General features: G+C 40.4%; 3 protein-coding genes across 4 annotated transcripts; 1 reads left to right on the forward strand and 2 right to left on the reverse strand.

The window, feature by feature from the left end:
• The first annotated feature begins 4,763 nt into the window (after nucleotides 1-4,763).
• Nucleotides 4,764-34,082, forward strand: IL6ST (interleukin 6 signal transducer). Of its 2 annotated transcripts, none has more exons than XM_037373041.1 (15): nucleotides 4,764-4,844; nucleotides 5,984-6,295; nucleotides 8,030-8,162; nucleotides 9,441-9,601; nucleotides 9,916-10,067; nucleotides 15,129-15,288; nucleotides 18,762-18,844; nucleotides 20,023-20,242; nucleotides 21,240-21,416; nucleotides 21,967-22,068; nucleotides 22,589-22,735; nucleotides 23,682-23,822; nucleotides 25,064-25,160; nucleotides 27,081-27,162; nucleotides 27,993-34,082. In XM_037373041.1, exons 1-15 carry the CDS (start codon nucleotides 4,778-4,780, stop codon nucleotides 28,716-28,718), a joined length of 2,760 nt encoding a protein of 919 aa, XP_037228938.1. In that variant the 5' UTR covers nucleotides 4,764-4,777; the 3' UTR covers nucleotides 28,719-34,082. The 2 variants fall into 2 exon arrangements, with proteins under 2 accessions (XP_037228938.1, XP_037228939.1); XM_037373042.1 differs by lacking the exon at nucleotides 27,993-34,082 and adding an exon at nucleotides 27,844-27,930.
• A 12,533-nt stretch (nucleotides 34,083-46,615) lies between these two features.
• On the reverse strand, nucleotides 46,616-85,191 carry IL31RA (interleukin 31 receptor A). Its single transcript, XM_037373717.1, is given in 17 exon segments — nucleotides 46,616-49,726; nucleotides 50,545-50,623; nucleotides 52,012-52,105; nucleotides 53,434-53,574; nucleotides 56,013-56,159; nucleotides 57,649-57,750; nucleotides 60,058-60,240; nucleotides 61,696-61,737; nucleotides 61,740-61,911; nucleotides 62,456-62,538; nucleotides 63,140-63,310; nucleotides 66,278-66,424; nucleotides 67,852-68,030; nucleotides 70,086-70,206; nucleotides 71,569-71,865; nucleotides 73,841-73,922; nucleotides 85,027-85,191. Coding segments are annotated over 16 exon segments (2,607 nt in total). The 5' UTR covers nucleotides 73,893-73,922; nucleotides 85,027-85,191; the 3' UTR covers nucleotides 46,616-49,129.
• A 20,738-nt stretch (nucleotides 85,192-105,929) lies between these two features.
• Nucleotides 105,930-121,612, reverse strand: DDX4 (DEAD-box helicase 4). The gene is made up of 11 exons (XM_037372644.1): nucleotides 121,609-121,612; nucleotides 120,335-120,477; nucleotides 119,146-119,298; nucleotides 117,804-117,958; nucleotides 115,628-115,757; nucleotides 114,420-114,586; nucleotides 111,189-111,334; nucleotides 110,383-110,482; nucleotides 108,311-108,581; nucleotides 108,070-108,156; nucleotides 105,930-106,010 (listed from the first exon to the last, which is right to left on the reverse strand). Exons 1-11 carry the CDS (start codon nucleotides 121,610-121,612, stop codon nucleotides 105,930-105,932), a joined length of 1,437 nt encoding a protein of 478 aa, XP_037228541.1.
• Nucleotides 121,613-137,778: the final 16,166 nt, after the last annotated feature.

Here is a 137,778-nt window from a genome sequence, read left to right on the forward strand (position 1 = left end):
TTTACATGGGCTTTAAGTACTACCTGGCTTGTTATAAAACCTCAGGTGGTAGCTGCTGTGTGCACTATCACTTGCTCCATCTGCCTAATATATGTGGATTCTTAGTGAGAGATTACCACCTGAAGCTGTAAGCTTAGGTCTTAATTTTTTTTGAAGGATCTCTGGAAATCCATTTACCAGTAACCTTTGGGCTTTCATGATTGATGGGATGATGAGTCCTAACAGACTTAACACCTTCCTGTGGTGGTTGTGGTGTTATCTGTACTTCCTGACTTGGAAGCTGGCTTTGCTGGCAAGAATGTTATTTTGGCTATAGTCTTTTAAACTGGAATTGTCATTTGTAGGTCACTTGGACAGTGTCACCTCTCTGAAGTGGGGAAGTGATAAGTCATCTTATGGCATATATCTGTATTCATTTGGGAGTAATTTTCATGATTTTTGAAATAAGATCAGTTTGTAAGATTTTTCTGTTGCTCAGAATAAGGAGTGATACCTGTTTTGCATGAATGCCTGACATTTCTTCAAAAACTGTTATTCACAGGTTAGTTGGAAAACTCCTTGGTGGTGTTTGTGCATATAAAGCTTGACTTCAGGGTGGTTGTTGGCTTTTCACAGGACACTGCCTGAAGCATCAGGTTAAGGTTCAGACATAAAGGTTTAGTGTTTTCCTTTCAAAATGATAGCAGGATGTGAAAAATAATGGAAGTCCCATATGATTTAGGGATTAAATGGGGTGATCTTGTGGCATATGAGTTTCATGTCTGTCGTTACTGAAGTAATCACAGCATTTTAAAAGGGTTTTTTTCCTCTTTAAAATAACTTCTGTGAGTTAAGGGCTGTCACCAGCCACAGCTCTAAACTGACCATGTTGGTTTTACTGTTTAGTATTTTGATGGACTTTGGTACTTTGCCACTTTTGCAAACTTAACTGTGAAAATAACCTGACAAAGTTCTAACACGAGTTTCTTTCTCTATCTACCATTCCTTTTCACTTAGTGGTCTACAACAACTACATAATATAGATAAAGTATTGATTTGGTTTTTTTTAAAAAAAGAAGCTGAACTGACTAGCTGCTTCAATGTTAGTTCAGCATAAGGTTAAACCTTCACCTTAGATTCCCAGTACACTACACCAGTTTGTAAAACAGAAGACTTTGGGCTGTGCTGCATAGTTGCTGAAACTATTGAGTTCTCCGTTGTCCAGACTTGCAGAGAAACTGTTCACCATTAACTACTTTGTGTTTAACAGCATTTCTTTTGAATGATGGCACTATGTTTTAAAGTTTTGATACAGCTTATCTGCAGAGTTTCTGCACCATCTACACTTGAGCATTTTTTTATGCTTGATTAGAAAACACTAGTTTCCACAGGAGTATCTTCATTACTAATCTAAGTACAGCTCCTTGTTTTGCTAGTTATAAACCCCACCATATTTTTTTTATTTTTTCCAGATTTCATCTAGGCAAGACAGATGGAATTGCATAGTGTAACTCTAGTTCTTTCCCCTAGAACTAAATTTCAATTTAGAATCAATCTTTTAAAAGCCAGAGACACTGATGTTTTTAAAATAGCATGCATTAGAAGGGATTGCAATAGCCCTTTTGTGGATTTGGAGGTGTGTAGTTTCAATCTTCTTTGAATTCAATCAAACTGTATTGATTGGAGGGGTGTTGTAAATATATCACAGGAGCCTAAAAGCAGATAGGTGCTGAACTCTAGTGTGGTTTTGACACTGTAGTTAACAACTGCTTGTTTGCTGTACTTTGGGTGGGTGGGCTTTCCACTTAAGTTTCCATGCAGGTGGTAGAGCATAAGTCTCAGTTCTCCTGCCTTTCAGGAGCTGAGTGTGGTGGAATAAGTACTATAAACTGTGGAGGATTTCTTTGCTCCCTCGAAACAGATACTAAACTTCTCAAAGTGCACAGTAGTAGGCATTGGGACTGCAGCTTCCCATCTGTAAATGAATCTTGCTCAGGACAACTAAAATGTTGTCTTCTAGGTCTGGAAGGCAGTTGAAGGTAGAAATGGCATTTATTTTAAAAGATGAAGTTATTTGACTTTGATTTCTTACAAGAATACGCTATACTTTAGAGCAAAACGTGATAATTCTATACTATTGTTTACTTTTGAGTTGGTTATTTCTTTTGTACTGTTAGCTTTTGTGTTTCTTCAGGTGCTTCACAGTATTTTTTTTATTAACCCATGCCATACTTAATGATTTAATATGATTTTAACACCAGCAGTTCTTGAATAGTTTTGTGGAAACATTGTTAAGCCTGAGGTAAACTATTACCAAGCAGAAAACCAGTGACTTTGTAGTGAAGTATTGCATAGTTGACACTGCCATTATTCAAATATAGCACTAATCCTGACACCAAATGGGAGAGAAAAGCTATATTGAACATTCTTTAAAAAAAAAACAACAAACAAACCAACAACAAACACTTCTTGCGTTTTTGCATCTGCTTCACTCTCTCCTTTTCCATGTGGAAGCCAGTTCTGCTGTTGTTTTGCAGCTTTTGGCAGTTAACAGGGAGGTGGAGCTGCTGCTTCTTTCCTACCTAGCCTGTAGTTGCCGGCAGAGTTCTTACGAGTTTCAGATCTGCGACTCAAAATTGTTAAATACCTTTCAATTAGTCTTGCTCAAAATAACAAATCATAAGGTCAACCCTTAAGAACACAACAAGCTTTAGATAGCAAGCAGTATTTCTGATAAATATTAAATCAAGAAACTAAAATAGATTCCTGTGTGCTGGTTTTAGTCACTTTCTGAAGACCTAAATCAAAAGAGAATACTTTTGACTTTGGTTGTGTTCACCATGTGAATTTATTAAAATTTGTGAAACCAATTGGGATTTTAAAATGCAGAAAGACTTGGGTGGGTAGAAACCTTATTTTTCAGATACTGGAAAACTTTACATCCATAAAAAGCAAAAATTAATTGGTTCAGTTCTCTTACTGTACACTTGTAATAAGTGCAGTACATACTTAGCTATTTAAAACTGTATAATAGCTTTCATATCCAGCCCAATGAGAGTACTTTTAGTAGCTTTTTTAGTCTCAACTCTGTACAGTTGCAATCTGATTATAAATGTATTGTTATATAGTTAAAAAAAACAGCTTTAGTGACAAATATAAGTGCTTGTTAACACAAGTGCCAAGTCTTCTAATCGGCAATATTTTTAGTATTTTTTAGTAAATTTTAGTAAAATTTATATGTAGGAAATCTTGGTGGGCTCTGAGAAATAAACTCAAAGTATAGATGCAAGTAAAGATACTGCTGAGTGATTCTGATACCTGTTATTTTGGTCCTAACTGAAACACAGCTATGTTGGTGAGCCCTACAAAGACTGCTGTAAAGGCTTGAGATTAGCTTTTGTTTAATTGTTGGCTTCTAATTATTGTGAGTATAGATTTTTCTTTACATTATACTGTTTACTTTGATTTGTTAAATGTGCTGATGCCTAAGGAATGAGGTTCTGTATCTTGGTATTGGTAACACTAGTACTTAAATGCCTTGTCTAGTTTTATTGATCTATATGAAATGCCTTGAGTCTTTCTGTTACTATAAACTACATGCAATTAAAGCAAAGGAGTATTTCTTGTTATAAATTGAAGTTCCTTGTCGTTCTGATAATAGAAATATAGATTTTAAATGTTCCTTTCTAGGGAATACTGTGGAATTCCTTTAGACTTAGCAAGTTGCCTTTTACAGTTGCTTTTTATATAAAGTTGCCTTTTTCAGGTCAGTAAAAACATTTCAGAAGCAAGGCTGCTATAGGCAGTCTCATCTCAAATCTTAGTAAACCTAGAAATGCCATGGTTAGTTTCTAGCTGTAAGAACAGTATGGTCTGCTTCTAGAGATCAGGTTGTGGACTTTATCCCCTATTTGACTAGGCAAATTACCTATTCCTGTAAAGATGCATATATGTAACTAAGAATAGTATAGCTCCTATGCTTAGTAGAGAACGTTCACTTGCTTTTTGTAACCGCAAGTGGAGAATCCAGGAGAGACTTTGTGGCTTCAAAACTGGAGTGGAAGGTAGTCTGTGAATGCTTCAGTTTCTTGAAACTGTTTTGTAGAATTATCAAAACAGAACAAGTGAACTTTGCTGCAATACAGAATAAAAGAACATCACATGATGATAAACATCCCAAATTTTGAGGAATTACAAACTCCCTTGTAAGGTCTTAAGAATTAATTAATGTTTTTTCTATAGTAGTCAACATCTCTTGATGTGGAAGTCTTGTGCTTTGTATTTCTTAAACATGTTTTGAGTCACTCTTGTGAATGAGACACCTGGTTTTGTGCAGAGTTGTTCTGAACCTTGTATTCAGCATATTTATGTTCTGCTTGAAAGCTAGATAAGTGTGGTAACCATAATCAAATTCATAAGGTTCTGTTCTATAACCTGAACCTCCGTGTTATGCTCTTTATTCTAATTGAGCTTCCTACAGAAGTACTAGTAGTTTGTTTCCATATACAACACAAAAACCTTAAGCTGATGCCTGTCTTAAATTTGTAACTACGAAGGCTTTAAAGTGCATCAGTTGTCTTAAGCAGACATTGGATTTTGTTACAACACTGAGTAAAATGGAAGCAGCGTGCCCATTCTTGCTCTAGCGTGGGAAGATATGAACTCCTTCAGGAAACTAAACGTGGGTACCTGAGAAATTGTCACTGATCAAATACAAACTGAATTTGAGAGTGATCTAAAATGAAAAGTAATAGCTTAAATTTTTTTTAAATTTTCTGTTACAGGAATTCTGTGCAGCATGTTTTCTGAGTGGAAGTGGGTAGCCCATGGCTTATATCTGCTTTTGAATTTTTGTTCTCTTGAAGGTAAGACTTCTGTGTCTCAAACGCAAGAAATTTCTAGAGCTTCTTTTGCTGGATGGTTGAAGCGCACACTTGCTTTTTGTCTAGATACTTGTGGGGTAGGGGCTGAAAGCAAGGTATATTGGTATAGAGAGACATAGCCTATGTTCTTGATACTATGGTAAAATAATGCATATTAAACTCGTACTCACTTCTGCTTCTATCCCTTGCTCATCTCTGTACAGAGAATAGTGAAGAGTGACTTTGGTCAGTGAGAGATGGCTTTGATTCCACTGACATCACTGGAGCTGGTGACTGTAGCAAACTCGAGTTTAATTTCACATATGCCAAATGGTATCTAAATAAAATCATATCTTGGTCAGACTAAACACTGTTAAAGCAATAAATTAGCAGTGAATTAGTGCAGTAGGTTCTGTGATCAAGTTAAAGCTGTGGTCCGCTGCTATTGTGTAGCAAATCATTCTCCTCAAGATGTTTAGTATGGCTGTTGATTCAAAGCAGTATTTCAGTCATCTATTTAATCTTTAAAATTGAGACTTTTTATGCACCTATATCGCAACAGTCACAATTTTATTATTGTATTGAAGTTCCTTTGTAAAGACAGTATTATCAAATGTGCAGAGTTCACTATAATTCCCAAATATGCTTGTAGTACACATACTGAAGCTTTTGAAATGGACAGTTCAAGTATTTAACTGTTTACGTGCCATTTTTCTAGAAGTAGTGCACACAATCCCTATTTTTTGTTCTCCACTTTCTCAAGAGAAAATACCTTTTAAACTGCAAGGGTAACCTCAAGTATATTACCTTCCTTCTTCAAAACATACTAAATGTTCAATCCTTGATTGTCTTCACTCTCTCTAAAGCCCCCTGTCTATTAACAGAACTTTTCTTGTTTGATAAATTGCTTTTGTAAAGTCTAGAGAACACTACACTGGTTTTGTCCCTTAAATCTGCTTGGTGTCCACTGATTTTCATTTTTTATAACTGCATTTCAGTTATAATACATTTATGCATTTCAGTTTTATAACTGTCAAGTAACCACTTCATTTCTTGCTCGGACACATATACTCTAGTGTTGTATCAGTAATATTGATTATGCAGTGCTCTGTAGTTTTTAATAAAGATGCAATTCTTTTTAGTTTCAGGTGGACTTGTACAGTCATGTGGTCACATCATCCCAGAGTCTCCCGTATTGGCACTTGGCTCCAACTTCACAGCATTGTGCATTCTGAATGAAAGTTGTCTTGACTTTGGCAATATCTATGCTAATCAAATTATATGGAAAATTAAAAATAGAGTGGTACCTAAAGAACAGTATCGTGAAATAAACAGAACAGTTTCCAGTGTCACATTTAATGACACTTCTTCACTAGCTACTCCTCTGACATGCAACATTTTAGCAGATGGACAGATTGAGCAAAACATTTATGGAATTACAGTTACAGTAGGCTGTAAGTACCATTTCTCTTGCCTTTTATTGTGGTCTTAAGAAAACTGCTTTTGAGAAACAGGGAAGAGAATGCAAGCAATAGGAAGTGCCTATATCTTGAGACATTTATTTCCATTCCCTCAGTTCCTGGATAATTGTATAAAACAATTCTAAAATTACATGCCATCAAAACTTGTAAATATGCACAGAATAGGGTTTTCTAAAAAATATAAAATACTGTGGAGTATTTTAGTGTTGAAATAAGAATAAAACAGAACAAAAGAAAAATGTTGAAGCAGAAAGATTTAAATTACAGAATTTAACTGAAATAGATCCTAGGAAAATTAACTTTTCCTTATTTGCTTCAGTTTCAGTGTTTAAGGAAGTACAGTGAGGTCGTGTGTCCTGCTTTCATAGTCACACTATGACATGCATATTTTCTTTATTAATGGACTGAGAAATACTTGGTCCATCTGTATCACTGAAACTGACCTTAACTGCCTTAAGGATGGAATTATTTGGATTAGTCTACCTCTATACATAAGAAAATACTCTTATTATAAATTTTCTTTGTTCAGGCGTGATAGCACTTGCATAGTTATAAGCAAGGGCTCTTTGAGACAAGACTGAGGTATTGGGAAGGTAATATTAATATACTACTTAAATAGTTGGTGGACCTTTAAGTGTCCTTAGTATCCGGGTATGAATGGCTGATGAATTATGTTGCCTCCTAGTGCTGGCAAAAGGTATTGCCTTGAGTTCACAATTTAATGTGGTGCTAGTATGAGTTACACAATGCTTTCACAGAAAAAGTGTTTTGCATTTCAACCTCTGAGGAGTGTCTTAACAGAAGATGTGACAGGAAAAATAAATGGAAACGTGAGGACAGATGCAATATGCTGAGGTGATAAACTGAATGAAAGTACAGGTAGCATTCTACAGTTATAATTCATATGTGCATCTTGAGATACATTTGTATTTAAAGACAATGTATTTTCATACTGTCAGTTAAAGAAATTCTGTAAACTGAGAATAACAGGTTTGAGAAGAACAGAACCATTCAGGAGAAAGACTAAAAGGTTCATAAGGTAGTTCTGTTGAATATAGCATTCTGCTTGAAAGGAAATAAGATTCTGCAAACACATTATATTCTTGTAAACAGTGGTATTCTAAAAGCTAGAAACTAACTTGTATGCTATGATTTGAATTTAAGAAGGGGAGAAAAACCCAGTTCAGCTGATAGTTCACTCTGAACACTCCTACACACAACTAAACTGCATTGATGAAAATGCCTTATGTTTCTTATAACTGTTCACAGCTAAAGCATTCTTCTTCCATAGCTCAAGTCAGGGAGAACAGACCTATCACAGTTGCTTTAGAGCTGAGGTTATTGGCAAAGTTAGCGTATGCCAATCCAGCTGTAGTGCTCATTAGCAATTTTCTGTGGGCGTTAAAATAGACTTAGATGAGAGATGGTATCAGGTTTTCTGCGTCAGAATGAGAAATAATCTGTGCTGTTCCTTACTATCAAGTGCTTATTCCTTATGTAGTCTACTGTTTCTCAGAGCAGCTTGTTAAGTTTCTTGACTTCCATTCCTGGATGCCATCTAGCACTTTTTGCTCCCTGCTTTAGAAATAAAACGGACTATAAATACTTCTGATGTTCACTGAAATTGCTGTAATGGGACACTTAGTATGATTCTTACTGGACTGAAATGTGTACATAGATTACTTGTTGCTAACTTTTTCTGTGCAGTACCTCCAGAGAAGCCCAAGAATTTAAGCTGCATTGTGATTCAGGTGTCAAAACTCACATATCCTATGACTTGTACCTGGAACCCTGGAAGGCATACATTCCTGGACACTCACTATAGGTTGAAATACAGGTGGTAAGTAGCTCTCTGTAGAATACCTAAATAACTTTGAAGACTATTTGTTGGATAAACCAAACTTGCTTGAAATTTCTTGGTATTTTGTAAATATTCTTAACTTAAATCCAGTTTTCTGAAGCATCTCTGTCTGCTTTGGGGGGAAGGGGAAAAGTTAAGTTCACATTTGAAGCAATTCTAACTCCGACTTGAAAGTGTGTTGCTGCACTTGTTTTGGAGTAACAGCTATCTTGTATTTTTCTGTTCTTCAAAGAAATTATTAGTGTGTCTTGAGTACAATATACCTAGCCATTACGTTGCTCAACGCAGACTATATATTTTATGGTTTTCTGTGGTGATTGTTCTGTCTCATTCTAAATAAGTAGAAGATGCCCCTGCTCAGTCCAGGACAGTTGGACTAGATGATCTTTAAAGGGCTTTTCCAACCCAAACTGTTCTACAATTCCAAGTAGAGAAACCAACATACACTGACTGCATTTTGTAGAGGTATTATCTACTGTGTACTTCTGGAGAATTCAGAATAGTGTATGTCCACAATTAATCCTAACATGAAATATTCAGCAAAAGTATTTCTCCTGTGAAAGTGAATTAACTAAAGTACTTTATAAACCCTTCAGATGGTCTCTCATAGTTTAACATGGAGTGGACAGAATTGTTGTTCTGCTTTGGAAACAAGAATGACTGCCTACAGCTTTCCACCTACTTGGTTCTGCTGAAGTGTTTTGGTAACAAGTGTAGTAGAAAGTGTGGATTGTTAGAAAACTTTAATGCTTTGCAAATCTCCTGATGCCCCTAGAGCTATCTGTTAGTGTAGCAAAAAATTGTTTCTGTTCACCATGTGTTGCAACTGTAACACTGTACTCCTGAAGGGTGTGCAGGTAATATTGACCACATCTTGTAATGCATGAATATGTTTCTAGTTACGAGCCATATCACTTTTGATTAAACGTATCAATACTTGATCTTAATTGTATAAGTTAAGTCAGGTTTTTGTACAGCTTTTTATCACAGTATGGTGGCTTGTGCTTTTGAAGATAGGGGAATCAAAGTAAAGAGATCTTATTCTAGTTTCTATACTAATGCAATCACGCATTTATAGCTGGCCAAGCCATTCTAATCTCTTCACATTTTCTTCCAGCCCCTCTGCTTATCAAGGTAGCAGTGGAAGGGAAACATACAAGCTTAGACTGATTGATCACTCTGATCTGCTTAAAAAGATTGCCTAGAGGAAACCAAACTTACCGCTTTGTACCATGTTTTTCCTTCTCTTTCATTTAGGCCACAAGAGAACTTTCCTGACTGTATACCAAAAGATGTAAACAATTCTTGTACAATTGCTGATGTTCAGTTCTTTGTTAACCTGGAGGTTTGGGTAGAAGCAGCAAATGCTCTTGGGAAGGCTGAATCTGATCCTCTTGTTCTTGATCCCATTGAGATTGGTAATTATATACCTCTTACTAAAACTAGTGGTATGTAACTGCTGCTTCTGTGCATATTTCTGAATTGGTATGTTAATGTTTCTTGGCTATAAAAATAGTACCAAAATATTGTTGACAAGAACTTGAACTGTGCTGGACAAAGGTGTGGAAGGTGGGAGACTTGATCCCAATTCAGATAGCAAGTTCTTGTACAACAGTCTGCTTTAGAAACTACTGAAGTAGCAATTAATGGTAGTGTTACAGCATAGTGTATCAGCTGCTAGAGGCATGATAAAATACAGCTGTAGAGTTCACTGTAACTCCTTTCCTTCCAGTAAAACCTCTGTCTCCACACAACTTATCAGTCAACTCGGGGATACTGCCTACAGTTCTGAAGCTTTCCTGGGAGAATCGTATTTCAGCAGCTGTGATGAAGCTGAAATTTAATATTCGCTATAGAATCACTGGTGACACAAACTGGATGCAGGTAATACCACTTATGTTCCTTGTCACTCTTCTGTAACCCAGCCGTTTGTCAAACTACAGAAGTTCCCTTGCTGCAGAGGATTCACTTTAGCAGAGCATTCACTTTAGAATCATACAATTGTAGAATGGTTTGGGTTGAAAGGGACTCTAAAGATGATCTTGTTCCAACCCCCCTACCATGGGCAGGGACACCTTCCACTAGACCAGGTTGCTCAAAGTCCCATCCAACATGCCCTTCAACACTTCCAGGGATGGGGCATCCACAGCTTCTCTGGGCAGCCTGTTCCAGTGTCTCGCCACCCTCACAGTAAAGAATTTCTTCCCAATACCTCATCTAAATCTATCCCATTTCAGTTTAAAGCCTTTACCCCCTGTTCTGTCACTATATGTCCTTGTAAAAAGTCCTTTTCTGGTTTTATTGTAGTCCCCCTTTAGGTACTTGTCCTAGTTGCTGGCTGGGGTTAAACCACAACAGTCCTGGAGGGCCGCTATAAGGTCTCCCTGGAGCCTTCTCTTCTCCAGGCTGAACAACCCCAGCCCTCTCAGCCTGTCTTTATAGGAGAGGTGCTTCAGCCCTTTGATCATTTTTGTGGCCTTCCTCTGGACTTGCTCCAACAGGTCCATGTTCTTATGTTGGAGGCCCCAGAGCTGAACATGGTACTCCAGGCAGGGTCTCAAGAGGGCAGAGCAGAGAGGGAGAATCACCTCCCTTGATCTGTTGGCCACATTTCTTTTGATGCAGACCAGGATTTGGCTGGCTTTCTGGGCTGCCAGTGCACATTGCCAGGCCATGTTGAACTTGTCCACCAGCACCACAAGCCCTTCTCCTCAGGGCTGCTCTTAATCCATTCTCCACCGAGCCTGTATTTGGGCTTGGGATTACCCTGACCCAGGTGCATGACCTTGCACTTACACAGGCCCACCTCTCCAGCCTGCCAAGGTCCCTGTGGATGGCATCCCTTCCTTCCAGCATGTCAACGGCACCACACAGCTTGGTGTCATCAGTGAATTGCTGAGGGTGCACTCAGTCCTGCTGGCCATGTTGCCAACAAATGTGTTGATGAGCACCGGTATCAATACTGATCTGAGGAGTGCCAGTCCTCACTGGTCTCCACTTGGACGTTGAGACATTGACTGCAACTCAATTTTGAGTGTGACCATCTGACCAATTCCTTTTCCATCGAGTGGTCCATCCGTCAAATCCATGTCTCCAGTTTACAGACAAGAATGTTGTACAGGACAGTGTCAGATGCTTTGCATAAGTCCAGGCAGATGACATCAGTTGCTCTTCCCTCACCCACCAATGCTGTAACCCCATCACAGAAGGCCACCAAATCTGTCAGGCATGATTTGTCCTTAGTGAAGCCATGCTGACTGTCAACAATCACCTCCTTATTTTCCATGTGCCTTAGCGTAGTTTTCCGGAGAATCTGCTCCATGATCTTGCCAGGCACAGGCGTGAGACTGATGACTGTAGTTCCCCAGGTTCTCCTTATTTCCCCTTTTAAAAATGGGGTTTATGTTTCCCCTTTTCCAGTCCATGGGAAACTCACCAGACTGCCACGACTTCTCAAACATGATGGACAGTGGCTTAGCCACTTCATCTGCCCATTCCCTCAGGACCTACGGATGCACCTCATCAGGTCCCATGGACTTGTGCGCCTCCAGGTTCCTTAGGTGGTCTCGAACCAGATCTTCTCCTACAATGGGTGGTTCTTCATTCTCCTAGTCTCTGCCTTTGCCTCCTGTGACTTGGGCAGTATGGCGGAAGCATTTGCTGGCAAAGACTGAGGGGGGGGGCGGGGGCGAAGTGATTGAGTACCTCAGCCTTCTCCATGTCCTGGGTTACCAGGTCTCATGTTTCCTTCTAGAGAGGCCCCACATATTCCCTTGCCTGCCTTTTTTTACTGAGATACTTAAAGAAACTTTCCTTGTTATCCTTGACATCCCTGGCCAGATTTAATTTTATCAGGGCTTTAGCTTTCCTAACCTGGTCCCTGGCTGCTCAGACAATTTCTCCGTATTCCTCCCAAGCTACCTGTCCTTGTTTCCACTCCCTGTAGGCTTCCTTTGACTTGTCCAGGAGTTTGTTGTTCATTCATGCAGGCCTCCTGGCATTTTTGCCAAACTTTCTCTTTGTTGGCATGTGTTGCTCCTGAGCTTGGAGGAGGTGATCTTGGAATATTATCCAGCTTTGTTATGCCCCTCTTCCCTTCAGGGCTGTATCCCATGTTTCTTTGCCGAGCAGATCTCTGGAGAGGCCAAAGTCTGCCACCTGAAGCCCAGGGTAGTGAGCTTGCTGTGTGCTCTCCTTGTTGCCTTAAGGATCTCAAACCTCATAATTTCATCATCACTGCAGTCAAGGCTGCCCTCGAGCTTCATGTTCCCCACCAGCTCCTCCCTGTGGTGAGAAAAAGGTCCAGCATAGCACCTCCTATGGCTCTTCTGTCACTTCGAGAAGGAAGCTACCATCGGTGCACTTCAGGAACCTCCTTGATTGCCTGTGCCCTGCTGTGTTGTCCCTCCAATGGATATCAGAGTGGCTGAAGTCCCCCATGAGGACCAGGGCTTGTGAGCATGAGGCTACTCATATCTGTCTATAGAAGGACTCATCTGCTCTGTCTTCCTGGTCAGGTGGCCTGTAGCAGACCCTTGCACTATAATGTCACTTGTCCCCGCCCTCCCAATTTATCTGGCCTATCCATGAATGCTGTGATCAGCCGGGCTTTTGGCACAACTGACAGTACAGTTACATTGTGTTTTCTTTGTTGCCTTCTCTGCTGTCCTCCTCATCATGTTGCAGTATATTTTCTTTTTGATGTTTATTCTGTACGTGAAACATTTAGAACTTTCATAATGGTGAACTTTACTCTTCCGATACACACACAAAAATATTGATCTAAATGTCATTTAAAGCTTGGGCAAACTCTGTACAGTGCTGGGCAACTTTTTTGAATGTGCTGTACTGCCTGGGTCACAACCACCCCAATGCAACACTACAGGATTGGGAAAAGTGCCTGGAAAGTCACCTGGCAGAGAAGGAGCAGGGGGTGTTGGTTGACAGCCAGTTGAATGTGAGCCAACAGCATGGCCAAGAAGGCCAGTCGCATCTTGGCTTGTATCAGAAAGTGTGACCAGCAGGAGTAGGGCAGTGATTGTCCCCCTGTACTCACGCTGGTGAGGCCGCACCTCAAGTATTGTGTTCACCTTTGGACCACTCACTTCAAGAGGGACGTTGAGGTGCTGAAGTGTGTCCAAAGGGCAACAAAGCTGGTGAAGGGCCTAGAGAACAAGTCCTGTGAGGAGCAGTTGAGGTTACTGGAGCTGTTTAGTCTGGAGAAAAGGTGGCTCGGAGACCTCATCACTCTACAACAACCTGAAAGGACATAGCCAGGTGGGTATTGGCCTCTTTTTCCCAGGTTGGTCTCTTTTCCCAACAAGCCATGGGACAAGAGGACAATGGCCTCAAGTTGTGCCACGGGAGGTTTAGATTGGATAATAAGAACAATTTCTTCACTGAAAGGGTGGTCAAGCATTGGAACAGTCTGCTCAGGGAAGTGGTTGAGTTGCCATCCCTGGAGGTATTTAAAAGATGTGTAGACGTGGCACTTAGGGACATGATTTAGTGATGGACTTGGTAGCGTTAGGTTTGCAGTTGCACTTGATGATCTTAAAAGATTTTTTCAACCTAAATGATTGTGTGATTCAATAAAATATGGTTATCCTGCATGCATGCCTTAAACCTGGTGCAGTCAGCGAACTGGAAGAGTAAGGAATATGCCTTACCTTTAGTGCAATATAATGTGTGCATGTCATCAGGAGTTGTGGGGGGTTTATTCTGCATCAGTCTATGAACATATTTTCAACAGCTTCAGTTTTGCCTTCAAGCCTTCTCTCAGAGCAGCAGTATTCCAGAATCATTTTTTTGAGATCTTCCCATTTTTTGTTTCAGTACAGAGGCCCAGAAGTATTCTGAATTTCATAACTTGTTGCTTCTGATTTACCAAAATATGGTATTTGAAGCAGGTAGCATAACACAGCTGCTTGTGACTAATGTGGTGTGTTGGTTTGGAGGAACTGTGAGCTTTAGATACAGAAATTAATTGAGGTCACCTGTACTGATATTTTGAAGAGCACTGTCCTGCACAGCTTACTGCAACCTCAGGATCTGTTGATACGTAACCTAAGTCCCTTTAATTTGTCTTGCCTTCTTAAAATGTGCACAAGACCTTTGAAATAGTAACTCTTAAGACATCAGAGCTTGCTTAGCTGTGGTAAAATTTGACTACTATGACAATTCTTTGCACTCAAGATTAACCTCTTGAGTGTCCCACATGTGTGTTTTAATCTGCAGTCATTCCTCTTGCAGGGTTGCTCACTATGAAAAAACCCTAATTACAAGTGAAATAACATGTGACACAGCCTCTGTGTGTGTGTTCCTGTGTCTGTTACTTACATCACACATTTGTTTCTATACATGTGCAGTAAGAATATTTTCTGGCATTCAGTTGTTAATCTGAGATAAGGAAAGAGCTTATGAAAATAAACTGATTTACTAGCCAAAGTATAAACTACTGTAAAACTGTTTCAATGTTAGCTAAATAACACTGTTCTGTATCTGTGGAAGCAATGTTCCTGGATTCTCTGGCTTGGTAGCAGGCTTCTGGCACCAGGTATTTTGCAATCAATAACCAAACAGATAACTAGCAAAGTTCTGAGGTGTGAGATGGGATATTACAGCAGTGAGTAGAGGAATTAAATGAGGAGAAGAAGAGGTAGACATAAACTAATTAAGAAGGAAAACAGAATATGAGAGGTTGTGCTGAGACAGCTGCTTGCCTGTTTTAGTATGTGTATCATAGTATACCTGGTAAATACAACTCTGATCCCTTACCAAACCATGGTTGAAAACTAAAGCTTTTGGAAATCAGAGGGGAGAACAACTGTGTTTTTGTTGGGTCTGTATACAGTGGGGAGCCTTCTTGTATTGGGGCTGTGGTAGCACAGAATTCAGCTTTACAGTTTTTGATCTGTGCCTCTGAAGTCTTTTTTCCATTTACAGGTTCCTCCTGAAGATACAGCTTCACCAAGAACTTCATTCAGCATTCAAGGGCTCAGACCCTACACAGAGTATGTCTTTTCAATTCGCTGCATGAAGGAAGATGGAGTGGGCTACTGGAGTGACTGGAGTGAAGAGAAAACTGGGGTCACCACTGAGGACCGTAAGTAATACATGAAAGTGAGGTACTGATTTTCAGATGTGTAAGTACTCATCAGAAGTCTGGCAGTAGCCAGCTGAAACTGTGTATCCTTACTTGAGCTGTTTGATTATGCATGCAGCAAGGGTCTCCTAAGTCACTTCCAGTACTGACTGACTTGACTCATGCATTCCAAGGAGCATGAGAATAGCTTCCCATAAAGCTGATCCTGGAGGTGCCCCTGAAAACAGCTAAAACAGGAGGTAGAGAAGAAAAGCTTCACAGAAAGTTCTGTTCTTGAAGTCTCTTAGAAGAGATGCAAGCTTTGTGCTTGTGTTCTTGTTCTGAAGTTATCCTTTGTAACTGAAACTATTCTGCCTGTGTGAAAATGTTGGTGGGTTTTGGTTTGTGGGGTGTTTTTGTAGGCAGACTGCCTTAGTTTATGAAAAACTTGGTTTAGGAGGCCATTAGAGAAAGTCATAGGCGAACAAGCATCAATAAGTATGAAATAAAAGATTTTAGTCATACAGTGTACATAGATGTCTTCACAAACTTGGTAAAGCAGTGATATGAAATCATGTGCATATAGGAAGTATAGCCTTCTATGCACTAAAGCATCTAAATAAAACACTCTGGTTTACTCTTAACTTGTCCCAAAGTATTCTGCATCTGTAACATTTCCTTGCTTGTCAGTCACTTACGGCAGCCCCTTCACTGTCTTGTACCCGCTTTGTTTGCAATATTCTGCGCATAGTAATCCTCGAGTCTTGTTGCTCATCAGTGATATGGTTGTCACTGCTGGGAGGCATAAGAAAGCAAATACTATATATAAACTTCTGACTTCAAGCAGGATTGAGTCTGTGTGGAAAACTGTTTTATTTTGGCTATATTTAATAACAAAAATCACCGTTCCCTTAGTTTCCCTTCTTGATAACCATTGGAGTTGTCATCTTGTAGATCTGGACTTGTAATATCCTGTCCCTTTGCTGTAGGGGGTGAACACTGAATTACTGCTATCGTGATTTCGTGAGGAAGACTTCTTACAGGCATCAGCTCTTCGGGGGCAGTATTTGGATCATGTTTAGTCTTGCACAAAATGCAAGCGGGATATATACAACTTCAAAGTATAAACAGATTACTGCTTGAGATACACAAAAGATAGGAGATCACTTATTTAAGCTTTAAGTTTCCAGCCCGGGCCAGGGGGGCAAAATACTTAAAACCTCAGTCAAATGTCAACTTTGTGGAACAAATCCTCAGTATTGCAAAGTTTCTGTAGTGCATGAAGTATGTTTATACTACAACGAGCTCAGTAACTTGGCTGGTCTGTCAACTCCTTGGGATGCTCCAGTCAGCTGTTAAGACATTGTCTGTTTCCATTGAACTGTATATTGTGCAGGTGTGCTGTGTTGCCCTGGACTCGTTTGTATTCCTTCAGGACAGTGGCACTGAGACTGTTACACACTGTCTTCTAAGATCTGTATCCATTGCATTCCACAGCGTGTTTAACTTCATTGATTCCTTCTGATTGCTCACAAACACATGCATTGCTCGAAACGCATTGTGGCATTAAAGTAACTACATTGTGTTATGAAATTGTTACTCTTCACAGCTCAGGAAAATTATTACAGTATTTCCCCACTAGAGAGGCCTTGCTGTCCTGCAGGTTTGTTCCTAGTGGCAGAAGGCAGTCTCTGTACTTGAGTTGTGCCAAAACTGTTAGTTGAGTATGTTACAGCATTTCCTGTTACTGATTTTTTTATTTTGTTCAGCTGTTTTGTTTTGCAGCATTTCATGACTTAGCAATTGTTGCAGAAACTGTAAACTTGTACAAAAGAAAGCTGCACAACAATAACTGAGCATATTTTTTTGGAACACTGACATTAAAATCACACCCATAGATTTGTTACAGTACAAAAAATCCTATTCTCAGATTGTGGATTGTTACATTTTTCCATTAACAGAACAAAAATACATGTAGTGTGTATACACTGCACAATCTAGACCTATGCATTTGGCCTTTTAATTTGCTCTCCGAACAAAAGCCCCATGCTTTGATGTATAACTTGCCTTGGTCTGTTTTCCTCTTGTCATTCATCTGAATAGCACACTTAAAATGAACTGGAGCTAAACCACCTTTAATAGATGGTCAAGAGGTAACTAGTATCTTCTTGAATCTGAACTGGGTCAAGCCAAGGGTCTTTATATCTATCAGAGCAGGTTTGCTGCACAGCTGTGTATATTACAGTAATATGCACTGATTTCTGGGGCCTCTTGTATTATTAAAACACCCTCAAAGGGTTTTGACTTCAAAAGCCTCGTTGATTTCCTCCTGAATCATCAGTAGCAGCAGCATTGGGAATCACTTGCTGATTTCTGACTTCAAAGAGAATTAAACGTGGGGATTTTATGTCTTGTTTTTTTTCAGAAACCTGGCTATTGTCAGTTACAAACTCTTTTTCTTATTCTAGAGTTCTGAGGAGTCAAACTGCTTTAGCTTGGTTGTGTCCATTTCTGCTTTGATAGCCTGCAAGACTGGCTTTGTTTCTGGCCTGTACTGATCCTACTCCATGTGGAGCAAAGGAATAGACCTTCTGGTTGTGTGCTTGATACCCAGTAGGGTATCTTCTTCCACCTACTGCAAATATTTTGATACCTGTTTAGCTTCTTAGTCAGCCTGATTATTTTTTTTTTTCTTAGTCTTCTTCTTTTTTAAAAGTACTTTAGTCTTTCCTGCTTGCACTCGTTCTGGTCTCCTTACTGTAATAGCCTATCTATTTCTGAGTGCCTTCCAAGATGCCCTCTTCTTAAGCAGTTTATTTATTGCAGTGTTTCTATGCATGTCTTTAAATAGTTACACCAATACAGGTTTCATTGTTAGAACAGTGCTTTGCTTGGAGCTTAACTGCAGTGGGTCAGAAATCCTTCTTTGAATTTTTTACAGTACTGATGCCAGAAGGTGTTGTAGTACTGTACAAAAGTATTGCAGTTCCGTTACCCTTTTTATCATAGAGAATATAAAAACTTGAGGAATTCTGGCATTCCTTGTGAACTCTTCTGCACTTTTCTGGTTTAGGTGACTTGATATTGAGGGGTAGGGAGAGTGCTGGAGCTACAAGCCATAGCAAGGTTTGCAGTATACCTACAGACAGGGCTGTACCTCTGGACAAGGCTGCATGGTGTAGGTTTGGTTGTGCCTCACTCAGCATTGTCCTCTTGGGCCCAATGTTGCAGATGCTCTGCATGTTGAATCTCAGTTATTTTCAGACTGTACACTTAGAGTGGAATTGGTGTTTTGCTTATCCTATCAGAAGTGTTTTCATGCAGGTGTTCCACTTACATACCAAGCATTATTTTTTGGAGGAACTAAGGAAATGAGTTTTGTGTATGCTTTTATAAAAAAAAAAACAGTGAGCATTTAATGATAGTCAAAGACTTTAATTCAAACAAATGCACTAAAAAATACTTGCACTACTAAGCATTGTTTGTTTCATCAGAACCATCCAAAGGACCACCCATATGGAGGGTCATTGATGCATCTTGCTCACCAGCTTCCTGGACTGTGCACCTGATGTGGAAGGTAAAGCAACATGCTCAACTGCAGGAGTTGAGCATTCTTTTAAGAACATGGGTTTTTAAGGGGCAGAGTTTACCTCAACAAACATGAGAACATAGCTGGGATAGTACAGGTTTTATTGACAGAAGTGACTTTAGTATTTCTATTATAATTATTTATGAAAAATTAAAAGTACGGATGTAGAGGCCATCAGTTAACTGACACACATCTGTGATCCAGAATATACAGAATTCACTTCTGGATTCCTGACTTGCTGTCTTCAAGCAGTCTGTGAAATTGGAAACTTTCACGTGAATAAAGTAAACCTTCATGTTACGGCTTCTGCAGTATCCTAAAACTTTTGTAACACTGTCTGGATAAGGGTACTCCAGCTGCAAAATCCATTAAGCCTAGAGCTGTACTAGAGACCAGGCATTAAATACTGCCTGTTTGTATGCAGTGGGCTTCTGTGTCTAGTTGGTTGATTAGTCTAGCTGAGAAAGTGAATGCAATTATGATCAGTCCCCATCTGCTTTCTTTTGGTCCATGAACTTCATTATATTTGAGCTAGCTGTGTTTTTATTACTTTTTCCCTGTTTCTAGGTGGCTTTTGTGAAGCTGCATGTGTATTGATATAGCATCATTTTCTGATGTAACTTGTGTGCCATGTGGCCTTTCTGACATTATTTAACTTAGAATTGGAAAACTGGTGTTACTTTACAGTTTCAACAATTTTCTTTTGTGTTATCTGAAAACTAATACTGTTACACAGAAACATTTTATTTTCTGTGTTATCTAATGACACAGAAACAAGTATTTTTCCATGTATATTAAAAGAAAACTACTTGGGCTGTTTTGCATTCGGGTTCAACACAGCTGAAGACATGAGATTCTGTTTATGTCATTGTTGTAAAGTCACATAAAATTCAGGTTTTATCAACACTTGTTCAGCAATCTTTACAGAATAGCTTTTATTAGACTGTGAGCCAAGAAAAAGAGGATCTAAACCAGAAGTAGTTCTGGAAGTTAGTACATTACAGAAATGAATATGGGTTATTTGCACGTCCCTTTAATGCGCAGCTATCTGATCTATGTAACTTGTCTCACTCTCAGACTTGTAAATCACACATCAAAGACAAGAAAGGTTCAGTCACATTTGTTCAGTATCAATATAATCAAAGATGTGTTTCTGTTTCTAATAGCCGTTGAAGCCATTTGAAGCCAATGGAGTAATCTTGCAGTATGAAGTGACTGTCAAAGCTAAATCATCTCCTTCCAGTCCACCAGAGAAATACAATGTTAATGCCACCAACCTTACATTAAAGCTGCCGAATGGAACTTATGAAGTGACTGTGATTGCCCATAACAGAGCTGGGGCATCCCCTCCATCAGTTTTACTTATCCCAGCAAGTAATTCAAAAGGTTAGTGTCCTAATAACATCTTTCAAATACATCTGTATGGCTTTTGTTATAAAAAAATACTCAGTGTTGTTAAATTATACTTCAGTTATGAGTCCACATCAAAGGTTTATGTACTCACACCTTCATTTGAAGCTAGGTGTGCTATTTTGAAGTTCTTTTTGATGCCTAGAGTTACTGTGTGCTGTATTCCCTTGTTTCTCAGCATAGTAGGCATTTTTGTTTTCTTTTTAAGAAAGCAAGGGGTGGGGGAAGCAAGCATCCTTCACTTTATGTATACGCCATCTCACCATTGTTCTGCTTTCTGATGCAGGCAGGAATTTTTTTTCCCCTGCCCCTTTCTTTTGTCTCAGTCTCATTCTTGCCGGTTTTCAGTGTCTGTTCATGTTCATTTTTCTTATGTTCTTTGTGCAGCAGTAGCAACTACAGGCTGGTTTCTCCATACTTACAGCCTCCTTGTAGACAATCCAAACGCCACCAGGATAGGAAGCAAAAAAAAGGCATATGGACAGATGTTCGTTTTAGTGTAAACACCAAGGGAGAGCCACAAATTCTAAAACTATTGGATGAACTCATTAAGGGTATGTTTCAGACAGAGTAGCATTGCAGCCAGAAGTACTAGGTAAGGTAGGTGAGTATGAGGATTAGGATGGGAATTTAAAGTGTCTCAAGGTTTGATTGCTCTCTAAAATAGACCCTTTCTTTTGGAAGAAACATAGCATCTCTTTAATGCAATACAGCAGCTTACTCTGAGTGCAGAGAAGCTGAGTCTAATTCTAGTTTTTTAAATAGCCTAATAATGCTTATTTTGGACCTGATAAAAAGATTTAGACATAAGCTTCCGATCTTCAGAAAATGGCTTTTACATTTACCTAAATTCTGCCAAATTGTCACCATTACAATAACCCCAAAGTATCCATATTTGACAAATAACTATTATTATGAATACCTAGGGGAAGAACTGCAATATTTATTACTATTCTGTTTTCTGTCATTGCAGCTCCAGTGAAGAATGTTAGAACACTACCTAAAGATGGCAAGTTGTGGGTAGAGTGGACTGCTCCTAACAGTTACGTTCTTAAATATGTGATTGAATGGTGTCTGGTGTCCAACAGCTCAGACTGCATCATAGAATGGCAGACCGAACCAGGAAGCGTTCAAGAAACATACTTAAAAGGTATTTGGCTCGTAAATCTACAAATATTTGTAGAACACACTAATAACCCAAGTATTATTCTCAAAGTAAGGAACATCTCATGCGGACTAGAATTTTACTGTAGGACAGGAATCTGGGATAACGCTGAGGGCATCTCTTGGTTTATCATGAGTGTGGAAGTCTGTATGTTTTTATCAAATACAAAACTATCTAATCTGTGGTTTGACATTTACATTATGTAACAGCAAGGGGTTTATCTATGTTTTGGTTTTAGTCTTCTCATTATTGGAAACCATTAAAGTAGTAAAAAGACTAAGTGCTTTCAAAATCAAATTCTTTGATCCATCTTTCAGTTCAAACAATGAGACTGGATCAGCTTTACAGGTTTATTGTTCATTTAGTTAATATTTTGGAGCAGTATATCAATGAGCTCCAGAAAGATAGTCAGCTGCATTAAATAAAAGTGCCTCTAATAAATCAAAATCCAGAATCCCGTATCTGAAGTAAATGAGAAGGGTGGTGAGGAATTTCGCTGTCTGTGAAACAATAAATTTTAAATTCTTTTTATTAGGTGGTATAAAGCCGTTCAAGTGTTACTTGATAACTGTGTACCCTTTATATGCTGATGGTCAGGGAAGTGGACAGTCTGTGAAGGCTTATCTTCAGCAGGCTCGTAAGTATAAAACAGTCATCTTGGAGCACATAAACTAATCTATTGACTAAAAATTAAGACCTTTGCTTTAATGTGGACTATGTAATGAGAACTGGACCTACGCTTTAGGGTCATCTGACATAATTGATCTTGTCTCATCTATTAACATCTATTCTGCTTATTTACATCAGTTAGGATTTAAGCAGATGTCTGTGGCTAACTCCCTTTTTCCAATCTTTATCAGATAATTTGGTGTGATTTTGTTATTTTATTGGTTTAATAATATTACTATGCTGACATTTTAAATTTCAAGTATAAAGCAAAGACTAATTAACTTGAAGATTTCATGTGATCTGCTGATTAGTTTTTTCCTTTTTTTAAAACATCTGGAGTTGCTATGTTGTCTGACAACAATGCTTTGCAGATGAGCTAGCAGCTATTCCCTTGAAATTTTTATGCAGTAGGAATTCAGTGCTCGTTTATTAACTGCTTCTGTGGGTGTAAGGGTGCCCAACAAACTAATCTTCATCTGTCATTACAGGTCCTTCAAAAGGACCAACCGTTCAGACAAAAAAAGTAGGAAAAGCTGAAGCTGTGTTGACATGGAACCATCTCACAGTGGATGAACAAAATGGATTTATCAGAAGTTACACTATTTTTTACAAAACTATCGATGGAAATGAAACAGGTAATGGAAGGCAGAGAATTGGTTTGTGGCATTGAAGTATTCCACCTGTCTCGTTCCTAATATGTGTTACTGGAAAAAAAGGTACAGAATTGAGTGTGGCTGACAGTTTGTTCTGATGACATAAAGCTGGTGTCTGAGGTGTAGCTCTCCTCCACACCGAACAGATAAATCCCTAAGAAAGAATTCAGCCCATTTAGTCTGTGTGTAACAGGGTACTGAGTTTAGTTTCTGAAAGCTGATTTGAAGGTCTTGTGCTCCCATCTTTCTATCTAAATACAGGGTGAGATGGTGGTATAGGAAGATGAAGCTAGACCATTCAAGATGTAAAGGAGTTATCTACATTTAACTATGATAAAAACTTGGAAAGAAAAGGGGGTGGTGTAGGTGGATTTTAATCCTCCTGGCTCTCTAAATCAGTACATTACTGATGCAAAACACCTTGTTTGAAGTGCATTTTAGTTCTGTGTGGTATGACCTGCTGGCATAAGACAGGGAGCTAACACTCTCAGAAGTTGGGGGTTTTTTTTAGATTTCTTTAAATTGGAGGAGCCCCCTACTACTTGTTATTTCTTGATAACAATTTTTTTCTAACTAATAACTAGGTATTTCTAGTTCACCATGTATTGTGCTTATTAGAGACCTTTGAGCCTCAGCTTTATTACTAGTTTAGTTTGTAGCTACATTCTACAAAGCAGGGGGAACTGCACAGGATGTGTACACATAAAATATCATCAAGAAGGAGAGTAAATTCAAACACTTGAACAGAAACAAATGAATCCCAGCATTTGTTGTACAAGTTTGTAGTCTCTGCTGTATTTTCCATACAGCCATGCATTTTACTGAAACTGTCTTGCACATCTGAAGATACGATGACCTAATGCTGTTGTGTTTTTGGAGACCTAATAAATTGTACAGAAGACTAATATAATTTTTTTCCTCTCTTTAGCTGTGACAGTGGATCCTTCCAAGACAGAGTATACCCTTTCTTCTCTTACCAGTGACACACTGTATACTGTGCGGATGATGGCATATACAGATGAAGGAGGCAGGAGTGGTCCTGATTTTACATTTACTACACAAAAATTTGGTAAGGAAGAGTGGCATAATTAGTAGAAGTAGTGTTGCAACTGCATAGCAAGGCTCTGCAAGATGTGATGGAGGGGAAGATGATTTTAATGTAAAAGAAAAATTTTTCAGTTGCAATCATGTTCACAAGGCGTGTAATATCCAGGTAGTTTGTTTGGTACTCAGAGGTAGCTTAGTCAGGGTTTCTTCTGATTGTACAGAGGATGAACTGTCTTCTGCAGGTCTCCTGGATTGCTCTTCTGTGTTGGCAGACATGCTGTGTTTGGATGTGTGTTTTGTATGCTTTAGGTTATAGTATTCTTTTGCCTAGCCCTGTGTGAGTCATTAGCATTTAGTCAGTGCCCTTGTCTTCTCTTCTGGTGTCTGATGGCTCCTACCCTGCTCTTAAAGAGCCCAGAGACTGTTCTAATCTGAAGGGTGATTGGGATCTGCTGTCCTGAGAAGTGTCCTGAGAAGCTGCACATGTGTTCTGGAATCTTCACCTGCTAATCTATGTGGCAGTCAGCACATGCCATTTCTTACACCACTTCCTGAGGTTCCACATTCTCATTCATATCATTAGTTTGCTACAGTTCTCTACAGAGACTCATTTTGAAGAGTTACAAACAGGAAGCCCTCTCTCAAGCTGGCATATAAATGTAAGGGCAACATTAACTGAACTTAGCTGTGGAAAGCACTTTACATTTAGCAGGGGTATTGTTGTTTTTTTTCCTGTATGGTGTTACTCTTCCCTAAACATTCTGTAAGGTTTACTTAAGAATATGTATAACATTGGAAGGAATACATAACAGTAATGCAACCTGAAGTGTTTGCACAGGATATTTTTATGTACAGAATAAGCTGATGGATGATGTGTGACTTCGCTTGCATTACTTACTTGACTGTTGACGTTACAGCAGCCAGTAAGGCTCTGAAACACCTGGACCACAGATGAATTCACATAGATGTTATTGTCATATCTGTCCAAACTGTAAAATTACTTGCTTTGTCAGTGTTGCAGCTTCTAGGGCAGCCTATGTTTTTTGTTGATGCAAGGCATTAGATTGCTGAGACAGAGCGTTTCATGTTTTCACCAACAAGTTCTTTTCAAATGATGAAAAGGTTCTTTTGAAGGTGAAGCTTAAGACTTCCATGCTGCATGTGTATTCAGTTTCAGATTCTCCCTGTCCCTTTGGAAATGTGTGATGCTGCTGAGTTCCTTAAATGCTGAAGTGGGCTATAACGGCTTCTCTCTTTCTTCAGGGAAAGGAGAAATTGAAGCCATAGTTGTACCTGTGTGTCTAGCATTCCTGTTGATTGTGCTCCTTGGAGTTTTGTTTTGCTTCAACAAACGTGACTTGTAAGTATTAATGAAGTCTTTCTCTTAGGCTTCTGATATTTCTGAGCATAATAGATGGCAATAATTCAATACGAAAAACTAAAGAGTTTGCAGTTAGATCAGAAAAAGAAGGTAAAACATACACACATTGATTGGTGATAACACTTTTGTTTCCTTGAGAAATCAGGACCTCTTCTGATACTAATTTCTTACTGTAAACAATTAGCACACAAACTAAACATTCCATGACTTAATCCTGCAAGAACATTCTTGCTGTTCTTGCTAGAGCGGTCAGGGTTAGGCTTGTTAGGTTTTGATCAGGATATACTGTCTGTGTTTTCTTAGTCATATTATAAGAGCAGAATGATGTCCCTAGTGTGAAGCACAGCAGATTTTTTGCTGGCTGTGTTTGAGCTACTTAATTACAGTGTTAGCAAACTTCAAGCTTTACAGCCAAAAAAATTAGGCAGACCTCTTATTTATCTACCTTGCATAACCTCAGTCAAACTCTGTGCCTTTTTACTATCTGCGGGAAAACATTCTGCCTCCTGTTCCTTCTACCCCATAGGGCTTTAGCTGAGAGCTTAGTGCTGAAGTGTTTTCCTTGGCCAAGGTGTAGCACTTCTCCAAAGTCCTCAGTCAGCTATCTTGCAGGGTTCTTCAGAGTTCTCCTACAGGGGATCTGTTGTTGGAGCCTGTTCATAAAGAGCAGGATAGATGCATCAGTTTCAAAGTTTGTTTGATTGGAGGTGATTTATCTACAGAAACTTCTATGGTTGAATAACAATCATTACATTCTTAAACTTAAGAGTTCATAGTTAAAAAAAACCAAGCAAGTTTTTCTTCAAATATTTTCACTTTATTTCTAGCTCTGAGGTTGGCTTAGATTCCATGTTCTGGCTGAATATGACCCAGCAGTGTACCCAAGTTGCTAAGGAGGCCAACACCATCCTGGCTTGTGTCAGGAACTGTGTGGCCAGCAGGGCTGGGGAAGGGATTGTCCCCCTGCACTGGGCACTGATGAGGCTACATGTCGAATCTTGTGTTCAGTTTTGGGCCCCTCACTGCAAGAGACACATTTTGATGCTGGACTGTGCACAGAGAAGGAAGATGAAGCTGCTGAAAGGTCTGGAGGACAAGTCTTATGGGGAATGGCTGAGGGAACTGGGGTTGTTAAGCCTGGAGAAAAGTAGACTCGGAGGAGACCTCATCACTCTCTACAGCTACCTGACAGGACATTGTAGGCAGGTGGAGGTAGTCTCTTCTCCCAGATAAGAAGGGATAGGACAAGAGGGAATGGCCTCAAGTTGCACCAGGGGAGTTTTAGATTGGAGATTAGGAAAAATTTCTTCACCAAAAGGGTGGTCAAGTATTGGTACAGGCTGCCCAGGGAAGTAGTTGAGTCACCATCCTTAGAAGTATTTAAAAGGTGTGTAGATGTGGCACTTGAGGACATGATTTAGTGATGGACTTGGCAGTCTTGGGTTAACAATTGGACCTGATGACCTTAAAAGTCTTTTCCAACCAAAATTATTAGATACTGGCAACTGTGATACTCATAGTTATCTTAAAGAAGCAGCAGTGTATTTTTTTTTTATACTGACATGCATCTGACTTTACCTAAAAAATTGTTCTGTAGATTATAGAGTGCTATAAATTTGAAAATCCCTCACTAAACATTACTGTTTGTTCGTTTGCCTCAGTGTTGGATGGCCACATCTAATGTGTGGAGGAGTTAAGTGCAGTGCTGTGTTCTGCTAACTAGTACAACTTCCTACAAAGATGTAAAGCATAGCGGGAAGCATTCCTATTTGGAAATAAATATTCTTGCAAAATTACTGTCTAAGGGAGTGGTGTACTGGATTATGCCCTACTTCCTATCAACATAGGAATTCTGGGACTGCAGCTTGTAATTTTATTCCTTTTTTTAATCCTTTACAGAATTAAAAAGCATATCTGGCCTATTGTCCCTGATCCATCCAAGAGTAATATTGCTCAGTGGTCTCCTCAAGTTCCAGCTAAGGTAATACTCGTCTTTCTTCCTAGTCCACAAGGTTTCAAATAAACTAACCAGTGGGAGTCTTGTGTTTTCTAGCACACATTTCAAGGAAAAATAACCCTGGATGTTAAGTTTCATGACTGTGATACGATATGGTTAGAAAATGTTATTGCATTATTACATTCAGTGTTAAAAATACATGGCCCATAGGAAGTTCACAGCATAGAGCAGGCTTTAACATTGTGAATTATATTCAGTTTACTGGTTAGGAGGGTCAAGTCCTAATTATTTTACTCATTCATAGGAAATCACGATTAAGTAAACAGAATTCATGATTCCCTTTCTTAAAACCCTGAAATTACTTGTTTGCGTAGTTGTCGTGAATGAGAGAAAGCTCTAAGAGTTCCTCATGGATGAGGTGGCAGCAAAATACATGCCCCATGTGGGGTGAATGACATAGCAAATTCTGTTTGATAAATTGTGGCTGAGTTGTATGAATAAAAGCTCTGACTGAATACATTATTGGAAGTAATGTATGTGTAGCTCTCAACATAGATTGTTCCTGTGCTGCACAACAAATGGTTCTATGTTTACAGGTCGTAAAAATAATTAGAGCAAAACTTGCGCACCTACTATGCCTTTAGAATAGCTGCATAATTAAGACTTTGTATTGGAAACATAGCTACATCCTTCATTTTCTAACAGATGCTTTGGAGATACTGCCAGACTTAGTAAGAAGAAAATGTATATGAAGAAACTCAATACAATTACAGAATAAAAGTTCAGATATTTGATGGGGGTTTTGATTTTTAACATAAACTTCCTCTTGGGCAACATCTATCTCTTTCTTCCAGCATAACTTTAGTTCCAAAGATCAGATGTACCCAGAAGGCAGCTTTACAGATGTAAGCGTCGTAGAAATAGAAGCTGATGACAAGAAGTCTTTTTCAGAACAAGATCTGAAACCCTTTGACTTGCTTAAAAAGGAAAAAAGTACTTCAGAAGGGCACAGCAGTGGTATTGGAGGATCCTCATGCATGTCTTCTCCTAGGCAAAGCGTCTCTGACAGTGATGAAGGTGAAACTACACAAAACACTTCAAGCACTGTACAGTATTCAACTGTAGTACTTAATGGCTACAGAGACCAAACACCTGTACAAGTCTTTTCAAGGTCTGAGTCAACTCAGCCACTGCTAGATTCAGAAGAGAGGTCAGAGGATCACACGGGAGGAGGTGACAGTACAACACAGAGGCAGCAGTATTTTAAACAGAATGGTGGTCAGGATGAAACCAACACAGACAGGCCATGCTTTGAAAGAACAAAGCAAATTACTTCTGCTAATGAGGGGGATCTTGTTGGATTTGCACAACTGCAGATCTTGGGTCAGAGTTCACAGCCGTTGGGCCTTGGGCTGGATAAAAGTACCCAGGAAGCTGCTCTATCAGATATTTTACAGACAAGTACTGAAGGACAAACTGTGAGACCTGAAACAGTGGAAGGGAATCCACCATCAGCTGATGAAATGCCAAAAAGTTACCTCCCACAGACTGTGAGACAAGGAGGCTATATGCCTCAGTGAGAGAAGACTGGTTGTGTTTAGGCCTTCATTAGTGCCTGTTCACACTTTCTCCTGTGTCTCTGATAAACTAAGCTAGGTATTTTTATCTGAATGCAGATTGAAATACTGAAATTAAGTGAAGAGTAATTTGACAGAGTACAACAAGGACTCTGTTTTTGTGGAAAATTTGCAGTCCAGACCTACTGGAGACTGATTTACGCACTACATAAAATCTTTTGTCTGGATAGCTGGGGTTTTTGTGTCTTGTAACAGATTTACATGATTGAAAATGGCAAGTTTCAATTATCACATCAGCTGATAGACCTCCTAGAAGAAAAGTTCTGATTTGTGACAGTGTACAAGCCTAAAAAGCCAGCTTTAGCTGCTTGGAGCATCTTTGTGCTAAAGTAAGACTGAAGCTTAGTATTCTAACATGGAAGAATACTTGTCATGGACTTTTCAGTAGCTTGATTCACTTTCTGAATTTTGACTTGGCCCAGTGTCTCAGTTTCCAGCTTACCAGCCATGCAAATCATGTTCGTCCCTGTTGAAAAATTATAAAAATTAAATAGAACATACTATGGTCTGCAAATAAGAAAATACAATGATTGCTTGACTCTGAATGCTACTATAATAATTGATATTCTGCCTACATTTAGATATGTGTGCACATGAATTAGATAATAATTTGGCCTAAAAATGTGCCTTGCAGCTTGACACAGCAGTTCAGTCTCATTTTCAGAAGTTCAAAAATCCAGATGGAAACACAGATTGAGAGTCGTTTAAAGGCTTTGTACCCAAATTACTGTCTGATTATACTGTACCTCTCTGGTCATAAAAACTGCCTTTGTTTAATAAGTGCACCTTTGCTGTAGATGGCTTGAGAGGCAAGTTAGAAGCTGTAAGTTTTTAACATTTTTCTAACTGGTCAGGAGAAAGGGAATATGACCTTCTTCCTGATTGACTACAGTGATTAGTGTGCTGTAACCTCACTGCTAATGCTGCAGGACCTTGAAACTGAAAGCAGTAGAAAACAAAGCATTTAAGTCATTGAAGCTCTCAGAAGGAAAAAAACAAAACCTATACCCTGAATTTGAATGTTATTGGTAGTGTGTATCTATTAGCAATCATGAGCCACATATAACACATGGATTTCAGGAAAAAAGTAAGGAATTTTATCTCTCACTTCTTCCCTCTTCACACAGTTTGCATTTTATTAAAGAAGATACATATCTCTCAGACTTCTTCCCAAGAAAAAATTTAAAGAAAAATGAAATTACATTAAAATAAACCCCTTCTCCAATCATAAATAGAAATTTGATGGCACTCTTGTAGATTTTAATTTTTTTAACAACATTAGTCTAGTCAGCTTTTTAATTTGACACTAAGAAAACCTTAATTCAAGACACTAAATGCTGTGGTGTGAGAATAAAACAAGGGTTTTATTTCTCCTTCGGCAAAAGAGCTATGTATTTAATACCATGTGTAAGCTTGTGTGCTGGAATCTCTAGTGCTACTGTTCTGCAAAGCACTTGCTAAAGGCCCTGGAAAGGCAGGTGTCAGTATCATTTCAACTTCCCTTGTCCTTGTCTGCCAGCTTGCATGGAAGGACAAGTTTATGTATAAATATTCACACAAATTTGTCTTCTGCTTTTATTACAAAGAAATTCAATGCTGGAGTGAGTTCATAAGATTACCTCTTGGGAGTCTGGACTACTTAAAGCAGAGGAAGAATGCAGAATCTTTAATAACATTTCAGTATTCCATGGTTCCTTTCCCTCAACAATGTTTTTTTGGATCTGGGCTCTTTTTTAAACTAAAAAGCTATGTTGTAGCTTACTATAACTAAACCTTTCTTCAAACCAGTCCACTTCCTTTTTTCCCTATTCCACCTCAGCACTTTCAAACACCCTTGCAGAAGACAAGGGCATGATGAAAACTATGCTGTCATGAGACAGCAGAGACCATCTTCCATTTTCTCAGAGGTTGAATGAGCATTTCTTGGAATTCCTCTTAGAAAATAATAGCAGTTACTTTATTGGGGGATGGTTCACCTTCTCTATGCAAACTTCATGCGGACTGTAGAAACCACAAGTAAAAGGGAAAGTTGCTGTTGAGCAGTGTGTGTGCTTATTAGAACTAACCTGCAGCCACATGCATCTAATCCACCTCCTGCTCATCTTTGAAGTATTGTGAGCCACAACCTGGCTACTTAGTCTGAACATTGCTTCAGAGGCCTGGATGTTTTCAAAAACATGCTGATGATTTTTTTTTAAAAAATGTTTTTGTGATCTAGTAACAATAACTTTTGATAGCATACATCATATGTGAGGGACAGCTTGAGTTATTCCTGAAGTTGCTATTTGCCTTTCAGTTGTGTGAAGGGAAGGCATGTTCTTCTCAGTTGGTGTTAATCATGGACCATTTCCAACTTTAGTGTCAAGAGATTCTCATTTTTAAAGGTCTCTGCAAATCGGGAGTTCTTGCCTGTCACTTAATGGCATCTTTCTTTGTTGTTTATGAGCTAGTGTTAATGAACTCTCACAGAATCATACAGGAGAGTATCCTAGGGAGACTTCTGTCTATCGGGCAGAATTATATTCTTTCAGGCTTGTGCATTTATCTAGGGCTAAAATACTAAAGACTAAGCAGGAGATACTGAGGGGTGAACAGCTTGTAGAAGTCACAATACAAGTAAGTAACAGGTTTACAGCTTGTTAATAAACCTATGTGCCAAATACTGTATCATGCAGTGTTCAGAGTTTAACAGTTTTATACTTTGGATCATAACAATCCAATTGTATCAAATAGTTGCCTACAGGTTTTTAGAGTGTCTGTAAAGTAATTATAGCAATCCACTGAAATTCTCTGAACTTGGCCCTAAGATAGTAATTAAAAAAGCTTTCTCTCCCCATCCCCCCAGCCAATTATTATGGTGCACTTTACAAAATTAATAAAGGCATTATTAAAATAAAATCACACTTAAGTATTGACACTTTCATGTCCATCTTGATTTTCTGGAATGGAATTTTTCAGGTAGGGGTAGGAAAATATTTTTAAAGACCTTGTTACTTTCTTGGCAGAAAAGGGAGGCTAGTAGAAATACGCAGTATTTTTCCTGTATTACCATGTTTGAAACATGTCTGAAGTGCAGGCTGGCTAACTGCTCTGTTCACAAGAAAGTGAATATATTTATCCTTGTAGTTCTGTTGTGGTTCTTTTGGAACAGGGGTTGTTTCTGGGGTGTGGTGGCATACTTTCAAGGTGGATAGTCTGGGAATATCCTCTTATTAAACTGTAGCGAAAGTCCTGGGATTATGTTCCATGTGCCCTACTATAATAAACTAAACTGCCTGTTAAGCCTTAAACCTGGCAGCACAAAGCACAGCAGAATTTAAACTGTTGTGGAGTGTTTGTGACAGGCATGTGCCTATCTGTGCTACAGCAGCCTAGCAAAATTCAAGTTATCAGGACTGGAAAAAACTTTGGCCCTGAGAGGAGGAAGTAGTTTTCATATGAGGGCTGAATCCTGTTCTTGAGCACATGAGAAGGCCTGTGGCCTGGGTTGGGGTTTGCAGCTTTAGCTTTGACTGTAAATCATGAGCACCACCAGATGGTTAAAACTTACATTAGTATGCCCAGTGTGTGGTAATCACCATGCTGATTGAACTTCAGTAACTGAACTTGTTTAATTAGTGCCAGGTCTGAATACCCAAGACCCACATCGATATATGCTGATATGGTATTGACTTCTTAGTGGGATCTGAAACCCCAAAGACTATCAAATTGTTGATAGTCAGCTCCACTCCAGGATATACACATTCTAAATTGTAATTTATCTGCATTAAATGGGACTAAATATACTGGTTTATTTTCCCTGAGGCAGTTGTTACAACTAAGTTTAACTGTTATTTGGATATATTAACTATGTCAAAAAGTTCTCCTGACTGATAGACTGTAAAACTTCATTAATACCCTGTAACCTCTTGTCTGTTTGCTAGGATGGATACATATAGCTATTTTAAATTCCAAGCATTACTCTTAATGTTATTTGGAAGCAGTTTATAACAAAAACGTTGAGTCTTGTCACAAAACAGCCATTTGGGAATTACAGCCAACTGCAGAGTCTTCAGCTTAGCTCTTGATCAAGAAAACTGTGGCAAAGTGGAGGTTTAAGTGCAAAAGTCTGGAGAACAGTAAAATTAAGTATCTGGCATTGGACTCAGAATTTCCTATTTCTTTTTCTTAAAAGTGAAAGGATCAGTTAAGAAAGATGAAGCTGAAATGCATATGTGTGTTTGCTTTCACTGTTGTTTCCTTTGTAGCACTTGTGCAATCTGAGCCATTCCTAAAAATGAAAGCAGTGCTGACTTAATGCACAAGGATGCATTTTTAAGGCCACAAGATCTGATACAAACACATTTAAAATTACCAACAAAGGGCCAGATCTCAACAATTGTCCACTTCCCCCCTCTCTTAATTTTAGTGCCGAGAGAGGGTGGGCAGTAAGTGCCTCCCAGAATGCAGCCTTAGCCAGTACTTGCCTTTATTTGCAAGGACAACCTTGAAGGGGATATATGCAATAAAGTCACTGATACTCTGCAGAAGCACACTTCTGTAACAATAGATGAAAAACACATTTGGCACAACTGTCGACAGACAGCTGGAAAGCTCCACGTCCTCCTACTCGGACCGAAGCATCTTCTGCACCACTCATCAGCTGTTCTCCAACAACTGCAGGCACAGTAGACGAGTGTTGTCTGCAGTGCTGAAACTGGTAACTTCTATTGCTTTTCTTCATATCAAAGCACATTCTTTAATGGATCCAGTCAACTTGCCATGTTTTTTTAACACGCCAGTCTTGTTTACAGTATCACATATAGCCTGACACTTTGATACGGTTGGGGTTGAGGAATCTGCGATCTTTAAGTTACTGGTCACCGAATGTTGCTGTGCTGATACATGCATCTGGGTAAGCGGAGGCGTGGGACATGGGGATAGACATACTAACAAGGAAAGTGCCTTGATGCTGGATTGGATGGCTAGTGAATGTAAACATTGAGTCAAATTTTGCTATGTACTTAAAGTAGGTATGGCTGATTAACCTACTGGTGATTTGAATGCCAGCTTTAAAGGGCTTGTATACTCTAGCCAGAGGTTAAACTTGTAAATGCTGCATAAGCTGTCTCTGTATGGAAATGTGTTTTAATACCAGTACTCTATCTTGATTCTTTTGCAACCTGCATGTTTATTGTCATATAAACTCTGCTTTCTACAATTTACTTCATGGTCAGTTTTGAATGTCTTCGTCTGTTACCCAACTGAGCCTGAATGTTGCATTTGTCTAGTACATAATATATGAAAAGAAAACAAAATTCCATACTTGCCTTGTGTGCTGGAGTCAGTGTTTTGTAAGGCTGACTTAAGTAGTAACTACAGAAGGAGAAGAGCCTGGGGCACTAATAGGCAAGAAATGGAGAGACATACCCAAGGAGATATATGACCATGGTATACCAAGACAAAAGGCTGCCCAGCTGGGTATATGGGCGAGTTCAGCAGCAGGTGAATGCTCCTCAGTCCTCTCTGTAAATTGCTCCTGTAAATAGGTGTCTGCTATGAGTGATTGACCTGTCTCATGGTCACTGTCGTAGCTACCCAGCTCTGTTCCTGCAGCTGGCCATGGGTGTGCGTGTTCTGTGCTCAACGGTCACACCAGGGAAGTGGTGGCCATGTCTGCCTGCAGCTCCATCCTCTGAAGATATAGGACTGGTGCTCCAGGCAGGCTTGTTTAGGTCATTTGAAAATGGGAAGAATGTCCAAAAATCCAGTTGTAAGGAACAGTGTGGGAACAAGAAGGAGAGTATAATGCTGTACCTCTGACATTGCTCTCAGTCTCACTTGGGTTTGGTTCTTTTGTTTCTGATGGATGGAGGACCCTCACAGGCCTCTTATGAACATACATCTCCGTACCGAAAAGCACAGTTGGATCTTAAAAAGACATTCACATCTGCAAAAGTCTTCAAAGGTGGACCTGAGGGAAGGCAACTTCCCCTTCCAGGCTGAAGTTCTGATTTGTGTAGAGGCTCAGACCCGGGTAGGGGGGTGGGGGTGTTATGTGTCACCATCAGCACCAAAAATGGTTTCTGTCACTGCTGCAGCCAAGCCATCCCAGACACATCATGCCAGTTAACACTTTGGGGTTACATTAGGTGCAGATATAACACTAGGCTCCTTTTCCTAAAATGCACACTGTTACTGCACAGTAGTTCACTTCCCACTGTTTCGCGTAAGGCCCCTGAAGTTTCTACAGCAACATGGAGTTTTTCGCATGTCCTCATGAGCTTGTCTGAGCATCAGCACAGCTGTGCTTCACAACTGCAGGGCAAAGCTTAGGCAGACGAGGCGGCGGCAGCCTGGCCTTTATGGAGTGCCTCACTGCGGGCAGAGCGAGCTTGCTTGCTGTAACTGTCACACGAAGGAAACAAAGCTGGGCAGTGAGCGATGGGAATGCCCTGCTCTCCACAAGAAACCTATTTGTGCAGTGCACACATCTCATGCCAGAAGCCGCCAGGTTCATGGCAACAGCCCTCCATCCCCATGGCTGGGGGCCAGCAGAGCCCGCAGAGGAGCTGGAGATGTGCCTAACCCCATGCCAGCCGTGGGGCTGCCAGGCTTTGTCCTGCCAGGAGCCAAGGACAGGCACTGGGCAGCAACAGCACAACAGCCTCGGATATGCACAGGAGCCCCCCCAGCACGGCACAGCTCAGGGCGATGTGTTTGGAAGGGCTGCTGGAGGAGTATGGCTTCATTTTGACCACCAGTAATCACAGGAACGTTGAACTGCTCCACAAAAGCATCTTGTCTTTTTCCAGACAGTGGTGTTCATAGTTGTAGCAATCTAGCACCTTCCTGTCTTCCTAGCATTCTCCAACTGCCATGAAACAACTACCAGAGCCAAAATATCACTCCCTCCAAATAGCAAGGAAATCCCTGGCTCAGCTAGGGAGGCTTTGAGCACAAATGGCCCAACCAGGAGGTATGGGACAAAATTCAGATTCAGAGCCAGTAATCTGACTCCAGGGTTGCTTGCAAGGTGGAAACACGCTGTGCGCTGGTGTGCTGGGCATTACGCTGGCTTTCCTTTCACAGTAACATGTAAGTCACTTGAGTGCTGGGCTGGGTCAGGGGCCAGCAACAGGCATCAGTGAGGGGACAGTTCTGCAGGAGCCATTGACCCCTATCCACCAGCACTCCACCAGTCCTCTGCATCTGCTGGCACAGCCTGTTATCCTGGGCACGTAATGCTGTGCAGCGGGTTCTGGGCACCAACATACCAAATACAGCTCCTCAGAAAATGCTCTCTGGGCCTGTGGCTGCCTGGGACACTCATGACCTCCAGGATGCAGCCAAGCAGCAGACACATGGCAGCAAAGCTGACTGGCACCAGTGAGGGTGCACCCTGGTACTGGGGCTGTGGGCAGGAGCCTGGGGACTCAGAGCAAAGAGCTACAGACCCACTGCTCTCAGCAGTGCAGCATGGCCCAGCTCCTGGCCTTCCAGGTGCACTTCTGAGAGGTCCTGGGCAGCCCAGCCTGGCCCCTGAACTCCAGGGCCCGTTCAGCCCACTGGGTCCATGCCAGGAGATGGCAGCAGCATGTTGCCTTTAACAGCTCCAGACCCAGCTCCTACCCGTGGCCAAACTACATATTTTTCTAATATTTCTTTTCTGATGGTTTAGCAAGTCCCCTTGGCTTCTCTCCTGCCTCTGACCCTTTTTTCGTGCTTCCATCACCCACGGTCCTGAGTGGGACATTAAATCCAGACCCATAGGCAGGCTCAGCACCTACATGCTGCCAGGCAGGTCAAGGTCCCAGAGACCTCTGGCACATGTTATACTTGGTCAGGGCTGCACAATAGCCGGTCCACATGAAACAAGCCCAGACTACTGGCTCCTTGTCCGTGCCAGCTGACTAATACGCTGGGATTTGCTAATAGGAAACCAGTTCTCATGCATTGCTACAGCCTGAATCACTGCACAGCACCATCCAGACAAGTAATTACCACTGACCCTCATTTGTACTAATACACATTCCCACGCACTTTGGGAACCAACACAGGGCTCTTGAAGTGTATTTCTAGACCAGACCTGGGGCAGCAAAACTACTCCAGCTTGAACAGATGCAGCTTTTTCCCATTTTGAGGAGATCAGCAGCGGAGAAAGAACATACGTGGCTAAATGTGCATCAAAGAGCCACGGGGACCACCCCACTGTGCACACTACCTCTCTCCACCACCACTGCGGGACTCAGATATGGACAAGGTGAGGGTGCTATTTTGGTGCTGAGACAAATTTTCCTAGACAGGGGTACTGTTAACAATCGTTAAAACATATTCCCACTGCCATTTATCATGGATTATATGAAGCTTACCTTGTGTTGAGTCAGAGACACCTCCCTCCTTCCTTTCCCATCTTCCTCTCCCAGACGTTTGCCTAGATAGCCCCAGGGCAAAAAGCAGATGCCTGCAGAGACTGCTCCAGGCACAGCTCTTTGAGCAAGTCCCTGCTATGCTTCGTTTGCTGCAGGCATTTTGACTCACCTGTTTGCTGGATATCTTTCTTCTTTAAGTGAAACTAGTAACACTCCTGTGTCAGGCAGGCTTTTCATTTTATTTATTAATATAAATTAAAGCCATTTGGATAGACAATGCATAGATACACATCTGTAAATGAATGGAAATTGAATCATAACTCAAGTACGAAAAATAAACTCTTATCAACCTTTAAAATTAGCCTGAGTGCAACGCAGAAGAGAGGTCAGACTCTGTGAGAGTGCAACATATTTAAATACAAATGTCAACACTGAAACACCAGAAATAAACAAACACTGCCAGAGCTCAAACTCCTTTAAAGGCAGTGAAACTGAGACTCATCCACAAAAGCTCGAGTAAGTAGAGACATCTCATGCAACATGTGTTTCTGTCCAGAGAGAAATCTCGAGTTAGCCAACCCTATCATATAAGAAAAAAAACAGTCCTTAGAGCAGTAAACCTCTGTGGTGAGAGCAGAACAACCACAAGCTGAAGACCATTTATTCAAGAATTTATCTGAGCACATGGCAACAAAAACCACTCACCTCAAAGCAAGCAGGGGCACATGGATTTTCCCCACACGTGTACGCTCCTATCCCATACTAGATGCAGCATTACTGCTGAGCACCAAGCGAGCTACCTCACTCCTGTCTTAAACTCAGATCAGGAACCTGGGCCATATCCACAGACTAGCAGACCTAGTAGTAAATTCAAGGCTTAAATAACTTCACAGCAACTTGCTCAGTAGTTTTGTACTGAGACAGTCACACAAATCGATGGCACTAAGAAAATTGTAAGTCCCTAGGGACATGGGGCTGGGGAAGTAGGAATGCACATAGGGAGGGTGAAGAGGGGTGGGGGAAAGGATGGGATCACCTCTATTTGAGACCAAGCATCTCCTCTCCCTCACACACCAGTATAATCAGGAAACATAGTACACAGCTTATATGCAGGATCATCCTTTACTTTGTAAAGACAGCACTTCAGAGAGAACCAACCCTGTGTGCTGGAAGAAAGGTGAAAATCTGGACTCTTGTGTCCATTTTCACCCAAAACAACTGAACACTCCCCTGCTTCCTTCCTCTTGCAGCTCAGACAGCACAGAACCTTGTGAGGCTTACAGAGTGCAGATACCTTTCATCAGGAAATGTAAAAGCAAAAGCAGAAGAGAGGTGCAGTCCCTAAAGACAAGAAAAACGCGGCCTATTTGTAAGCCAAGCTATAAAACTGTAAAAACATATTACTGGAAATGAAAGCAAATGCAGAGAGCTCACAGGCGAGCAAAGCAGACAGCAAAGGCAGCAAACCACGAGGGCAGCTGTATGGATATATGTGTTGCCAAGCAGTCTGCTAGTTATGCAAAAGCTTTACATTAAAAGCAAAAACACTATCCCTGCTGTTTACTTCCTCCTGTGTTCAGAGGATTTTTAAACACATTTTGTAAATAAAAACATCTGTAGCTCATAAACTACTGATGCTAGCATAAATTTCTACTCCTAAAAGAGGGGGGGGGGAACCAACAGGAAAAGGAAACAAAACCTAGAACTCCATCCAGCTCAACACCCATCCCTCCCCAGTTAACTGCTTGAGTTAAAGACAGTAACAGAAATACAAAGCAGAGACCATGCCCAGACTTAGCAAACACTATGAGAAGATTCGTTTCAGAAGCATGCTGTGCTTATCTGGTAGAGTTAAGGATAAGAAGAAATTTCTTGCATTCTCTTACGTTAGGACATAATTTACCATAGTATCATTTTAGAGTGCCTTTCACACTCTTTTTTTTCAGAATAAAGTGTTGGATTAAGTTCAGTAATGTTCTAAGTGGGCATTCCAGAGCATTTACCCTGATTATAATCTTATGCTCATTGTTTCCAACACCCCTTAATATTGTTGCATAACCTTTCCATGATTATAAAACATGTTATCTCTTCATCAAACTCCATTAAGCATACAGTTGCTCATATAATGGCAAAAATTCTGCAGAAATTAACCCTTGGCTAGGTCAGCACTGCACTCTGAGGGTAACGGTGACAGACCCAGGAAATCTAAACAGGGCTGGTTCTCTGAGAAATGAGTACTCACTTCAAAACTTCAGTTCTTTCAAGTCAGACACTGAAATCTAGAGAACATGCAAGCTGGCTCAGCAGGCTTTCAGCAACGATAAAGCGCCTGTAGCTCATCAGTGTGGGGCTGAGCAACACCTGAAAACCAAGATGATCTAAGAGGTTGAGAAAAATGCTGGTGGCAGACATTCAAACTGGAAGGTGTTGATCTCATTACTCAATAGGACTAGTCAATGTTAAAACACCACTCCTGACATATAAGATACTATATTATAGCACAGCTTCTTTGACTGCTCAAATTGGGGAGTACAAACCCACTCAGCTTGGATGGACTATTCTGTTACTGAGCACGCCTTGGGCTTCACCAGCTCCCCAGCATCTTCATCCCACAGCAAATGAGCGGCGGGGCAGCCTTCCACCCTCCTCCGCGCTCGCAAACCTCACCCGAACAACCTGAATAACTCAGGACCCTGGGAACAGACATTACTAAGCTACAGAAGGGGCAGCTCGGGGCAGCCTGCGCCCTGAAGCACTGATCTCGGACAAACTTAGACACATGACTGATTTGAAACTGTTCCCCTTTCCATTTGGGGAGAGCATTTTCTGCAAATGCATTGCCTTTTATGAGCCGAAGAAAGCAGAGCATAGGAATGGGCAGCATGAAATAGTCACTTTGCTTCCTTTTCAAGTATCCTGTTTTAAACAGTTAGGACAGCAAATCTAAGCCATATGTACACGCACCTGTTTCTGTCCATGTTTTGATACTCTATCAAAAAAGAATCATATCATTTCACACAAGAATGTTGTCAAACACCTGTTCCAGCTGTTGGATAGTCACTTTTCCATGTCCGTGTTCTGAGTTCAAAAGACCTAGATAAAACTATAGCTTGGATTAAATTGCAAGGTGGCAGTAAATAATTAATTACTCTTGGAAAACAGGGCAAACAAAATAATAATACAAAAGCCCAGGCAAAGAGCAGGAAAATTAATCCAAGTTCACTAGATCAATTACATTTTTGTCAAATACTGAAAAAAAGAATTTCTGCTAAGTAGGAAAACTGAAAGACATAAAGGACTAAAAAGACAGTATTGTGGTCAGAGCCTCCCTCCTAAGTTATCAGACTGGGAAGTACAACATGTACACAAAAAGTTAGTATTTCATAATAAATAAACCTAATAAACATTATGACGTAGAACAGTTCTTACTACAAAAAGAATGCTTGATGTTTTTCTGCCAGCTCCATTTACAAACATCATCCTTTGTATACAGGACAAATCACCTGCTTTAGGTACACTCTAGTTCTGAGTCAAGGGTAGCACCATTTTCTGATAAATAGCACTACTACAAACACACCATAAGACCACTGTATATTTTACTTATGTCTTGCCAGGAGACAGAAGAGATTGCTGTTAACAACTACCTGAACTTGCAATAAGTCCATATCCTCATGGGCTTAAGGCTCTTGCACTGAGAATGAGTCTTGCTTCCTGCTATCAGTATAGCAAACATTAACATGGGGCAAGAAAACAAGTCTTCCACTGTCTTTGCAGTAGATTTTAAACCTGAGCAAAGCAACTCAGAACAGTAGCTCAAATACACATTTAATCTGTTCACAGGCAAGCTTTATATAGTTTAGAATCATTTATGGTACATAAGCTCTATGTGTTAATTTCCAAGTAAACTTTGGCAGAGTATCTTACCTGATTATTTCAGAACAGCTGCTAGTAAAACATAAAGCTATTGAATAAATATTCACAAATTATCTCTTATAATCCAAAGAGGCATGACATTTTTTACTAAAAATACTGTTTTGTGACAGCACGGAGATTTAGAATTGCATTGCTTGTTACATAAACAACTTCTCAAGCATTGTGCTGCTGAATCTTCAATACTTTGTGTTTTGACACCAGGGTTAGCAAAGTAAAAACATTACAACCTAACACCTGAAACCTCTGCTATTAACAAAGCTCTCTTACTCAAATTCACCAAGGGAGATTTCATAATTAAAATCTAAGATTTTTTTAACGTAGAGCTTCAGACTTGATTCATTACCTTCAATGTTTCTAATCTCTGACAACCTAAGGCCAAAGGATTTGGTCCCATTCAACTGCAAAAATTACCGGCTGGCTGAAACCTCACTTTCATGAGTGCACCACATTGAATGCACTACAGTTCATCTGAGGCTGCAGAATGCATGATCTCTGGCATTTGTTCTACCCAGCCTTTCAGTGCCATTTTGAAATGTATGAAACACAGACCAGCATTAATACCCTAAAATCTTCGTGTCTGCGGAGATCTACTTGTCTTAGTTGCCCTGCCTATCACAGCTGCAAACACCAGGCATTTAAAGTTATTATCTTACTATTGATCATCATAATTATCTGTACCATGGGAGCACTGGAAGATACACCTGCACTGTCACCGTAGTTCAGGACTTGAACCTGCCTGTGTCTCAAGCTTCTTAATCATCCAGACTGCTTAAGTGCTTGTTTGCACTGAACTGCAAATGGAAGGAGCCAGCCACCTCCTCACATGGGAAACTCAAGACACAAAGGCAACACATACAGTGAAACAAGGAGCATCAATCCAAAAGCACAGCAACAAATACAGTAAAGTCATAAATTAAGATTTCTGGTGTGGCCCGGATCCTGTGGGCTCTTACGCTAGACTCCATGGATAACATAAAATAGATCCTAGCACCAAAACAGCCTCCAAACTCATCTATGGTGATGAATGAGATTGAATAACAACATAAATTATATAAACAACTTCCTTCTCTGCAGGTACTGCCACACAAACACTAGAATCATGATACCTTACTGTGTCTGCATTCAGGTGCAAATACACAACATAGATGTACACAAAAACTTCAACAGTTTCTCTGAGGAATCATTGTAGTCACATAGATTATATGTATCTGCGTAACTGCATCTTTTCTGCTGAAGCTACACAAACTTGCAGCAGCAACATGGCCACCACCTCCTCTTCTCAACAGTTTACGTCCAAAGATACTCTCACAAACCCTGAAGGAAGCAAACAGTGAACGTAACATTTGAACTTCCCTTGCCTGTGAATGTCCAATATACTGGAAAAACCATACTGTGTAGACACAGCACAATATGCACTCCATTGTGTCTGTAAATATATTTCACAACAAGGATGCTTAGGTTTTCTTATACTGGCTGATTCAGTGAAGACAGGCACATATGCACATATGTGTGCAGTAACTCTGAACACATTTTCATGTGAAGTCTAACAACCATTAGGCGGTGGTGAATCAAAATGCCCATACAAATAATTCAAGACTAACTGGCAAGAAGCTCAGAACAAGCAAGACGTGATTGTGTCGAGTAGGTTAAAAAGCATTAAGATAATTCTAAAGCAATTTTTATGTTTACGAGTGGTATGCATCGGCACTCCTACAAAAAGCCTGTAATAGAATCAGATTTGAGATTTCATGAAGTACTTAGCTCCTGTCTGTCCTAGGAAATAATGTCAGCAGGGTAGTTTCTATCTGGAATGCACCCTATAGACTCACACAATCATTCAGGTTGGAAAAGACCCTTAAGATCAACAAGTCCAACTGTAACCATTACACTGCAAAGTTTACCAGTAAACCATGTTCCCAAATGCCACATCTACACGTCTTTTAAACATCTCCAGGGATGGTGACTCAACTGCTTCCCTGGGCAGCCTTTTCTGATGCTTGACCACCCTTTCAGTGAAGAAATTTTTCCTAATACCCAATCTAAACCAACCCTGGTGCAACTTGAGGCTGTTTCCTCTTGTCCTATCGCTTGTTATCTGGGAGAAGAGACCAACACCCACCTCAACACAACCTCCTGTCAGGTAGCTGTAGAGAGTGGTAAGGTCCCCCCTGAGTCTCCTCCAGGCTAAACCACCCCAGTTCCCCCAGCTGCTCCTAATAAAACTTGTGCTCCAGACCCTTCACCAGTTTCGTTGCCATCTCTGGACACGCTCCAGCACCTCAGTGTCCCTCTTGTAGTGAGGGGCCCAACACTGAACACAGGAGTCAAGGTGCAGCCTCACCAGTGCCCAGCGCAGGGGGACAATCACTTCCCCAGTCCTGCTGGCCACACTGTTTCTGTCTGATACAAGCCAGGATGCTGCTGGCCTCCTTGGCCTCCTGGGCACACGGGGGGCTCATGCCCAGCTGGCCACCAACCAGCCCCCCCAGGCCCTTTCCCCCCAGGCACTTCCCAGCCCCCTGCCCCCAGCCCGCAGCGCTGCGGGGGCTGGTGTGACCCACGGGCAGGACCCGGCACTGAGCCCGGTTGAACCTCACACAACTGGCCTGGGCCCATCGCTCCAGCCTGCCCAGACCCCTCTGCAGAGCCTCCTGCCCTCCCGCAGATCAACGCTCCCCCACAGCTGGGTGTCGCCTGCAAACTTACTGAGGACGCACTCGAACCGCTCATCCAAATCATCGATAAAGATATGAAACAGAACTGGCCCCATACTGAGCCCTGGGGAACACCACTTGTGACCAGTCACCAATCGGTTTTAACTCCACTCACCACCACTCTTTGGGCTCAGCCGTCCAGCCAGCTGTTCACCCAGCACAGAGCACACCCATCCAGGCCATGAGCAGCGTTTCTCCAGGAGAATGCTGTGGGAGACAATGTCAAAGGCTTTACGAAGGTCCAGGTACACAACATCCACAGCTTTTCTCTCATCCCCTAGGGGGGTCACCTTGTCATAGAAGGAGATGAGGCTGGTCCAGCAGGGCCTACCCTTCTTAAACGCGTGCTGGCTGGGCCTGATCCCCTGGCTGTCCCACACATGCCACGTGATGGCACTCAGGATGATCTGCTCCATGACCTTCCCCAGCACCGATCTGTAGTTCCCCAGATCCTCCTTCCTGCCCTTCTTGTAGGTGGGCGTCACACTGGCTGACCTCCAGTCCACTGGGACCTCCCTGGTTAGCCAGGACTGTTGGTAAATGATGGAGAGCAGCTTGGCGAGCTCTTCTGCCAGCTCCCTCAGTACCCTTGGATGGATCCCATCCAGCTCCATAGATTCATGTGTGTCCAAGTGGAGCAGCAGGTCACTAATGGTTTACCCCTGGAATATGGGGTCTTCATTCTGCTTCCCATTCCTGTCTCCCAGCTCAGGGGGCTGGGTGCCCTAAGAACAACTGGTCTTACAATTAAAGACTGTGGCCAAGAAAGCATTATGTACCTCAGATTTTTCCTCACCCTTTGGGGCAATGTTTCCCCCCACATCCAAAAGACGGAGATTCTCCTTGGCCCTCCTTTTGTTGCCAAGGTATCTGTAGAAACATCTTATGTTGTGTTTCACAGAAGTACCCAGACTAAGTTCTGGTGAGCTTTGACCCTTCTAGTTTCCTCCCTGCATAATCTCATGACATCCTTACTCTGCTCCTGAATTGCCGCCTTCTGTAGAGGAATTATAGAGGACTGTATGAAAAGTTTATTTGTAAAAAGGTTATGATGATTGTTAAACACCTAAAGGTATGAAATGTTAAAAAGGAAAAGAAAAAAAGAAAAGAAAAAAAAAGGGGGGGGATTGTAGAGGAATGAAGCTGGGTTAATTAACATCGATAACATACAGCTGTGGGCTGGCTTCAGGGGCGGTGGGTCGGCTGATGTAGACCAGGTGCAGCTGTGGCTGGTTCTGTTAAGGGGTTGGGCAGCCAAGGAAGAGACAAGGCAGAAGCAGAGAGAAGAGAGAGAACACATGCCCTGGATGAGGAGAGACTAGGAGAAGGCAGCAGAGGGACTGGCATGAGGAGTATGTTGGTATGAGATGGTAAAAGGCCTTGTTGCAGCCCGCTAGTTTAGAGAGTGCTGTGACATCCTTCCAAAGTTCCTAAACTCTCCCTTTTTTTTTTCCTGAGTTCCAGTCAAAGCTCTCTGCTTAGCCAGGCTGCTCTTCTTGCCCACCAGCCCTTCTTTTGACACATGGGGACAGCCCTGCTGTGCCTTTAAGACTTCCTTCTTGAAGAATGTCCAGCTTTCCTTTGTCCATCTTGCGGTATTAAACTTCAGAGCAACATAAAACCATGAGGCCTATGGCATCACCGTGCAAAACTGGTAAAAAGGAATTGTAGCAGGACTGCTGAAAGGACTGCAAAGGTGACACGAACCCATTTGCTGAGCAATAGAAGCTGCAAATCGCCCACACACACACACAGACTGTGCTCAGACTAGGGTTCCATTGCATACCTGCATTTACCTTTGCTACACAAGATACGAACTCAGACTAGCGATGCAACTCTTCTGAGTAAGTTCTCACTCGTGAACAGAAGTTGAAACATCTATCTTGGTAAGTCATCAACTATGTCAAATAGAAAGATATATTTATAATAAATCAATCTTTCAGGAATAGAAAAAGACAACATATTATCTGTAATGAAATACACATTGTGGCAAGATACACGCTAAACAGCACCAGCTAGGTCAGACCCCTTGCCAGTCCATCTACAGTTACTGTTCAGCAGCAATCGCATCACCTCTGGGGGAGCATGCACTGACCAAGTGAGCGCTAACTGGAGGAAGACAGCTTCCTGCTTTTCACTGCATTAACCACTGACATACTTTACACCCCCCATTTGGGCAATTGTAAAGGGCATGAAGAACACAAAAAGATCATAGGTTATGCAGCATGGAAAATTTGCTAGTTATTAGTTTACTCTTTTATACCAAACTTTGTGAGATTCCTGCTTGAAGAATTCAAAATTCTGGGAAGTTAAAGGTAAACTCAGGTAACAAAAGACTGAACATTTAATTTAGCTAAAAACATGGTAAACAAAAAACACAACCTACTGATAATTTGCAGGGCATAAGCCTTAAGGTCAGAAAGGAATTATTTGTATGATACACTGAAGAATGACAACTGAGAAGATGCATGGGTATCTTCTTGAAATTATGCCACAAGCTGATCTCTATTAAACCTTGCAAAGACCCATATGGCTGTGAGATTTCATTTCATTTCACCATCACTAATCTGAAAAATGCCCATTTCTACTCCTGCTTAAAATGCAGAAAAAGTAATCTAGGAAAACCACTCTTTAGGAATAATGACACCAGGTGTTCTATTAAAAATGTACCAAAAATGTTATTGTAATGTCCCAACCTGCCATTGCCACTTGACATTATGAAAGTGGAATAACTGCCCAAATACCCAGTCTATTTGTGGATCCCCATCAAAACAGGATCACATTCCTGAATTAACATATCTAAAATGTCTAAATGGTGTATTAGGTATAAACTGACAAAAACTTTTCTATGTGCTCTCAGTTTTATTTTTTTCCATGGTTCACAGCATTAGTTTGAAAGACAAATTTTAAGGAGATCAGAAAGACTGTAACTCTGAATACAAAACAAACCAAGTCCAAGAAGCTGGCATTCCACAGCACAGGCAAAAGGCAGCCCTAATTTCTGAGATGTGCTGAGCTGACTTCTTGCATTACAATTTTTCAGAGAAAATAATGGGCAAGGAAATCAGGAGTGAGCAAAGAAAAGCAGAATAGCAATAGAGAAGGAAATACAATGAGATGGAAAAGCAGGTTGTAACTTACCCTTCAGAACCTAAGAGATGTTTCAGGGAGAACCTACCCAATCCACCCAGAAAGAACCTCCCCTTTCTAATGATCCCTCTAAAGGCTGCAGTATTTTTTTCACTTTTCTCAACCATGCAACTCAGAATACGCAGCTTTCATATGGCTGCTAAACAATTCCTAGACAGGCCCCAAAACATCTCTGTTTCTGTTTATTTTTAAATCTTGTGATATTAAAACAAATACCGAGATTTATGGGAAAAAAACCTGCTGTGACTAGTCAGTGACTTCTGAACCCTAGGAAACAGCAGTATAGCCGCGGGTGAGAAGTCTGGAAGCCAGTGAAGCAGCAGGAGCACTGACCCAACCAAAGCTGTGTCCCATGTTCTTTTCAGAACCTGGCTTACCTAAGTAAGTGAGGCCTTCTAAGAGCAAACACATGTACATTTTGGGTTATAGCACTGTGGCTGGGAAAGTGATCCAACAAACTTGGCGGGGGGGGGGGGGGGGGGGGCGCAGGGGAGGGGAAGCTGGTGGTGGTGGAAATGCAGAAATGAGTGTTGCTGTACAAGGAACTTCTGCAGAAATTTTCTCATCCTCTCTTGGGAACTAAATAAACATTGCTATAAATAAAAGCAGCTTGCAAACTATAAATGAAAACCCTAAATCCAAACTTTGCCCCATCTTCACCAACACAATGCAAGTAATAGCCAGTACACCCAGGGTAAGGCTCAGCCTCCTCACTCATGCTGGACAATGTATTTTCCATTCTCCCACTCCTCTTCCTGCACAGAAAGGAAAGGCTTTCCATTCCTATTCACATTTGTCTCTCCTTTTTCTATCCCCATGACTCCTGTATCTTTGTCACCCCTAAAGAAGTCTGTCTTTATGTGCAAACAAGCCTGATGATGTCAAGCTTTTAAATACTGTGAAAATAGTTTCAAGACTTAAAATGACTGTGCGCCACGTGTCATACTGAACAACCCCTTGTAATGCATTTTATGTAGAGCTGACTCTCTGTCTCCGTTTTTTTTAGTCTGTCATTTAACAGAGTAAATATTTCAGTAAGAATTTTATAGTAATAGCCTATTTCCTGCTGAAAAAAATCCCCTAGTATGATGGATGGTTTCCTGCTTAATCGCTGCTGTACAAAATGCAAACTACAAGTAGTTTCTATGACTAGAAATCTAGAAATCTCTAATCCTAAATTAGTTAGCACGAATATGTGGGGATGTTTTGTAGACTTAGTGTTTTTTCAACACCTCCCAGAAAAATAATTTCCTAAATAAAACCTCAGTGCTTACTCCAACACAAGATACTGTATTTAGTCAAATATTTTTTTTTCAGTTCAAACTACCAAAACCTCAACTGGGAAACACAGTTTTAAACTGGGAGAAATTAGAAGCAAAGGGACAAGAAGATAAGATATCCAGTAAGTAAACAGTTTTAAAGAGCAGCACACAAACAGGAAACACAAAAGCAGCACAAAATGCAGAGCTTGATTAAAAACACAAGAGAAAGGGAAGGAAGCAACAAAGCCAGCATAAGCCTATGCCTTCCAAAATGCAGATAAGTCAATAGCATACACGTAACAAATATCCTCTCGTTAAAGACAGAGAAGCCATAAGCCAAACCATTGATTCAAGAGTCAGCATGCAAAAAGACAATTACTGAAATCTACCAAGTATTTGTGAAACAGGAGGAACACTATACATAAAACCAGATACAAAACAATTGAGGGAAATTAGAACAGGAAAGCAGTTCTACTCCATGTAACTCAAGGAAGGATTCAGCAGATCCTGGCTCTGTTCAAGTCAGTCCACATTTCCCCAGCAGAGCTTAGCAAGGGGAACTGGTTGCTGGAGAAGAAATCCATGAGCTGCTGGCACTGCTGCACACTCCCGCAGTACAGATCAGTTTGTTTGAAGCAGACTGATGTGGCAGAATTCAGAAGACACACAAAAAGCTACTTCTTTTGCCTCACTACTGGCACAACTATCTGGTAAAAAAAAACCAACAAAACCCAAACCACCACAATCCCAAACAACATCCACCCCACACTGAAAGTGAACCCTGACACTATAAACTGCAAAAAACCACTTCACAGCTGATCAAATGAAGGGATCGTTTTCATCCAAATTAACTGGGATCAGCCAGGTCAGAACACACAAATGCACGAACAGCAGTGCCAAGATACACCCTGCAAGGGGACTTTGCTGAGGAAATTTTTCACACCCTAATGAGCCGTGGCCAGCCCGAACATGTCCAGTGTTATGTAGGGTTGTCCTGTGACATTTTGTTGAAAAGGAGGTAAGACAGTTGACTGGCTCTGGGGTTCATTCTTACTGTGTTCTGGTAAGCTCTCAGAAATAATAAATTCCCTTGTTTTCACAGAATTTTTCAGGTATGGATTGAAGAGCACTTTTTCACCGAAATCTTCCAGCTTTAAAACTTCATTAACATTTTCTTCATTTTTAATTGAACTCTGTTGAGATTCACATAAATCATCTTCCAGCGTTTCTATGGGTAGTAATTCCTTCGCTGGTATCAAAGCTGAATGCATTTGACTTCTGATATCCTGATCAGTAATTATGTAAGACATGGATGGTGAAAAACATTTAGCCACTTCATTTTCTTCACTATACAGTATCTTGTTATCTCTATTAATCATGCCTTTGGTATTAATATCAGTACATGCAGAAACATGGTTTTCACAATTCATTAGTAGTGATTCTTCCTGACTTTCTTCAGGAAAACAATGTTCCAAAACACTTACATCTTCAAAGTCTACGGTTTTAGCCTCAGATGTCACTGCCTTCAAAAATGAATTATTCTGTCAGTACAAAGAGATAAACTGGAAAGTTATATAGGGATACACAACATATTTGATTTTTTTTTTAATATATAAAATATTGCCATTCAAGCTCTGCTTGACTCAATTTAAAAAGTGAATTAATAAAAAGAGTTCATATGCATTTCAGTTGGGATGCAGTTGTATGAATGAACACTAAAAATGACAATGTTATTCTGTCCATTTGTTAAACACTTTCATATTAAGTTTTCTGTGTTTAATAAAATGAGGAGTTTTAATGAAGGCTCAGAATCAGGCTTTGCCTGTTTACATCTTTTTCACTCTAACCAGCCATTTTTGAGACAAAAGTTTAAATACTACTTTCCACAGATTACACTTGCTATGTAACCTGATCAACTCTGTTCAAATAAACATCAGAACTTTAATAAGGAACAAATATACAACAACAACAACAACAAAGAGATGTTAGTACAAGAATATACTGAATCTTATATGTTGCGCTACATTTTTTCTGGAGAAGGGAGGATATATCCAGATGTGGGTATCTGATTCAGTAGATTCAACCTGAGCAAATTTAATTGACTTTATTTAATAAACCATGTCCACCAATCACTTTATAACTTCAAAACATTTCTTATAATTATGTAAGAATTAAATTAATATACTTTATAGAGATGCATCTTTTCTATTAGTTTGAAACACAACAAAGTGCATTTCAGAGCACCTAAACAGAAGAATGAAACTTAGTGGTTTTTTTATTTAGTCATAAAATGACTGTCAGAGAAGAACTTCTCTCCATCTGATCCCTTCTTTAATATATATACAATTGCAATTATTACCATAGATGCATTAAGAGGCCATTCCACTGCAATGCTCTCTGCAGGATTGGGTACATCTGGCCAGCAAACCTTTTTAAACCTATCATTGAGAAAGGAATTTTAGTCAAATGATGGAAGAAACAGCTCATTAAAAATAAAATTATCAGATCTCCAAATAGCCCAAATACTGCTAAAATACAAACTTCCACAAAGGAAAATAAGCCCAAATGAGGCTGTATACAAAACCTGTTGTGATTACATTTCAGCGTGGCTCTTGAGTGAAAAGCCACTTCAGCTAAACTTTGCTCTAGTTAAGTGTCCCTAGCACTACACCACACTACAGCTATGCAGAGCTCCTATGTTGTCAGCAGATAAATGATGCTGACACTGCAGTTTATAACTACCCAAGGGAGCAGCAGACAGGAAACAAAATTAATCACTCATTGATACTGGGTGTATATGTAAGGGAATGAAAAGTGGGCCACAGCTTCACCTTTTAAATTGCAATTTATCTGCACAAGAACATAAACACTCAATTACATCTCAAAGTATTCTCCAGAATCAAAATATACTTTCTTACTATTGTGCAAGTTCAGAATACACACCACAGATGAAGATGTAAAAGAGCTGGAAATTATACTTACTACTTCAGCTGTACTGACTACCTGATGCATTGCATGACAATAATCGTGATTCTAATAGCTTAGAATATCCCAAGATATTTAAGATTTTTAACCTTCTTAAGCTTCAACCAGACAACCCAGTCACTTTTCATGCTGATGAAAAGCATATGTTATAACCCTAAAAATCTTCACAATCATCTTTGGGATGTTATAGCATCCCCAGGCTCTGAGGGAACAATTTAGAATCTGACAGGGGACATCTGAGACATCAAAGAAAAGGATTATGAATTGCATATATATGGATCCATACCCAAGGATCAAGCACCCAAATGCTTTCACATAATGTAATTTTTAGTCTCTTCATGAATTCTTTATAGCTCAAGGGAAGAGTCACAAACTAATGGAAGAAACGTTAACATAGCTAAGATAAGCACTAGAGGTTGTGCGAAATGTGTTCTAGTGGTGTACCAGCAGATATATTAAAGAGTACCTGGGAAACTTTATTTTTGGTGTTATCAACTTTTCAGCAACTGACCTAAAGTATGTTTCACTTGTTTGACCATGGAACTGCAAACGGCATGTAGTGTTCTCCATAAACTGATTTTTGTGATATGTAAATCTGTTTCTCCTGTTTCTTCTGGTCTGATTTACTGAACTTTCTAAAATTAGTATTTATTTTGGGCTATAGCACATGAGCTGCAGTTACAAGATAAACTGTATGCTTAGTTAATTGTTACTCCAGTTGCTTAATTTGACATTGTTTTGGAAACCAATAAAAGCATTTATAAGACATATAAAAAATTGCCTTCTACAAGTTAAAATTAACTGACTGCATTCAGTTCTAGAAGGTAGAAAAAATACTCACGCATGTTTTTTCAAAATGCATGTTATCCAAAGACCTAACAGAAACAACATACTTAATCCAACGGGTAGAGCAATGAAAATAATGTCTTCTTTATCTTTAGAGGGGGGAAAAAAAAACAACACAGATGTTTATGATTGCTTCGTGTATTCCCTTAAGATAACTAATTTTCAACATCTGAGTCATCTAATTAGCTCAATTTTAAAGAGCTCTGTCAAAACTAGACACAATTACCAGAATAGTGTATGGTACTCATTGTACAATGTGTCAAAAGAGTATTTTGAGTCCAACAAGACAGTGTCACTGAATCAGAAGAGCATCTCCTAATAAGTCTGCTCAGGAACAGATGTATTGCACTTTAAAATTTCCTTTAAATAGAATCAAACAGTAATTCAGATTGGAGGTGACATCTGTAGGTCACCTTGTCCAACTTTGAAATTAGAATCGGGTTGCTTAGGTTATACCTAGGATGAAGAGTCTACCACCTCTCTGGGCACATGTTGTTTTAGAGTCAACTAAATCTGCCAGACAGTGCCACTGCTATCTGTTAACTACGAAATAAATAGTAAAGGCAATGCAGGATATAAGTTTTAAATACACAAAAAATACAGTTTCTCGACCAAAACAGCGCACAGATTTCTGAACTAGCTTCCAAGTACCGACCAGAGCTAAGTACTGACAGCAGTACAGACCAGACACCAGCATAGTCTAACTTACCTTGCATTTGACTAGCAAATTGGCAGATTAATTTAAACTAGCAACCAAAAAATAAAGTAGGTTTGAGTCCTGCAACAAGTTTAAGGGTAGCTTATGCACTTCTTTATATTTCAGTTTGGCCACCTATGACAATTTATGTTTTGAAAGCACTTCTACTTCCAGAAGCAGAAATGAGGAAGTGTCTGAACTTCTGACCTGCAGCCCTGATTCCAAGCTCCTCAGTATAATCTGGCTAATACAAATAGTAAGAAATAGGAAAAGATATTTCCCCCACAGGCTGGCCACAACCTGTACATTCATTTATTGATTAAGCTTACGTAGCAGAAATGATGCAAGGCAACAAACACACAGCTATCCTCAGTCTAGCATCTCTGATGGAAATAACTGCTTTTTAATAAACTGCTAGGCATCCATCCCATAATTGATAGCATACAAACTCCCACATGATGCTCCCACAAACACTCATAGTATTCCACAACTTTATTGACAGCAAAATAACGATTTTAGGTTCTGAGTTCCAATCTTGAGGTTTTATTATGTGAGATGATAATGGAATTGAGTTAAATTCAGCTGCTGTTGGTAATTCTTCCTTCTTTTGTTTAACACTAATTTAAAAAAAAAATAACAAAAGCCAACAAAAATGCCCTATATTTCTTACTCCCAAACCTGTTTTTAAAATAACAGTAACTAACCTGGAATATTACTTACCGAATTTCAAAGTCTTGAAGGTTTTTGGCTCTCCAGTTGTTCCACCAGCATTATTGCTCGCCATGATATAGACAGTATATTGTGTATTAGCCTGTAAGGACTTCAGTCTGTATTGCAGAACATCAGCGTTCACTGTTTCATCTTTTCAGAAGATTTGTGTCAATAAATACACAAAAACCTGTTATACCAGGGAACTGTAGACTTATTCAGCATCTTTTACAATGATAGATCAGGAAGTATTTTAAAGAAAACTTGAAATACAAAGTGACCTTATCAGCCCTTTGAGAAAGAAAAATTACCAGACAATGTTTATCAATGCTACTTAAAAGTTTAGGACAAAAAAAATAAACCAATAGGTACTTACTTTTAAAAATAGATAGACTTTTTTTGCTCATGTTAAAGATAGGTGAATTATTACCTCCTATAGTTTATTTTACCATTAAAGACAGGGCTTTGAAAATTTTATTTCTTTGAGAACTTAATTTCTTCAGAAATTAAGATTTTAAAATAGTTTCTGCAGCTTGTGAAATTTAACTATATTTCTACTACACGCAGTTAGACACTGATCATCCAAAAGGATAAAATTTATCAGCACTGGAATATTACCACAGTAAATTCAGAGGAACGCCAAAATCAACAGGAATTTTTTGTCCAACTTTCAAAATGCTTTTCTGAATAGAACTCAGTATTTCCAATACCATCTCTGTTACTGGAATTACTATGGTGTTCTTCACTTTAAGTTTTTTTTAAGCAGGTCATATATCATAACATTCTATGTCTACAAACTATTAAAAGCATGTTCATAGGCTAATCACTAAAACATTTTCTGTTGCATAAAGTCAAAGCCAACTCATATCATCCTTCAGTTCAGTCAAGAAACACTCAGGAAATAGATATGCTGCAATAGCAGGGAAACTAAGCAGTTTCTCTTAAACCTAGGAGGGGAAAGTGAAGTTTTAGAATTAAAAGCACATCAGTGAAGTCACCTTGGCATAAACTCCATGTTCTATTCTTAACAAAAAGACGTGGCATCAGAGGAGCCTCAAAAAGCATCAGTATGGTAGGGTTTTGGCAAATAAGTTTAAGACCCTTGAGTTGTTATTTAAGATGTAATTTCCTAAAGAAACCAGGTAGAGGACTGAATCCAACAGAAATAATCAGCTTCCTCTTTCTATTTTAAAAACGACCAAGAATACTCTTGTTCTGGCTATCCAGATGTCCAGAAGCAACTGAAGACATCACAAGATTTGTACGTTTGAGATCTTTTTAAAAAGAAGTATTATGCTAGCTGTGTGCTAATGATGATGTCTAAACAAGAGAGGAAAAATAACCATTTCTAAAGCACCGAATGATCCAACAGCATTCTTCATAAACTATACAAGAACAACAAATTTAGGTCACCAAAACACTTCTCATAAAAGCTTCTGCTAAGATTTAGGCTAGAGAAGTTCTGAATAGATACGATTATACTGACACCTTGTATGGATACTACTCTTGAGGCAGGAGATTAAGAATACTCTCAAAAAGTTATGCTATCAGCCTCCAGAGCAGAAAAGAAGTATCAGCACAGAAAACCAAGCACATTAAAAAAAATAATCTAAAAAACTATGTCCAAAGAAACTCTTTCTTGGCAGCTTTTCCTGGCACCTTATTTTAGCTCCTTGACTATGATTTGCTGGTTTGCTTTTATTCTTAAAATGACTGTGAAGACATTTTTACCAGAAAACTTCCACCATACTGTTCCAGAAGCTGAGGGCTTGGGAAAGACATCCTTCCAAGGACATGCATGGAATTCACAGATTCAATGAACCCTCACGAGATTCATATTCATGAACTTGCACAGGATCTATGACTCTACAATATATTTCATCTCCACTTTAGTTCCTCTACTTCCGTCATGACTTTCTCCATTGGCTTCAGAGGTATGTCACAATGGAGAAGATATTTGAAGATAGAAGGAGACCAGTATGTAAGTAAAAGTGGAAAACAGCAAGTGTCTGATAAATACTACTCTCTAATCTGGCATAATCCTGCAAATTTTTTTTTACTGTTAATGGGGAACAATCTGCAAAAAAGGCTCTCAATATATTATTTTCCATCCTGGTCTAGAAAGGGAAGAGGAATGATAATGCTGCTATAGACAGACTAGATTATCACCTGGAGATCCATCAGACTTGCCTTTGAGAAGCAGAAAGGATGATATGGTTGACAGTCATGGCTATACTACCACAGCCAGTACAATACTAATAGTAAAAAAGATTGAGAGCAAGCAGTGCTGTACAAAATAAGTTCAGAACAAAGAAATTGAGCAAGAATACATGTGTAATATTAAAGCAGGGAGTATTCACTAGAATACCCCATCATTTCAATTAGAAAAAATTAATCTTTAAGCAAGCCACATTTTAGAACCAGTGTTTTCAGACACATTTATACCATACAATACATCATATGATCTCCTGTCTGAAGACAATTATCTTCATAGTTATTAGCAAAGTGTGCTAATAACCACAAAAATAACTCTCTTCAGACAGCAGACTGTCATACCCTGTTGAAAGCATTGTTGTTTAACATGTACTTACTCAATTCTTTTCCACCTTCAGGTTTATAAAATATTGTATAGTTACTGATAAATCCATTTCTTTTATCCTTTGAAATCGCCTTCCATTTTACTGTAACTTCATTTTTCCCTGGAATGCCTGTGTCAGCCACAGGTCCTTCTGATGGCTCTACACAGAAGAATCATAAATTAAAAAAAAATAGTAAAATAGTCTAAGTGCTGCAATGTTAGCCATCTGTGTCACTTCACACATACCAGTAACATTAGGGGCAACAAGTATGTGTCATCTTAGTGCTCCAATATAGCCCTCAACTTTTCTCACCCTCTTTAATGCGCGATTTCTTCTGATAATACTTCCCCTCATGTATTCTGGTATTTACATAGCTCTCAACATCACCGCATCCGAATATGCCAAGATCCTTAAAAGGCTCTATACCCTCACAGCCCCAGAGGGATCAAGAGGTAAAGCATCCGTATGCACTCCTGGGGGAACTGGGGCGCAAGCTGGCGGTGTTCGCAGGAAGTCTCTGGCTGAGCTGAGGTTCAGCTGAGGCCTCCAGCGCCCCCAGCCTTTGCCCATCACATCAGATCTTTCTGCTTACACAACACAACCACACATGCACTGCTCGTAACTGTGAAGCAAGAGTTCTCCGTGCTTCAGTTTTAACACATCTCTTCCTTCCCGTTCTCTGACAACTTCTAGCACTGTCACAACTCCCTACAAATAGGAAAGCATTCAAAACAAAGTTCTGATTGTCCTAGTATTAATCAAACAAAATACTCCGTCACCTCCTCCTTGTAATTAATGCTGTTTCGTAGTGCATTGTACTACGTGTATGTGCACACATACATCGACTTAGACACACACAGACACAAACTGGCATTTTCACCTGAAATCTTAAATACCAGTAAACAACATTCTTAGAGCTGGTTGTACAGATCACTGAATTCACATTAAACTTCTACAGATAAAGAAACCTTCCTCCCTAGCCTTCCTACCCTCCCCACTCAAAACACTATGCCATCCACAGCTTCTATCCAACCACAAACATCATGGCTTCTTAACATTTTTTAAGTGCAGGACTGCAAGTATTTTGTTACATTATAAAATTTTAAAAAAGCAGGCTTTTGAAACCATCCATTTTATTCTGTGAGGAGAATTTCTCCGTATCTTAGGACTGAAAAATGCAGTCCAGCATTAATATGTTTACGTATTGTATTTCTATTTTTTTATATATTAAATATATTCATGAAAATAATTACATATCTAGATGAGCTGTAACATTTAAAAGATAGACAGTTTAAAAAAGTTTCATGTTTGTAGCTATATGCTTTCCAAGTGCTCTGTATACAGTATGTAAGCCATACAACAAATGAGTGGATTCAAGCAGCAATGTACCTGTATCACAAGATACAAATCTTCTTCACTGAACAATGCAGTAGCTGATCTATGAACAGAAATCAGGAAGCCCAAATCCTCTGCTGCTGGTTCTTCTGGGTTTGGTTTTTGGGTTTTTGGGGTTTTTTTGGGGTGGGGGTGGGGGTGGCATCTACATCTCTTCCGTCCAGTAATGCCAGTACCAAATTTATCAAACATAATACACCCTGAGACAGACTACAACAAACCTTCCACAACATTACTAAGTTTAAATACGTACTTTTTTCTTGGACATAAGTTTGTACGGAACATGGAGCTGCTACTTTATCTCCATAGGAAGGATATACCAAGATGTTATAGCATATAAATGGCTTAAAGTTTTCTGCAAAGGAAAAAAAAATATTTACATACAATTCTCTATGTGATACTAGTACAATGAAAGCAGAATAAACCACAGTGCAGTTCTAAATATACTGCCACAGACCTCTATTTTCTTCAACATTTTAGCAAGCACAATATATACCTACTGCTTATTACTGCCCTTAACACAATGAATTTTATTTAGTAGTATTCCCAAGAGTACTTGGTTTCCGACTAATTTTTCACTACAAAGGCTGGAATGGGAATTATACTTCAGCCTTACACAGCTTCTCTATATGAAGCCACTTACTCATCTCTTAACAGTTTAAGGTTTTGGAGGAAGATTTTATTTTCAAATAACCAGTATAAATCATACTTCAGGAATATTTTTAATTTAATATATCTTTAAGTTGACTGCTCTGCAGAAAGAGTTTTTTTCTCATGCATCAAACAGCTTAAAAGACACAGTGGAGCCCCAGCTCTTAACTCCACGTTGATGTTCCAGTTATACCAACTGCAGATCTGCTTCTAACCAGCTTGACCTCAAAAGTACAATTGTAGAAGTGAAACCTCCGCAGTAGAAGGTTTACATAGAGGAGAATTTCAAGACATAGTTCAAGCTTCTGGAAATGAAGTTTCGAACTCTGACAATCCAACAGCCAAGTAATCAACAGGGTGCACACCCTACTTACAAGCAAGCCCCATCAACTCTAGGAGGACTCATCTGGGCCTTTACACCCCAGGGGATGAAACCAGTGTAAAGGGTTTCCTAGGCCATTCCTCCTCAAGCTCTGCAGCTTGTTCAACAAGAATAATGGCCATCAACAGATCCCTGCATTGTATCAGCTCTCTGATGCTTTTTCAGTCCCTCACACCTATTGCAACCCAGGAAAAGTTACAATGGCCCACATGTTGCCCTTAAAACTAATTCCACAAAAGAATATCAGAACCAGGCCCTCAGCAACAGTAAACCTGAACTTGACTTGTCATTTCTAATGCAACTTAAGCCTTAAGGTAAACAAAGATCTCCTAATAACGCTGAGGAGGAACAGCTGGTGTTCTTTCTATATTGAGAACAGCTATAAATAGCATTTATTCCTCACACTAAAATGCTGAAATAGTGCAATTTTCAGTACGACTCAAGATTCAGGCATCTCAGTTCAATGAGTAATGAACTGCTCTTGAATTTCACTTCAATTTCAATCACTTCAGATTTGTTTTTTGTTTTACTGTAGCACAAATACGGTATTTAAAACACTGTTGTCTGAGCCAGTAAGACAAGTTTTATGGGCAAGCTAGATATATCTATCATTAATGAACTGTGTTCCTTTTCATTTTAGAAAATGCAGGATACTTGTTCTCTGAAAACTCTGGAAATTCTTTTTCCTTAGTGTAGGATTCAGAAAGATCCTAATATGAGTAAGAACCACTTTCAAATATGTTAAATTTAATTTCACTAATGGAGAACCAAACAACTAATGATCACACAGATCACATTATATGTAATTTTCAAATTTCACCATTATTCCTATTCTGTAAATAAAAAATCTAAATGTATAAGAAAGCAAGTGTCTATCATTAACTAAAGGTAATGTGCATGGGCTGTTCACGTAGACATCAAAATTCACAGATTTGCTTTTGCACATATCTCTTGAGGTCTGCAGTTTGTTTTTTCATTGACGCTATGTACACATAGCTAAACATTACTACTTAGAGAGATTACCTACCTAAAAAAAGAGTCGACCTCTAAACCAAAAAAGTGAGCAGAACCTCGCCTATTTATATACATAAGGTCTCTGAAACCTCTCAGAAATGCCTTAGGTCATAATACAAATGTGACTATGTGATACTTAACATGCCAGATTGACCAGTCATTCCGCTTGCTTATTTTCAAGTAGAATTCCCCCTTAAATCCTCTTCAGGTTTCTTTCTCTCAACACATGAAGGCACATGACTTCCACCTTCAAATTCATTTTCTTTTTTCTAGATTTCTTTGCTAAAATAGTGTACATCTGTCATAAGCCTCCCTACCGGAAGATTCACAGCATAAGATCAAACCAAAGATGTGCTTAAATATGAAATCTGGGCCTAATCTTACATGGGAGCAAACACAATCTTGCAGGAAAATTTGAGAAACTTAAAACTCCTATTCAATTACATGCAAAGATTTCAATAAAGCTTGTAATGATATGGTTATTTTTTAAAATGGTTTGAGGACCGCTGTATGAGTTCATCCCTGTTTGTTCTTTCCAGTCTACCTATAAATAAATATACATAAATATGTATATATCTGTACATTGTTACAGCTATAACTGAGAAATTAACATACTTTTGTTAGTCTTCCAGTTTGTAGAATCTGACACATACTGCCATGATCTACCAAAAGGATCTGTTTCCAATTCCTCGTACCACTCAACTACGTATTTGGTTACTTCTGGTTCAGAAGCTATCCATTCCACAACCACTTCTTCATTTGTTGTAAAGGTCCTCACTGTTTCAATAATCTGAGAAGCTAAAAATTTAATAAAATAAGTCAGCAATTCTATCTTCTTAAAACTGCAGCAAGAAAACAATTCAATTATAGCAAGATGAGATTGCTTCTTTGCAAGGGTATGGGACTTAGTCAAGGTTAAAATAAAAGTTTTAGAAGTTACTTTATACCTATGATCACATGCAGGTACTCAAAATACTTGAAGCATGTAAGAATTCTTACAATGACAAGGGGTGGGGGGATTAAGGAGATTACACTCAAGGAGGTTTACACATACAGAATCAAAGAACAGTCTCTCTTTTAGGATCTGTATTTTACAGTTTGTAAAGTTTTACAAACCGATTTACTACCAATTTTAGACGTAGTGCAGATAAGCAAGTTTTGGGATGACAAAGGCAATAGGAAAACCGTAAGTCAAGTCAGCAAGGTCATGAATGACAGTGAAGTGAACCATCAACCTGCAGAACAGAGGTAATGAAACGAGTGAACACCCAACATGGCAAAACAGAGGGGAAAAACATGGTGAAGCAGAAGGAAAAGACATGTGGAGGGTGGGAAAAGCATGCCACAGCATGAAAAAATCAGAGTAACATTTACTGTGGGACACAGAAGTGGATAGAAAGGTAGTCAGCAACCTCCAGGACAAGATGACATCCCATCTACATATTCCAGTTTTTCAATTAGATGTGGAACTTGATCGAGAAATTCCAAGGGGACACTTGCACTTATTTAATGAACAAGTGATGTAAGATAAGTGACTCTGTGTCAAACGCAGTCTCTCTTCCGGATGATGGTTAGGCAGCAGGATGTTGCAATACAAGGCTCACAGAGATACCAGAATTAAACATTAAGCCAAAAGAACACAATTGCCATGCTAGAGCAGACCAGCTTCCTGACCCTGGCAGTGGGTTGGATGAGGTACTGTGGGAACGTATATGAAATGAGAATAAACACAGCGTTTCTCTCTCTACTTCCATTGATGCATCTAAGGGACTTCTATTAAAGATGTCTTTGAATGATGTTAAATGCACTGCCATAATGCCCTGTGATAATCAATTTTACAACCTAGCAGAAGGATGAGACAGAATTGAGTGAGACTATAAATTCATTTGGGAGGTCCAAGGTTAAAAGAAACAAAACCAAAAAACCCTCAGAAAGTAATAAAATAGAAATTCTAATAAGATATCAGCACTTTCTGATGTCTTAACGACTATATCACAAAACAAATACCCCAACAATACTCATCTACAAAAAAAAAAAAACCCTTGATACGTGATAGCAAAATATGACAACCAGATCTTGTTCTAGTAAAAAGTAATGGACTACACAGCTCTGTGCAAAACAGTGTTCTATTTAGAGATTTATGACAAAAGTCCTTAGTACAATTCCACTTCCACTACAGCAGAACTTAAAACAGATGACAGGAAGATCATTTTTTTAATGAGAAAAATATATCATGACATTAAGAAATCTTACTTTTTTCATCAGCGGGTGGAATCCTCAAAATAGCTTCAGGAAATCTCCAGCAGAGTTATAGGCAGTAACAGATACTAGATATGCCTCTTCATTTAAAAGTAAAGTAATTTTCTTATCAGTAGAGAAGTTTGTCATTTTAAGTGCAGCATTGTTTTCTGGAAAATACTGTATTTTGTAGCCTAGAATTCTCCCAGAAGGTGGAAAGCTGTTTAGTGGCTATTTAAAAATAAAAAAAATGTGATAGTGTTTCAGTGTTATTTGTATTGTCAAAAGTATATACTGTACTAAAAAGTCCATATCAAATTACAAAATTATTACCCTAAATTTAGAAAAGCAGAGTATTTAAGTCTCATCTTCCGGACAGCCAGCTGCAATAATTTAATTGAAGGAAAGTTCAAAAGTCAAATACTGAGATTTGAAACACAAAGACCCTCTCTCTGGTCACTCTATCAGATTAAAGTGAATTTAAATACAGCTTTGGTAAACTGTATTGTTTAAGAGTAGTTGTAAGGACATTCAATCAGATTTCCCAGTGATCTGCACACAATTAAACTCTTCCTTCTCTGCACAGATTACAAACACTATCATCTACTGTTCAGTAAAAAAAAGCCTTTTCAATTCTGCTTTAGTTCAGTGAGGTTTCTTTCTGACGAGCGCAAAAACCCCTGGCAGTTATATATCCTACAACACTAAAATACTTCAATGCAACATCAGCTGCAGGATACCAATATAATTATCAATTCACAAAAAGAGTATATACCTTCCACATAAGATGTACAGATCGACTTCCAGCTGAGTGTGAAGATTCAATTACCCTCCACAAATCCACTTTTTCTGAAGGAGCTAAAGACACAAAAATATCTTGAAGTTTGTTGTTATATTAAAAAGATAGTGTAATACAGTAAAAACTATCAAAAGGTTTCAAAAATACAGCCCGATAGCAACTTGTTAAGAAGTTTTTCCTTGTCTAATGTTGTGCCTTTTTTCCCTAATAAGTACAACTTCTCTCTGTCCGTAAGGTTCCTTCTGCTTTCTTTTATTTAAGTTCTAGAGGAGATTTTCTAGTCTTGTTTTATAACTGGCAATTTAATTTCTCTACTTACAATTCACTTTATTGGACATACTTGCTACACCACATTTCTGCTACTATTCTGCTTCGCAATGTTGTCTCCAACTGCACTATTATTTTTTCCTCTTTCCACTCTCTATTCACCTTATTATTCTGCCTTTAGCCCTGTGTTGTTTGTATCACCTTTCAAATCTCCTCCACTCCCTGCTCATCTTACAGTTTTCCTCCTCCTGTATTTACACAAAATACACATTCCATTTAAACAGCAGAACTTTAAACTCAGTGACTGATAATATGCTGAGATACAGTTTTCCAGTATTAAATCCTAATGCCCGAAGTACAGCCAAAGAAGAACTTACTAAAAAGTTAGCCTACCTTTCTCTTCTGTGCTTGCTGTTTTCCCTCTACTCCATGCACTCCAGAATACTAGACACAACACTAATACACCGAACAGCAACTGATATTCTGTGGAGTCCCACAGACTTGTGAGGTTACATGATCCTGTCCTATCTCCAGAACTCAGTGGGACAGTGACAAATCCTGAAAGTAGACACATGACCAAAAATTATTTGCTATAAAATTGCATGCAGAAATATGAATTAGTTAAAAAAACCCAAACCAAAACAAAAAAATTCCACAGAAAGGATGCAGTTTTCATGTTTCCCACCTCGTTCCTCTGAAACCCAAAATCACTTGGTTTGCATTTCATTTATTTCATTCTGTTGTAGCGTTTTATTCTTCTGGTAAAACTCCAGGGTTTGAAAAACCTGAGCTAAAACCGTGTCTATCCTGACCATGGTTTGAACTGCGTGCAGCCCCCGTGCCATTCTACGGCAGCAGTGCTGGCACAGGAGGTGCTGGATGACTGCGTTCCACCTGGTGGGAAGCAACTAAGGATTGCTAAAGCCAGTATCATCATCATGTCCTGAATACAGCTCTTCCTCACAGCAGAAGCAATCCCTGGTGAAATAGTGATCACCTGCAGCCTGTGAGCCAGCTACGTACTTATATTCTTTTCTTGTTTGTCTTTTCTGACTTACAGGGTCTCAGGTCTTAGCCACATAATATTTGGGATGCCTACAGCCACACTTGTTATCAGCCATATGATTAAATGAAAAAGACAATAAGAACTCAGCAATTCTGGTACCAAGAAAAAAAAAAGATGGCAACCTTTTAAGTGTTGAAAGACGACCGGAGTATGAGAAGTAAACTGATGCAGTATCTTCTTGAAAAGTAATGACAAGGCGAGTATTTTCTCAACTTAAAAGGACCCACTCACATGTCACTAATGGAAGTCAGAAACCAGCTGTTGTTCCAAAACAAAAGGTGAAAGATGGCAGAAAACCAGGAATTGGCATTGATGCTAAACTCAACCAGATTGACAACGGGAAGTAAACAGGAACTATGGAAAGTTGTTTTTTTTTTAATAGAAAGTGTTTGTGTACCAAAGGACTGCTATATCACTACACCAATGTCTCATCTTCCAAATTGGAAAAAATCAGTATTTAACAATAATCAGTAATTAACAACTCTCCTTCTCCAAACCTGAAAGACACTAAAATAAATGTTACAAGCTAGTTAAAATCTAACAAGGTAAGCAAAGGTAAGTCTTAGAATAAGGAAGATTCCTCTTGGGAGACAAACTCAAGTAGCAAACCACACAGATTTACAACAACAGCGCCCAAAACCTGTGAAGAAATTCCTGTCTTTTCGAGGAAAAGTGAATCAAACTATAACAACACAAAATGCAGACACCCACTCCTCTGAACACCATAACGGGAAGTGCACTGCCTAACAAAACTGAAAACTTTAGTCCATTCGACCTCAAGAAACTCATAGTCAAAACCAGAAAACTGCTTCTGTGAGAATGAGTTCAGGGATCTACAAACCAGTGCAAGGTGACAGACTCTTTAGCCACCTGCAATAAAAGGGCTTCTAAACCATTATCACCCTCACCTCCCCCAGAAACTGACACAGAATAGCAGACACCCCAGACTAGCTTTAGTTACTTGTCAAAAGGCTTTTAACAATGTTTGATTCTAATTAGAAACTTAGTATATGCAAGTAGAAAAATAGGCCGTCTATTTTTCACTCAGTAAAACCAGTTTGCAGCAACCTAGTTAGATCATTTGGTAGGAAAGCTTAAAAAGGGCAAGAAAATACCTGTCGTTGGCTCAATATTATTTTTTTTTATTATTATTATGAGCTGACAGAAGAACACCGGTATCTACCTGGCGGTTTGAGGCTGTCTTCTTGGCAGCTGCCACTGGACTGGCTACAAAGTTATGGCTCACACCTGTCCAAGATCCTACAGAACTCAAATCACTGGACTTTAGTCTTTAATGTTCGGCTACTTCTCTCTAGAATGTCTGCGGAAAATGCAGGTAAGTTCTGAGGAAGAAAATGGATGCAGACTGTATTAGTGAAAAAGTGGATTTCTTATTCAGGTGCTGACAAATTTAACGCTGTAAGTTCACAAAAACATGGATGTTTTCAACATTTGGAAAGGATGTCATATCCATGTAAGCATCACAGGACATCAGTGTCTTGACTCCAAAGGGATAAACATCTTGAATGGGTCTTTTAAATAAATATTAGCTCAGTTTCTAATATCCCAGGTGGACCTGAGGCACCTTGACTGCCTAATCATCCCCAATATCCTGAATCCAATAACTAATACGTCATATCTACCACAAGCATGTTTGCCATGAGAATGTGAGGAGGATGCTAGTTAGAAACATCTTAGTATCAGAAATCTTTTTTTAAAGCTCTGAGGACTACTATTAGTTACCCTGATGAACTCTTCTCCCCCAGAATTACACATTTATTGTATACAACAGTAAGGTCAAGGCAGGCATCTCAGTTTAATGACTTCAAAGAAACAAGCCAAGCAGCCTGGCCCATCCTAAATTGTGGAAGAGGAAACCAGTAAGACTGCAAGCTTAATCACTTCCACGCTGAGAAGCATTGGAATAGGCCTTCTGAAAGAAGCAAACGACTAAATACTGTTTTTTCTGTAACAGTTCCATTCAAGTGTGAGAAAGAAACTCAGAAAAATAACTTCCCTTATTTTTTATCTTGCAAAACTTATACTTTGATTCATTTGAAAATTAATGTATTCAATTCTACTATTTCAATTCTACTGTTGTGGGTAAATGCTGTCTTCAACACCAGAATGCAACAGGAAGATAGAATACCGACCGACTGTTAGTAAAACACAGACTGTGTGTGTGTAATCCCTTAGCCTAAGGTCCATCCTTCAGCCTTTCACAGAAATACATCACAAGTATGGTATGTACCAACCCAACACTGACTAAAAGGAGAGAACAATTAATCCTAGACAATAAAACAGTGATTTTAGGATCATGCATGCCTGCATACGCTCCACTAAAACGTTTTAATCATTATTTCCAACGACTTGTTGCTTTTTTTTCAGTTTAGCCTTCTATAACATTAAGAAATTAGTCACAAAGAAGCTAACATTCAGAACAAAATTTCTGTAGCTTACCGAAGAGTTTGAATACAAGTTTCTGTATTGAACCTGGCAAATTAAATCTTGTGAAGGGATAATCTTCTCAGGCATTTCCCAGGTGACTGTAAGCAACTGCTTTATACCAGCGATTTTTTTAACTGAAAGTATTTCAGGGGGTTCAAATTTCTCTAGAGTGAAGACACAAGAACATTAACAGGGGAAAATGCTTCTATAAAAGTTCAGAATTGCTCCATCTACATGTGCTCCAAGAATTTTAATTATTATCTCAGTAGTGTACAACCCATCAGAGTATCCACATGACTGTCTATAGACGTAACTTTACATATGGGAAGTTACCTGTAAAAGAGACTGCACACGTAACTGACTTAATGCTGTCAAACCCACTCTCAAACAGGTGTGCATATTTCTTTCTTCTGTACCAGCACTGAAGAACAGTACTCAGAGACAACAGCAGGGAAAAGAAACAAAGCAGAGCTGGGATGCCAAAGTCAAGTCCAAACTGCAGATGAGGGAAGAATTCAGCTGGAAAGGATCTGAGGGGGACAGAAGTGTGACTGAGACTATGGGAAAAGAATGGATTAGTGCTGAGAAAAGAGATGGCTGGTACAGAGGATGTGGAAAGCAATCAGGAGGCACAGCAGGTCTGAACACGGGGAGCAAAGGACCATATGACTGGAGAGCTGACAGTGTGCTGCAGCAAAAATACTCAGTTAAAAGGGTTGGTGGTTACCTGCACCAAAATGAACAGAGGAAAGTGCAGCACAGCACAGAGGGAGAAGAAGTAGATAAAATATTATTATTGCTCCTGGGAATCACAGAACACGTGAGTTTTTAACATTCCTAACCAGAAAGTAAAATAGTAGAGTAAATGATGGGCAAACTGGCAAAATTATATCAATATTCATTTACAGCCAGGTATTCCACTGTCATCTAGTACCACTCAAAAATATCAAAGTACAGTCCAAGCACCACTTAGTTTGACAAAAACTTTTACAATATGGCCTTTACTTGTTAATAATTAAAAACTTTGTAATTTATAATGGAAACATCAGACATCAGCTTAAAAAAATATTGTCGTAGTTAGACATTTCATAGTATGAATACAGCACACTATCATTTTTCACCACCTCTCGTTAAGACCAAGAAACTGCTGAAAATTGCTGCTGTACCACCAACCAGTTAGAAGTATTTTACATAGAAAGTACATCAATTAAAAAATAACAAGAGAGTTGCCTCAACTAAACTGGAAACATCCAGTTTTTGATTAAAAAAATCGGAAAGGATGAAACATTTTATTAAACCCTGAATATAATTTCAGAGACCTCATAGTTCTAGCTAACTATTAAAAGTACATGGCACTTGAAAACTGAAACTAATTTAAAACCAAACGAAACCCAAATAATAGTTTCAAAACCATTATTAAAAAAATATTTTTTTCTTTTTTTTCTTCTACGTAAACCAACTTTGATTACATGACTTGTTTCAGAATTCTCTAACCTGTATACTATATGGAGGGAAAAAGAATTGCGGAGGATGCAGTCAGCTCAACCTACATTGCTTTATCTTTATTTAATTTTTACTTTTTTAGAATTACCTATTCTTTCCAAAGGTATAGGAACACAATCTGAGGAGGCTTCACCCAAAACATTTTCAGCTTTCACCTGAAAACAAAAAGAACTACTATATGGGGTATCCGGATAATAAAATGAACATGACTCTGTTTTGCTTCGGCAGGCCACTGTATTTTGAAGAATCACCCTTCCTTCTCTCATCCTAAAAAAAAGAGAGAGAAAAAAGGAGTTAGAAATCAGAGGATTTTATTAGAGTAACTCAAGCTAATTGTTGGGGTACTATTTAACTATTATTCATAAGTTTTTGTGGTTGCAGAACATTTGTACCAGTGAACATCTCCTTAGATGATATGTTTGTGTGAATGAATTCTCCTTCCTAATTGCACTGCTCCTGCAAATCCATGTATGTAGCCTGCACAGGCTCAATTAGTTTTAACTGCAATTAGTAAGACCACTTTCCAGGAGCAGTAATGAAGAGTAAAATGCCTTAATGAGAGATCCACATGCTAGTATTATCCTGTATTAAAATCTCAAAAGAGAGGTGAAATCATGTAATTCCATGCAAGACCTTCCTTAAAAATATAGATAGACATAGCTAGTAACACATGCCACATGAAGCTATGTGATAACAAGTTTTTATTCGGCTTTTCTTTTTTTCTACATTTAAAAGATAAGCTGTACAACTGCCAAGCTATTACAAGACAATAGAAATGTGACAGATTTTCCTGAAGGAACATACTGATAATGTGCTGTCTTTGCAGCATATACTTTCGTAACAAGTAGTGCGGGATGCAAAACTAACAGAATTTGTTTCATTTTGCCAACCCACGAAGAAATTCTTCCAATAAATAAAAACTCATGTATGGGGCCTGTGTTAAATATTTCATATTATGCAGTAAGCAAGCACATCATTTGTGTAACTCAGTTTGAGGCTGGTATTTCACGAACGTTTTTAAGCTAATGTACACCTGTACTGCTGTGAAAGGAAGGAGCCCTACCTTCCCTAACATGCACAGCTGTTTGTTCCCATCCACAGCTCTCTGCCCCCTCGAACCAATGCTTTTGTAGTCATACGGTAAACTCAGTTGGGGAATTATCTGGATTAAAATTAGTCGTTAGATTTTACTGGAAATAATTTTGCAATCTAATTCACTGTGTGGTTAAGGAAGAATTTGGGCTGGTACAAGAAGGAATAATATTGAAACTTAGTTTCAATAACTATTCTAGCTTATGGTTTCACAAACTCATCTAAGTTACAAAATGTAGAAAAACTAGAAGTAAGAAAGTTCCACCTAATGAAAGTGGAAGCCTAAAACATCAGGCTTAAAATGGAGATAAAACTAAAGATTATTTCCTGCCCTACTATTTATAATAAATATATAGAGAAATAAAAAAATATATAAATAAAAAAAGATACCATAAGCTAGTATAACTTACAATAAGAAAATGTCTCCTTTGGAGTCTGAATTCCTTCCAGTTCTGAAGAATAATTTTGACTAGTGTATTTGGGACAAAAATCTGTCTTACCACCTTCAAAATTGTATCCAAGATCTGCCTTGGAACAACACTAATTTCACCACTTTCACATTAACTTAGGAAAAAAATAATCTCCTAAACGATACTTTAATGGAAATCGAAAGAGTCAAGTATTTATGCTTCTGTAACGGGGTCATAAAAACAGTTAAAAGCACAAGACCACATAGTTTGTAAACACAAATCCCCTGGTGAGAGCAATCCAAAAAAAGAACAACCAACTCTAGACTCTTTCACTGAAACCTTGTGACTCCAAAGGTCCCTAAGTTAAAACCTACTGGTGTCAAGCAGAATCATTAACTGGGAGTTCTTTAAAGCAGAGGAGGAAGTAACCTTTTTTATCCATCCAAAATGAGGTTAGTTACACAGAAAGCTTCTGGGTAAACCCCCACAAAGTGCCTCCATTCTATGTTTGTACCCAGGCTCACTCAGCTTTTGATCTAACTAGTAATGCTACTTCAAGGAAAGAAGTAAGTATCGATTATGATGTAAACATTTGTCTGCTGAATACTGGGTTGAGAATGCTCATTTCCTTTAAAGAGCACACTAAACAGGCATCAGATTGTAACTTTCTTCAACCATTACTAACCACAAATTAATCAAATTTACTGAGGCAATGCCATGATTCTGAACCCCATGACACAGGTTTTCTTTAAACAGAAGCCAGGATATAAGGAGAAGGTCTCACCCCAGAAACCCAGTTCCCAATATATTCTATACTTACATTTTTCGGTAAAGAGTAAACTTGTCATAAGATTTGTTTTCTCTTCCTGAGGTCCAAGTGCAGGTAAGTTCAGTATCAAAGTAATAAATGCAGGAAATATTTCCTGGTGTGTCTGGTGGAACTACAATGACAAAGGTTAAAAACAAAGGTCCAATTAAAATAAGTAACTTTAATGTACAACTGATTTTGTTGGTCAAAAAGCAGATTACAGCAAACTTCACTAAGCGCCTTGCATAGCACTTCATTTTATAATTTCCTACTGCCCTCAGAACTCCTCATAAAACCAAAATCAAAAATCAAAATCACCCTTTCTTCCCCTGCGGAGACAGGGAGATTTTTTTCCAACTACTTCCCAGAAGTACTTAACTAAGTGGGCCTGAAGGTATTTATGCAGTAACTCACTAACTAACTTATATCAAACCACTACAAGCTTTTTTCTGAACCTCTAAGTACACGCACACCCAATACGCCTATAGCTCAAGGCCAGTCCAGAGAGTAAGAAGAAAACAAAGAAACAGCACAAAAGTTCTCAAAAAGGCATTCTCTGGAAGATAAAACTCCTTTGTTTCTTCCCAGAACATCTAACCACATGCCCTATGAAAACGTAATCTGAGGAGCCTGCATAACCCAACTTCCTGGGAAACATGTCTATATGATCTTGAAGAGATCACTAGTTCTGGAGTCACTTTATCTTACACTTGAATAGTGCAAGCAAACAATCTTCTGCAATCTCTGTAGTCTGAGATCATCGATAAAAATGTAACACCCTCGAAGACTTCCTTGTTAAACCCAGACTTCCTCCCACAGTAACAGAACTGGAAGTTGAAAGGAAGATAACTGTGCCCAGTGAAAGAGCTGGGTTGCAAAAGTCCTCTCTGCAAAACAGTACTTTTATGTCCCACCTACTATAACATTTAAAAGATCTTTCTTTCATTGTCAAATTTATGGCACACTAACTTTGCAGACAGGCAAAGATTTCTGCTGTTTTTCATTCCACAGGTGTATTTTTCTGCATTTATCGCTCTTTACTAGAATGGGACCCCCAGGCATACGTTCATATAAACTGGACTTAATCTGTTCCATAATTAGAGAACTTGCACACATATTATCCCGTAGCCTCTCCATGTAATTATAATTTCTTTTGGAACCAAGGATTAGAGAGAAAATCCTCCCTGTAGAAAGCTAAAGTTGACCAGGCTAGACAAAGACATAACCAAAGGGACAGATCTGGCACCCTCTGAACCCAACATAAAACCTCCACCCTTCAGCTGCCAAAAGTCAAGGTCAGAGAGGTTATGGACCAGTGTCAGTAAGGATGCTGGCAATTTCATGCTTTATTTCAGAAAAAAAAGGAGATGCTTGAATACCGTGTCTTACAATGCTACAAGCTTTAAAAAAAAAAAAAAGTAGTTTTTAAAAGTGAATTTTTTACAATACATTATTAAAAGAATATTAGATTTAATTTTCCCCCATTTCTACTTACAGCCAGATTTAACTTCAGTATGAACCAAAAGTTGTTTCTTGCCCAAGTACTTGGTGAAACATTTCACATGAGCTTTGCTGTAAGTGAAATTATGGATTGTTACACTAGATACAGTCTCATTCACAATGTTATAGTTTTCCTGAGCAATCAGTTCATGATTCAATTTCCAGATGATGTGGCTTGCATTTCTGTGAGGTGTGTAGTGTTTTCCGAGAACACAAAATAGTTTCAGGGTGGATCCTCTTTCAATTTCAGGAGATGAAGGAAAGATGTCAGCATCTCTGATAGATTTTTCATCTAAAAACAAAATCAAAGGTATCACATAACTAATTCCTTTTAAAATACCAGCAGAAAAACAGTAACTTATTTTGTTGTCTACATATCAATTTAATTAGATTTTTTTTCATATGGAGTTCAAATAAAATGCTCAGGTAATCACTTGAATCAGATATTGCTGTTTGGAAACTCAGCTCACCGTATTATATAAGAGTGATGGTTCTATACCTTCCCAGAAATAATGGAGAAATTATAACCAAGATCTTTTTTAATAGCTGAAAATGAAGAAAAGAGACTTGCCTTTTAAATCCATTTTTAAAAAAACATTCCTTCATGTAAAAGGTATGTATACCATTTGGATGTTACCATTATTAATTACTAAATCAGAAAATACATCAAACTGCTAAGTTTCAGGTTTACAACTATGGTGCAATATATTTCAATATCCCATTAGTGCTTTTACCCCTTGTAAAATTTATGTTCCCCAATACAGCACAGGAATTGTATACACAATGCATGTAAAAGGAAAACACAGAAGCAGGCTGACGGAATGAATTCAGCAGCAGTTACCAACAGTGCAGGAATCACCCGTTAGAGTCCTGCAATGAGCTAACTGTCTGGGGTTTTTTTTACTGTAACTTATTTCTTGAAGCGAAATTTTCATAAATACATCTGTTAAATAAAATGAAAAAAAAAAAAAAACAACCAATTTACAGACAGAATTTCTCTGCTAGAGTGCAGGAATGAAAGGGAATTGAATACTAAGCTTTCTTCCTTGTTTTGTGATAATTCTCTCCTTTTTGGGTAATTAATAGCTTTCTATGGGTCCTTTTTGTTTTAAAGTAAATTGTTCAATGTTTCAAAGTCATACTAATGGCTATTTTACACTCTACTGCACAAATTGCAATATATATCAGTTGTAAGCAATCACCTGGACAGTTTCATATATTGCTCAAGCTTCTTCCATGTAATCCCCAAAAACTGACAACACAAATTATTGTTGTGTGTTAAATTATATGGGACAAATTGCACATGGACTTTCAATTACCATCATAAAGTTATTATTTCAATCTGTCTTTGTGATACCCTCGTCTAACCTATACTATTCCACTTAATCACTTTAAAGTGGCACTGTTGTCACAAAAAGCGTTTCTAATTCTCCACCACTCATTCGCTGCTGCTAGCCCCTTTGTGTGCCAGAAGTGCCTGTACAGTAAGTCAAACTGAGACTGATATAGATGAAAAATAAAAACTTGGCAAAAATAATATCGTTCTCCATCCAGAGCAGATTCCTCACCACTTCACAACTAGCCAAACAAACATGCACTCTAGTGGAAGTAGAAGGAGACGAGAGACTGAGGGAGTGCAGAACTACCTGCTCTTCCAACTTCAGCAGTTTCCTGTCCAGTCTTTAACTGTGGAATTACCACATTTTTTAAAAAAAAAAAAAAAGTAATAAGAAAAATCTATAGTCATACATTGTGAGGTAACTTTTAACATTAGGAATGAGAACATTAGTAGTCATTGCATGCATGCATATCTGAATAGGTAATATTTGGCTTAGAAAAGCCCCAAATCACCAGACATTAACTGCATTTTAAGTGTTTATGTGTTACATAAAATTTATTCCATTAGCAGATCTCCAAAGTTACCAGCCATTACAACCCAACAGGAACTATGATATGACTCCCAGATGCAGATTCCCCTTCTACACCCTGTGCAACAACAAAACATTTGACAAACTAAGTTTTAAAATGCATTTTTTTAATACTTTACATACTAAAGGAAACAAATCCAGGCTATCATGATCACAAAAGCACCATAAATTAAGTAGTGTACAGCACAGAGAAAATTTAGTCAATCGGCTACTGACTTCTATTTTAAATTTTTTATTTTTTTTATCATTTTCAGAACTCTTTGAAATATCATTTGGAGAAGGTCACCTTTTAGAAAACTCTCTTATGGCAAGACAGGTGCTAATAATCAAGAAACATACCTGCTATAGAGCTGCAGAGAAGGACAAACATCCAAATCAAACAGCTGAACATTTCCGTTTCAGTAACTATTGGCAGGAAATGCTGTCATAAAATAAAAACAACACACTCTAAGTAAAGATGCCCCTGTAATACTTTGCAAGCATTTGTATAAGAGTTAATAATGGTATTCAGCATTTCTCACTTGCATTCAAGTCAAGTTTTGCTTTGTTGAAGTGTTACTTTTCTTCACGATGGGAGAAATTTGATGCAGTTTTCCTAAGGGTATATGTTGTCTATAAAGAAGGGCGAGGTAAGTGCACCTGAAATCCTTCTGAGGACAATCCAATCCAACTTCCAAGGACTGTGTAAAGAATTGGTAAGAAATACATCTACATCCACTCAAAACACAGCCTGCCCAGCCATCTTCTGAGCAGATTCACTTAGAAAGAACTCTTTTGAAAAGGAAGGCGGTTGCAGGAGAAGGAATAATGCGCATCACTTGTGCATCACCATCTAACAAAACAATTGTTCAGGAAGCGGGCAATCTCCTCAACCATGAGGTCACCATCCACCCAAGAGAGAGTAAATCACATTGGTTTTATTCCAATTAAGCATCCCAGGCACCAGACCTGAGGACTGTCTGCAAAGGCAATGAAAGGAACCTCTCTTTGGCTTGCTCTTTGAAGCTGAACTTCTAGGCAGCCAAAGAAACCCAAAGCCCCAGAGCAAGAAAGAGGAAAGCAAAGATGTAGAACGATTTATTCTAAAGGCACAAATGAATCTAGTGTTCCTGGGGAAAAATTACAGAAACCAAACATTCCCATCACCTCAAGACTGCTGCCACCACTCACAGAACGGCTGAGATTGGAAGGGACCTCTGGAGGTCGTCTAGTCCAACCACTCTGCCCAAGCACAGCCACTGACAGCCAGTTGCCCAGGAGCATGCCCAGACAGCTCTAGAAGATTACCAAGGACGGAAAGTCCACAGCCCCTCTGGCAAATCTGCTCCAGTGCTCAGTCACCCTTACAGTGAAAAAGTGTTTCCTCATGTTCAGAGATAACCTCCTGTGTTCCAGTTTACGCCCACTGTCTTGTTCGGTCACTAGGTGCCACTGGGAAGAGCCTGGGTCTGTCCTCGTGCACAGGTATCAATGAGATCCCCTCTGAGCCTTCCCTCCTCCAGGCTGAATAGTCCCAGCTCTCTCAGCCTTTTCCTGTATGACAGATACTCTGGTCCCTTAATCATCACTATGACCACCCACTGGACTCTCTCCAGTATGTCCATGTCTCTTTTGTGCTGGGGAATCCACAGCTGGACACAGTACTCCAAGTGTGGCCTCACCAGTGCTGAGCAGAGGGGAAGGATCACCTCCCTTGACCTGCTGGTTACACTCCTCCTAATGCAGCCCAGGATACCACCAGGTTACTTTGCCAGCAGGGCACACTGCTGGCTCACATTCTAGCTGGTGTCCACCAGGACCCCCACGGCCTTTTCTGCAAAGCTGTCCTCCAGCAGGTCAGCTCCCTGTCTGTACTGGTGTCTGGGGTTGCTCCTCCGTAGGTGCAGGATCTGACACTTGTTGAACTTCATGAGGTTCCTGCCAGCCCATTCCTCCAGCTCACCGAGGTCCCTCTGGACGGCAGCATGACCCTCTGGCATATCAGCCCCTCCTCCCAGTTTTGTGTCATCAGCAAGTCTGCTGATGGTATGCTCTGCCCCATCATCCAGATCATTAATGAAGATGATCAACTGGACTGGAAACAGTATTGACCCCTGGAGTACACCACTAGTCACTGGCCTCCAACTAGACTTTGTGCCACTGATCACTACACTCTGAGCTCATTTGTTGAGCCAGTTTTCAATCACCTCCACTGTATGCTCATCCAGCCCATGCTTCATCAGCTTCTCTGTAACCCTATCCATTAAGCAACCAACTCCAACATGAAGGTCAGAAAATGTTGCAACCCAGACTGCTTCTCTGTCTAGTAAGTAGAGATCTGTCTGTAGAAAATAGATGTTTCAGATCCCCTACAGCAGGTGAGGTACTAGGGCCAAATATTCCCATTTACTGGTCAAGTAGCTCTAGCAGTTCTGTCTACTATGTTCATAAGCAAAAGGTGAGCATTACTATTGCTGCAGTTATCAGGGATTCCCGTTTCACATTAGGCTTTCAGATTTATCCGAGATGCTGATGGAATTTCAGCTCTCCATGCAAACCTGTATCTCAGAAGGAATCCAGGTGAGAGGCAGCTGCTATCTCCCTAGAACAGGTACACCAGCAGCTTTCAGACCAAACCAGGCACGTTCTCCTTCCACAGGTGTGGGATGCTAGGAGGCAGGTGTGCACCAGACCACTGTTTGGGACAGAAAACTGTAGGTGGGATACAGGCATAAGGGGTTCCGCCCTATGTTATGGTCCCTTCAAAAAAACTTCTTGGTTTTGCTACAAAATAGAAGTTTTACAGTCATCTAAAAGAGAAAAACATAGTTAAAAAAGCCCTTCATGTTCAGTTTCTGCCAGAACTCATCTTCAACATTATTTTCAGTCTTTCTCAGGAAGCATTTTATAAACTTTGAGGTTGTAACCATGCAAAACAGGAGAAAAAATGAAAAAGGACACATGGGATGAAAAAAAAAAAATAATGAGGTAGGCGTTTGCCCAGTGACACATTCCTAAAATACAGCTGTAGCAAGATGCATACCAACAAGAAACAGAGCAATTACAAAAAGAGAATCTATTACTACCTACTTAGGGTGTAAGTTCTTGATCTCAATGCAGTAAAAATTAATTATGCTATTGATGGCAATAAAACCAGAGAACCTTAAGCAACTGTCCCAAGTATTCTGTGCCAGAACTAAAAACAGATGTAGATTTTTAAATATTTAGATTGTTATTTTTAGAGTTCACGTAGTCCATAGCAATGTTGATGAGATACTAGAAGCTCCACTGTTAAAGCTAAGAATATATTCTGTAAGCAGTAAAGTGTGTTTTCATTCTTACTCTATTTTTTTAAGTTTAAGACAGATACCAACATAAAAAAAAAAATCAGTCCCAAAGTCAGGGCTACAAGAAAACTACATTCCATTCAGAAATTAGAAAAAAGAAAAAATCATAATGATGATTCTGAAAAAGGCTTTGCCAACTTCATAGGAAGTCAACACACCAACGATTGCTATACAGCTGTGGTAAACACACATGTAGTCAGTGCCTCATTAGCAAGGGGACTAGTAGTTGCAGAAGACTGACACACTTCAAAGATGATTATAAAAATCAACAAAACCAAGGAAAATAACCTAGAGCACTACAGGATGATGTGCCTAATCAAAACTATCTCAGAGGAGGAATGGTCAGCCAAAAACAAATTAACAAGTTACAGATGCTACACTGGCATAAGCTTCTTTTTTTTTTTTTTAACTTTAAAAAGTAAATAAACTTATTAGCCAAATAAAATGGTTTTGCAACATCTCTGTGCATATGGCTTTAATCTTGGAGGATATACTCATGAAGTACTGAGGCCTGAGCAACGGCCCGGAGCCAAAGCTGAACCCCAAAATGAACCCACCAACCGAGCACTAGATATAGTTAGCATCTGATCATCAGCAAAATATGCATGATTATTAGTGAAATATATATGATCATTAGCAAAATATGTAGCTTAGATAAAATATAATCGTTAGTGAAGGTATCATGCAACCTTCCTTGCTTAGGGGCAGGTGGACAAGGCCATGAAACCAGCTATATGGCCTTGTTTGGACAGCAATGGTTAAAATCCAGTAGATAAAGGAAACTCCCTGGGTTCCTCCCTGAGCCCTGGCCAGGTTCGGGTGGCCTCTGAGAGGACAGTGACACCAGATGTTACTACATTGGAAATTAGGTCAGCTTGTTTATTCGACAATATAAGAGCTGGACCCTCTTGCAGCAACTTTGGAGACCTCCCCTACGAGGGGACGCCCTGCATAGGACCTCCTGATTGCTGGGACAGGCTCCCCAAACCCTTGCTGCAACAGGGGCTCCCCCGTGACTGCAGGTCTGGGTGATGTAATGTATTGGGGCAACTGGTGATGTATCTTTCTTAAACACTATAGCTAACCTTAAAGTAGTAATGATTAGGTGCATTGTCTTGCTTATCTGTTTTATTGCTTGAATCAGGGTGTTGTAAGCTAGTCCTTTTGTATGTGCATATTGCCTCATTTTCTGTGTTAATTTGAAACAAACAGTAAATTTTTGTATTGGTGTCTGTGTGCTATCTACTGAGCCCGTTAATTGGCAAAACATCTCATTCACGGGAATATCCAGTCCTCTGTGTGGCATGTGAAGATAAGCAATTTTTTACAGGAAAGAGCTTAGGGCACTTAACAAATAACGAAGATCTACTCTTTCTTTTCTGTAGACTTAACTGCTAGCAACATGTAATAAAAGTCACTGCATATTCTGTATTGTAAAGATTTCATGAAATAAAACCAGTAATTCAAAACATAGGCTTTCCACTTGTCTGCATCAACACAGAATACAAGGCTTACGAATTATTGTTGTGACTAATTAAAGCATTTCCCTTAGTGATTGACTTCTTCCTTAGATTGACCAGACATAACTACACAGTAACAAAACCAGTAAAAGATGCTGTAAGATTAGATAACAATGTCAAGAAACAACTGCTTCCAGATCATGTAGGCAGCAGCATCATTTCAAACACATGCAACTATAAAAGAATGGAACAAAAAGAGAGAAAAGCAATGTCACCACAGAGCAGCTGTCAATACTGAACTTTATTACACTGCTCCAAGTAAAAGTGCTAATACATTTTCCTACTTTGTGAACTACTTAAAAAAAAAAATCTAGCTAAGATAAAGAACAAAACAAAGATCATGGTTCTCCCTAGGCAGGGCATGCAAAGTCCCTTCCAGTCTAGGAAAGAATCAATGCACAAAATATTTTAAATAAAATTAACAGTGCATTTCAATAGAAGACCTGGTGCAAAAAAAGCAACCCTGAGTTGACACGGGCACTAACTTTATAGATCTTTGCTGAGAGTTTTTGAGAAAAAAATTAAAGACAGTATGACTGGAGCACTATGCTTGGTTAAAGCACAGAACACTTCCAAGGGTGCAAAAACTCCAGCAGCAAGATGAAGAACAATCCACTATATGAAAAAGAAAAAAAAAAGAAGAGTTGTGCTAAGTTTATCAAACAGTTCCCACAGTCTTTCTTTGCTTACAACTTGGCAAACTCTAACAGTTTCAGCTGATATTGTATATATACACTGGTCTGCTATTTTTTAGGGGAAATGAGACAGAAGAAGCTGCATTTCAGCCAAAATAGTTCAGCTATTCCCAAGAATAAGGAAAACAATTTATCATATTACTTCTACTAGCTCCAGCAATCCCACACTTTTTTAGCAAGGAATTGGAACTCAAAAGCGTTGGGAAATCATAAAAACGTTTTTGAAGTATGTTTGTGCCAAAAATATCATACCACCATATATCCCACACCACAGCAGAGCACAATGCTAAAGGATCAGGCATGAAAAATCTGGCTGTGGTGCCAAGCTACGACTCTTTGAATTGCTCACCAAATGTTTAAACAGCCAAAGATGTCATCCACGCTCAGTGAGTGCTCCTCACCCTGTACCCCCTACCTACTACCTTTACCCTCTCTTCTAGTGCTTATCACACAGTAAGTCGCTTCCACTTGCTAATATGCCAGAGAACTAAGCAAAATATGTGTTTGTGCTACATTAGCAAATGTAAGCAACTTGCTATGTGATTTGGCAGACATCTGAATTGGTGAAATAAAGGAGACAACTGGGAAAAGAGACCTCCATGACATTCCTTCCCAGCTGTGAGCTGTTCATTGGGTTCAGTCCTGAGGTATGTTGCATCTCCTTCCACTTTCTCCAATACCAATTAGCAGGCAGTTATTTGACATGCCAGCTGCTAGTTATCACATGTCAAGAGACCAGAGTAGTGACTCAGCAAGTTATGTGGTTATAAACTATGCTGATACATGACTAAATAGCTCTTTGGCTGTTTACTTCAGAGACTGCACATGTAGAAGTGATGAAAGGACATGTGAGTGAAAATCACATCATAAATTCAGAAGTGATTTGCTTAAAAATACCTATTAAAATTACATTCTGATGGCTAAACAAATAGCATGAACAGAGCTGTTTAAAAAACTGATTCACCAAAGCTAGATTTCTTGCAGGAAGAGGCAATCTCAATGAAGGTCTCATTAAATAATTTTGAAATTGTGTAACAGTTGATGAAACAAGGCTTTCTCAATACCAAAACCTCTAGCTTTTCACTTCCATTTTGAAATGTAAGTTCCTTGGAAGAGGTACAGTTCAAAAATATAAAGAAGTCAGAGGAAAAAAATCACCCAAAGTAACTTTTCCCCATAGTCTATTTAAGACTGTTTCTTAGTCACCCTTGTCCCACATTTCAGGACAGGAAAGCTTCTTCCATTCAGATCCAGTTCTAAGATTGTTTTAAGCTAAGCGAACACATACTTCTACATGCTATGTAGCTGTTACACCGATAAAGAACACGGTGTAAACGGAAAGGCAGCATACCTTTAGCTTACATAAAACATCAGCCCAGTCACCTTCAAGAATTTCCAACATCTTTGTTGGAACCTGACAGTGCATCCTTTGCTACTGAGTCTGACACTCTTCTAACAACTATGAAAAAGGGAGGAAGCTGAATACCCACTGCTGTCTTTCGTTTAGTCTTCAGTAGCAATTGCTACAGCTCTGCCATGCCAGCTACAATATGGAGAGACAAACCTTGCCCTGACAAGATCAGCCGATGCTGAACACCAGAAGCCCGAGCCACCTGGGCCACCCAACTGCCACGTTATGCATGCAAGCAATTGGAAAAGCCATAACCATCAGTTTTCAGAACTCCAAGATGCAAATCCATCCATTACACAAATCCTAGAGGGGAAGAGGCCATTTCAGGCAAACAATCCAAATACGAACTTCAGTCCTCTTCCTAGATAACAGGACGTAGAAGCATCCGCTTCCAGGACTGGTCAGGATTCCATCAAGGACAAGTACTCGTGAGCATCAGAAGAGGAAAACAAAGGTTCCTCTGCATAGGTCACAGAATGACATGTTGTTTATCCCCAGCCAACAAGTAAGCACCACATAAAAAAAGTTAGTTCTTTCCCAGCCAAAACCAGAATACATGTAAACATACTGAAGGAAGCAATCAATGTGAGGGACAGCTACTGGCTTTTCCCAACTCTCTAATCCCTATAAATCCTGCACTGACAAGCTCATCCATGGGAAAAATGACAGCGTAATGAAAGATCCTGAGCACACTGGTTTCACAAACCACGTTCCTTAACTGAGCTAAAACAGCCAGCTGAACCTCAGACCAGAATGAAGAAGATTTAAGATTTTGGCATTTAAACAGAACTTGATTTAAACAAAACTTAGGCATTTTTCCTTTTGAAAAATAAACCTATTTAAATTTTAAATTATGACAGCCTACCTTAAAACACATTATCATAATCTACTAAGAATCACTTAAATCAAATTCAAGCAACACATAGAAAACTGAAACCACTAAGTTTTCAGACACATTTGAAGGAGCAGTGTGGAGCAGAGCCCCTTGAAATGATGTGCCAACATTTGACCACAGAAACTTCTCCTAAAAATACCGGGGGGTGGGGGGGGGGGTGGGGGGGGGGTGGGGGGGTGCGGAGCTGGGAGAGGAACAAAAGTTGTATTTATCAAGTTCAATGACTTGTTAGTTTACAAGCTGCAAATCAACTGGGAACTGAAAAAGCAGGAAAACCATTTTCCTTTTTCAGTCTCTAAATAACAAAAAAAGAAGGCACAAAAGGATAAGATACTTTTGTTCTAAAATCCTGAAGGACACAGTGACCAGGAAAGGTCAGTTAATAACTGCTAATAGCAGTTATTTTGTTTAGTATGCCCTAGAGTTACCGATGCAAAACATGTTTTGATAAACCCTTTCTTTTGTTATAGAACAATATTTAACAGCATATTGAATGTTAATACATTCTAATATAAAATGCTGTCCACTGGAATTTAAATACAATTTTCACCTAAATGCAGCTTGATACTAATACAGAAAAATAATGAATCTGTATCTAGTAAACTGAATACAATTCCTTACTCTCTGAACAAGCATAACAAATAAGCCTCTAAATATATCTTAAAGTATAAAATGCTCACAGCTGCAAACCAAATATGTGTTTCCTGATTAATATATTACACCTCATAATAAAAACTTAAATTTTTAGGGGAAAAGCTTAAAGCTACAAACACAAAACAAGACCCAATGTCTCTATTTTTACATATTGGTCACTTTTTTCATTTTAACTACAAAATTATATGCAATTTGATATGCTCACTAAAAAAAGGCCAGGCCATCAGTATCACTAAAATTGAATGCTGGTGGTACTACCAGAGACAACTGCAGCTTTCATAGTGGCACTTGTCATTCCTTGTTCTTTCTTCACTAAGAAACAAAAAACAGTCAAGCTTGGGCTTAAACGTGCTTCATGTACTGGTCTGGTCTTGGAGCTTTCTTCTTAGGCTCAGTTTTTGAGGGACTACAAAGTCCATTTTGACTGCAAGAGTCTACTTTGAGAGGTGATTTTTGTGTCAATGTTTTCAACTAGTAAGACTTTATCAGGCAGGGTGGTTGCCTTCACGCCCTTTCCTTGAGCACAGTCACTTGAACAAACGTGGAGAACAAGATGCCTCTGCCATAGCAAACACCTAGGTGAGAAAAATGGATGGACAGGGCAGGAGGATCCATGCACTGAGCTTTACAGAAACATGGAGCTCTCATCGAGAGAGGGTGGCCAGATCCAAATCTCTTACAGTTGCCAGATTTGGGTGGTTTTAACCTCAAGTTTGTACAGAATACACACCTGTCAAAGTCAGAAAGAAGACTTTCTGTACTACTTCACAGCATTAGTCCACCTTGTCCGGCCTTGAAACTAAGACCAATTCCAGATGTTCCAGAGTAAAACACATCCATTTAAATACCATTAGTAAACTTTGTTTCATAAGAAAACTAAAATAAAAAAACTTTCCTGGACTGTTCAAGGAATCAGCTACAGCCCCAAAACACAGGATACAATTATAATCCCTGTCCTACTGCAGTGCTGGAAGCACTACAATAACACAGAGAACAATGCAGTTAATCCTGTGCTCCCACAGACACAAGAAGGAAAGAACAAATGAGCACAAACCCTCACTTTCATACTGAATCGCTCAGGAGAGATGACTGTGACCCCACAGCTTGCCTGTACATAAAAAACATCATTCTGAAAAAGAGATTTAACCATATATTCTGAAAACATCACAAACTCTGACTTATTACAGACTCAGATACAATTGTATCACTGAGTCTTGGTTTTAGGAGTTAATGGAATACAAACAATACCTACACACCTCTTCATCTTGTATCTTTTCCACAATTAAAAAGCTTGTTTATACTTCCACTATCAAATATCCTTCTCCATATTCACCTCAGCCTCATATTAAGACTACGTATTAAGTCCTCTTTAAAAAGTTTGTTTTCCATTTCCTTAGGTTATTTTTTTATCTTCTCTTTTGAATATTCTCCAGTGTTTCACACCCTTCCTGAAGCATGAACACAGTATCTGAATAGTCAGAGCTAGATTTACAGAAGTGAGCTACAGTCTCCATTGCACTGGTGCAGCAAACACATAATGTGACAGGGGAAGCCTCTGCACAGCTAACCTTCACTTATTCCTTGCCACCTTTCACTGCTGTATGCCAAACACCTCATGTGCGCAGTTACAGGAACATGAGATCACTACCAGACACTTACCTGCTATTTCTATTACTGTACATCTAAGCAGAATGTTGGCCCTTTTTTTTTTTCCCAGCAGAAGACACAGGCATTTAAAACTGTCTTTACGTTACTACTTTTCCAAGAGGTCCCATTGAGCATCTTCTGTATTCTTTGATCCCAAATATATTTATCTCTGTGTTGACCTGCGTAAGACAACTGCCATATCACCCTGCTAATTCAGGTCATCCTGTAAAGGTTATGTATCCTAGTTTTCTTTTGTTTACTACCTATACTGTAAACTTTACTAATGATATTTTTATATCTTAGTCAAAACTGCTACCTGAAACACAGCACGGTAGTGTGAAACCAGGCTCCATGGGACCTACGATAAAGCTATGTTTTGAGATCTCCCAGTATGGTATTTATAAATTGAAAGTGTTAACTACAAGGATGAAATAATGCAAAAAACTACCAGGCTTGCATAATTACTACAGAAAAATCAAGAACTTTAATGTTCAATCCTGCAATGTCTATGATATAAGCCTAAAGCTTTTTCCCGTTTTCCCCTGTTTTTATCCCTTTTGTGATCTGTTTTGTTACTGATTAGCCTCTACCTAACAGAAAAACCTGTTCTTTCACCCAACACATTGTTTTCTTTCAGCGTAAAAATGTTCCCTTGCCCAGTGTCTTAGCTCACAGACAGAAGCTAGAAGAGGGATTTCAACTGTTTTAGACAATCATCTTCAAAAGTCAACAGTCACATAGTCCATTACAGATGAGAAGTTCAGTGCAGTTTCCCCAATTTAAACATGAGTGTCTGTAGGTGATACAACAGATGTGTGTGCAAACATAACACAAAAGTATTTTTCCCCAGGAGGCAAAAACTTTGCAAGCATAGAAGCAGCATGGGACCAGTGTATTTAAAACTGGTATGTCACTGAGAAAACGTAACTATAAACTATTTAAGCAGCCAGAAGTCAGGAAAGAGCTTTTACTGCTTTTGATGACCATATATATTGCAACACTTTGAAAACTAACTCTTAATCATTGCGCCCACAAAGAAAACCACTGCCAAGCATCTGTATCATATCCTTCCCAAAAAGCAGACAAATGCAATCGGCTAAATAGGAAGTTTCAAGCCTGTCTCACGAACTTGAAAGAAAGAAACTGAAAGGAGTTGCTTGGCCCGGAGAGGCACAGAGGCACGCAGTGCCGCGAGCCTGGGATGAACATCTGGGGAGATGCGAAGGCAAGCACGCGTCGCCGCTGGTAGAGATCCGCTCCGGCAACACCCCGGGGAAGAAACGCACGCTTTCCCACGCTCCATATTAACAAAAACGATCAGAGGGACCCCTGTTAATGAAAAAATAAAACAACCCCCCACACCACGGTTTCACTTACCGCAGCTGCAGAGCGGGCGTTCCGCTTAACAGGGACCTCTGCCCCCCGCCACTGCGAGGGGTGCAACAAAATAGGAAGTCACCAGGCCCAGCACCTGCAACGCTTTTTTCCTGTAATTCTGAGAAACAGACGCGGCCCCCCCCGGGGCTCCCGGGAGCGGTGCCAGACGCCCCCCCGACCCCCGCTGCCCGCCACCGGCGCCCCCCGAGCCCCGCCGCAAGCGCTGCCGCCGCACCGACCCGCCTCCGCCGCGCTACGGCCGGAGCCCCCGCCAGGGCCCGGCGGGGCGGGGGGAGCACGGCCCCGCCCCCCAGCCACCGCCTCGGGGACTCGCGCGGCACCGGGCGGCGCAGCACCCCGCCGCCTCACCGCCCCCGCACCGCAGCCTCCCGCCGCCCCCGCACCGCGCACCCCCCACCGGGGGCCGCGGGCCGGGGGGGCGGCCCCAGCCGGGAGGGGACGCGGGTGCCGTCCCCACCGCGCGGCAGCCTGGAACTCCCGCAGCCGCCCGCCCGCGGGGGCGCTGGCACAGGCGTCGCGCTGCTACCGCTGTCGCGCTGCTTTCGGGGGCACCAGGGATGGACGCGCGCCCGCCCGCCCCGGTGCAGGTGAGTCACAAACACGCGCGGCGACACGAGCGCATTTATTAACAGCCACCGCTGAGGAGCGCTCGCCCGTAGGTATCCCGTGGTCTACTGGCGACATCGCGCTGTGGGAGTTGGGACCCCTTTTAAAGCTAACCCGTGCGTTCCAGTTAACGACTTGGAAGAAAGCTGCAGCCAGCAGCAGTGCAGAAAGGAATGGAGAATTAGAACATGGCAATTGAGAGATACGATGAAGGGAGTAAACAGAAACCCAGAGTCCCCAGTCGCGAATCCCTTACTAAACACCGCCTGTCCTTTCTAAGCAGACACCCTCCAAGAGCACATACTGCATTTTAATACCTTAATTGATACAGATGTCCCCCAGAGGTCTCGGCCCCAACTCTGGAAGGCATCCATAGATGACTTGACAATCACTGTCATTGACAAGACAATGACTGTGTTTATTCTACACCAGTGTCACCGGCAAGACAAACTGTAGATCTGGATACAGATGTTTACTTTAAAACCAGTGATGCTTGAGCTGTCACCCTAATAGGTTATCTCACCTACTCACTTAGGCCCACTAGGAGATGGCCGCTGTTTTGGGAAGGTTGTGCTGCTCCCTGCTCCACAGCTGCTCAGCGTTACTAGCTTCAAGCCTTACCATCTCCCCAGGCTCCCCCAGCATTTGTCTCCATGTTATCTCTCCCAGCTCCAGGATCTCTTTCTCCCTGCAGGATGTTCACCTTCTCGCCACTCACTCCCCAAGCCCTGGGCCTTCCCATGTGATGGTCTACATGCAAAAACCAAAGCACGACTGCCCTACTCACCAGTTCATGCCTGTTCACTAATGGGAGGACTGAGGAAATGCCCCCTTTGCTCAGGTGTTACAAGAAGTCACAAGCAGCCCACACAGCAGCAGGTTTCTACTCCAGCATTCGTAATTCAGTTTCAGACCCCCACCCTGCACATGCACCACAATTGCTTATGTTATTTACCTATCAGTATTCACAATTTACGCTTTTTTTTTTTTTTGCCTACCACAACCACACAATCCAAGGTCTCCCTGCTGATCCCACTCTAAATGTACAGGCTGGCTGAGAGCAAAGCCCCCCAAGCTGGTAGTGGGCTGGTGCCCACTTCATTGACTCACTGCTGCTGCCATGACTCGGGAAGCTCTTGTTTTTGTACACCTCTCTCCCTCACAGCAGCCTTTTGAACACACAAGATCATCATCCACTCCAACTTTCAGAGCCTTCACCCTCTTTAGCTAATCATCAGACTCAGCCAGATAGCCTTTTGATTCCCTTTTTAGTTTTTGAACGATTTTGCCATCTTCCCATCATCCATGACCTCAGCACAAGGCTGCACTGTGACCTGCTTTAATGTTTCTAAATTCCCTCAGCTTTTTAGAAGTATTGTAATGCATTAGCACATATATCAGTATTTTGAAAGCTTCCATTTATTTTCTACATGATTTCTACTACAATTCAACAGAAAGAGACCCAAACTGTAAACCTAAACTCTTCCTGACATACCAGATTTTTTTTTTCTTTACCAAGCATGAAAGAAAGGGCAGGACTAGATTATTCTTCTTTTTTTGAATAAATTATTTGGACCTTTATTCTGGATTTGGTCTAATAGTTGCCTGTGCTAACATATTAATACACTGGTTTTACTGACTTACTGAACGACAGCTGTTCAATCTTTCAAAATGATGAAAAGTTGCACCAGACCTAACAAAATAGTTAAGCAGGTACTTGACTTTTTACAAACCTTGAGTCATCCTTCAGACTGCCTCAGGACTAGTTACATGTTTAAATTAAAGCTCCCATAGTCTTAAACATTTTGGTATGAACTGGGCCTTAGCACTGAAGAGATTCCAGGATGCAGAGGGCACTTAATGAAAGCGGCAGTAACTGCTCCAGCTACCACCACTTCTAATGATTTCATAGTAAAGGGAAAAACCTTTTACAAAAAAAAGCTGATGTGATTTACCAAATGTGATTTGCCACAGAGGACAGGAAAGCTTTAAAGCATAACAGGAATCACAAAAATGTGTTTTCATATCCACACTCACAGACACTTTTATCCAGTTTGCACATGAATGCTCTAAAAGGACAAACTCTTCTGTCCTGAGGGTGGGAGGAAAATGAAATTGCTATTCCTGAAAGAGAGGAAGAAAGTACCCTCAAAAGGAAGACTCACTGTTTTCATCGCCCACTCCTCTCTATGTTCCTTTGGCTGGTGATTCAGAGATGGCTGTTTCAGGGACTAGCTGATCCCAGACGCTACCCCTTCTTGAAAGGAGGCATTTGCACTGTCCCTGTTGGCAGGATGTGAAAGGACACTCCAGAAATACTGCTAAAAATCTGACCTTCATTGTGTATTAATTTTTTACCTTACAGTAGCTCAGTTTTGAAAAGCATTTATCTTCTGCAATATGTATGACCACACCCTGTAAAGTTACTAATTGCTGTACAATTACAGTACATTTGTACAAATTACACTTTGGTAAAAAACACAGAATTGTGTAGCTACAGTGAAAAAATGAGATGCATTTTCAGCGAGCAGTCCTCAATTTAATCGTGCAGTCTTGATGAAAGCAGGTTTCATGGAGAACATGTACAGAATTTTACTTCAGGAAGTGACAAAGTTGGTTTTGACCATTGAAATACTTGAAGACCCAGTGATATCTCAAGGAAAGTGTGAACAGACACACACACGCCAACAACTACTAAAACGTAAGACAATAACATTTTTTAAAAGTCATACACACACAGGAAACCCTCAAGCATTCAGAACTGTAATTTCAAGAAGCACTTTAAAACTGCAACATTTTGAGCTGCATGTACATTTTCTTTTGTTCCATCCGAGATGCAACTTGTAAAATCAAAGATACCCAAGTGCCAGAGTTGCTCAAGAAAAGCACCAAAACATTTCAAAACTTCAGGGACAACTTGGTCAGGTTCTCATTCAAGGGGAGGAAAAAAAAAAAGTAAGGTTCACTTGTTAAGCCATTTCCCATGATTTTAAATAATTTTAAAGTTATGTACTGACAGCAGTTCCAGGCTAAACATCCTTACAAGCCCACTCATCAGTGAACTGAAGGTAGAAATGAGTGAATCAGGGAGATCTATGTGAATGGGCAAAACAGTAATGACCAGGAGCAGCAAACTGGCCACGTCCATGTTAACCATTTCATCAGCACCCTGAAAAGCCACTGCTCCTTGCTGCTGGCAAGGAAGAAGTCAAGATGCATGTGGCAGTTACATATGTTGAGAAGGTAGCATTGCCTGAACTACTCTGACAAATTTGCGACCTTGCCTCACAAATGCCTAGCCAAAGTAGTATCAAACATAACTTTCCCCTTAACTCTTTCCATCTATTCCCACTTTGCCTACTGCTCTCCAAGCCACACAGGTTCCCCAGTACTTACAGCAATCATTCTTTCTTTCCCTGTGCTGCTACAAAGGCTTTAGTCAGACCTTGCTGACCCATTCTTGAACACCAGGCACTTTCCCCATACAGGACACATAATAGTGACTAATTCAAATACCAAAGCCATAACCTTATTTTCCTATAAATTTCTAATCATAACGATTGTGAAAGGAAGCAGAAAAACATTAAATCTTTGGTTTCTAAACCAGAAGACTCCTATACTGAGTCTCTTTTGTTAACATTCTTAAGTCAACTTCAATGCTGATGTTAATAGAGTCTGCAAAAGACCATCTGATTGAGACTTCAATTTATTTTAACAGAAGTTCAAAGATTTCCATGCCATATTTTTTGCGGACAGGTTTTGTAGCTAAAAGAATAATTAACATAAAAGCAGTCTGTAACTTCATATTTCATTTTTGACTACTTTAAGTATTTGTATAGAAACATGGTTCTTAAATATTTTCTATATTTCTAACTACTGAAAGGACAGCAGCACGTCTTTGAAAAAAGGCTTTCCTGATATACACAACAGCAAGTAACATTAAGTTTGTGTTCACATTTGTAAATTCTAACTGCTTCAGAACTTACAGCTTCCTTGCACAGTAACATTAAAATTGCTATGACTTCAGATCTGGCAGGTTGATGTTATATGAGATGAGTAGCATGGTTTCGAAATTACATTGCAAACAAAGCCATGTTCTGACAGCTTTACAAGATCACCAAATACACACAGTTGTGTAGCTATAGGATATAATGGGAACTGTCACTGTATATAACATTCTTTTCCTGTCAGCAGCAAGAAAAAAAAATTCTGCATATGAAGATGTATTGTTATCAGTTTATAAAAGGTACAATTCCACAGCAATGCAAGCCAATAAAAGCTGGCGCTGCCCCAGTCACTCCCTCACCTGATCAACATTCCTGACTTGTCTCTTAGGCCAGCACTCATGCTCACAAGACCCTGTATAAGCTAACTTGACCCTACATCACTTGTAAGGTAGATTTTTCCCAGGGCCAATGACCTGAACCACCTAATTCCCCTAAATGTAAAGAGGAGGGGGCTGGGTACTGACTTTCATTGACTTACGCCGTTGTAGAACCACACACAAATAAAAACCACAAGTGTCCTTCTATCCCCCAATGATTTAGCCTGTGTCGAGGGGAAAAAAATCCAGTGGAAAAAAAAGTCAGATTCTGTTACTAGTTTCTAAGTATACACAGCTCTTTTTCAGTAAATACCCTGTCACCAGAAATTTAAATTTCATTTAGGATAACACAAAAATCCTACAGCACCCTCAAAACCATGTTTTTCAATTACTGATTTATGGCTATAGCCTTAGTTTCAATGCAATACACTGACCAAGCTTACGACTACCTTATCACTGAATATGCAACAATAAAGTGGAACAACTATATCACTTTGTCATAGTTTTAGAGACAGACCTACAAATCATCCAAACCTAACAGAAGGGATAAAAAATATGCCAATTGCTATGCTGCGCAGTGAGCAACTGCCCAAATCTAATATACACAGAAAGGTTTTAACAGTGAAGTGTAATCATTTGTGACTTCTTAATCTTCATTCTGGAGAGGATTTACACCTCAAGAAAAGAATCAGGTGTTTTCCTAAGGCAGCCACAAAGCCGTTATCCATTTCAGAACAGAGAACTATGCAATATTTCCTTCCCGTCACATCTTCCTCCACAGTATTGCAACACCATAACATCAAATGTAATGGCAATGTGTTAAAATGTTGGCAAAGAAGGGATGCTTTATCCCCAGAGTCCTGCCTTGGAAGGTTTGCTACAGAAATTTTTAAAATGTTTTCATCCTATGATAATTCAAGCTTCCCAAACCTTTTACTGCAATTACAGAGGCAGAGAAACATAATTAAACACATTTGTACAAACAGACTAAGTGAATTACTGAAAACCCCATCTGGCTTTAACAGCAGGACTATAAGATGCCTCTTCCTCTAATTTTCCCTCGCAAGACCACAGTGAGCGAAGACTCCCAGTGACAACCACAACCAGCATGAGTTACTCCTGACAGAGAGCCACTGGGCACAGTCACAGCAGCCTGTCCTAACAGCCACTCACGTTGAAAGGTAGTTTCTCACAAACACACATTTCAATGCAGGCCAAAAAAAGAGGCTGTGTAGCTGAGAATAACTTATCATACAGATATTCCTCTCCTTCCACACACACCACATTCAGCTTTGAAAAAATTCATGTGATTTCTGGAGCTGGCATCTTTCGAAGGCAATATGCCTAACAGCCTGCACGTCTCCAAACTAAGGGATAGGAAGCGCAATGCCACAGAAGTGATGTATACAAAACTTCCAAGAGCCGAAAGAGAATCAGAGAATCAATTGTTTTGGTTGGAAGGGGCCTTTAAACATCATCTAATTCAACTCCTCCCTGCAGTGAACAGGGACATCTTCAACTTGATCAGGTTGCTCAGAGCCCGGTCCAACCTGACCTTGAATATTTCCAGTGATGGGGCATCTGCCACCTCTCTGGAGAATCTTTCACTGTTTCACCACACTCACCATAAAAAAATCTCTTCCTTGTATCTAGTCTGAAGCTACTCTTCTTTAGTTTAAAAAACATGAGCCCTTGTCTGATTGCTACAGGCCCTACAAAAAAGTCTGTCCCCATCTTCCTCTGAGCCCCCTGTAAGTACTGGAAGGCCATGATAAGGTCTCCCCAGAACCCTCTTTCTCCAGGACGAACAGCTCCCAACTCTCCCAACCCACCTTCATAGGAGAGCTGCTCCAGCCCTCTCATCATTTTCATGGCGTTCCTCTGGACCCACTCCAACAGGTCCATGTCTTCCCTGCGCTGAGGGCTCCAGAGCTGGATGCAGTGCTCCAGGTGGGGTCTCACCAGAGCAGAGTAGAGGGACAGAACCACCTCCCTCAAGCCACTGGCCACACTTCTATGCGTCCAGGGTGCAGCTGTCTTTCTGGGCTGGGAGCCCACGTTGCCAGCTCACATCCAGTTTTTCACCCACCAGTACCCCCAAGTCCTCCGCTGGGCTGTTCCAATCCCTTTATTGTACCCCAGCCTGTATTGATACCAGGAATCGCCCTGACCCATGTGCAGGATCTTGCACTTGGCCTTGCTGAATCTCAGGAGGTTCACACAGGCTCACTTCTTAAGCTTGTCCAGGTGCCTCTGAATGGCATCCCATCCCTCAGGCATGTCAGCTGCACCACTCAGCTTGGTGTCGTCTGCAAATTTGCTGAGGGTGCACTCAATTCCACTGGGTCACTGGTGAAGATATGAAACAGTACTGACCCCAGTGCAGACCCCTGAGGGACACCACATATGGCTCATTGTCCACTGATGATGGAGATCAGTGGATCAATGGAGATCAGTGACCACTACCCTCTGGATATGACCACCCAACCAATTCCTTATCTACCAAACAGTCCATCCATCAAATCCATAGCTCTCCAGTTTAGGGAGAAAGATGTTGTGGGGGACCGTGTCAAAGGCCTTACTTACAGAAGTCCAGGTAGATGACATCCGCAGCTCTTCCCTTGCCCACTGATGTCATCGCTCAATCATAGGTGGGCAGCAGGTTGGGCAGGCAGGACGTGCCCTTGGTGAAGCCATGCTGGCTGCCTTGAATCACCTCTCTGTCCTCCATGTACCTTAGCACAGCTGCTAAGGAGGGTCTGTTCCATGATCTTCCCAGGCACAGAGGTGAGGCTGACAGGTCAGTAGTTCCCAGGGTCTGGGGACTTTAGCTGACTGCCACAACTTGTCAAATATCACCGATAGTGGCTTGCCAACTACATCAGCCAATTTCCTCAGACTCTGGGATGCATCTTATCAGGTTCCATTTTGCTGACCATAGGTTGGCTTGTCCACTTTAGACATTCTTGGAGTGCGGTTTACTTTCTTGATTTGCAGATCAAAACAGTTCAAGAAAAAAGTATTCCTCAAAGCTGCTAAAATACCCTTTTTTGCCATTAAACCAAGCCATGGCCAAACACCAAACCAAAGAACCCTCCAGCACAAACCCAGAGGAGTAACTGGATCTCTCTTCAAGGCAAATTGTGCTAACGGATTTCCAAATTCTTGAATCTCTGCTAAGCAAAGTCCCTTGTTGAGCTGGCCCTCAAAAGACAGCAAGGCCATTACTTCTCAGCTTTCTTACCTTATAGCGATGTGGCTCCTGCCCCACCATATGCCACCCCACGCTTGGCATACTCTGCAGTGGCAGGGTTTGGGTATCAGTGGGAGGCTGCAGGAGTGCCCTGTGGCAGACACAGCTGGTTCCAGGTAGCCCAGTGGGCCCACTGCAGGGCACAGTTGAGCCCCTCAGCCAAGCTGGTGGTGCCCCAGGGAAAGTATGTTTGAGAAAGGGCTAAAACATCAGACAGAGGAAGAGTGAACAAAAAGGAGCAAGAATCAGCAGAGAGAAGAGCAGGGCCAGAGGAGGAGGAGCTCCACGGAAAAGCAGGGTTTTCCTGCAGCCCACAGAGGACCCACACCAGAGCAGGTAAGTCTCAGCAGCCTGTGGAGGACCTGGGCCACAGCGAATGAAATGTGGGAGAAGGAAGAAGCAGAGCAAAACCCCTCCATACTGACGAGAACACCTGCCCTCCTCAACCTTCCCCACACCCCTCAATGCCACTGTAAGTGAGTGAGTGTAAACTGCGGTGATAAGGCAGGGAGGAGAAGTCCCTGGAGTAAAGCTGAGCTTGGAAAAATTGGACAAGAGGTATTTTCCCTCTGTTTCAATGTTTTCTTTTTGGTTCCTGTCATACCATGTCACAGAATGGTTTGGGTTAGAAGCGACCTTAAAGGTCAAACTAGTTCCAACCCCCCTGCCACAGGCAGGGACACTCCCACTAGACCAGGTTGCTCAAAGCTCCATGCAACACTCCCAGGGATGGGGCATCCACAGCTTCTCTGGGCAGCCTGTTCCAGTGTCTCGCCACCCTCACAGTAAAGAATTTCTTCCCAATATCTCATCTAAATCTATCTCATTTCAGTTTAAAGCCTTTACCCCTTGTTCTATGACCACATGATAGAACCAAGTCCCCCTTTAGGTACTTGTCCTAGTTGCTGGCTGGGGTTAAACCACAACAGTCCTGGAGGGCTGCTATAAGGTCTCCCTGGAGCCTTCTCTTCTCCAGGCTGAGCAACCCCCAACTCTCTCAGCCTGTCCTCACAAGAGAGGTGGTCAATCACTCCCATCATCTTTGTGGCCCTCCTCTGACCCCACCCCAACAAGTCCATGTCCTTACGTTGGGGGCTCCAGAGCTGAATGCAATAGTCTAGGTACAGACTCACAAGGGCAGAGCAGAGAGGGAGAATCACCTCCCTTGATCTGTTGGCCACATTTCTTTTGATGCAGACCAGGATTTGGCTGGCTTTCTGGGCTGCCAGTGCACATTGCCAGGCCATGTTGAACTTGTCCACCAGCACCACAAGCCCTTCTCCTCAGGGCTGCTCTCAAAATCCATTCCCCACCCAGCCTGTATTTGGGCTTGGGATTACCCTGACCCAAGTGCATGACCTTGCACTTACACAGGTCCACCTCTCCAGCCTGCCAAGGTCCCTGTGGATGGCATCCCTTCCCTCCAGCATGTCAACGGCACCACACAGCTTGGTGTTATCAGCAAACTTGCTGAGGGTACACTCAACCCTGCTGGCCATGTTGCTGACAAAGATGCTAAACAGTGCTAGTCCCAGTACAAACCCTTCAGGAACACCGCTCCTCACTGGTCTCCACTTGGACATCAAGCTGTTGACCACAGCTCTTGAGTGTGACCATCTGACCAATTCCTTTTCCATCGAGTGGTCCATCCGTCAAATCCATGTCTCCAGTTTACAGACAAGAATGTTGTACAGGACAGTGTCAGATGCTTTGCATAAGTCCAGGCAGATGACATCAGTTGCTCTTCCCTCACCCACCAATGCTGTAACCCCATCACAGAAGGCCACCAAATCTGTCAGGCATGATTTGCCCTTAGTGAAGCCATGCTGACTGTCAACAATCACCTCCTTATTTTCCATGTGCCTTAGCGTAGTTTTCCGGAGAATCTGCTCCATGATCTACCAGTTATCTGCACCTTCCAATTAATCGCTGCTTTCTACTCTGAAATTGTATATATTGTACTTGCAGTCTTTCTGCACAAAAAAATTCCCAAAAGTGGTTCAGTCAGGGCGGGTTACATATTCACCAGTCAAGACAGTAGATGTAAATAAAGCAAGTATGTTCAGTTCCAGAAGTGATCTCAAATTTGAGCGGAACAGCTGCTACAGAAAAAGCTTATAGCGCATGCTCAGCAATTTCTTCATTCTGGTGGTGAAGAACAACACCTTGCACTTCCTACATTTAAGTATGCTGCACATGACCTTAAAATACAGAATCCCCTAAGGAAAAACACACATCTTTGCTTTAATATGATTTACTTTTATTATAAGACTAGCATGTTTGGACTGAGAAGCCCACAGAACAGAACTGCCAGGGGTAGTCCCACAATTTCAACTGATACACAATAGTGGTCTTAAAGGGAGAAAACCAGCACCTCGAAGAGGAAGGAGTAGAGTTGCATTGTTGACTGGTTGGAGTTTTTTGAGTTTTCCAAGACAAAGAATTACTGGTAAGTCACTTGCCTGTTTTCACCTACCTGCTACTAGTGGTAAAAGGGAAGTGCACCAAAAGGCCAAAATTAAAGTTAACGTCTTTCAGTTCCAACCTCATTCATCCGTCCAGGAAAAAGAAAATCTCTGAAAGCAAACACCCCACTTCCTGTGACTATGTCCTTTGAACAGCAGACAAAAAGCAAAACATCATATACTTTAAAGTTCAGAGCTATTTAATAAGGATTAGATAATTGAAAGCCATATCAGCTGACTCGGTTAAAAAAGAATCATAGAATCACTTAGACTGCAAGAAACCTTTAAGATAGTGTCTAACCATCAACCCAGGACTGCCAAGTACAACACTAAACCATGTCCCCAAGTGCCACATCTACACGTCTTTTAAACATCTCCAGGGATGGTGACTCAACTGCTTCCCTGGGCAGCCTGTTCCGATGCTTGACCACCCTTTCAGTGAAGAAATTTTTCCTAATACCCAATCTAAACCAACCCTGGTGCAACTTGAGGCCATTTTCTCTTGTCCTATTGCTTGTTACTCACCTGTCTACAACCTCCTTCCAGGCAGCTGTAGAGAGCAATTAGGTCCCAACTGAGTTTCTTCCTCTCCAGACTTAACAACCCCAGTTCCCTCAGCCACTCCTCCTAAGACCTGTGCTCCAGACCCTTCACCAGCCCCACTACCTGTCTCTGGACACGCTGCAGCCCCTCTGTGTCCCCCTGGCAGTGAGGGCCCGAGGCTGAACACAGGAGTCGAGGGGCGGCCTCGCCAGTGCCCAGTGCAGGGGGACAGCACTGCCCTGGCCCTGCTGGCCACGCTGTTCCAGGCACCAGCCAGGATGCTGCTGGCCTCCTTGGCCACCTGGGCACACGGAGGGCTCATGCCCAGCTGGCTGCCGACCAGCCCCCCCAGGCCCTTTCCCCCCAGGCACTTCCCAGCCCCCAGCCCCCAGCCCGCAGCGCTGCGGGGGCTGGTGTGACCCACGGGCAGGACCCGGCACTGAGCCCGGTTGAACCTCACACAACTGGCCTGGGCCCATCGCTCCAGCCTGCCCAGACCCCTCTGCAGAGCCTCTTGCCCTCCCGCAGATCAACGCTCCCCCACAGCTGGGTGTCGCCTGCAAACTTACTGAGGGGGCTCATCGAACCGCTCATCCAAATCATTGATGAAGATATGAAACAGAACTGGCCCCATACTGAGCCCTGGGGAACACCACTTGTGACCAGTCACCAATCGGTTTTAACTCCACTCACCACCACTCTTTGGGCTCAGCCGTCCAGCCACTTTCTTTTCACCCAGCACAGAGCACACCCATCCAGGCCATGAGCAGCGTTTCTCCAGGAGAATGCTGCAGGGAACAATGTCAAAAGCTTTACTAAGGTCCAAGTAAACAACATTCACAGCCTTTCCCTCATCTACCAAGTGGGTCACCTTGTCATAGAAGGAGATGAGGCTGGTTTGGCAGGACCTGCCTTTCACAAACCCGTGCTGGCTGGGCCTGATCCCCTGGCTGTCCCACACATGCCACGTGATGGCACTCAGGATGATCTGCTCCATGACCTTCCCCAGCACCGAGGTCAGGCTGACAGGCCTGTAGTTCCCCAGATCCTCCTTCCTGCCCTTCTTGTAGGTGGGCGTCACACTGGCTGACCTCTAGTCTCCTGGTTGGCCAGAACTGCTGATAAATGATGGAAAGTGGCCTGGCGAGCTCTTCTGCCAGCTCCCTCAGGACCCTTGGATGGATCCCATCCAGCTCCATAGATTTGTGTGTGTCCAAGCGGAGCAGCAGGTCACTGACTGTTTCCTTCTGGACTGTGGGGACTTCATGCTGCTCCTTATCCCTGTCTCCCAGCTCAGGGAGCTACATACCCTGAAGGTAACTGGTCTTAGTATTAAAGACTGAGGCACAGAAAGCATTAAGTACCCCAGGCTTTTCCTCACCCGTTGTGGCAACGTTCCCCCCAGCATCCACTAAAGGATGGAGATTCTCCTTGGCCCTCCTTTTGTTTCTAATTTATTTGTAAAAACATTTTGTATTATCTTTTACAGCAGCGGCCAGCCTGAGCTCCAGCCGGGCTTTCACCTTTTGATCTCCCTGCATAACCTCACAACATCCTTACAGTCCTTCCGAGTTGCCTGCCCCTTCTTCCAAAGGCGGTAAACTCTCCTTTCCCCCCCCCGAGTTCCAGCCAAAGCTCTCGGCTCAGCCAGGCCTGTCTTCTTCCCTGCTGGCTCATCTTTCAGCACATGGGGACGGCCTGCTCCTGCCCCTTAAGCCTTCCTTCTTGAAGGATGCCCAGCCTTCCCGGACCCCTTGGCCTTTCAGCACTGCCTCCCAAGGGACTCTGTCAACCAGTCTCCTAAACAGACCAAAGTCTGCCCTCTGGAAGTCCAAGGTGGCTTTTTTGCTGAACCCTCCTCCTTCCTTCTCTGAGAATCGGCCAAGATGGCCTCTGACCACCTATCAGTCCTTCTCTGTTCGTAAACAGCGAGTCCAGTGGGCCATCTCACCTTGTTGGCTCACTGACCAGCTGTGTCACGAAGAAGACAACAGTGCAAGGAAATCCTGTTTGATAGTATTACACTGCAGTAGTGATGACAAGCTAGTACACTAAAATCAGTTAACGACAGCCACTGTCCACAGTTTTCTCAGACAATACCAGCAGGCAACAGGCACAATTAGGGTAAGTTCTAAAGAAAATAGCATTCTTTATATATTGAAAACAGGCTCTGACAGATGAGTCAGATTTTCTACAACTGTTTAGAAGCGTAAAGAGGAATACAGGTATTTTCAGTAGTGTTTGGGTCCTGAATAATTTGCCTATTCAGCTCTGAATGAAGAGCTGACTCCCTAGCCTTGAACACAAAGTAGATCCTCTAAGTATCCTTCCTCACCATAATAAAAGCCAAATTCATTACACTCAGAGTGACCAAGACTACATGTATTGTACAGCTATTTTGAAGAAAATAAAGAGCATAAAATGAAAAACATTTAATATTTAGACCTCAAGAACTACTGAACTATAGCTTAATTTACTGTCCCAACTGGTTCCCAATGTCTTCCTTAATCAGAAAAAAAAAAAAGATCAAAGAAATCTGAAGATAGAGAACTTAACATTTAAGTGCATTATGTTCTTGGTCAACATCACGCAAGTATATGGTTCTTCTACTGCTGCTTACTGGCTTCTGCAGTTAAGAAATAGGAACAATCACACCATAAAAATCTCAAGTAACAGAGGACTTAAGAGAAACCAAAGACTTGCCAAAGACCGAAGCTAAACACACACAATACTAGTCACAGAAAGGAAAACCTGCAGCAACAGAACTAAACAGTATACTCATCTTTGACAACTCCTAATGTACAGGACCATGCACAGACATCCACAGCTGACCATGACCCATCCATTTATGGTGCTGCTGAAGACAAAGTTGTAATAGATGTCACAATATTCCCCTCTTGCATCACCAGGAAATTCCCTGGAAAGGCTAAACAGTACACTCAAATTACTGAACAGTCTAACAGAAAAAAAAACAAACAGTTTAACCTGGCATTAAAGTTTTACAGTTCATCTTAAATGCAAGAGGAACGTAGAAATTGTCAGCTGACACACTGGCAGCGTTCAGAGAGCTTGCTTTCTACTCACTGCCCCAACTGAGCTCAGTAAGGACACCATTCTCTGGTGTTTTCTAAGTAAATGTTCAGAGAAATGCAAATGCCAACAAATATTATCAACCATTTAAAAGACTTTTTCAGAACAGGCTGTCCTGGTTACTGCTGGGATAATTTTCTTCTTAGTAGCTGGTGCAGTGCTGTGTTTGGTGTGAGGATAATGTTGATAACACACTGATGTTTCTAGGTATTGCTGGGTGATGTTTATACTCAGTCAAAGACTTTTCAGTTTCTCAGGCCTGGCCAGGGAGAGGGGTGGAGGGGCACGGGACACTGGGAGGGGACACAGCCAGAAGAGGGGACCCGAACTACCCAAAGGGGTATTACATAGCATACGACATCATGCTGAGTATATAAACTGGGGGGGAGCTGGCCAAGGGGGATCACTGCTCAGGGACTGGCTGGGTATCGGTCAGCAGGGGGGGAGCAGTTGTATTGTGCATCACTTGTTTCCTTTTCTCCCTTCCCTTTGGATTTCATTCCTCTCCCCTTCTCTCCCCTTTTCATTAGAATTTTTATTGTTATTGTTTTATTTTTTGTCAATTATTAAATTGTTCTTATCTCAACCCTTGAGTTTTATACTCCTTTCCAGCTCCCTTCCCCATCCTTCTAGGTGAGGGGGGAGCAAGCAGCTGTGTTAAGTAATTAATTAAGCTTAATTACCAGCTGGGGTTAAACCACAACACACACTACTTCTAAGTCCTCACTGTACTTTGCCTTCCTATCTGGCAGAACATTGTTACGGAATTAAATCAATCTGACATTTGTTTTAAGGACACACAATTTTATCTTTCTTTGGTCTGAACTCTACAGTCCTTCAATGCCTACGCCTTTAATTTCTGAATGGAGATGCAGCCCTCAATCAGCAAATTCAAATGTAATGTCAGGGCACTAGCTTTTCTCAGCTGATGCCTGTATCACCTACGCACAGCTGCAGATCAAAGGCTGTAAACCACTAGTTTACATTTTCCTTGAGTGACAAGAACTGCACAGCATTTGTACTCAAACTGGCATCCCAGTAGTATCAAAAGCAGAACACTTGTTGACAATGTTTTATATATATCCCATAAAAATACAATCTCACTAACTTAAAATCCCACCTATACTTCTTCTGGACTACTGTTGTCAGCTCTATTGCTCCGAATACCCTAGGAATCATTTGCTGGATACACTACTATTTCAATTCATCTTGAAGACTGGTAACTACAAGCACACCCTAAATTCAGCAGAGACCATCCCCTGCCACCTTCACTTATATTGCTACCTGAAATAGTAGGGTCATAGGAGGTCCCCAGAACAACCCTCTTGCTCAAAGCATCAGCGAGGAGACTGGAGTATGTAGCTCAAGGCTTTATCCTGTCTGGTCTAGAAAACTACCAAGGATGGTGTTCTGTACCAGGAGGTTCGGGCCCACTACATTTGCAGTAAGACAGGCACTCAGACTCTCTAAGACAGGGGTCCTCAAACTTTTTAAACAAGGGGCCAGCACGGGGATGAAGTGGCAGGCAGTCATCTGCGGCTGCTTGGTTCCCCCCCCAACCCCCGGCGGGGGGATGGGCACGGACAAGGGGGTTCTGTAAATACCGGGGGCGGATTGAGGGCCCTGGGGGACTGTATCCAGCCCACGGGCCGTAGTTTGAGGACCCCGGCTCTATGGTCTCCTTTTAAATGAGAGCTCAGCATTTGTCCAAGCTGAACTGCACAGGACCTGTTTCTCCAGCCTGCCCAGGTCACTCTGGATGGCTCCCCTCTTCTTGAGCACACCTGCTAGTCTACCCCAGCATGGTATTTATTACCTGCCAGTCTGAGAAGCAAGTGCTCCCTCACCTCATCCTGACCCTAATGGATATAGAATATTTTTTTCCTAGCTGCTTAAAACTAGCAGTTCAAAGTAATCTTTGAGATGTACCAGAACCCCCAGCCTCTTCTCCATTTTTGCATTTTCATCATTTGATGTAAGTACCTGAAAATAAAGGATATTGAAAACAACTTGTGTGTTCCTACTGTAGCAGTGCAACAGGATGCACTAGGACAACTGTGGTATACAGGGTCATCTGTCTCATGCTGTTGTTTTTTCTTTTTTATATACATTCAAATGTATCAAAACAATATGGATGATTATTCCATGCATCTCAGAAACAAGGAATGAAAACCCAAGTGCTGGATTAATTCTACCACATGTTCAGAAAACCATGTAACCACACCAATAATCACAAACCAACCAGTAACAAAAGGACAGCCATACATACCATCCTTACTGGGTTTACAGGATCACAGCTGTTATCTGTTCCAGCACATTTCCATTCCAGGAGCTCACAGACTGGTTCACAGAATATCCAACCTCCCCAGTCTCAACTGCCTAGCAGCTCCAAGTGCTTTCTTTTTAAAAAAAAAAAAATTACCGTGTACAGGGAGTAATGGAGGCAGAGCTGGTTTCAGAAAAAGGCTACCAGAACTAGCACTTGTACAAGGTTCTCTCTGCTATTTCTCCTTCAATTTCTCAGCTACATAAAGAAATCCTTGACTTCGCTTACTCTTCGCCACTCTTAGAACTGCTGTTCTGACCAGGGTCCACATTCAAAAAACGCGGCTGTCGCAAGTCACCTCTACACACTTCCCTTTTTCACCCTCAGGCAGTCCTCTCAGAGTGATGAGAAACTCTGCGCATGAGGAAACAAGCTCAGGCACTGCATTCAGTGTGTTACTGTTGCAACGTGACAGAAATAAGAGCCAGTATTGTAGATATTGAAGTATTGTTGAAGGAAAGAAGGTTGATGGCATTTTGCAACATTAGCTTGTCAAGAACCTCCAGCTTTAACTACACTCCAATGCAAGCAGTATTTTTTATATAAGGTATATTAATATATATAGGAGGTAAATATAGGAAAAAGCATTCAAGGACCTGACATTAGTGTAACTGCAGTAGAAGCATCTGAAAGGAATTTTGGATACATAGTTCTCAAGTTCCAATCCATTCAGTGAAATCTTTTAATGCCACCTGAAGGACAACTGGACTCTCCCGAGTGAAGAAGGTATTAACACGGCATTTCCCAGCAAGACTTTCAACACGTTCTCCATATAAATACAAAGGGAAAAAAGGCAGGAATAAAACCAATAGAAGTAGGTAGCTGACAGTGCGGTTCATTCCCACCCCAACTTCCCGACAGTGTTTTCCTCCAGCAAAGACCGAAATATTTCCCTGCAGATTAAACATGGGCTTAGAGTCATAATAGGCTTAAAACAAAACCTGAATATTCAAGAAGGAACTGTAGGTTTTCTGCAAATGTTAAGTTTTCCATTTTCCTTGATCCTGATTCTCCCTCACCTCCCTTTTCATTCTACACTTCTGATCAGACAAAGTGATCTGACATCAGCCTTGGTTCTTCAGTTTCTCACCCTCTCATAAAGAGTAGTGAATCTGACTCATTTTCCTCTTGAAATAATTTTATTACCATTCTAGAGATGGGGTTTGTTCATTGGGGGTTTTTTCCCTGGGTTTTGTTGGTGGGTTTTTTTTGTTTTTTTTTCTTTAACAACATAGCAAGGAAAAATCAACAATATGAACACTTACTTGTGGCAATTCCTACCGCCTTCAGAAATGGCTGGTTTACTCCCTTAGGAAAGGGCCACTTCTGAACATACAGAAAAAGACTTTAAGTTGTAGAATGCGCAAGTAAGAAATAAGCATTTCCACACAAAGGAAATGAAAAACGGTCTGCCTTGACTAGAGTACTGTTCAACTAACACCATATTACTATGTTTTAATGTCTGAAGTTTATTTCTGAAGTGTTGTAAAAGTGAACTTCAAGCACAGATACTTGCAAACATTGTGACACCAAACATTGCAGAGAGACTTTACCATAGGTTCCAGATTTACATATGCACTATTTAATGCACTACCAATTATCACAGTGGTAATGGCAGCTGGTTGTTTTTTTTTATTAAATGAATCTTAGTTAATATTTTTGATAAATTTTATAACCTACAACAGGCATGTCTACACTTAGCTGAAGCAGAAAAAATACGTAGTTCTGTGTATAACGCCACTATCTCCAAAACGAAGAGATACCATGCTTCCAGACTGCATGCAGGCATGTTCAGATTCAAGTTTGCCCAACATTTTTTTATGTAGAAACAAGAGGAAATAAAGCAAGTCCCTGCACAGAACAACAAGATGTGAGTATCTTTAAAGAAGTAATGAAACAGTAAAATCAGCAAACGTGTGCATGGAAAAGATACTGCAAGTGTGTACACATACTCACTTTTCAGTTTTCCCTTTAACAAGATACAGGTTTACTGAGAAAACCAGAGCCATCATCAACTTTGTGCCCATCCATTCCCAATCACACAGAGATGAATAGTCTTCCTTCAAAATACTTAAGGAAAGCCCATGTGTCCTGATAAACATCCTGTACACAAACACTCTTAACCCTTGTGGGAGTAATTTGAGATGCTGTATCCCATGAACTGTAGTAGGTACTAAAAAACCTATTCTAATAATTACTTTCCAGCTACAAAAAAAATCAAGCCTTGGACTGCTGCAGCTTTAACTTCCACCCACCACATCTTAGGCTGTGCCAGGTATGACAAGTTGAATGTACAACTCCTCTAAAGCAGATTTAATTCCACCATGTTTTGTTTTTCACACAGCACTTCTCATGGAAGTTGTTGAGCAATATCAGCACTTAGCGGTTCCCAGCAGCAAAATGTGACATAGCACTATGGTAACAGTAGCTCTAAGCTGGAACAGCACCACTTTCTTATCTAGCTTTCGGTGCAAGTGATTAAGCACAACAGGGTCAGAACAGCTCTTTAGACAGTTACAGAACTCCCTCTGCTGCCCCCACAACTCAGAAGGCATAAGATGGGAAGCAAAGCCAAAAACCACGCACTGATTTAAGTGGTCCTTTAAACAAGGCTAGCCACATTCCCTTCATAGGTTAATTCTAGGTTACAAGTGGCCCATGACCATATTTTCTTTGGATTCTTCTCACACAAATGGAAGGCTTTATCAGCTGTACAGCTTCCTCCAAAAATTATGGTTAATTCACATTTGTTGCAGCCAGCAACCAAAAGCACTCTCAATTTCTTACCCAAAATTCAGAATGGATGCAAAAATTCTCAGACACTTGCCAGAAAAAGGAGTCATGCTGCCCAGAGTATTGTACTCTGTATCACAGACTTCAACTTTAAATACATCCACTGCTTGTAAGTTGTAATTTAGGTATACCGTCCCTTTAAGCTCACTTCTAAGTATAAAATTAAGACTGATTTTACTTTTTTACATGTTATGTAGCAGTAGAACTACAGTCTAGAATAGCAGTATTTCTGTAAATAGATATTTGAGTAAATACTTTTGAAAAGATAGTCATACAAGAAGTAAGAACAGCCCACTTTTCCACAGTAACAGATTCCATAGTATTGTCCAAGTCAGTTCTGATTCTCACAAATCTGGGCATTAAACTTTGGTCTTGCAAGCAGAGCTAAAAATTACTGTTTCCCTGCATTAAGTACGAAGACTGTATAACTGCACAAGAAATAGTGTTCACCACTACATGCTAAATATCAGAGAACATGACAAGCTTGTAATCTTGTTCAGTTGTGCAAAATTACAAGTTATGATTTTAATTACTCTGCCATTTTCCTTTGGGACACAACAATATGCATTTTTGTAATATGCTGCACTGGCAAATAAAAACAAAAATTCCAAGAAAAAATTTTAAGGAATCTCCTCGAACTTTTAACGGCTGCCTACCATCTATAGCTTCTACAAGTCTGGGAAACTCTTTTGGACATGAGCCACCAAGCTTGTTCTAAAGCAAACTTCTCCACAAGAGGTAACAGAAGAATACTTATGGCTGTCAAAGACAAAAACACACTAGAAGGAACACAGGGCTCCATCCTTCTCTGAAGATGGCTCTGAAAAACATGGTTTTCAATGAAGTTGTGGATGTAGCCACTGACCTTTAGTTCCCTATGGAGATGTGCATGTTCCATATATGTCAAAATAATACCATTCATGTAACAGCAATGATGTACGCTTTTGTGTCTGATGTATAAGCAAGCACCAATATGCACGCAAGCTTTTATTAAGTAACTGTTTACAAGATGTTTAACAAAGTCTTAACCTAAAGCAACCACAACACTAGACTCAAATTTTAACTGAACTGTTACAAAAAACATTAAATTTATATTAGCCCTTTAGTCTTGTGAAGGCTATCTTCCCATGAAAAAATTCTGATAACCAAGTAATAAGTTTGAGCGATCTCCTCTCTTCTACCTGCAACACCTCCACCTTTTCAGAACAGCATACCAGCTATGAAACATCAAACATTTACTGAAAGTTTAGAAGCTTAATACCTGAAGTATTTCCTAAAAGATTTGTTTTTGACTTCCTACATTAAGTGATTATCATCACTAGGTTCATCATAACAAGAGTACGTATACATGGTTGAAAGCTTTAGTAAATGATACCAGCTCTCTATTTAAACACCAAGCATTCCACAAGCTTAAAGAACATGAAATACAACAGTCCACCTAAAGCACAACAGGATACAATCTAGTTTGGTAGTAAAGTAGTTTCAATCCCATGACTCAAGTGTCCTTTCAGAATAAGACATCTTCATTTGTTCTTGGTTCATGTTGCAGCTCCTTCTGTAATTCTAGAAAACACAACAGGTACTAGTTTAGAATCACTAATACTTTCAATCACTTAACAGTAAAAGTCACTACAAAACAATTTTAGCTTTCTGCATCCATGTTTCAATGTAACCTGAACACTATTTTTAAATAAATACAGAAGCTCTTCCATCACTGAACTTTTATACATATGGTTTTTACACCCCAGTGTGAAATTAATGCACTTAAAATCTGAGATTGAGTCATCTGTGTCAATAATCCTTCCCCAAGTTCAAATCCCAACTTCTCTTACCCAACACAAATCAGGTCACATAACTTTGGGGAAAAACATCCTTCCCCATTTCTTATTTAAGAACAACTGTTTGCATTACTTTCTCAGCAAAAGCCTTTTCCTTCGGAAACAAGACGAAGCCCAGTCATCTATGTGATTGTTTGAAATAATCAGATAGGAACCTCCAACAGATTTCTCTTTTAAATTCATAATTTTATTATCAAATGGCCCCTTTTATCCATTTCGTTTGAAAGAAATAAGTTATTGTCAAAACAGAAGTGTCACCTTTCTTCCCAGGAGAAAGGGCATCAGGATCCTTATTGAACACTAGATGATACAAACCTCTCTTTCAATAATAGTACAACAGCAAAACCCAGATTTAATAGTTAACAGCAACGAAAAAAAGAGGGCCGATTACAAATGCACGGTTTCTGTCAGAATCACTGACATCAGAAGGTCTCATGGGAAAGGAATTAGAACGTGATGATCTCCAACTCAAAGAGCTGGTGCACTGCCTGTATGTGGTTAAGAGGGCAGTATTCTCAAAGAACACACACAGATTTTCCCTGAAACTATTCTATTCACAAGTATGTGAACAAAAAGCAAGTCAGATTTGGTTACTCAGAGGTCATAAAGGATAGACATGAACCTAGAAATGATGAACTTCATTCAGTGCTGGGAAACACCCCACAGCAGCTGGAGATGTGCATTTAGAAGCAATCCAGACTCAAAGCTTGGTAAGAACCACCTTTGAAAGCAATCTATACAAATTAAAAGTGGTCCTTGAACAGGAATATAGAAGAAAGATCCATTGAGGCTACAAGCATGAGAAGGAAGCTAAAGTTTAAGTGTCTAATGAAGTGACCCACAAAGACCCAAAAAAGAAAGATTCAGATCTGATTAGAGAACTAGTAAAGCAGGTAAACACCCCCAAAAAATTTCAATAATTATGGTATGGAAAAAGATAATTAATGAAAGTACGGTCTGAGCTTGAACTCAAGCTTCAGACATCTTGTAAGCAGTGAAAATAGTTATTTTATTTCTCTTGTGGTCTCTAAGATAACATTTGGAATGCAACTGAAATGTGATAAAGTTCTTATGGAAGCAACAGATCAAGGAAAGGCTTTTGATGAAGTCATTAAAATCTAAGTAGACAGAAGCAAGAAGCATCAAACATCAGCTTCAAAAAAGCCCAATCACTGAAACTATGAACAGGCATAGAATTTAAATCCTCAACTATAACCACACGGTCATTTGAGAGCTATGCCACAAAGGCTGTCTCATTTACTCAATCTGTATTATAGCATCTTGTATCAGCAACACTAAGAGACCAAAAGGCTCCTCCTCACCACAGACGTTAAGAACAATTTTGACATGGACCAGATTTGGGCATTTATCTAACTGGAACTAGCTGAAATTTTTACTCAATTAACTCATTCAACTGATTTATAACAAGCAATGACTTGTTAACTAGAACTATTCACTCCTACCCTACACGTGCAGTAGACAAGCTTCTGAAACTATATCCTTTGTGTACATTCACACACATCTTTTCTTTCAGAGTAATTCTTGACACTACAGATCAAGACTAACACAGCTCGTAAGGACACTGTGTAAGAGTCCAAACCAAGCAAGACCAAAATCAGTTTCAGAAATACTGAGCACTTTGAAGATGCATGACTAAGATAAGGGACACATTTATAGTTTAAACAAGTTTCAGTGGCATTACTTTGGATATATACTGCAAAAGACACTTTTATATTGAGACAAAGTTCTAAGAGCCAAGACTTACGGTTCATTTCCAGACTTACCTTCTGGGTATTAAATGATGTTAAGACTCCATCTCCTCGAAAACCAAAAGCAATTTCTTCCAACCAAACAGGAACTTCCTGCTGGGCCTATATAATTAGAAAAGTGAATTTACAGACTTTGACTCTTTACCATTTCATATGAAGAGCTCTACAACTGTATCAAAGAAACAACAGTTGCCCAGTACATTAAAGTGAAATCCTACATAACAGAAAAAGTTAAGCACTAAGATTTGCAACTTACATCTGAAAACACTTTAACTAGAGATTGTACAAGATGGCCATCTGAATTGCTATCAAAGAAGGAGACTGCTTTGCCTGTGTTTCCACAACGACCAGTTCGTCCAATTCTGTGTACATACTCTTCAATGGTGGAAGGAAGATCAAAATTAACAACATGTTGAACCTTTTCAATATCCAGACCTCTTGCTGCCACTGAGGTTGCCACGAGAACTGGACATTTTCCAGAACGAAAATCCTGAAGAGCTATTTCTCTCTCTCTCTGTTCTCTGTCTCTACAAATAAATAATGGTTAGAATGGGTGCCTCAAAGTCTGCAGTATTATTTAAGATAGAAGTTAAGAGATCATGAATTATGGACAGAAGTAGTTCTTGGGGGAAGGGAAAAAAAAACACAACACAAGAACACCACACACATTACCAGTCTAGGTTTTCTGAATTTTTATATTAGCAGTAAGACACAGCAATTTTTTTAACTGAAGTCTCTAGAGAAACTAGTTTTTTTGAAAAACCAGAAATAGTCATGTATCAAACTCACTGCTTCTCTGACAAATCCACTTGTTTTAACTGATTCATTCCATCATACCATAGTTAAACATGTTTTTCCTACTGCTTCCTGGCAGGGAGCCACAACAGGAGAGATGAAGCCTACCTAGACTCCTGCATAGGCCATTCTTCAGATATACTAGAAAGTGTGGCCAACGGTATAGAACTTGCCTTTTGTTTGTCATCTTGAGAAGAAAACTGGATTTGCTCTGGGGTTGGCACTTTTAAGAAGTGTTTACAGATTATCCAGTACTTAAATACAGTAGATCAGAGTAACTCATGTTCTTTAGTTTCCAAATGAGAGAATAAATTTGAAAGCTAAAAAAGTGCTCTTTTTTAGTAAAGTCTGGTATGAACACTTTCTAGAGAAGAGCAACTATCCTAATTTCAACCCAAAAATCTCAAGTTAATCAGAGATCAGTATCATTCATGACAGTTTAGCAGCTTCCATGAAACTACTTATTCTACAGAAGTGCATTAAGAACCTCCTCCTACACGAGACAGATTGTGGGACACCAATTTAAGGTAGTCAAGAAAAGAAGGCCAGATCTTCTCAAAATGACCCTTCAAACACCTGTAAAACCGACAGGGCACAGAATATACACAATTGTCTTGTATCTGTGTACTAAGATAATTTTAAACCATCTGCAACCTTGACACTGGCATCTGTCAGAACACTGCACAAACCAACATTTTACTGGCAAGAATTCAAGTTCCTTCCTCCCATTAGAGAATCAAAAGTAAAAAAAAAGATTTTGCAACATGTCCTACAGTTAACTGGCAATCTTAAAATTCAGTTTGTTGTCCTACATTTTGACATATAAACAAGCACCACAGAACTACATTCCAGCTCATTATGGACCATCTTTTTAGATGCATTTACACCTGAAGTTAGCAACCACTTCACCTTATTTCTCAGCATCTGTTCAAGCATGCAACACTAGTGAGTGGGCTACAAATACAGAGTTAGGAGCATCTTCTCTTTAGATAGTTCTTCATACAAGTGCTGTGTCCACGAACACATCAAGGAGGCAGAAACAACAGCATCAGAAATCTGTACAGTACGTAACTACTTACCTCATCACCTGAGGAAGCCTGTAAGACAGTGGAAGGTCCACAACTGTCACTTGAATTTTTAAGTATCACCTCACCAGTAACACCAACAGATCTGGTTTTGGTCACACAAATGGTCACAAAAAACTATATATAAACAACAGCTGATTCTGAGTTTATTATATACTAGGGGGTTTTTTTGGCAATAGGTGGAAGATTTCCCAGTTCCTACACAGCATCTGAAGTGTGGTCAACCAGAAAGATATTTGTGCAGCAAACGCTGTGAGAACTTGCCTTCAGAAAAACTAAATTCTTGATTGGCCAAAGCTGTTGACAATTACAAAGCTATTTGAAACAGGGCAAGCTAAGTCACACAGATATGGCCAAACATGAAAACTCAATACTATGTTATGAGAAGCTTTTATTAAGTAGAAGTCACTTAATACTATTACCTGACTTTCACTTTAAAGATACTTACGCATGGATGCTAGTGGCTGGTATTTTTTCTTGACAAAGAAAAGCTGCAATGTAGTCTGCCTTCCTCTTTTTGTCCACAAACACCAGGGTTCGTTCACAACCTGTGTTAAACAAGAGTTCAGATGCGCTGCAGTTTTAGACCCGATGCATTTTCATTATTCACAGTTGCAGTTATTTAGATGAACACCTAATACCAGAACATATTTTGAATAAAGCCTTTAAGGTATGATAATTTCTTACTTGTGTTGAACTAATTCAATTCAATCCAACAATTTCTAGATCAACTGAAACCTAGTTGAAGACAAGTGCATCATATTTTTATCCTCAAAAGGAAGGAATTAATGTTTTTCCCTGTGATAAGCCTGCGCTCTTTCTATAGCATGTGGCTGGCAAGGTATACAAGCAGGTTTTTAATTCCAAACTCCCTTCCAGTTTTCAGCACTAAAACTTAAGGTACATTCAGAGCAAAAATAGAAAAAATACCCACCATTAACAAAATACAAGCCCAAACCTTCACGTAAGTAGTTTAATACGCCTATAATCTAGAGATAACTCCCCCAGATGCAAAAGTATTGTAATTGACCGTATAAAGAAACTAACCATCTGGGAAGCCTGTCTGAGGTGAGGCCTTGACAAATACCCGTAACATAAATATGCCTAAAAAGCTAGAACTCCAAGGTCTGCTTCAAGCTTCAATCAATAGTCTTGTAAAGTGCATGATACACATAATAGCCTAGAATCATGACCTGGTCAAAAACAAGAAATTCTGTCTTCCTTGGAAGACAACTAGCAGTAAGGAAAGATTACCTGTGCTCTGCAGAATTTCAATCAGTTTATCCCTCTTGGAACACCGAGCAACCTGAAGAATATGTTGCTCAACATCACTGCAAGCTCCACCCACGTGTCCAACAACAACAAATAAATAATCAGGTTTCAAAAATTGACTGGCCAGCCTTGAAAAGAAACCAAATTAAGCAACATGAAGTCTATTATGTAGCTTATTTTTGCTTTAAGATCATGTAACTTCACTTATGTTTAAGCAACCCTCACAACAAATACTTGTATCATTCCTTACAAGGCAGAGGATCTAAGTAGTCATGTGCACTTCTTAAAAAGCTAAGAGTCTGCTTTATTTTCTAGACAGCTGTACAAATAAACCTGACCAGTAACAGTGTGTGCAGACTGGTTACACCTCTGCAGCTATTCATAAAACAAACACTGCATTTTTTAGCCATCTCTGAAAGAGTTCTACATATGTGCTTGTAATAAAATGGATTATATACATACATGCTTAGAGAACTGTTCTTGGGGCACTATTACATCACTAGTTGGAGTGACAAGGGAGAATTCTACACAGGCCAGAATTCAAAACAGGCCTCCAAGAGACACTACCGTCCTTTTTGACTGTTCAAAAAAAGCACTGCTTAAATGCCATGTGATCAACTGTATTTTTATTTACCAGCTGCCATAGGCAAAAAATTAAGTCTTGTTCAGTGTTCCTCTTCAGTTATCTCTCACAGAGGTGACCATCCGAACAGATCAAACTCACCCAAACAAGTAATTCCTTGGAATGCCCCATAAGACTCAAGAGTTTTACTGAACTGTATTAACTTATCAATATACAAGTGTGCTTCATGTCCAGTGTACGCAAAGCAGCTTCCTCTGCAGTAGAATCTGGATGGTAAACATACCAACCTTTAGCTGAAAACAGGTAACCTCAAGCTTTAGAACAAATGCCTAAAAAAGAGGAAAGGCTTAAAAATGTTAAGGACTTGAATCTCCCACCTGATTTATAGGTGTAGTTGCCACTGAAAAGGTGTTTTCCATAGCAAATAAAAAAGTTAGAGATTTACATATGCTTGGTCTTAAGATCTGACCAGTTTAAGATCTCAGAGTTCTAAATTAAAAATTAAGGGCAAGTTTAAACACTCTGAAAACAGAAAGCTAAAAAAAGGAAGGGAGAAAAAAGAAAGACAAAACCTTTTAATGGGACATACAAAAATCGCAGTACTAAGCTAAGTTCACCTGTCAGCTAGGAGGTCCCTCGTTCTCTCAACACACACATACTGGAAGAGCCTTGATGATCAGACCAGATGTTCATGTAACAGCAGAGACCCAAATTCAGGTACAAAACCAAATGTTATGCGAAAACTACATCTGATACGTTCACTGAACAGAAGTACAGGAGAGCCTGAACCCAGCAGGGCCAAAGCAAGCACCTTGCCCTATACTACCATAACAGTACACTGTCCAAAGTAATTTTGATAACAGCATGGGAAAACATTAGCTTTCCTGACTCCAGAATCAGAAAGGCAGTAAAATCCAGGAAGAAGTTGACGCCAGACAAGAAGAGTTCTCACTCTTAAGATGACAGCATCACCTTTAGGCATTCCAGTTTCAAAAGGCTGTAAGAATGTTATTATGCACTTCTACCACGATACAAACACTCAGGTTTCTGAAGTCTTCTACCAGCACTTTTAAATCCTGCAAGACTGACAGTAGAAAGGTAGGTCTGGGATATTTTTTTTTCTTTTCATTAAACGGAAGCGTACAGTAAGTGTCTTGAATACTTCAAGGAGTCTCCTCCTTTCAGATACTGATCCAGTACTCAGCCCCTCAGCATGCAGCAAAAAACCACAGCATTAGCGAAAACACACTGATAAAGAAAGACAACAGATCTAGAGATCAAGGGATCAAGAGCCCTCTAACCCCAAAACCAGCACAAATCAGAGCACACTGTGCATCTTAAAGGGAGACAGATCTGATCTTTTCCCAGAAAGCAGTGCAAAGTGACACCCACACAAACAGTAAACATATGGAATGAACATGAACCACAGACATGTATAACCTGAATGCTCAACTCCCAGCTGCAGAAACAAGGCTCTTACCAGTTCCCTACAAGATATTCTTTCAATACAAAAAACTATGAAAACGTCTGGACTGAGGAACTGAACAGGCAACTTAAGATGAAGTTTAAAGCCAATTCAATTCTACTTAAAGGCGATTTATCTCCCCAACAGCTATCAGTATTAACTGATTGCATGGGATAAAGCACCCTGGCCCCTCTTTCATTCAGGACAGACAACCACTGAAGATGTTTTCTCCCCACCTCAAAAGAGGTCGAGGTCCATCAGGCTTCTTGAAGGCCAGAAGAAAGCTGTCAGGATTTGACTCCCTGAAGTACCAACATTCTTCACTGAAACAGTCTGATCAGTTTACACATTCTCAAACCGTACTATGCTTACTGGTATTTTTTAGTGGTACCGTCACAACAGTATCCCCACCACAAAAGCCACCAAAATTAAATCAACTGCTCAAACTGCACTTCAGAGTATTCTGATTTAAGAATGAGTATTCAGATGCCTGTCTCTTTGAAAGTGGAAATACTGAGTACTTTCCATCCATCTACAGGGAATGACGTGTTCTGTTCTGTTACTCCCAGGCTCAGCAATACCTCTGCCATCTGTTGGGAGACTGTTCTCTCAAGAGTCTGGGCAGTGGAACTTCAAGGGTAGTGAGTAGTAGAGCTGTAAGATATATCATAAATCCACTTGTGGAAGCTTTAAAACTACTGAAAACAAATAGCATTTATGCATGTAAGTAAGAATTGTGTATCAGGAAGGCTAGAGCTGAGCAGTATTTGGGATGTCTGGTTATATTAAGTGCTGGTGCCAAAGACTCTGCTAGCAGTGCTTCCTTGTGAAACAGCAAGATTAACACTTTTGAGTTTACACCGATGTGATGCAGGAGGGACAAGAAGCAAACAGGGGCAGTATAAGGACTTCTGCAGTGGTGGAATTTAAAAGTCTCCAGCCAAATTTCTTAAGTTGCTTTAGACACCCCACCTAAATTAAGCAGTTAATCTATGCAAGTTACCAATTCTGTTACCTAAGAAAAGGGCAGTCTTCAGCAAGGAATCTTAACATCATAGCTTTTCAGTACCTTCTAGCAAGATTATAAGCTTTTCAATACAACGAGTGCTCTTAACTCTTCAGACATTTAGATCCATACATACATTTCCATTTTTAATTTACTCACCTCTGAACTTCTTCAGGGAAAGTAGCACTAAACATCAGTGTTTGACGTTTGTCTTTTGGTGGCATGGTTGGGTAAGAAACCAGCTTCCTCATGTCTAACCCAAAACCCATATCAAGCATGCGGTCTGCTTCATCCAGCACCAAGTACTTCACTTTACACAAGCCAATCTGCAAGTATTTCAGTGAAAGAAAAACTGTATTGGTCCACTGACAGTATACACTTATAGAATGTCCTAGTTGCCAAAATCCACCTTTTACTTATCTCTTACTAGTAAAATCAATTATTCACAAATAAAAGCCTATGTGTGTTATGTTTTATTTCCATCTCAACATCTACTTAACTTTTAAACCTGCACTAATACTATAATGTGTATAGAGTATACAGTATGTGTATACTGAAGTGCTTCAGAACTTGATTCAGCAGTGTAAACTAAGATAGTCTATAGATCAACTACTATTTAGCACATCTGAGTTTTAGAAAGGTTCTCTCATATAACCCTCACATATTCTCCTTGTTCTGAAAAATTTATGTCAGAAAGTATGAAGGACATTACAATTTCACTGTTGCTGACCAAGACTAATTTTGACTAAAAGTCCGACAACCACAGAAAGCTAATCTCCAGTTTATTACCAAAAAGAGTTTTTCCAAACTTCACTGGTCCAGTGTAACACCACTGACCCACCACTGTAATGTGTAGCAATTTCAATTTGAACTTACAATGGCTGGAAAAATAAAAATTCCAGTACAGTATTACACCTGGAGTTTTTGAATATTTTTAAGAAAAATCAGTATTAAAACAATCAGAGAATTAATATTAGCATAGTACCAGGCAGATAAAAGCTATTGTCTGCAGACATCAAGTGAAAATCCACTACGAAATTTTTCCACAAGAACCAACAGAAGGTGTCACACTTATTTAAACCGTAAAACTTAATTGTCAAGAACACTACAGCCAGTTTGATTTACACTGGTATTTTCTAGTGAACCCTGAAAGGGTCTGAAGGTATCTGGACTCACACTGTTCTTCCGAAACCTCACAGTATTTAGATATTCCAGAAAAGCTCACCTCAAAGTTAAGTGCCTGTACAAAGGCAGCATACTGACTGGTTTTCATAGCTCTATCTTTGCTTCTATCAAATCTGAAGAATGAAAACCGGCATGTAAAAAGTTAAGCATTTAGGCAATTCAGATTTTCAGATTAAGTTTACCTTTTCTCTTCTAATGATGTCTAGAAGCCTTCCTGGAGTTGCACATAGTATATTACAGCCTTGCATTACTTGATAAATTGAATGGTCTGTTTGTGTACCTCCATAGATCACAACAGGCCTTATACAAGTTCTATTATATAGAAGAAAAGTTGGGTTAATTATGTAAGTATGCAAACAATATTGTTTCATGAAAATACGTAAAAAAATCACCACATCTACCATAAACCAGCTTAGAGTGGTTCAATTCCTTTACCATACAGCACAGCTTATAATCAAAAGCAGGACCCAAGACCAAAACTCACAATAAGCTCAAAGTTTCCATTCATACTACATAATAGAGGCCGCACAGGTAGCTTGCCTAGAAAGAACACTTCATTTCACCTGCATCCTTCTCTCTCCTTTCAACAGAGCATTACTGGCAGTAAGGACCAAATGGTGTTAGACATTGTCCCTTTTTATATAGTATACTGAAGAAAAAGCAGAACCAAATATATGCCTTTATAGCTTCAGAAAATAATCCTTCCACATTTTGAAAACATACGGGTGGATCTTTTTAAACCAACCAGTCACACTGGCATGCAGTGTGCCACTCAAGCATTAGACTTCGAACCCATTCAAATGCTAAACTAGAGTTCTTCCTACTAAGGTTTATTATTAGATTTACCCAGTAGAGCAGGGGTCCTCAAACTACGGCCCGCAGGCTGGATACGGCCCCCCGGGGTCCTCAATCCACCCCCGGTATTTACAGAACCACCCCACCCCACCGGGGGTTGGGGGGGGAACCAAGCAGCCACAGATGACTGCCTGCCACTTCATCCGCGCGCCAGCCCCCTGGTTAAAAAGTCTGAGGACCCCTGCAGTACAGCTACATCAGATATTCTTCTGTAGTAAACCACATCCATAAGGAAGAACAATCTTACACAGCTGAAGAGCAAGTTTTCAAGTTTATCTTTATCACCTCCTGCTAAGGCTTTCACACACATGCAATGAGTGTTTTCATACTCAAACTGTCTGTTCTTGAAGAGACTAATTCAGCTTCATAACAACAGTGAATCGGATAAATCTGGGAACTTTTCAGAAAGCTTTAGTCAAGAACAGAAACAGCTTGGACTCATAACATTTCAACATTTACCCAGTATCAATTATTATATATTCATATTCCTATTTCTGAACCAAGTGAAAGAGCTTTAAAATGTCATGAATCTGAATTAAGCAATACACATGCAATTCGTCTGAGGCAACAGATTCACACTCTGATATTAACTGCCCCCTAAATGTAGGTTATCTTGCTTTTACTGCAGGGCAGCTGTAGCCGAAACTTTCTAAATTCAAAAGGTATTTTATTGTGAAATAACTTACATGTATTTTGAACTAGCTACATAGAACAGTTTTAGAGGTTAGGAAGCTGTTCCTAGTAACATGCTTAGTAAGTAGATAGACTAACATGACAACACTTGCAAAAGGCAGACAGCCTCCGAGTGTAAGACTGAACAAGCAAAAGCAAATATAATTTAGCCCACCAGATTTTGTACTATGTTCTCCATTCCACCTCCTAACAGTAACAAGCCATTAGGAGACAATAGATTCTCTTCCTGTGCACTGGTGAAACCAATCACTCAGCTGCACAAAAACTGCTGGCAAACTAGTACAAATGTACTCTCACACAACACCCAAGGGCTCAATGACAAGTTTACACCTTTTGTTCTGGTTTGAAGCAGAGCTGAAAAAGCTTGCTTGAGCTGTGAAATTTCTGTCCAAGACTAGTACACTTACTAGAAACTATCAATGAAAGTTAACTAAACACCCTAACACACACCTGTATTTTTGTCACGACAAAAATAAAAGCAAGTATAAATTACATAAGGCAAGCTAAATTTAAGTTACTTCATCTAAGAAATTCCATTTTTCTCATCAGCAAATATTGTGACAGAAGTTTAGTACTTATCTCCTCTTGAAGCTGGAACAGTCTCCACCCCCCCACCACTCCAAATATAAGAAAGGAGTTTAAATCCTTAGCCATACAGTAAGAAACCTGCTATCCAGTATTGTCATATAAATTCAAGTGTTAGTAGTCACTCAACTGGCACAGAAAAAATTTTGAAAACATTCATGAAAAAAATAAAGCACTGTTGCTTCAGAAAATGTAGTAATACCAGGCAGCAGTGCAAAAGCTTACCCATACAAAAATTTCCTTGCTTCCATGAAGATCTGATTTACCAGTTCTCTAGTAGGGGCAACAATAATACATTCCGGTTCTTGCTGCTCTTTATAGCTGCTGCCAGTTACACCATCCTTCATCATGTTGGCCACAACTGGTAGAAGAAAAGCTACCTAGGAAAAAGCAGCAGTATTTATGCTGTTTAGTTTTAAAGCTTTAATCAGAGACACACACTAGAAGCTGTATATCAATCTTAAAGCTAGAATGACAGAGCACAATATCAATTTCAAGTAAATCAAGACTGCAGAAGGATTGACCTGAATGCACTGTATAACAGTTATGCTTATTTCTCCTTGATTAAGAAGCATGAAAACGTGTATCTTCCATCTCTGGTGGTTCCTACATTCCTAATAATGTAGGAACACAGTCATGTACTAGGTAACTTCTGGGTTCTTCAGGTAGTTCCAAACATCATGCTGACATATTTTGATAATTATGTACCCCAGGATCAAAAATCCTTCTTAGCATTTACTTACAAGCTTTACATTATCATCAGTAGATTTGTAATATAACCATCTATCACCATTCTCCAGGCTACTACAGTAGATTAGTTTGCAATACAGCTGTGCCAGCATCCCTACTTCCGTGTAAGACTAGTTACCCCCAAATAGAAGCTGCATAGCAGTACCAAAAGCATTCCAAATAACTAGTAAGCTACATAAAGCTAGAATTCAACACTACACTGAATGGGAAAGACCTATATTTAATATCTAAATGTTCTCATACTGAGCTGTCAGTGGTTAGATTTGGGTACATTAGACAGTTTAAGAAGTTGAGACAACTGTCTACTCCCAAAACCATTCCATGATTAATACTGAATCCCCTAAAACTAAGCCCGGTGCAGATCAAACAAAGGATGACAAACCAGCACAGCACTGTAAAATGTGGCCTAAGTTGTTTTTTTCTAAAAGACACAAGAAACACAAACTCACCAAAAAAAGCCACCAAACCTAAACCAAAACCCCACACAACATAGACCCCAACTTTCAAATGCTGAGATTTTTTTCATCAGCAGTTTCTATGACTGCCTACACTTGTGAATATGTATCTTTAGCCCTAAAGACTGCTCTACTGTATCAAGACACTAGTTCACTACAATCAGAAAGAAATTCAGCCCAAAAATGCAACAACCCATCCATCATTCACACCTGTGCTTAATACCACACCTGCCACTGCAGTGCAAGTCAAGTAATTAGACAAGCAAGCTGTGAAGCATCTGGCACATGGAAGACTGAGGCATCTACCTAAAAGTTCAAGGTCACACACTTCCAGGAGTATGACTACTACACAAAATGCTTACTGTTTTTCCCGATCCTGTCTGGGCACATGCCATTAAATCCCGTCCTGCCAGTATAATAGGAATGCTGTACTTCTGTACTGGCATAAGTTTAGAGTATCCAGCTTTAGCGATGTTCTGGTTTAATGTCTGACAGAGGTTAGCCTCTTCAAAAGTCTGTAAGAGAAAAAATTAACAGTACACAACCACAGAAGCTAAAAGTTTAAAACCCAAGATGCTTACCATAGGATACAGACATCCAAACGCTAGAAAGTATTAACTTTTGAGGGGGTTTCACCAGTCATCTAGATTGCCAAGATTCCTACAGGTAAAAGCCCCAAAGGTTTCTTCAACTAGCACATGGCATTGAAGTAAAGCTGTTTGTAGGACAGTGAAGGCCTCCAGTTGGTCTTACCAGCTTTGAGAGAAAACTGCTCAGAAGCCATATATCTGAACTCCAGGAGGTAAACTCACACCATGGCATGCTATGAAAACAAACTATAACTTTTTCTCATTTCACATAGGACATACATAACTAGTCTCTGCATTGAAAGTAGTAAGGGGAGCTAAAGCAACATCCCATCCAGGACCAAAAAGCATCACACATGACAAAACCAGTTAAAACTTCAGTGAGAAAACCTTTCAGAAGATGGATGGCCAAAAAACATTCTACATCTTCTCTTTCAACACAGGTGCTACTACCCCCTCTGCCCCTCTTCCTCACTTTTTTACCCAAAAAGGGCCTTTTGTTTTTTTAAACACTTGCCTCTACTCCATACGAGGTAGTTAACATATATTACTTTTAAACAATAAGAAGCCACTGAAAACACAAATTACTTCAAAACCACGTGTCCAGTCCAGATGACAATTACTCTGACGAGTATTCATTTACATTGTTAAAGATACCACAATACCAGACTTCAAAAAGATGACTCCACCAGCCTTCCCAGAAACTGCTGCCAAAGACTCTTTCTTTCAAGATCTAAACCAGTATTTTCCTGCAATTTAAATCCAGTATTACTTATCTGGGCCATTTCTGTAGTTTCTCAATGTCACTTTGAATTCCAATTTTTACCTTTCAAATGGGCAGCATCTCCTTCCAACACAGTACTGTCTAAGATTCAAATATTTCCATTAACAGTGAATATCAGACTCCATATATATCCTTGCAGAATCACATTCAACAAACCCTGAGATAAAGGAGCTCACTAACCAGTAATGGTGCTGGAGGGTGAAGTCCTGACACTTCAACAAGATTTTCATCATACTTGTCAAAATTAATTCCTGTCTGATAATGTGCAAAGATGGCTTGTTCATCATCAGGTGGAGGAGGAGGCACGTAAGTCACCTTTGGACCTTAGGAACACAACCACTCAAGTTCATAAACAATATAAAGAAAACTTATATGAACAGAATATAAAGAAAGCTATTTAAAGTATGGAGCTTTTTAAGTTAGGTTCAGTGGGATATCATTTAGACTTCTCTCCACTTTCCAGGAATGCAAGAAAGTTCCTAAGTGAGTTTTATTAGGACTTTGTTTTATACTACTAGACCTAAATCTCACTTACTAGTTAAATCAGACTTTTTGTAAAGCATTCTTGTCTTACATTTGCTTAAGGACCTTACTTTAAAGAGCTACTCACAAAAATTAAATTAGGCTGTACTTTACCACCATGCAAAAACCAATTTACCACAAAAAACTTATTACACTAGAAATTATCCTATTCAGTAACAATGCATTTATTAAAACACAAGGATAAAATTAATCTGTTCATGGCAGTACATTTAGAGTTTTGTATTCCTTAAGGTATTTCTCAAGCTAATAAACTCAGAGGTATAAAATTAATTACCTGATGCTCACTGAAAGGTTAGCAATAGAAGCCAGTTCACAGGGACCTCAAATGAGAAGGATCAGGAATCCTAACTACTCATACAGAAATCAGTTCACCATTTGTTATTTTGCATTTCAAGAGTAAGAAAGGCAAAGTGAGGCTAAAGTTACTGCACAAACACTGTAGTTAAGTAGTCATTCTAGTAGACTGTCCCAACTGACATTTTCAATACACATCAGAAAGTCATTATACATCATACATTTCAACCTGATCTCCTGCATATAAAGATTCATTTACTAACTTGCACTCCATAAAACACAGCAAGCCTGTTCTCCAGAAATAGCATCCCAGATGCTACAGCACCTGAAGCAGAGATCCTATCATTCCTTCATGGTTTAATTACAATCATCACTTACATGCCTACATTATTGCCAATTAAGTTCTTTAACACTTGTGTCTCAAGTAGATAAGCTTTACTATTAGAGAGAAGAAACAGCCAGCAACGGAGGAATTCTTCAGCACCCCATTCCAACAAGTTAAGTCTTTATTTAGGCAAGAACAACCATGTGCCACCCAATAATTTAAAGATTAATAAAATTTAAACATACTGGCAACACACATTACATTAACAGTTCTGAGATGGTCATTTGTTTACCCATCTCGCCATCTTTTTTACCCTATCACTTCCTGCAGCTTTAAATAACAGAATATTCCTTGAGTTTAGAACAAATTAAAACCAGCATGGTACTTGTGAAGAAGCTTCGTACCTCTTTTAGAACCTCTTTCTCCACTGCATTCTTTGAAAGCTACTGTTAAAGAAAGCCTTTCAAAGTTAACTGCTTTTAGGAAACAGCTTCTTGATTAAAAAAAACCTAAGGAAAAACTTCATGAAAAATTCCTAGAGGCACTCAGAAAACTCAATGGGTCCTGATATAGTTCACAGAATGAGCGGAAATAAGCAACAAAAGGTGAGCAATGACAGCTTAGTTATGGAAAGCCAGAAGACAAAGGGCCCATATTTCTGTTTTTAAGAGCAGAACGAGAGGATGCACTTAGCAGGACCTCTCTGTAACAACATGAAGGAATTAAACCCAGCTTCTTACTGAGGGACTTCACAAACCACATCTGCTCCTTATTTGACTTACAGCAAGTCCCTTATCAAAATCAAATGCAATCATCCCAGATTATGAGACTGCCATCACAAGAGGTCTCGACAACAAAACAAGCTGTATTTAAAGACAACCAAGAAGAACCATCCTGCCCAAATCCAGCATATACTTTGCAAGGGCAGATACAGTTGTCTATATTCACTTGATATTAATCATGAGCGAATATAAAAAGCATCTATAACAAGAAACTGAAGTGTCACAGAAATGTGTTTTATAACCTTGTTTTGTTACCTCTTGAGGTTTGTTTTTTTTTCCCCCTAAAAATGGTGACATAAAAATACTGTAAGTAACAAGAAATTCACATGTGCTTAGGTTAAAGCATCCTGGTTTTAAGAGCCATTCAACTTTTCCACAAAATCAGGAAGATGCTTGTTTTATGCTATATAACCAGCTTCCAAATAACTAAAGAGCTATAGCCATAAACTCCAGTGTCATCACAATAATTTTTCAACTGTTAGGAGACAACTTGCATCAGGAAACTATCCTGTTACTTGAATAGTCACACATTTGTAACACCCATTCCATGAAAATTCTGACCTTGACATCCACATACTGTGTGTGTGTTGCATTTATTACCACTTGAAAGCCAAAGACATTTATGCTTAAGAGTCAGGAAGCAGCATGTTTTTACAGTAAAATCTGTATGAAGACTGAGCTATTAACAGCAGCATTTCCAGATTCAGTTTTAAAGTCCTTACTCTTGCTATACACAAACCAGAAAAAGCCTTAAACCTAACTGGTAGCTTCTAGCTACTCTGTATAGGATGTTGTGTCACTGATTTCAAAGAAGGGTAAAAAAAATCGTTTAACATAAGGCCCCCCGGAAAAGAAAAAAGGCTAAAAATGCTAAAAATGTAGGAAAGGGACACTGAGTGAACAGGGGAAAAAACAACAAAAGCTGTTAACATGTTCTCTACTCAAATGCACAGCTCAAGCCATTCTTATAAATCATACTCTAAGACTGACAGTTTTAAGACCAGTACCACAAAAGTGACTCTGCAATGCCTCCTTTGCCCTCCCTCATCTGCAGCACTCTTCCTCACTGCAGCAGTACAAGCACAAAAGAATAGCATTAGGACAGCATATTAATCCAATTGCTCATTCTCCACAACATTGAATTATTAACTCCAAACATAACTAACAGTTTGTTCTTGTTTCAGCTGAGGTAAGAGTTAATTTTATTTGTAGTAACCGCTGCAGTGCTGTGTTTTGGATTTGGTCTGAGAATAAGGCTGATAATATACTGATATACTGATGTTTTTAGTTCTTGCTGAGGAATGTTTACACAAAAAAATCAAGGACTTTTCAGTTTCTTAGACCCTGCCAGCAAGAAGGCTGGAGGGGCACAAGAAACTAGGATGGCACTGTGGTAAGGCACTCCCCCCGGACCCCATCCTGATCTAACAAATGACTGTGGCTCAAAGCAAATTCAGGAGTTTGACTTGAGCAGCATGCCTATCTCACAAAACAGGTAACAGATGTGGTCTAACAAGCCAACCAACTGACTGATGCCCAGGCTGAGGCAGGGGCTTTAACAGCCCGGTGTTGCTTCAGTGCAGCCCAGGCTGTAACTGTGAATTCGGTTGTAATGAATCCTTCCTGCTCCATGCTGAACCATTGGGCCCAAATAACCTTCCAAAATTGATACCTTGTCAAGGGCCAAGTGGCACACAATAACTGACTTAGTCCCACTGCACTCTGAGTACAAATTACTTTTTTTTTGAGGACAAAAGACTAACTACCAGATGCGTTAATGGGCCTGGAGTTCTCACCTCCCCAAGCAGGGGCAACCCTCAGTAAGATTTGCACCTCCTCAACTACCATCAGATGTTATCTGGGATAATATTGCTAACAAAGCACTGAACTTTCAATGCTAGCCCAATTTTTTCTGCAGTAAGCATACTTACCAATAGCAATTCTGAATCTGCTATGTCACCTTAATAAATCATCTATTTTTTCAACTTGGCAAAACTGTTTCAGTGGAAGTCCTTAAGCTGGACTCTGACAAGCAAATATTGACTCTGAGTCGCCATGGTACCAAATTACTAATAAAATTGAATATATCATTAGTAGCTTGACTTTAAGACAAAGATAAGCGGGTTTTTATGTCCTGCTAATCACTTCATCCTTTAAACAAAGAACTTGCTGGTGATTAATGAAGTACCACCACAACATGAAAGACCTGACTGGAAATTTCTCTAACTATGGGAAAGGTAATTCTGGCAGGGGGAGGTCAAAACCACTGACTCACTGATCACCAACTCAGGAAACCCCCCCAGACCCCAAAAAAGTTGAGACTGAGTGTGCAAACTAACTACCATGAGAAGCAAGAGAATTCCTTTACAGATAGGAAACTGAGTACTAGCTACTTCATGAAGCAGTGAAGGAATTATCTAACTTGTAACCGATGAAGGCTGATGTCTTTGCTTACTGGACTGTATAAATAGTGCGCAGTTTTGACAATCAGCGAGCTAGGCATTTGTGGGTCACCACCTAGCTCCCTACTTAACACAAAGTAGAATAAAGGAATAGACATACCTTGACTTGGTGTGTGAACTGATGCTGCACACCAGGTAACAAACCCACCTACAGGACAACAGCTCTATAGATAACCCTTTAGACTCAAAACCATTGATGAAGGCTGAGACTGGGGCTGGATCTAGCCACACCTGGACTCATCTCTGAGAAGTTTAGAAAGCAAGGGGATCCCTTCTGAACCTTGTGACTCAACAGGAGGGTGGTCTCCCCACCCCCTGGCCACTTACCAAGACTCTTCAACATGACAAAAAATCGCATCATGAAGAGGATTGCTATAGATAAATTGCTTCAAGAATGTAAGCATGCCCCATCCCAAGCAAGAAAAGAATGGGCACAAAAATAGCGGACATGAGTACCTACCCTCATGAGTAAAAACCAAAGCTTCACAACTGAAACTAGGGAACTTAAAATACCATTAGCCTTAGCTGAACAGCAAGAAAAAAACTGCAGGAAAGCTTAAATCTACTGTGACATCAAATATTGTCCTCAGTCTCGGCTAAGCAAATCCGCAAATCAATACACAGTGCAGATACCAAGACATGGGGGGGATGGAGACATACGGTGTGATAATGAAAATAAATCATGAACCACTGGAAGGTTCTGATTATGATCCTACCCCAGAACCTATGTCTGTACGACCACTGAGCACAACTGAAACTGCAAATGAGATGAGGATGTCTGTACCACTGTACATACTGTCCTGTGGTCTCTGGCTGAATTGGTGAAGCTACATTAAAAGTATTTCGGATTCCTCCCAACGCCTGGAATAGGGTATGTGCAGCAAGTCTCCCTTAATGGGGGGACAACAAATCTTATTAAGGAAGAAACAGGAGGCTATTGAGGCCCTGGAATATTTTTAACTGTCACACCAGGTGACCTCAACTATTCATTAACCACACAAGCCACCTATTGGGCTGATGGTATAGACCCACAAGAGTAAGGTTACCCTCTTGCTGTCAAAACCTCAGGGTTCTCAGATGTGGCTGTGTCTATGCAAAAGGCAGCCTGCCTACAAACTATGTATGAGAGAAACGTATCAAGCTGTTGATCCAGCAAGACCAACTCCCTTTTCTCACAGTTTCCTGGATAGCTTGAAAACTTACACAGCCAATGCTCAGGACTATATACAAAACAGCTGTGTTACAAATGCTTCCGCAACTGCCACACAGCTCCAACACAAACAGGTGCACCTAAACACCTTGAGCAAGTCTGAGCAAGAGATAGCTAATTATGGGTGCCACACGGGCTGGGTCATTCCAACCACTGGAAAACTGCCCAAACCACCCACTACCACCCCACTATGGGTTCACCAGGTCCACACCACTAAGCTTAAGCCAGAGAACTGATTCAGCAGGGAGAGAGGTCAATTGGCAGGAAGTAAATACATTCCTGATAGACCCATGCCCTCAGCCCTGCATTAGAATGTTAACTGATTTATGGATTTCACAGTATTAAAACCATCAATTAAAGGAGCACCTACAGTTCTTCAACCGTATCTAGTTACAAAACAGAGTGACTTTATGAGACAGGGGTCCGCAAACTACGGCCTGCAAACCAGATACAGCCCCCCAGGGTCCTCAATCCACCCCCAGTATTTAGAGAAACCCCCCACACACTGGGGGGAACCAAGCAGCCGCAGATGACTTCCTGCCACTTCATCCGCACGCCAGCCCCCTGTTTAAAGTTTGAGGACCCTTGTTATAAGAAATGCAGAATATAATAAAAACCAGGGCAACAATGCTCCCAATACCACCCATGCAGGGCGTTGCTCAATTTAAACACTGAGTCTGAGTGGCTGTACATGTAATCCTTTAGACTCAAAATGACTGACAAAGTCTGGGACTAGGACTGGAAGCTGCATCTAGACTCCTCTCTGAAAAGGGGTTTAGAAAGCAAGGGGATCCCTTCTGAACCTTGTGACTCGACAGGAGGGCTGTTTTGCCACCCCCCGTCGCAGCCACTTGTCACTCAGCCAGGACAGCTGACCTGAACTAACATAGGGATATTCCATACCACAGAACATCACGCCAAGTATATAACTTGGGGAAAGAAGGAAAGGGGGGGATACACTGGGAGTGATCGCGTTTCTCTTCCCAGGTAACCCTGACACATGATAGAGCCCTGCTTTCCTGGAAATGGCTAAACACTGGCCTGCCAATGGGAAGTGGTGAACCAATTCCTCATTTTGCTTTGCTTGTGTGCACAGCTTTTGCTTTATTTAAACTGTCTTTATCTCAACCCATGAGTTTTCTCACTTTTACTCTCCCTGCACTGGGATGGGGGGGACAATCAGAAGAGTGAGCAAACCACTGTATGGTGCTTAGTTGCCAGCTGGGATTAAATCACAACATAGTTCTGAAGAGGCAGACAATACTGTGACTTGGATCAGGAGTGCTCTGTTCAGCAGCAATACTCTTTAAGCAATCCGTAAAACTATAGCTTCGTCAAGATGGTGACAGAGAATGCAAGCAAAGTTGCAACATACAGTGTGTGTAATCACTTTTAAATACTTCTTTTTCGATCAGAAAATATGCTTACACGAAATTTCTAATTGCATGAAGTACAACTATTTTAAGAAAAGTCAGCACAGCCCTATCTCCATTACCTCTACAAACTCTTATTAGCAATGTGACTGCTATTCAGAGATGGAGGCAGTACAACAGCACTTGCTCTGCTCCTTCACTAGATCCAGGCACATCTTCTTGCAACACTTACTTATGAAGAGCAAACTTTCCAGGTGCTTTTCATGTGTACCTCTACACAGACCAGTGCAACCACTTCCTACTAGGATCTGTGACAGTCTTTACATACTAATACTTCTTACAACCACCATGAAAAAGGAATGACTATCCTGCATTAAGGATACAGTTATGTCCACTATGAGTATTAGCATGTTGCCTCTATAAACATTTTTAAGTTTATAAAAATAAACTTTAAGAAGTTTTAAATTTCTAAAAATAACAATTTGAACCAAAAAATCTAAAAAATTGAATTTGCACCAAGTCAAATAGATGCAAATCGATTGTTCTTTGGGTATCTAGGACCACTTTTGAAAACGTGTACAATAGTTTTGCCTTTTCCTACAGTGAAAAATTCTTTTACTGGTATCACACAGTGTTCTCACATTGAGAATGTCAGCCATTTCCTACCCATTACACTGCTTAATGTTATTTCTAGTTTGAATTATGGGGCTTTGAGTGATAGATTACTATGCTCTAGGCAGCACAACACACGGGTTACAAGTCACAATTGGCACTGATGCTAAGGAAGATAGCACCATGAGGGGAAAATCCTTTAAAGACAGAAAAAAAACCAAAAAAACACCTTAGCATAAAGTCATCAGAAGGAAGAGCTGGCCTCTCAGAGCTACAAACCTTATCTGTCAGCCTGGACAAACATAGGACAATACTTCCCTTTGTGGGGGGAAGGGGTGGTGGTGGGGAAAAGTCTAGAGAGACTACTTCAAAATTGAACAAGTTCTTGAAGTCTTGCTTTGAATTTCAGGTCAGCAACTCTGCTTCACTGTGTATTAACTGACGCAGTAGGGCCACAAAGAAAAACCATGATGGAAGACAACAGCTTTGCATATCCAATTACTATAATTTATCCAAGCTACAAACATGTCTTGTGTGACCATGCAAGCAAGCCGTCTAACATTTGCAGTAGGTTAATTCAGACAGGGAGAACAATCACAGAGACAGCATTTAGAAAACCTAATAAGGTGTGCACTGCCAGAAATAAACAATGAAGAAGTCTGAAAGGTTCACCACCGTACTGAAGTCTCTCACCTGCACAACCTCTGAACACTGCTCTTCCTCTAGAGCCAACAAGAAAGTCAGGCTGAGGTCTGTCTCTTTGCTCATCTTGAATACCTGTAAGTAATACACAGTGCAGTGGATATAGTGTCAAAAAATAAACATAATGAAATAGTATGCTTAAAACAAACACTGTTTATTCCAAAAACTTTACAGTGCAAAAGCCTCAACAGATTCTTTCTAATTCCAACCTGTGCTGTATTATTGCCAGCGATACTATTTTCCAAAGACACCACACCATCCACATTCCACAACACAGCTGAAGAATAGAGGCTATCTCATGGCTTTCACCTTTTTATACCTGTAGTTCTCGAGGAACAAGAAAACCCAGCAAGAATGACCAAATGTATATTGCTCCCTCACAAACCAGTCAATATCAAAAACTTACTCTCACTCTGTCCAATGCCACGAGGAAATCCTCTAAAACCTCTGATTTGTGTACGGCAACTTTCTACGGTGTTCCATTCTTGAGAACCTGCAGTACAGCATAGCACACAACAACTCAGTTTGCCCAACTTTGCTTATGCAGATCAAGTGTGTTTTATTTGGCAATTATTCTATGAGGTCCTTTTTTTGTGAATTCAGGTAAAAGCACAGTAAAACTAATTTGCTTAAACAGTGAAAAAATATTTTTTTGGCTAAAAATATAAGAAGCATTTATGCCCTCCTGTAGCACCGTTTCCTGCAAAAAGCAAATCCAATATTAAGTCCTGAAGTATTTGACTTCACATGCATATAAGCTACTAACTTTCAACTCTCTGGTTACGATGCATATCAGTTCAGTCCTCTACTATAGTCACAGGACAAATTCAGTATTTGTACCTTCTCAGTTTTCATAACCAATACTGTGGGCTAAGGTAGTATTGCTATCATGCCTCCTACAATGCGTTAGGATTTGAAAACATGCCTTTCAGATCTACCAGTTTCTATGTTTTTTGTTACTTAAAACTGCTTATTCAGTTGTTTGGGACAGGTCATGGCAAGTATTTAGTGTATTTGTATTTCTAAATGCTTTCCCTAGCCACTCCTGATGCGGAGGGAAAGGAAGTAAGCAGCCACATACATAAACAAGGTACTTCTCATTTTAGATTGGACAGTTTAAGGTATTGCCTAAGATGCAAGCAGTCAACTTATATTGTCATTTACTCATCAGTCTTTATTCTTCAACTGAGCAGCTGTTCTGTCGTCTTTTAATGACAAAGAACATCTTCTGCTAAATGAGACCAAGGAGTTCTCCTATCACAGCATCTGTAGCTCCTTCTCCACCCATACTTGATGGATACCAATTGGTATGTCATTTGAGATTTTCCAAATTAAAAAAAATAAATAAAAATCCCATCTTAAAGGCTCACATGTAAGAGACAGTCTAGATATAAACAACTATATATACTACAGACCTTAAATACAGCTTGTGAATTACTTTGCAATTGCTGGAAAGTCTCCAGCAGACCTGTTCATCATCATTCCACAGCACCACAAAAAGTGTTGCTGTCTGCTTAGTCAAACAAGTCTAGCTTTCCCCTACCATAATGGGATTTAATCCAAGAGATGCAGAAATAGTGTTGACTTTTACCAACTTCAAGTGGCTCCAAGCTGTTCTGCAGGTCAGAGCTGTTTCTAAATCCGCCCCAGTGACTAGAGTTACCATCTTCCTCGCTTCATAACCTGCCCCACTTACAGCCACAAAATTATCTTAGATGCTACGTGATAGTAGCTTCCATTGCCCGATGTGCTTCCAATAGCACTTGGTGGAAGAATATACTGCAGTACTGCCAAACTGCCAACTACTAACCTCTTCAATGTGCACTGCATACAGAAGTGGCACTTGCCATTGTAAGCAGTAAGAGGACAGGAATTAAGTATTGCTTTACAGACACTAAAAAAAGCTTTCAGGGCTTCCACAGAAGAGCACTAGTATACTCCCTCACATGGTATGTATGTGAATACTAATGTTCAGCTGCCTTTTATACTACATTATGACACAAAAAAATTACCAGAAAAAATACCCCTTTCCAGGGAGAATGGAATCAAAGCAAGAGGTAAACAAAACATTGATTTTTAAGTGTAGAGTCCTGCTTTCTGGCAAATATGGTGGGGTACGTTATGCTGTGCAGTAAAAACCAAGGGGTGATACTGAGTGCCTACCTCATGCAGCAATAAGGACAAGTATTACCTTCCAAGTCAAACACTCATTTGGCTCTGACACAACAAAATTTAGTACCTGAACAGGGAAAATTTATCAAATACAACTAGCCAATAGAATTAGAGACATTCCAGAAAGTTACCTCTGTCTGCAAAATTCCTTCTGCTACCAGGTCTACTCACTGGTTGACACTGTCGGTTCAGCCATTCACCAGGATCTGTAACTAGAAAAAAGAATAAACCTAACATTCAAAGCTATCTTTGACTTCAGAGTAGGTTCTCCAGTTTGGAATTTTCCTGTTGTTTCAGTTTGGATTTATTTTTTTTAACTCATCAGTAAAATTACAGATTAATTCAGGCTGAAATGGACCTCTGGTCTGTAGCCTACTTCCCACCCAATGAAAAAATACCACATGACGAAAGTGTCCCTTTTCTAAGACAAAGAAAATTAATTAGAATTAAAGCTTAAGACAGGTCTAACAAATGTTTTCCGTAAGCAACAGCACCACTCTGCAACAGTACTACTACCAACATAGTAAAATTAGTTTCCAGAATCTACCAGGACACCAGCTGCAAGAAACTCTAAATGTTTTGTTCAAAAGGAAGGCTTAGCCACCCCAAAACCTAGAAGGTTTAGCCATGCAATCCTACCTCTACTCCTAGAATACTGTTCAAGATGATCCTGCATACGCTGACCTCTGTTAGCTCTTCCAACAGTACCTGGAAAAGTAACATCTTCACATAGAAACCAATAAAGTACAGCCTACATAACTGTTCAGGAAGGAGGACTTAAAGTAGGCTGAACCACTGGGCTCCAAGGGTCAGCAGCAGCAACACAAACTCCAGCTGGAGACTGATCACTTGTAGAGTACCCCACTGATCAATACTGGGTCCAACACAGTTTATCACCTTCATTCATGATCCAGATGATGGGACAGAACGCACCTTCAGCAAGCTTGCAGACATACAAAAACAGGACATAACACAGGGCTGTTTCACTCTGAGAACTCAGAACATGCTAAAGACACAGGTGGGCAACAACCTTTAAGTTCAACAAAGAGAAATGCAAAAACCCTGTACCTGCAGAGAAGTAGCCCCAGGCCCCAGTACACACTGGGGCAAACTAGGTGGAAAGCATCTTTGCAAAGAAAAACCCAAAGTCTGTGGTAGACAGCAAACTGAACGTAAGCCAGCCATGTGACCTTGCAGTAAAAGCCAACAGCCTTCTAGGGTACCTTAGGAAGACTGTTGCCAGCAGCTGGGGGCAAGTGGTCCTTCCCCACCAATAACACCCTATCTAGAGTGCTCCATCCAGTTCTAGGCTGTCCAGTACAAAACAGACACTGACATACTGGAGTGAATTCAGCCAAGGACTATAAAGATAATGAAAAGACTGGCACATCTGTCATACATAAAGAGGCTGAGAGCTGGAACTGCTGTGCCTGGAGACAAGAAAGTTAAAAGGTGTGGCGTACAATAGCACTACTTTGCAAGGACGGTGAAGCAAGGACCTTTACTATTAGCTAGCCACAGCTTCCGTAAGTTTACACTCTGTACACACACTGTCAAAAGCTTTACCATTGGTCAAACTCTACTGTCCATGCAACCAGCTGCTGCCCACCACAGGCTACTCTGCTGCATCTGGGTTCTCTCTTCATCCGGTGCTCTTCTTCCAGCCAGCCTCTCCTCATCCTTGTCTCTGCTTTATCTAGATTTTCCCCCACACTTCCTCAAAGCTATTTAACTACTTTGCTGCAGGACCACAGCTGCACATCAAAGGCCACAGCTGCACATTATCAATGTGAAACAACTCACTGTCTTTGTCCCCCTACAAAAAGGATCTTACCTCTTAACAGAAGTGACCAAAGGCAACAGAGTCAGATTCTTTCCACTGATATACAACAAGAGGACAAGAGGCAATGGGTACAAATTGAAATACAGGAAATCCTGTTCTGCCATAAGGAAAATCTTATTCTGAGGGTGGTTAAATAACAGGCAAGTGGCCCAGAGAGCTTGTATAGTCTCCAACCCTGGAGAAATTAGAAACTCAGCTGGACAAGGTCCTGAGCAGCATGTTATAGTTAACCCTACTCTAGCAAGGATTTGGACCAGCCAATCTTCAGAGCTGTCTTCCTACCCGAGTGATTATACAAAACCAAAACTCCCTACTCTGCAGTATCAGTGTCAAGATCACAATACATCAGGAACCATCATAAAGATACAAAAACTGAAAAAAAACATGAGACCCACAAAATTTCAGGATGTTCAAGTATATGGTACATCACAGAAACTGACTTTCAAGTGCCTTCCTTCCAAGTTAAAGCTGCTTAACCTAATGGCATGGCTATCCCCTAAAAAACCAAACACCAGGGACCAGCACATTCCACAACAAGACAAACACATTAGTTAAAGAGCTCATCTGTACACAAGAGCTTCTCAAAGGGGGGGGGGGGGAAAAATGACAGACAACATTAGGTATATCAGCAAGTCAGTTAGGAAACTTTGCTCATTCAATGCTAAACAAAAATGTTAAACTGCTGCTTTCATAGTCTGAACAATGCCCAGAGCTCCTGCTCACCTGGAAGACTGAAGTCAGTATAAAATATACTGATATTTATGTTCAACGTAACAAGCAGCAAATACAAACACCTTACCAACTATTTAAAGTACTATTTTTACTGTTTGCCACAACAGATGGACTTTACAGGGGTGAGGACTATTTCCTTTACTTGCAATATGTAACAGAAAAGTTAGCAACCAAAGCTGACACCTATTCAGAAAGAGCTGGCACAAACAACACATGAAGTACCAAGACTCACTTCCACCTGACTTGCAATTCAAGCTCTCTTCACAAGCGCTGCTCTTCCTCTTTGTTCTGTGTCAAACCATTACTGAACTTAGCAACCTGGAGACCTCATAAAACATTTCTGCTCTTCCAACACAAATGTAAAGCCTAATCTCTGAACGCTCTACTTTCTTTAACTGTCCAAATTCTGCTGAATTCAAGCGGCACAAGTGGTGTCTCGTTTTCACCCTTACTAATTTCCCAGCATCTTGGGGACAAGAAATTGGAGAAGTCTGCCTTTCAGCTGTACATTAAAAGGCAGCTGAGAGATACACCAGCAATTAACATACTGCCATATTCTAATCACTCATAAACACGCAAGCAGTTACAAATGTACAGAGAATCTGCCCTATAAGGAAAGGTGGAGGGAATTAGGTCTTTTCTCCTGAGAAGTGAAGACTCAGGGATGACCTCATCACAGTAGTCCAGTACTTGAAAGGTAGCTACAAAGAGGACACACCCTCTCTTTTCACAGAACCACATGGAGAAGACAAAGGGCAGCAGGTACAAGTTGCACTTGGCAGAGGTTTCATCTCAATAGAAGGACAATTTTTTCACAGCGAGTACAATCATTCACTGTAACAGCCTCCCCAGGAATATGGTGGAGTTGCCATCACTGGAGATTTTCAAGATGGCACTGGAGCAGGTGCTAGATAATCTCATCTAGGACTCCTTTACTACAAAAGGTTGGGCCAGATGATCTTTCAAGCCCCCTTCCAGACCAGGCTGTTCTAGGATTATATGACAGCAACAATTTGAACTAACCACAATATGTTAAAATAAAGTTCACGTTGTTCTTCCACAGTCTGATCAACTAAATGACACAAGCTCAAAATTTCTACCTCACACTGAACTTAAAGTTACAATATCCTCAAGCAGTCTTAAAGACCATTCCTGATTTCAGAGACTACTGAGAACACCTGACTGCCTCATGCCACAGTCAGTACTCAGAAAAATCTGTTTCCTGATCTGACTATTGCAGAGTCACACAAAGCAAAGCCTGGGGCAAACTGCCTTCAGCAGCAACCCTGACTTGGCATATGTAAAACTTCTATATCTAAACTGCTTGAAAGTTCTGTATCTAAAAATTTCTGTTCCAGTCTATAAAGGCATCATCTTCATTAAACCAAGAGAGCCTTACAGTAACATGATACCAAATATCAATGTTTTGTCTTGTTTTTTCTTTGTTTATTTTTAAATGGATTGAAGTTTCTGTTCATATGACCTTTTTTTATTTTCAACACAACTGTCAGACAGGACCTTGCTAAAACCTCTCAATATCACGTATAACATTTATTTTCAATGCTGTTCATGTTTAGCACAGCCTGTTTTAGAAATGCTTATGAGGTAATACCTACTGACTCATCAGAAGTTGTATGAATACCTAACTGCCGTAAATGAAACACTGAGGGTCAAAAGGTAAGTCTACTCATCATGTCACCCTTATAATTTGATATTGCTTACTCCACAGGGGATACATGAAAACATCATAGTGATAATACTACAGTTTTCTTAAATCTACTAACCTGTTCAAGAGATCAACTCCCCCAAATGTCAGTAAAATCAAAAGTGCTTTTCACATACCAAATGAGCTTATCCTTAGACTGAAGTCAGACAAAGGGCCATCTGGCTTTTCACAGAACCAATCCTACAAAAACAAAAAAGGCACAACATCATGTTAATCCCAGGCTGAGCAAAATACAAATGTCATTGTTAAATCTTGCACTTCGAAGAAATTGCCTTCTCCACCTCCTGAAAGGCAGTCTTTCAGATGCTTCAGCATACCAAATGGCATACCATTCGCATCTGAACATCACTGAAACCACATTATACTTAACTCCACGCGTCAACTGTGTAAGTTTATCTTGCATGCTGTCACTGATTTAGAGATGCATCAGCTTTGTCACCTAGCCAACAAACATTTTAAGCCCTGAATACAAGAAACATTAACCATTCAAAACTATACCAGTCTTTTGAATTATTTCTCTTTTCCAATCTTTCAGACTGTATAGTGAACAAAAGCCTGTTTTCATCAGCTTCGTAACTGCATTTCTAGGGTTTGACTAAAGGATGCTTACAGATCATCTTAAGACGAAATACCCAGAATATGTCAGTACATGTTCATTTGTTCAAGAATTCAGATACTTCATTTGAAACAAGTCAGAACAGCACCTGATTTGCACATTTTACAGTTAGCTTTATTTCCAGCAAATGCCATGTTTAGCTTTCTCCTGTTTAATGCAAGCCTGCTGTGTGCTAGTACACCAGAACAGCAGATGACTGAGGAGCATCAGAGGACTACCAAACCTTTTACTTCAAGACTGTGCTTTTTTAATTACTACTACAGCTTTTACACTTCTCCATGTGGTAGCAACACTACAGGAAATTAAGCCCCAACTCTTAAAACTACTATTCTGCAAGTATATGCTGTAATTTCTTCTTTTTGCAACCTCACTTTTACCCTTATCCACCTGCACAAGCCATTTGCATCTCCTCTTCCTCCTTGTTCCTCAAGGCTGAATTTAAATGCCCATCAAGACCAATGCCAACAAAGAATCATTATAAATTCTCAAGCTTCCTGCAGTTTCTTGTGATAGCAATATTAAGTCAACATCAAAAGCAGCAAAACATTACTCTTTGGCTATCTCTCATTACACTCCTGTATCTTATCCTTCATTTCACACCAAAGCATTTTACTGCTATGTAAAAAAAATAGCAAAACTCAAATAGGAGCAACTTCTACACAAGGTTTAGCTCAGAACTAGGCCTGACAGTAGATACCTCACATCACTCAAGTTCAGCTATAAATTCCAGAACTGTATTTTTAAGAATTCTTCTCATCTGCTGCCAAACTCTAGACCATTAAACTGTCTGCAGCTTAACAATTTAAATGTACCACTACATCCTGACCTAACTGTAGCTGTTGTCCTGCCTAGCACCCATCTCTGCACAGACATGCAATAAATGTGTATCTCAATTCTGTGTGTGCATCAGCTCTTGCACACCAGCTAAAGAACCCAGACTTGGGATAACAGTAGGAGGAAGAGATAAAAACACACAACAGCCCAACAGTAGCCATCCTGTACCTGCTCAGTGGGTGGGAAGATTTGGGATAACTTGTTGTCCTTTCTACTCCAGTCCTCTTGGATCATGCTGTGATCTGCTTGCAGGAGACAAAACACATCAGCAGCAGCCCCCTGCCTATCCCCATCAAGTCCTGTGGTGCCTGCACAGAGGACACCATTAAGCCTGCCTATCCCAGTACTCACTGTCTTTGCTGCCACTCCCTCTCAGCTGGCTGAGGGTCCTCCTGGGGTACAAACCTCTCGAGTCCATGAGGTAATAACCCACATGTAACCCTCCCTCCCACTACCTAAGCTCTCCTGTTAAAATAAAATGGCGCCCCTCACTGAGGCCTTTATAGCGCCACCGCCACGTGCAGCCGCTGGGCCGTCACGTGCCTCTCCCGCCAGCCAATAGGAGCGCGACTTTCCCGCAGCGCGCGAGTGCAGGTGCCCGCGGGGGGGGGGGGGGGGGGGGGTGGGGGGCGGGGGGCAGGGGGGGCGGGAGGCTCTCAGGGGCGGGGCGGGGCGGGGGCGCCGGGGCTCTGCGGCCGGGGCGGCGGAGGTGCACGTGAAATGCGCGGGAAGCGCGGGGCGGGCGGGGTCACTTGCCTGGGGAGCGCGGGGCGGGCGGCGTCACGTGCCCGGCGGGGGCCCGCCGCGCGCGACGTGATCCCTTTGACTTTGTGCGGGGCGCCAGAGTGTGTCCCGTCTGACAGATGCCTGACAAACGTGAAACCCACTGTGGGGCAGAACCGCGACCAAGTGTTCTGCTGCACGCAGCGTTGTCAAGCATTAGCAGAACTGCTAACAGAATATGCACTTTTGCTGAAAGTAAAAAAAAAAAAAAAATCAATTAGGTTAAACAGGCTATATATATATATTAGAAAAACAAGAATGCACATGAACAATATCCCCTTCCCACAGTTTTTTGTTATACTAGACTTGGTAGAGAAGAGAAGGCTTCATTTCTGGCTTGGGACTTGTATTTGTGTTGAAGTGCAGGAAGACATATTGAATGAATCCACTTTAGGATAGAATAAGCCTTGTAGTTAAAGTATAATGAATATAAGAAATATATTCTGATGAAATTAATAGTTGCACAACAAAAGCTGCTATGAAATCCTCTGTACAACCCTGTACCAAGGCAAAGAACTTACATTTACTCAAAGAATGTAGGTATAGTAATTAGGTCATGTAACCATAGCCCGAAAGAAATAATTAATGAAATAACTGACCAAAGAAGGAGTCTGT

The sequence above is a fragment of the Falco rusticolus genome, chromosome Z (genome assembly GCF_015220075.1).
Source record: "Falco rusticolus isolate bFalRus1 chromosome Z, bFalRus1.pri, whole genome shotgun sequence".
Taxonomy (NCBI): Eukaryota; Metazoa; Chordata; class Aves; order Falconiformes; family Falconidae; genus Falco; species Falco rusticolus.

What these genes read in the sequence shown, in the direction of transcription:
- IL6ST (XM_037373041.1), top strand. Translation starts at nt 4,778, where the DNA reads ATGTTTTCTGAGTGGAAGTGGGTAGCCCATGGCTTATATCTGCTTTTG. An exon ending in AATTACAGTTACAGTAGGCT is followed by an intron (nt 6,296 to 8,029) that starts GTAAGTACCATT and finishes TTTTCTGTGCAG; the next exon opens with TACCTCCAGAGAAGCCCAAG. An exon ending in CTCCTCAAGTTCCAGCTAAG is followed by an intron (nt 27,163 to 27,992) that starts GTAATACTCGTC and finishes TCTTTCTTCCAG; the next exon opens with CATAACTTTAGTTCCAAAGA.
- DDX4 (XM_037372644.1), bottom strand. An exon ending in GCAAGGAAATTTTTGTATGG is followed by an intron (nt 115,758 to 117,803) that starts GTAAGCTTTTGC and finishes TCTATATAATAG; the next exon opens with AACTTGTATAAGGCCTGTTG. An exon ending in TAGTTAAAGTGTTTTCAGAT is followed by an intron (nt 108,157 to 108,310) that starts GTAAGTTGCAAA and finishes CTAATTATATAG; the next exon opens with GCCCAGCAGGAAGTTCCTGT.